We start from the raw sequence: 121,896 nt of genomic DNA on the forward strand, positions 1-121,896 counted from the left end.
TCGCTATGCCTTTTTATATATCTGAAATATTCCATAATTTTTCCCAGGCCTGCAATTGGCAAGAGGGAGTGGGAGAAAGAACTGATAAAGCCAGGCTGGCTATGGGATATGGGATAATAGAGGTGGAAGGAGATGAGAGGACAGATGGCCAGAGGGACATCAGTCTGCAGAGGTACGTGATGGAAGCCCTGCCCCTCAGCCACTCAGGGAGCCACCCATAGACTCATCTCCCAGATACCATAGATGGTCTCAAATGGGTAACCTCAGCAGTTCCACAGTAAGACCTTGTCATTACTGTGGCTTTGCCCTTGCATGCAATGGAAGAGTTACCACACAGCAGCCTTGCCGTAACCCTACACTCTGAGAAAACAACAATTAAAAAAAAAAAAAAACCACCAAAACCCCAAATGTTGGCAGTTAAAGTATTAGGGAGAATCAAAGTTGTCTTTCTTTCTTACTTTTTTTTTTTTTTTTTTTAACAAGAAATAAAAGCCTGGACAGCCTGGCTTTAGGAGGAACATTTGAGATGGGAGGCTGTGACTCAGTTTGCAAAGAAAAGTATTGTATTTTCCTATCAGTTTTTAGCAGTTAGTCATCTTCAGGGAAGGACAGTGGGGTCTTTCTTCTCTTTGATTTATAGCCATGAAATTTGGGGGATGTCATGATACCTTGATTGTATAAGAATGACCAAAAGAGGAATCTCCAGTAACATTTAATAGCTGGCTCTCCAGAGAGAAAAAGCACTTTCTTGATTTCCTGACTTCTACTCTCACAATGACTGATTTTTAAGCTACCCATGTAGAAAAAAAAAAAAAAAAAAAAAAAAAAGCTACCCATGTGACATCACTGAGTGTGGGGCTGGGAAGAGTTAGGGAGAGATGCAGATAATTGCCCCCCTGAAATCCATACATGTTGGCTTAAACATACAACTGAAACTTCCTTCCTACTAGAGTGATGGGCATCTCTGGCTGGAGGTCTCAACCATAGGGAAGGTGACTAGTATCATGGAGGAGACTCCTACATCTGTGGCCTCTTCCAGCCCCCTCTTAATCCAAAGATGTTGAGATTATATCATTCCACTTTAAATGTGAAAGCTGTTTCTTCATAGTCAAATATTTCTAGAGGATAAGAATATATGAAACACATTAGTACCAAAATTAAATTCCTTTTTTAAGAAAAGTAATACAGATGAGTTGTCCTCTCTGAAGAAGCCAGGGAGTTAGTGTTGGTGATGGAAGTCAATTTATGTACCATGCCTTTTCCATCATTATCAGCCTTGAGAGCAGGTCTTCTTAGAGATCTCAGGGAAGCTTCCTCCCAGGATAAGTTTGGAAAATCTCCTTGTAGGATTTCAAATCTTTGGGTTACTGTGCTCAGTCTTAGAGTCCCCTCAATGTTTCTCAGTCTGAAGGGCATTGTCAGGATGCCTGTATTGTTTAGGATAATATGAGTATAAGTAACAAAGCACTCTAACCCAATTGGCTTAAATAATGAAGAAATATGTTATCTCAGATAATGAGAAGTCCTAAGGTAGGAAGGCAACAAGGTTAGTTAATTCAGGGGTTCAAGAATCTCATTAAGGACCCAGAATCCTCCTGTATTTCTGCTCTATCATTATTTGTCCTATTTAGCTCCCGTCATGGTTATAATATGGCTGTCATATTCCAGGCAGGCATAGAAACAGCCATTGGATAGAGAAGGACCAACTCTTCTAAAATAAGAAAATTTTTCCAGGAGACACATTTGACAACAGTGTGTCAAATATTCTTTCCTAAATCAAACCACGTTGAAGAGACTGGAATTACTATGATTGGTTTAGAATAAATCAGGATTTAACTATAAGTCAAATAGGAGAGAGGTAAACACCCAGACAGAATTGTGGTCTTGGTTAGCAGACAACTGTCACTCCAGGATTCTTCTACAATTCTGACCACATACAGGTCAGTTTGGTCCTTTTGGCTGGTCAGCGAGATCTACTTGAATCAGACCAATCAATTTTATCAGAAATCATTTATGCAATGTTAAATTGATTGACCTTGAGATTAACTTATCAAAAAGTATTTGTTAAGGACCCAGTATTAGGAACTGACACTTAACAGTGATAACTATTAGACACTGGACCTATGGCAAATTGGACTTAAGCTCCTAATCAGCTGAGTAAAATTTCTTCCAGCTGAGCTGGAACTATCATAGGTATTTAAAGAATACCTATGATATTCAACAAGGGTGCCAGGACTACTCAATGAGGAAAAGAAGAGTCTTTCTAATAGATGGTGCTAGGACAACGGGATATCCACATGCAAAAGAATGGAGTTGAACCCTTACCTCACACCATTTACCAAGATAAACTCAAAATAAATCATTGATCTAAATGTAACTCCTAAAACTATTAAAAACTTAGAAAGAAACTTTTAAGTCTTGTGACCTTGGAGTAGTAAATAGTTTCTTATATAGGACACCTCAAGCACAAGCAGCAAAAGAAAAAAAATAAATTTGATTACATCGAAATTAAAAAATTTTATGGGACGCCTGGGTGGCTCAGTCGTTGAACGTCTGCCTTCAGTTCAGGGAATGATCCTGGAGTGCCAGGGTCGAGTCCCGCATCAGGCTTCCTGCATGGAGCCTGCTTCTCCCCCTGCCTGTTTCTCTGCCTCTCTCTGTGTGTCTCTCATGAATAAATAAATAAAATCTTTAAAAAAAAGAAATTAAAAATTTTTATGCTTCAAAGGATGCTTTCATGAACGTGAAAATAAAATCCAAAGAGTGAGAAAAATATTTGCAAATCATGTTAAAGAGTTTAATTTACAGAATGTGTAAAGAACACTTACAGCTCAACAATAAGAGTATAAATAACCCAATTATAAAGAACAAAGGATTTGAATAGACATTTCTCCAAAGAAGATATACCAATGGCCAATAAGCACATGAAAAGGAGCTCAACATCATTAATCATTAATGAAGTACAAATCAAAATCTCAAGATTACTACTTCACACCCACTAGGATGACTGTGATAAAAAAAGTCAGACAACAACTAGTGTTGGAGAAGACATGGAGAAATTGGATCACTTATACATTGCTGATGGGAATATAGCTAAACATAAAGTTACCACACAGCCCAGCAACCAATTCCACTCTTAGGTGAATACCAAGAGAAATGAAAATGTATATCCACGGAAAAACTTGTACACCAATGCTCATAGCAGCAACACTTATAATAGACAAAAGGTAGAAACAATCAAGTTTCCAACTATGGATGAATGGATAAGCAAAATGTGGTATATCCATTTGATAAAATATTATTTGGCCATGGAAAGGAATGAAGTACATGTTACAACACGGAGGAATCTTAAACTGTGTTATGTGAAAGAAACCAGTCACAAAAGGTCACATGTTGTATGATTCCATACAACAAATCCGATTATATGAAATGTCCAGAAAAAGCAAATTCATACAGACAGCAAGTAGATCAGTGGTTTTCACAGACTGGGGGAGGTGGAAATCAGAAGGTACTATTAATGGGTGTGGGGTTTGTCCTTAGATTGAAAAACATGCTCTCAAATTAAGTAATAGTGATGGCTATTCAAGCTTGTGAATACATGAAGAACCACTAAATTGTAGAGTCCCATTAAAAGGATGAATTCTATGTTATGTGAATTATGTTGCAATAAAAATATTTATATGACTATCTCATACAAATATCTCAAGGGGGAAACAGGACAAAAAATCAGTGGACTAATAAATGTTTAGTTTGCAAAATTTATAAAACTCTTTTATGATTCTGAAATGTACACATCCCATTTTATCACTTCCTATCTCCTTGGTCCAAATGACTTACAGCACAAATCAGTGGTTCTCAACCCTGGCTGCACATTTTAGAATCACCGTGGGAGCTTTTAGAAAATATGATGTCTTGGCCTGACCCCATGGCCAATTAAATCAGAGTCTCTGTGTCTCCTCCCCCTCAACCCTGGCATCTTATTTTATTAAACACGCCCAGGTGATTTCCATGTGCTGTCAAGCTTGAGAAATTAAATAGTGGATCAAGATCTGGGCAGCACTGGGTTGTATTATGAAGTGATTCTTTTTTTTTTTAATTTTTATTTATTTATGATAGTCACACACACATTGAGAGAGAGAGAGAGAGAGAGGCAGAGACACAGGCAGAGGGAGAAGCAGGCTCCATGCACCGGGAGCCCGACGTGGGATTCGATCCCGGGTCTCCAGGATCGCGCCCTGGGCCAAAGGCAGGCGCTAAACCGCTGCGCCACCCAGGGATCCCTATGAAGTGATTCTTTAGCTAAGTGTTTTCCCCCTTTGAGTCGGGTTTATTGAGATATAATTTGTATACATTAAAATTTACCCCCTTAAAGTACACAGTTCAATGAATTTTGACTAATGTATAAGGTTCTGTGACAAGCACCACAATCCAGAAAAAGAACATTTCCATTACTCTCGCAATGCCTTCGTGTCCCCTTGTAATGAATCTCTTCTCCCATGTATTAGATGCACATACTAGGATATTATACAACATTAAGGACCATGTCCTTGAAAGAATTTATAAGAAAATGGAGAAAACGATTTCTATGTAAAGTTAAAAGCAAAGAGCAGAAGAAAAATCCCTAGGTAATTTGATCCTAATTGTTTAATTTTTTAATACATATGCACAGATATACACATCTCTCTCTATATATATATGTGTGTGTGTGTGTGTGTGTGTATGTATGTATATGTATATATATATATATATACATTTATAGGAAAATCAGTGGTTATCTCTGGTTGTGGGAATTATAGGAAATGTTTATTTTCTTCTTTATATTTTTCTGCATGTTGCAGTTAGTCTATAATAATAAGTGGCTTTTAAAATGGAAATATTAATGATTACCTATAAAACAGTGATCTATGGGCAAGTGATGCATGAAGAGCCTCCTTAAAACTAAACTGCTGCCTTCTATAAGGTTCCAGGTCCCTGGCAGCAAATCCAGCCTTCTGATCCAACACACACTTCAGGTCACTGGCTCCTAGCAACTGTTATCGCCCAAAGAGATTAATAAGAAGATATTGAATTTTACTGAGATGGATATCAAAAAATATTGACCCAAGAGAAGAAAATATTGATAGAAGAAGAATCAAGGTCTTTAAATGCCTCGAAGGAAGTAATAATTTTTGCTTTGCTGAAAGCCTTTTGCTGAATGTCATATTCTGTGGTCTATTTTTGTAGGCACTTGCACATTTAAAGTCTAATATGGTACATCCTTGTAAACACTAACAGAGAACCTACCACAGAATCTACCATAGGGGGAAGATGACCCTATGGGTACAGAATATACAGAATTTATAACAGAGTGAGTGAGTAAACTGAAACAAGATGGTGGCAGTGGCAATCTGCTCAGGTTTGGTTTCAGTTCCTTCAGATTCAGCAGAACTGTAATTAAAAATACTAACGCATATCTTCCAACCAGCTCAAACAGACCCAAACCAGCCAAGGTCAGTTCCAGATCTCCTGACTAGACATAACTGATTGAGGCTCCCTCAGGGCTAATGCATTGGGTTTGGGGTGATTTCTTAGGACAAATAAAATTGGAGATGACGGGAGTTGGAATGCTTTTTCCTACATTTTTCTCAAATAAAAGAAGATGATATAATAACATGTTGGTTGAACCATCATTTGAAACAGCAACTTTGTTTTTTTCCAGGTTGTTCTGGAATGGGTTATAGTATTTGGACAAAATAATGAGTTAAACTTTGTTTCAAGTTAAATTATGCCCCTAGTTTGGGAATAGGTTCTGCATCATTTTTCCATTGTTGCATAGCAAACCTCTCCAAAATACGGTGACTTAAAACAATTAGTTATTTGCTCCTAATTTTGTGGGTTGGTAGTTTGGACTAGACTGTGCTCGGATGTCTCACATAGTATTGGCTTCACTCATTCATATGTCTGGGGCCTCAGCTAGGATGGCCAGTTTTCTTTCTCCTTCTGCTTTTTTATCCTCCAGAAGCCACTTATATTCCAAGAAGGTGATAACAGAAACTCTAAGGCCACTTGAGGCCCAATAATAATAGAATAATAATGTCACTTCGCCACATTGTATGGGGCGAAGGAAGTCACAAAGGAAGGCCAATTTCAAGTAGTGGGGAAGTAGACTCAGCCTCTCATGGGGAAGAGCTGCAAAGAATTTATGGCTATTTTAAGCTTACCATAGACTCCTAACCTAAGGACATCATGGTGGAGCTAATAGAACTGAAAACTTTGGAAACTGATTTCCCAGTCTCCAAGTCATGGCCTGTGCTAGCTGTGACTATTTCCCCATAGGTGTTCCCTACATATCTCATTCTATGATCTCAATAGAATGTCAATAAATTACTTTGCTATTAAAACATTAACTGAGCAATATTGAATTCCTTAGATGCTTTTAGCTCTAAGAAATAAAATGCAGACTCAAGAAAGTTCTGAAGTAGTAAAACTCTACTTGGCTAGTATCCCTTATGTTTGGGAGACATTTTCATATGTTTGCCAGGTGTCTGACACAGTCCTTATATAAAGATGTGACAATGTCTGTCTCTTCTTTGGGTCATTTATTTATCTTTTGAGTGAAAGAAACCTTCGAAGCCCTGCCAGCAGCCTCTTCCTACATCTTACTGACCTCAAACGTATTGCAAGATAATGTCTGGATTAGTCAGTGGCAGTGGAATTAGATCTGTCGGAACCCACCTCATTGGGCAGGGAATGGGTCCAGACTCCCCTGAAGCCCATGATCAGGAAGAAGTGGTTGGATATCTAAATAAAATTGGAGTTGTTATGGGAAAGAGGAAGGATAAGGCTTTTGGGAGGTAGACAGAACAGTACCTGCCAGAATGGTTTAGCCCTGCTATGTTTGGGGAATTTGCTTTGCTCCTGGGCATTTTGAGGAATAAATCTGTCATGATGGAATTTCAGGTAATGTATTATGTACTTTGCAATACCATAGGTGATGTGAGGGGAAAAAAGAAAAGAAATTCCTTGTTCTCCAGGAGTTCCTACTGAACTTAAGGAGGCTCTGTGTGGGGATGCCTGGATGGTGCAGTGGGTTGAGCGACTGACTTGGTTTTAGCTTGGGTCATGATCTCAGGGTTATGAGATCGAGCCTAGCTTTAGGCTTTGCACCCAGTGGGGAGTCTGCTTGAGATTCTCTCTCCTTTCCCTCTGCCCCTCTCGCTTGCACTCTGTCTCATAAACAAACAAACAAATCTTTTTTTTTAATTTTTTATTTATTTATGATAGTCACACAGAGAGAGAGAGAGAGAGAGAGAGAGGCGGAGACATAGGCAGAGGGAGAAGCAGGCTCCATGCCAGGAGCCCGATGCGGGACTCGATCCTGGGACTCCAGGATCACACCCTGGGCCAAACGCAGGCGCTAAACCGCCGCGCCACCCAGGGATCCCCAAACAAATCTTTTTAATAAAAAAAAAGGAGACTCTCTGCATGGACACATGGCAAAGCCAACCAGCACTATTGGTCTTGAAATGAGGGATACAGGGAAGATATTCTGTAACTGAGGTGCCAAGTGAGGTCACCTTTCTTAGAGAGTTAAATTTAGTCAGGTCTAACCTCCAACCTCCAACTTGTGGAAAATCCGAAGCACCCCCTGTTTCCATCACCAATTTCTGTGAATTCTATCCTGGACAAGGTATAGGGGTTTATGGCCTACAGACATGTCTGGCTCTGGATTTTTGCTTCCTGTGAACTCTGTTGCATGGTGTCTTAATCCTCTGGCTGTTTCCTTTTGTGCCACACTGACCCAGATGTGTGATCCAGTCCTTCCCTTTGGTTTTTCTTCTCCCTTTTAAAAAAAAAAAAAAAAAAAAAAAAGCCTCTGTGTGTGTGTGTAAGACTCAGCCTTAGGTTGAGATTCTCTGTGTGTGTGCGAGACTCAACCTTAGGTTGAGTTTTACGGGATCATGAAGGAGGGTTTATATAAGGCAAAGCAAATACTTTAATATTGAATAGACATTCTTGTTCTTAAAATTAATTTATCTGTTAAGGATTGTCTCACTGGCCTAGGAGTCCTCTGTCTTCATGCTTCATGCCTCACCACCTCCATAATCTTTTATGTTTCCCCTTGTGAGTTCCTGTTCATCCCATGCAGAGCAGTGGCCTTTATTGGTTTGTTTCTTAGTTTCATTGCAAGCCTGCCCTTAGTATCCCAAGTATTTTTCTCCATGAATAGTGTTACCTCCCTAAGAGAAACTTTGGAGCCAGCTGTTAGAAAAGCAAAGATTTCACTTTGGTTTAGGCCATAATAGTAGGGAAATCAGAGATGATCATGGAGTGGAGATGGGCTTGGCCTCAAGAAGAGGGGGCACAGGTAAGATGAGCATTGTGTGTACCAGGACCCTCGAAAGCTAGCTGAGTGGTTGAAGCCTGACCACTTGCATTTGCAAACAGTGGAAGATGAGTTTGGACATGAGGATGTGATGCGGCCATTACAGAGAGCTTCAGAAACTTGAGTCTGTAGATAATGAGAGCTTCTGAAAGATTTGGACAGATGAGTGACATGAGAGCTTACAGTTTAGAGAGAGCATTTTGCCAATGGTACTTGGGTGGGCTCTGTGGCAGAAGTCAAGCTGTCCATCAATGTTCATTCTCCTTTTTTGAACTAATACTGCTTCTGAGCTTTCATTGGACACAGGGCCACTTAGCTGATGATATGCCAGGGTCTCTGGCAGCTGTGTGTGATCATGTGACTAAATTATGCCCAAAGAGAAGCTACAGAAATGTGTGCCCCTTCTAGGCTGTGCCCTTATCCAAAAATGTCTATCATTCTCCAGTAGAAGCAAACAAGGCTCCTTGGAAAAACAACGGATTTTAGGATTAGGGCAGGAGAAGTCCAAGATGAGCCTGACTATTTTGCTTTTCAGAAAGGAACTGCTCAAAAAGTGGCAGGGGCATGTTACAAGGACACAGGAACCAGCTGAAAGGGCTCTCCCTGGTCAAATCTGGGATTATTTGAGCAATGAAATAAATAATGAGAATAAAGGAAATATGACATATAGAATAAAAAGTAAGGATACATGAGTCAGTTTTTGAATATAGATAAATAAAATAATAAAGTGGGGGGAGAGGAAGGAAAATCCCTACTGCATAATAGAATTTCATCTATGAACATGGAAGGAGTGATGGAATTAGAAAAATTAGAAAAATTACCATCAGCAGAGTAAATATTTCAGGTAAGATTTAACAATGGGTGCTCAACTAGCAGGTAGAAGTAGAAAACCAAGCCAGACATGTACATGGTCTCAAAACTTCTTCCCACAAGACACCTACCAATTACCAAGGGAACACCTATTTCAGTGGAGAAACCTAGCAGACCCCATCTTAATCAAGTGATCCACATCACCGACACTGGGACAATTTGATATTAAATGCCTCCTGGTAAGATGCACCAAGGATACACCACTTCTGTTGTATTCCTGCCTAAAATGTATAACCTAAATCTAGTTGTATAGAAGTATCAGACAAACCCAAACTGAGTCTGTTCTACAAAATGATTGACCTTCACTCTTCAAAAATGCCACAGTCATGAAAGACAAAGGCTGAAGAAGTGTCCTAGGTTTAAAGAAACTCAAAAGATAGGACAATTAGATACAATGAGTTATACTGGATTGCATCCTGGATCAAGAAAACAATTTTTATTTTGCTATAAATGACATTAGAGAGACAAATGATGAACTTTGAATACAATCCAATAATTAGACAATAGTATTATGTCAATGTTAATTCCCTTATTTTGATCATTGTATTGAGGTTATATAAGAATATGCCCCAGTTTGGGGGAAATATTATACATGGAAGTTAGGGGAGGCAAAGGAGTAAAGGAATAAAGAGATACATCATGTCTTTGACTCTCAAATGTTTTAGGAAAAAAATATATAGGAAGAATGAATGATAAAGCCAATTTGGAAAATGTGGGTGGAACTTTATTGCAAATGCTTTGTAATATTTTTGTAATTTTTCAGCAAGTCTGAAACAATTGTAGAATAAAAAGATTTTGTTTTTGTTTTTAAGGAATGCACATGTACTTTCTCTGCCCTCATTTCTTTAGTCTTACCTCTGGCTGGGAGATAGTCCTGGAGAGAGGTGGCTGTGCACTCTGGACAGTGGTGCTGCCCTACCAGCTCCAGGTGGCCTTTGTTATGTGAGAGGGAAATAATCTTCCATCTTGTTGGGCTATTTGCATTGGGTGGGAGAGCTCTTTGTTAGAGCTATATGTCCTGCATCTAACTCAAACAGGCTAAAGGAGGAAAGGCCTGGAGGAAAGTAGCCTCTTAGGAGCTTGTTGCATTGCTTTAGTTATTCCTATTTAAGGCATGGAAGATGAGGTAACGGAGAGAGTTGGTGAAGATCACTCATTGGAGGACAATTAACAAAAGTAAATTAAGACTAGGAGAGCAATGTGAGGAGACAGCAGGATCCTAGGAGCCTCCAGGAGACATTTTGCTATTTAAGAAGCAGAGAAAAAATATCCAGGAGAGAAAAGAAATGTTTTAACTCACACCACAATGAAAATACCACCACTGTGTATTGCTGGTCTGTATTCAAGGGCAGAGAGTAGGGCTACGTGGTTTTGAGTAAAGAGGGGCAGATAACTCTGAATCCTTCTAGGCTGAGGCAGGAATTATCGAAGACTACTTAGTGAGGTATGCAAGAAGAATCTTTATTTTTTTTTTAAAAGATTTTATTTATTTATTCATGAGAGACACAGAGAGAGGCAGAGACATAGGCAGAGGGAGAAGCAGGCTCCACGCAGGGAGCCCGATGTGGGACTTGGTTCCCAAACTGGGATCATGGCTTGAGCCAAAGGCAGACGCTCAACTGCTGAGCCGCCCAAGCATCCCAAGAAGAATTTTTAAAATAATAATAATGACAATAATGACAGCTAACATTTATTGAATCCTCGTGTGCCCCTGGGACTCAGTCAAAATTCTTTAGATGTATATGCTCCTTTAATCCTCACCATGACTGTATTATTCTTCTTTGAGAGATGAGTAAACCAAGATAGGAAGAAGTTAAGTCACAGGTCACTTGCAAGTAGCAGATGCAAACTTCAGATATAGGGAACTTGACTCTGGATGTACCCTCACACTTCTGGGGCAACTGCTCCACCCCCCGTCTCTCCTGTCCTTCTTTCCTTCCAACAACATTCAGTGCCTACACAGGTAGGCTGAAACATATTGGCTCCTTCCACTGTGTCACAGATCTGCATTCTAGAACCTACTTCAGGCAGGGTAGAGGTGGGGTGGAGGGTAGAAAGGACAGTGAGTGTCAGCCATGGCTCATTGGAATAGATCTGGTTCATAGAAAGAATTAAGGTCTGTCCATCTGATGGCAGAAGAGGAAGGGGCAACACTCTGTTTTCCTGGTGATGGAGCCCTTCTGTGGCTGGTGTGCGGGAGGCCTCCTGGAAGGGGTAGGCCAGGGTGGGCAGTGGAATCGAATGCCTAGGACCTACTGTTCTTGCTCCTAGAGTCCTCAGAGCCTCATTCACTCAGAGCTGTGAATTGATGGAAGGAGGAGATGGGAGGTTGCAGGAAGCTCTGTCCCTGAGGGTCTCTGCTCATTTCTTTCTGTGCCAAAAGTCATTTCATATTTAAAAAATCGTAGGCAATTAAGTCCCATGGTGCCTAAGACAGAAAAAAAAAAAGAAAGAGACTGTATAAAATCTCTTTCAAACTCAAAGACCCAGCTCCTGGCCAGGAGACATGCAAACTCTTTTAATAACCTTATTCTGGATCCACTTAAATGGAAACAGTCTCCAGTATTTTTAGCTGCTGCGTAATGGATGTAAAAAAGAAGGGGGAAATGTGTACGGTTTTTCTTCCCTAGTTAGAATACGAAGGAATTGCTCATTATCTCTTAACTGAGTCTCTTATGAGAAGAGGGAAACACCCCAGAGTCCTCATTGGCTCCTCCTCTGGCCCCAACGGGATTTAAACCCAAGGAGGGAAGCTCAGAGGGGAGAGAAGGCTGGAAGGAGCAGCACCGAGTTCTGCAGCACAAGGGGCCCAGGTCCTGAGTGACAGAAGTGTTGGAGGTGGTGCCCAGCAGCCTTTGAGGTAAGAGCACCAGTGTCTGAAGGCTTTACCTATGACAAGGAGGAAGGTGGCTAGGTGGGAATGAGCTCCTGAGCCTGAAAATCCAGACAGCGTAACCAGTGTCCTATTACTTCTGGTGGGAAGGAAAACCCAATTAGGAAATATTTTCCAGGACCCAAGCTACATGTCCTTAACCAGCAATATACTCGATACTCCAACAGGACTGAGTGCAGTCATCATCTTACCTGATAATGCTAGTCTGTGTGTTGTAGGAAATTTCTGCCTGGGGTAATAATAGATTTTTACATACAATGTTTTCTTTAAGTTTGGTGTGTCCTTCTCAGCACTATTTCTTTGTTGGCTTTTTAAAACTATTGCTACAATGTCAAAGTAATTTTTTGGTAATTTTTCTTACACCTCACTGTTTAAAAGAATTCTAAAATGAAACTTTGATTTTAGATGTGATCAGAAAACTATTCTAACTTTCCCCTTTTCTGGATTTTGCATATGCCAAGTAAGATGATATTTGCAAATGCACTTGAAGAGCTTTGAAGTTTTTTCAAACAGTTAATTTTTTTAGGTTTTCTTTCTTATTTGTAAGAGGACAATTTCCTCCTCCAAAATTCCCATGCCATGACCCTTGCAATGCCTCAAGAACACCCATTGGAAACATTTCAAGAAACTATGTGGTGAACCAGTTCTTGGGGGTCTCTTTACTCACTTATCTATTTATTTTTGTGGTTGGGAGAGAGTTGAGGGACTGGAGAGAGAGAGAATAAATGAGAATAGTCACCTAAAAGCACAAAACTGGAGTTGCTGATATAAGCATTAAAGAAAGAACAAATCCTAATGTGAAAATAACAAACTAGGTTAGCTGCAGTGCCTAATGTCCATGGGCTCTTTGAGGAGCCAGCCAGGAGCCAGGTGACCCCTGCTTAGCCTGGACTATAGACTGGTGGCCGGCTAAGCACAGAATCTGCATGAGAAGAATTTGGTGTTTGTTGGAGACTCAAAGTCCAGGTGATGAGGCTGGGAGACAGACTCTTAACATCAGTTATCATTTTTTCCAAGGGGAGGAGGGAATTCTCCCCACAGCCCCAAACCAGACATTCTTTCATTCAGCTTTGAGTCTTGCTATGTCCCCAAGTTTATGGCTATAGCTGAGTCCTGAAGAAGGCAAAATGGGGCAGGATGACTTCAGATCATCTTGTGGCTTCTGGTTTCTATTCCAGCATCGTTCTGTGGTTTGAAATGTAGGGTAGGCTGAGGTCTGCTCTGGAGAAGACGCCTTTAGGAATCATGTCAGTGGAAACTCTTATCCATCCACTGCTCATTCCAGAGCCTTGGCTCCTATAGGGTCTGGGTAGAGACGTGAGATCATGGTTTAGGTTCTGGAGCAGTATCTGGAGCCACCAGTCTGTGAACTGACGATGCTAAGATCTCAAGCCTGGTCCCTGAATGGCCAGGAGCTTTGCAGGGTCTCACCACAGTAGACTCACTGCTAATGTCAACCAGCCACTGTCTGAATATGTGCTGTTGGTCTCAAGGGAAGACCAGAGAGTATGGATGGAACCTAGCGTCTTTGGGAGAAGGCTGGCACTTTAAAAGTATTACAATAAGTGGAAAAGCATACGTTAAACTAAGGAAAGGAAATGCAACATTTTCGTAATATGCCTCGCTTCATTATCACTCAGCTGAAACAGTTTGTCATCAGAAGCTCCCTATACCTGTGTGTCTAGCAAAGTGATGCTTTAAAACCATTCTGGAGATTGGCTGTGTGGCTGGATGTAGGGGAGGCAGGTCTTGAATTTATGCTCCTGTGCCCATTTCATCTTCTCACTGTGCATGAGCCTGTGTATGCCAATGAAAGTGAATGGAAGGGCTTTCTGTGAGAAGGGGATTCATTCCCATGGTGTAAATGGACATTTTTGCTTGATGCTCAGGAAAAGCATTAAGAAAGCTTAGCACAGAGCCTGGCACATCAAAAGAACTGAGAAAATGGAAACTACTATTGTCACCCATTTGAGCCCCCATAAGGTAGATTAATATTTGGTTGATGGAACAAAACAACCACACCAGCTCGTGACCACCCCTGAAAAGGTGATTGAGTGCTGAGGCTGGAGCAGAGACACCATGTGTTAGCTTTTCTAGCTTACGGTATGTGAGCAGATTGGTGGAAAGAGCTCTTCAGGAAAAGGGGTCTTGCATGGCAGTGTGAGTCATCTACAAGGACTTTTTGGACACTCATGGGTGTGGTCTACTAGATCCAGAAGAGCGGGGGACCGGATAAGCCTTATCCCATGAAGCCAATTGTTCGTTCTCACCCATACTTGGTGTTTCATATCCTATATGGTATACCTGTGCAGAGAGTTCAGTGTCACAGGGACCAGAAATAAAAGTGATCGTAAATATTTGGTTTGTCTGGAGTGTGACCTAGCTGAAAGAGCACTGTCTTGTGCATCTCACATGCTTGCATTACCGCAAGAGAAAGAGATCAGAAGTGAAATCTCTTATCTCTGAGATCAGGCTGAGGTGTCAGGCTGAGGGTGAGCCAGGCACCCAAGAACTTGCTCTTCTGGACCAAGTACTTGGGCCAGAAGACGTGGGGGTCACCTAGGGCCCAGGCTGTAGATTAGGGGCAGAAAATGTCCGAGAGAGTTTGGGGAAGGAGTGACAAGTTTGCCAGGTGGCATTTGTGACATCAGTGCATCCCTACCACCATGTGCCCCACTTTCCTTCATGGTTCGATGATATCCACCCTGTGATTTGGGGGCAGAATATTAAAAAGTATCTTTTTAACTCTACTGGAAATGGATGATACAATTTTTCTAAAACCCAAAGCAGTGCTCTCATTTGCTTGTGGTTAATTGTAAAGGCAGGATGAGGTAATACGGGAACCAAAGAAAGCCCTGAATTTAAGTAGAAAGATTTGTAATGGTGGCTAGAAATTGGCTGCCACTCTTTTTGTTGTAAGTAATGTATTTTATTTCTGACCAGGATGTGTGTCCTTCTTGGGGAAAACGAGGTGATGTGTAGACCATCTGCCCTAGGATAGGAGAGGACCATCTAGGACACAGGCTCTATCCTCTTCTTCTGGCCAAGCCTCAGTTGACATCTGTCCCTATAGACAGAAGTCTTGGTCTGCTTTGTGTTTCTTGGGAAGGCACTTCTCCACATCTCATGAGAAGCAAGCAGGATTTAACCTCATTGGGGGAAAAACAGTTCTCTTTCTAGGAGATCATCCTCGGCACTGCTCAGAGAGGAAGTGCAGGCATAGGATTTAGCTACTGAGCAATTCATATTGACTTGAGCACCCAGTAAGCTGTGAGTTTCTCTTATTTTCAGAAGAATCTCTCTTAAATATGATAGACAAGAGGACAATGATTTCTTTCTCACATGTAGTAATCTTCTCATTGGCTTTTTTTTTTCTTTTTTTTAATTTGGGAGCAGTACAGATAGCAGAGAGATGAAGAACACAGATAAGGAGAGTGGACAGACCTGGTGTTTGATCTCAGCTCTGTTGCTTATTAGCTGTGTGCCCTTGGGCAAGCTACTAAACCTCTCTGAACACCTGTAACAAAGAATGAGATCAATGGATTCTCAGGATTCTGAGGACTAAGTGAGAATAACATTTATAAATTGCCCAGCCCAGTCCCCATCGTCTAATAAACACATATGCGATAAACCTAGGTGCTATTGTTACTTAGTACACAAACCATTACCTTGGCCAAGATTGTGCTATGAGACTAGAGATACAGAAGGGATCAACATATTCATAGCCACTGCCATGAGTGAGATTATAGGGATGTGTAGGTGAAGAACACACATAGATTTTGGAGCTATCAGTGTTTGGCTGGAGATTGAAGCCACGGGGGTAGGTGTGGCCATCAAGAGAGAATGAACAGAACACAAAGGTAAATCCCTGTGATATCAGTATGGTTCTCAGGGCAGAACCAGGGGAACCATCCATCCAGCTGATGATCAGCATCACACACCTCAAAGGGCCTTTCTCGAAAAAGCAATACCAGGCAGCATTTGTCTTGAGTCTTAATATGCCTCTGCCCACCCCCCATCCCCACCTCCCCAGATCCCCTACCATCCCTCCTGCAGTCAGAATTAAAGACAAGAGGAGAGTCAATGAGACTGATTCTCAGGGACACCTGGTTTCCTGTAGGCACATTCCATACACGTAAACCCCCTTTGTCTCATACATTCCTACAGCATTTGCGAAATGTTTTCTCAGCAGAAAAATCATCCCCATTCGGAAACTTATCCTGCATTTTCCTGGGTGACATTTGCTGCCCTGTCCGCCCCCTCCCCACCCTGCCGGAGCTCTCTGTCTGTGGTCTGCTGGCCGTGCATACTAAAGGCATTGGTGAGGTCATCCCTTCCCTGTGCTCTTACGCAAGGGCAAGGCCGTCTCTCCTGCCACGTGTTGGAAGGAAAGCCAGCAGCTTCTCCTCTCGCTCATTACACTTGACAGAAGTGCTAGATTGAGGATTCCCCCCTCCCATCTTCTTTCGAACGATCACCCTGCCCGGGGAAATCTGAGCTCAACTCGGGGAATCCAAGAGGCTGCAATTAGCGAGGACATCTTGTAACAAGCGACAGGCGGCAGAAGGACAGGCGACACCGAGGGCTCCTATGAGGGCTTCTGGGGTTTCTCATATTCCAGGCTTCCAAAAACAAACAGTGAGACTGGGCTTCGCGCAGCCTTGCTGCGGTTTATGGCAAGAGTCTGTGGCTGTTTTGCATTCGTGCAGAACTTCTTCAAAAACCCATCTGTACTCCATTTGCGTCTCAGAAAAGAGTGAGCCATGGGGTGGGAGCGGGGTTTGGATGGCAGCAGCTGGCAGGGAAGTCTGAGTCCGCTTCCCTGTCTCCACCGTTGCCTGGGAAGGGGATTCATGACACTGAAAACTCCATACAAAGAAGTTGCCTTAGAGATCAGTGTGTGTGGTTATTGGGGGGTGACAGAAATACGGGGGTGGGGGGTGGAGGGCTCAGTTAGTGGACCCTGTGTAGATGGCTTTAAGTTCGCAGCCCTGCACTTTTGCTGCATAGTCAAAGGCACATTGCCTCATGCCCCCAAGTCTCATTTTCCCACCTTGGGGAGGGAACAGATCGATGTGAGTGATGGTGTTTTCATGGGGTTGAACTTTTGAGGACAGCAATCGTGAAATATCATTATTTTTACCCAAAACCTGCCTTCCAACGTGCTCTACTGGCCCTCCTCACCCCCACCCCCCTCCTCTGACAAAAATCCCAAGCAGATTCCAGAGATTTGCTGGTCACTTTTGGGACTGGAAGAAAACTCTTTTGTGAAGGGGAGGTAGATCCCAGTAGGAGAGCCTCAGTCTCCCATCCAGGCCACATGTTTTCTTTCCACCCAGCTCAGGCCTGATGCTGGAATCTGCAGATGGGCAGGAGGGGAGGGGTCCCTCTGGGTCTGGTACCTTCCTTCCTCCACTGCCTCCCCCACCTGGCCTGGCTGCTTCTGGCTTCCCCAGCTTGCTGACTGAGGCAGGGAGGCAAGTCAGAAGGGAACAGGTATTTTTATCTAGTTAGAGCTGCTATGATGGTTTCCTTCTAGTTATCGATGCCTTTGTTGTGGCAGCTGCTCCCAGTGCTGGCTCCACCTGCCCCCACTTGTGGGAATCTGTTGTGAGTTTTCCAGACCCTCTGCATTCTACCCTCTGGGTACGTCCTCTCATGGTTTGCCCACTGGGGAGACACACTCCTGCTGAGCAATAGCCCCTCAGCTCTGGCCCCCAGCTGCCTTTTATATGTGGCATAGACTTGACCTATGGCAGGATTTCTATATTCTTGTCTCCCCAAACTCTTGGGGGCACAGTCTCTCCCACCATTGCCTCCTCTGATCTCTGCTGTGCAGGCTGTGCCAGGCAAACACTCACCTCTGAATTCCTCTGGGCAAGAGGCAGGTACTGGTCTCTCTGCCCTCCACCTTCTATGTAAACCAACCTACCCCCAGAAAATCGCCAGTAAAGCATTTCCCTTTAGAATGTGTGGGCGCTTATTACCCACTGTGCAAATCCCATGACAAGGAATGTCTCACTGACCATTCTATTACCTCAGCAAGGTGTTGAGTCCAGTTCCTGGGACATAGTAAGTGCTCAGAAAAGGTGCATTATTATAATTTTTAAAAAGGTTTATTTATTTATTTATTTCTTGTGTATGAGCGGGGGGAGGGGCAGAGGGAGAGGGAGGAGAGAATCTCAAGCAGACTCCACACTGAGCACGGGGGCTCTGAGACTGGGCTCAATCTCATGACCCTGAAATCATGACCTGAACTGAAATTAAGAGTCAAGTGGTTAACAGACTGAGCCACCCAGGGGCCCCAGTTATTATTATCCATACTGCATGCTTTGAATTATAGGAAGAGCTAAGAAGGAGTGAGTGGGGCAAAGGGATGATATGAAGAAGAACTCTCCTTTGATGCTGCTCTGTTTAGATCAGAGTGGTAGTACAGCCCTTGGGTAAAACCTTAGCACAGGGCATCTGCCCAAAGGAGGGAATCACATAGGGAGGGTATACGCTGAACTCTTGTGTTATTTGTGTCAGAATTTCATATTGATGCAGAGCAAACACAGGCTTACAATCTGATGGACCTAGTTTTGAATCCTGACTGTGCCATTTACTAGTTGGATCACTCCTGGTTTCACACCTCATTGCTCACCCAGGATAAGCAGAGTAGCACTAATCTTGTTTAGCAGCTCTGAAGATTAACTATGAGGATTAATGTACCTGGCCAACGCGTGGCACAAAGCAGCAGCTTGACAAATAACATGTAGTATTATTGTAATATTATTATTGTTATCTCTAATAATAATTCAGCCAGGGATCTTCACCCCCCACTTCTTCATACTAAATAAACGATGACTCTTAGAAATCAAAGATTTTATAAAGTATTAGAATTGGGTTCAATGATGCTTTCTTCCCTTTCTGACCAATGGAGTTATCTGCCCAGGTCAACTCTCTTGATGGTGTTCTGCTGACTGTGACTAATGAGTAGGAAAAGGGGCGGCATCTGATGATGGCCTGAGGAGGGCTTCTAGGATGTTGGCAACATTAGAGTTCTTAGCTGGGTGGTGGTTCCATGGCTGTTGCCTTTATAACAATTCATTAAAATGATGCCGTTTTTGTTGCATGCTCTTTTCAGGATAGATATCACCCTTCATAATAAAAAGGATGAGAAAGAGAAGGAAATCACATTCAGTCATTGATTAAAACCAAAACCTCAAATATTTATTGAGCACTTACTGTGTTCTTGGTATGGTACAAAGTGCTCTCCACATATAATGCGGTGAAGCAGGTGTTAACATTCCCACTCTATCAGATGAGGCTAATGCTGGGACAAGCAGTCTTCACAAGGCTAGACACCTAGCACCTGACTTGTCTTTCCAGAAAATTGTCACTGCTTCTCACAGTGGGGACAGAGAGCTTGGGCTTCAGTCTTGAAGACTTGGGACTTTGCCACAGGAAAGGACTAGGCTACCTGACTTCAGTCTCTGTACAAATGCTTGAGCATCTTGAGTTGGTCAAGAAGCAGCCCTACAGCTCTAGCTAAGGGGTGCCATGACAGCCCAGCAGAGAGGTGTTCTGGTGAACGCGTGCCCCTAAACAAATGTGAGGCACCACCTGGGTCTCCTGTGGTCTGCCCAGTCTCGGTCTGAGAGTGGTCAAGAACGTGCCATCCTGGGGGCACCTGGGTGGCCCAGTGGTTGATGTCTGCCTTTGGCTCAGGTCATGATCCTGGGGTTCTGGGATTGAGTCTCACATTGGGCTCCCCACAGGGAGCCTGCTTCTCCCTCTGTCTGTGTCTCTGCTTCTCTCTGTATGTCTCTCATGAACAAATAAATAAATCTTAAAAGAAAAAAAGTGCCATCTTGGGATAGGAGCTGGGGAGAAGCATCCTGTTGCACATTGATGGAGCTGGGGGCCAGGCTGGAGGTGAAACCTAACAGCCTGTTCCTGCTCCAGTGGCCTGACTGACAAATCAGGCCTGCTGAGCACTGACAGATTTGAGGGTGACTGACCCCTCAGATTGTGTGACTCTGTGCTCCTGCCTTGGGAGGGCTCCACAAGGAATCGGCCTTGGGTCCTGTGCTTAAGAGGCCGACAGCTTCATGGGGAGACAAACTGTGTATAAGAGTAACTATAACACAAGACAAACCATCAAGAGGCCCACAGAGGAACAAATCCATTTCTCTGAATTCTCAGCAGAAGGAGAGCCAGTAGTGTCCAGCTGGAGTGACACAGGGGACATGAGAGAGGGCTTCACGGAGAAGGTATTTGTGTTAGAAATTCTGGTCCTTTGTTGGCTTACAGGAGTCAACAGGCAGAGGTGGTAAGCAGAATCCTGGCCCGGGATCTGAGTACAGGCTCTGCCCTTCCTGCCCGTGGCACCCGGGACAATGTGTTCAATCCCGTGAGCCTTGGTTTCCTCATGTGTGCAAAGCAGCATAACATAGTGGACATGGATTAGCATGGACTCTGGAGCTGGACTGCCTGGATTCACATTCTGCAACTCTTGGCCACTTGCTGGTGGGCAAGTTATTTTAGGTGGCCAAGCCTCAGTTTCTGCATCTGTAAAATGGGGTAATAATAGGAGATTTCACTAAAGATTGTTGTGAGGATTGCATAAGATAAAACATGTAGAACACTTAGGACAGGGCCTGCCTGGTACATAGCCTGCTCTCTCTGTAGGTGGTGTTAATGGGGCAGGTAATATTAGGGGTGTGGTATAGATTAGGGATGGGGGGACTCGAAGCCCGGTCACAGTAGGACAGGAGGCAGGAATGGGTAGTGTGTGAGAAGAAACAAAAAATTTAGTTTAGATCCTCAGGAGCCACAGGGTGAAATATTTCTGCTGGTTTCTCAGCCTCCTGTGGGCTCCTAAAATCTACTCAAAAGGCCAATTTCCATCAGCAAATATCCATGGTTTGTCTTTTGCATCTTTTCTGGATACAGGTCTCCTAGAGGGTCTGCTCCTGAGGATGGGTCTCCAGGGGACATTCTGCTTCCCCCTGGGGCTCCTACTTGGCTCTGTGCTTTTAGTGGCATCAGCCCCAGCCACTCTGGAGCCTCAGGGCTGCAGTGACAAGGAGCAACAGGTCACTGTCAGTCACACCTACAAGATCGACGTGCCCAAGTCTGCTCTGGTCCAGGTGGAAACTGACCCTCAGCCCCTTAGTGATGATGGGGCCTCGCTCCTGGTCCCCGGGGAGGCTGAGGAACAGAACATCATCTTTAGGCACAACATCCGCCTGCAGACACCACAGAAGGACTGTGAGCTGGCAGGCAGCGTCCAAGACCTCCTGGCCCGGGTGAAGAAGCTGGAGGAAGAGATGGCGGAGGTGAAGGAGCAGTGTAATGCCCAGCGCTGCTGCCAAGGAGCTGCTGGTGAGCTTGCCACCTGGTATTCATTCAACAATTATTAATATTTTTTAAGATTTTACTTATTTAGTCATGAGAGACACAGAGAGACAGGCAGAGACATAGGCAGAGGGAGAAGAGGCCTCCTGTGGGGAGCCTGATGAAGGAGGGACTCAATCCCGGGCCCCCGGGATCACCACCTGAGCCAAAGGCAGAAGCTCAACCGCTGAGCCACCCAGGTGCCCTCAACAGACAATTGATGGGCCCCTTCTATGGGCCAGATGTTTCCCATGAGCCTGGGGTGCTCCCACCTCACTCTGGGTTTTCTCGGGGTGTGAGGGGGTCTTGTCCTTGGCAGTAGCTGCAGGAAGTACCCGCAGGCCTCAGGAGACAGGGGCCGGGGACTCCCAAAGTGAGTCTGGACTCCTGGGTTTCGGCTTGTGGGCGCTGAGAGACCAGGGGATCCAGTCTCTACTGGGAGGGGAAGCAGCAGCGGGGGTGGGGGTGGGGGGGGGGAGCTAGGTCAGAGTCTGGCTCAGGTGGGAAGGGGCAGCGCCCTGTCTTCGTCCTGGGCCCTGCCTCCTTCAGAGAACGCGTCCTGCCAGGACCCAGCGGGGGCTCCGGGGGGCGCCGGGGGGCGGGGAGGCCCGCACCCCAGCCCGCTCTCCCCTGGCGGCAGGTGCGAGCCCCCCCTGCAGCGGCCACGGGAGCCTCTCGCCGGACACCTGCGGCTGCATCTGCGACGAGGGCTGGGAGGGCGCGGCGTGCGAGCGGCCCGCCTGCCCCGGGGCGTGCAGCGGCCACGGCGTGTGCGTGCGCGGCGTGTGCAGGTGCCACGAGGACTTCACGTCCGAGGACTGCAGCGAGCGGCGCTGCCCCGGCGACTGCAGCGGCCACGGCTTCTGCGACACGGGCGAGTGCTACTGCGAGGAGGGCTTCAGCGGCCTGGACTGCGCGCACGGTGCGAGCCCCCCGCCCCCCCAGCTCCTTTCCCGGCCCCCGCGCCCGCACCTTTAGCCGTGGACACGCGGGCTCCTGCGCGAGGACCCGGCCTCCACCCCCCGCGCCCCCCCCCCCCGCCCGCGTCGTCGGAAGCCCTGCAGGGCTCGGGAAGCACAGATGGCTGGTCCCCCCCTCCGTGTGGGAGGCAGGGCGTCGGGGTGGGGCCCGAGGAGTTGCCGTAGCAACGAGTCCTAGATGATACTGACGCTGCAGGTTTGAGGACCAGTGGCCGTCTGCGATCTGATGCAGCCGTGCGTGCATCTGTGCGTGTGTCTGGGGATGTCTGAGTCGGTGCTAACACCCAGCCCTGTAACTGCCCGCGGAGGGTGGGGCGGGGGTAGCTGTCCAGAGCCGGGCCCTACACAGGCGCTGTGTGCCCTACACCTGCCACCGCAGGTGGGTGGATGAATGAAGGGGCAGGATTTGGCTGGCACAATACTATATAGTCGGTGACTCCACGTTGGTGATGCATCTTTGTCCCTGTTTCCCCACCCTCTTCACACCTCTTCCTGTTCCGCATCCAGTGGTGGCTCCCCAGGGCTTGCAGCTGCTCAAGAGCACCGAGAATTCCCTGCTGGTGAGCTGGGAGCCCTCCAGCGAGGTGGACCACTACCTCCTTAGCTACTACCCTCTGGGGCAGGAGCTCTCTGGGAAGCAGATCCAGGTGCCCAAGGAGCAGCACAGCTATGAGATCCTTGGTTTGCAGCCTGGAACCAAGTACATAGTTACCCTGCGCAACGTCAAGAAAGAAGTTTCCAGCAGCCCACAGCATCTGCTTGCCACCACAGGTGAGGGAGTGAGGAAGCGGCAGGATGCCTGGGGTTTCCCAGGAAAGGCCCCATTTTAAATATTTTCTTACGTTGTCCCCACAAATACCCTTCTGCTCCTCCGGAGCATTGTCCTAATTTGGAGTTGAAAAACATAGCCACTGCAATCCTAGTTTCTGGAGAAAAAACTCAGTCCTTGCTCCCTTCTCTCAGCTCCTCCAAGTCAGTGATAGAGCCTACTGGATTGGGGCTCAAGGGGTATTTTCTACCCCCGAGATCAGTAAGGCCTGATTGCCCTGTAGCCACACACACCCAGGCCCTCTGAGCCTTTGAGGCCACTCAGCAGGTTTGAGTTGGGGTGGGTGAAGATTTGCCACCTGTATCAGACACATCTCTGCAGGAAAGAGTGAACAGCGTAATTGAAGATGGTTTAGTGAAGAGGCATGAATGGGTAGGATTTGGCTGGTACAATGCTCTAGGACTAGCATCAGTGGGGACCCACCCCATTCTGAAGGGGCAGGGATGGAAATTGGGTCTCAGACCCAAAAACAGCTGTAGGAGAGGGCTGCCTGAGGAGGTACTTTTGGTACAGATGTAGGCATTCCACCATGACCTCACTGGGAGGGAGGGAAGGAGATCAGTTGCCTGACTTTCTATACTGCCCTCTGAGCTTCTGGTAACTCACTGGCTGAATGTAACAAGAAGCCAGAGGGCAAGGGGATCTGACTAACACAATTCATAGAGGTCATAATCTGGGACACACAGCAGGACAGGGGATGGATCTGGAGGGACAGAGTCTCTGGTGTACCACCAAATGTTACCAAAAGGTTTTGGAAAGACAAGCCTCACTGCTTACTGTTTAGAAATTCTTATTTTCTCATGAAAGTTCTTTTTTTTTTTTTAAGATTTTATTTATTTATTCATGAAAGACACAAAGAGAGAGGCAGAGACACAGGCAGAGGGAGAAGCAGGCTCCATGCAGGGACTCTGATATGAACTCGATTCAGGGACTCGAGGATCATGCCCTGAGCCAAGGGCAGGTGCCCAGCTGCTGAGCCACCCAGGCATCCCTCTCGTGAGAAAGTTCTTAAAGCAGCTTAGATCTTCAAGAGCTTGGAGAAACCTAGTTATTTGATTGCTTTGGATCCATGCATTCACTCATTTTACTGCACATCTACTGTGTACCAGGCACTGTTCTAGATGCTAATAAAAATCAGTTGCCTCAACTCTTCACTAAACTCTTGAGGAGAGATCCAGGGAGACCCAGATGGATGGGCTTTTGGGCACATAGCTGTCTCTGCAGAAACATCAGGCTGCCTATCCTGTTTGGTGGTGGGGATGGGGATGACTCCATGTTGGAAAGGACCATGAGGGCCCCCTCATCCTGGCAGTACAATTTGTGATTGCCTCTCTCAATCCCCTCCAGCCATAGACTGCCCAGGATACCCCTCGAGTTAGGTGGGTTAGGTTTATTGACTGTTGGAGTGTAGGACAACACATCATGGGTGTCCCAGTAAGAGCATTACAAAGGACTGGGGTAGAACTGGGGTTCGGGTTAGGTGATTTAGGGGAAGGTAGCCCGTAGGCTTTGCTTTGGCATGCATGTTATCAGGAAGGGGAGTCAACTCTATGACTGTAACTTAGTGAACCTTATCTAGAAAGAGCAGACTAGAGGGAGGCTAAAACCAGCATCAGTAAAGAAGGAGTAGTTACTCCTATTGGTCAAGAGAGAGAATATTTAGTTGTTTTTGTGGTTTGGACAGTGTTCATGTTTTTACCTGTATTCAGACACGATTACAGAATGGCCCTGTTTTGTCTTGAGCTATCGTGGCGACACAGGGGCTTGTCAGATGTTGATATTCTGTGAAATCGTTTATGTTCAATGGGAGCGCACCCAAGCTGACCCAGGCCGGCTCTCCACCATCGGGGTGCTTTTCTCTTTCTCCCCTCTTTGTCTGTGCCTGCCTCTCTCTTCAGACAGGCCAGTGCCCAATGCCTCCCAACGAAGAGGAGAGACATCTGTTCTGAAAGTCTTAGTAACCCCTCTGGGCTTCTGCTCTAGGGACTTGTAAAAGCTTGCAACTGAGCGCTTGTCTTTCTGTCTCATCTGATTCATGTTAAATCCATTCTACTTGTTCCTCAGGGGATCCTCCCTCCGAGAGATCCTTATCCCCATAATAATCTTGAATATTTTCATTAAGTCTCTGCTTTTTCATTTGTGAGCTGTCTAGGACAGGTCACCTCTTGACCTGTTCCCTCAAGGAATTCCCATCTTTGAAGGGAGGACCTGGAGGCTTGCAGATGGAAGCCAGTAGGTGTGGGGGCACGGCGGAGGGGCAGATTCTTCAGAGAAAAGGCTCTGTGAGGTTCTTTTTTCATAACAGAGTGAGTCAGAAACATTCTGAACTGAGGGGCCTTGGAGCACAGAATTCACCCCCTGCCTGAGGCATGGATTCTCTGTCCCATGCCCTTGACAAGTGGTCAGTCAGCCTAGGGAATAATTAGGGAACATCATCAAGGTGGTGAAGGTGGGCAGGTGACCAAGGAAGGGGCAAGGCTGGGAACCTAGGGGCTGATCTTCCCTGTTCCAAAATTCAGATCAGATGACATCCACCTGGTGATACGGCCATTGAACACACCGTGCTCTCAAAGACTCAGTGCCCCTTCCTCAGCCGCCACCGAAAACTGCTTCTTTTGGAGCCACATCATTTAGCCATTAATAATATTTGACTATGAATAAATGGGTACAGTAACTCTCCTCTGCAGGCTGAGATCACCAGGTCTAAACTGTGGTTGGAGGTGCAGGAAAGATACTCAGAAGGACCAAGTTAAAATTCACCTATTTAAAAAAAAAAAAAATTCACCTATTTTATAGTTTTGCCTATGGTTAGTCCTCACAGGAGAGTTTGAGCAGTGAGGAAGGAGCTGTAATTTGGGAGACAAAGGAAGAGACTGGTTGTATTATTGTATTATCTATTTGTTCATGAGAGACACACGGAGAGGCAGAGACCTAGGTAGAGGGAGAAGCAGGCTCCCTGCTAGGAACTCGATGCGGGACTCGATCCTGGAACCCTGGGATCACACCCTAAACCAAAGGCAGATGCTCAACCACTGAGCCAGCCAGGCGTCCCTGTTATCAGTATCATACTCCAGAAAATTTCAGATGCGTTTCCCATACTTTACGTGGGAGAAGCTGTGCTTCTCATACTGGGGTTGAGTCTTTGAGGGCAGCATTCTGCAGCTAAAGGGTGTATTTCATTCGGAGCAGCCTGACCCCTGAGCCTGGCAGTTTGGAGGATTGGCTGGAGAGGTATGGTCCAGGGCGTGGCCCATGGCAGCTTGGACAGGGAGGGCAGCATGGCATCCGATGGGATGGGATGGAATGGGAGAGAGGAGGCTTTCGCAGAAGATAGTCTGTCCTCTGTGGGTAATATGAGAGCCAACAGGTTTTTTTTGCTACTATGGAGTTTTAAGACACCTGTCAAGGATGGTGTCCTGGGCTGAAGCATGTTCTCAGTGTGTCATGTGTCATGAGAGGGCGCTGACCGGTAGCCAGTGGCCTGTTACAGACCTGCTGGACCTCTGCCCTTCACTGCTTTCTTTTGCTTTCTCTGGCCCCTGCCCTAGATCTTGCTGTGCTTGGCACCGCATGGGTGACAGATGAGACTGAGAACTCTCTGGATGTGGAATGGGAGAACCCCCCGACTGAGGTAGACTACTACAAGCTGCAGTATGGCCCCCTAACAGGACAGGAGGTGGCCGAGGTCACCGTGCCCAAGAGCAGTGACCCCAAGAGCCGATATGACATCACTGGTAAGAGCCAACACTGGGGATGTGAGATGTTTGCTGTGGATGCTGAGGTGGGGACAGTGTACACAGAAAGTCCTGGGACCCTAAGGAATCACTTGAACTCTGACCCTGAAAGTCCTGGATAAGAGCCCATTCTGTGGGCCTTCAGACTGTGCTCTAGCATCCCAGAGCTGACTCTGGAATCTCAGAGCGCCCGGGGAACCGATTATAAGCCCAGTGTGCTCTTGGAAAACCCTGTCTGTGTCTCAGGGTGGGTATGCTGGCACAGACATGCCTTTTGGAAGAAGTGTGTGTGTGTGTGTGTGTGTGTGTGTGTGTGTGTGGTTGGGATCACATTTTGTGACTCCTGAAGCTATAGAATTTAGCTTCCTTTAAGGGAAATAATACACAATCATGAATACCCAAGTGAATACCCTTGGAAGTGGCCCATGCAGGGGAGGGGACCCTGAGGCTTATTGGTTCCATGGTGATGTCCTCCTCTGGGGCCTCATTCTGCGGTCCACTCTGTGAGTTCCATCTTGAAAGGGCATCTTGGATTCCCAGTGTTTGCAGAGTGGGGAGCAGTGTATGTGCCTGCCACATGCTGCTCTTGGCTTGTCCTTTGCCGCAGGCTGGATATCTGCATCACAAAGGACAGTCCTTCAAACCGCTGCCACAGAGAAATAACAAACAAAAACAAAAAAGGCAAAGCAAAGAAGAAAATAATGGAATACAGTTAGGCTAATTATTACAATGAGACAGAAGGAAACTTGTGGTGGGGGGAAAGGAAGGATCATTGGCATAAAACCATTTGGGCTGTAAGTAAAATTGGGAAATCAGTGTTTGGTGGCCCAAGAAAGGAGCTCCATTAACTTGACCTCATCCACTCTGGCCCCCCACTCCCATCCCCATAAGCCCCTCCACGATGCCTGGTGTCCCACTGGTCCTGCCACTCTTTCTCTGCCTTAGATTAATCTTCAGGTGAGAAGCATAGCCCCTCACCTCCCCTCACAAGGGAAATCCTGGGGGAGAGCAGGGTTGGGGGAGAGGGTCTGGAGCCCGCGCTCACTGACCTTGGCTGTTTGTTTGCAGGTCTGCAGCCTGGGACAGAGTATAGGATCACCGTGGTGCCCATGAAAGGAGAACTGGAGGGCAAGCCGATTCTCCTGAATGGCAGGACAGGTAGGAGCTATTTTAGAGGCACCATGAACATTTCTTGAGTTTGCTTTCAGTTATTTTTCTTGGCTGACTCCTCTCTGGATAAGATCTCTGGGATTTGTGTGCAGCGAGATTCTCTCTGTGTGTCCTGACATCTATTTTGTGGAGCAGAGGAGGGGAAGTAAACTTTTCCTTTTGGAAGTGTTTCTCACCATTGAAAATCTCCTCCAGGATCTTAGAGTCAAGAGGAAAGGCCATTTCTGATACTTTTCTGCTTATCTTATTAGCCTTTATCACTGGTTTATTTTTTTAAATAATAATTTAATAATCACTGGATTATTTTGATTCATTATCTTGGACCTAGGCACATAACTCCGTATTACCTGCAATGGGTGATTTATAATTTTTTTCTCATCATTCTTGTGTTTTTTCCTGATGATTGCACTCAGGCACTCTGCTGGAAAATGTCAAAAGATTTTTAAAGGCTCTCACATGGGAGCAGTGGTATATTTAACATCTGTGGATTGAAAAAACACATAATGACAAATGTTGTAAATCAGTAACATTTGACGATAGATTTGCAAGTTATGAATCAGAAAAGAATCCAAAATCCCTGTAGTCATATATACAAGAGAGTCCATGTATAACTTTGAGTTTTGAGCCAGTGTTCAAATCTGTATGGAATGGTGTGTCTCCTGCAGTGGCTGGGCTCCTGCCAGCCCCAGTTGGGAACTGGTGAGCTAGATGATAATGCCACTGGGGGAAGGCTAATCCTTGATGCTAGCCAAGAAGGGATCTTTGGATTTGGAGACTTCCTTAAAAAGCATTTTAGTTCTTTTCAATTTGGTCCTGGCAGGAGCTGGCCAGGGTGGTGAGATGGGTGCAAGAATTGAATCTGCTATTTCGGTTGCCTGACAGATCGCATATCTGTAGTGTGAAAGTTAGAGTCAGACAGTTGGGAAGGATAAGATACAACTTCATTTAGGAACGAGACGATACAGACTGTGCAGCCTGCCCAAGTGGTGGACTGGTGAAAACTTTCAGTGGGGTGGAAGATGGTGAGGGCTTTCTTGTTAGCTGTGAATTAATTGAGAGCCTCCTAGGTGTCAGGCATTATACTGAGTACTTCACATAAATTATCTCATTTAGCTCTCACTGTAACTATGTGGTAGGTCCTACTATTATTTCTAAGTCACATTAAAAAAAAAAAAAAAAAACAACCAACAAACAAACCAGTGAGAGGTTAAACTCTGGATTGCCCAGGCAAGAAATGACAGAGTTGGGATTTGCACCTAGGATATCTCCTTCAGTGGACCTAAAACTAAAGTGTCTCCCACTTTGCCTTTTTACCCATTGTTTCTGGTTAATTCTCATACTGTTTACTTCCTACATAAAAATTTTCTGGGACTCCTCATTGCTTTAGGATAATGCAGAACTCCTGTTACCTTGGCCTCAGTGGAGCTGGCCTCCCGGGCTGTGGTTCACTTCACTACTACTTCCCAAAGGGAAGCCTTCCTGCTGCTGTCCTGTTCTTGGGGTTTCTTCTTTTTCCTTTCCTTTTTTTTTTTTTTTAAAGTAGGCTCCATCCCCAGCATGGAGCCAAACATGGTACTTGAACTCATGACCCTGAGATCAAGACCTGAGCTGGGATCAAGAGTCGGATGCTCAACTGACTGGGCCACCCAGGCGCCCCTGTTCTTCGGGTTTCTCAACACTGAAGGCTTATCTCCTTATCTCTCCATTATGGGTTTTTTCATGTTGTGACTCCAGCCTAGGAAAGCCTCCATGGTTATCTCTAGCTATCCATTAATTCAATCAGGAATTCAATTAATTCGAGCTATCAATTAATTCAACAAAAAGTAATTGCAGAGCACTGTCTGAGCACTAGAGACATGGTCCCTTTAGATTCTTCCAAAGATGAAAAGTCCTGGTCCTTGCCCTTTGGGGGCTCATAGCAATAAGATCACTCATCCTTCCAGGCTCAGCTCCAACCTTAGCCTCTCTGCCGAGGCCTTGTGGGACCACATTAAATAGCAACCATTTTTGTCTTGGGATTTTTAGAGCATTTAATCACACGTGGCCTTGAATTGCTAGTTAACCTTTCGAGTATGTTATCCCGACTAGAATGTGAGCACTCAAGAAGCGGTTTTATTGTCAATTATCATCTAAAAGCAGGATGGGATATTTTATTGGAAAGCAAATAAATTTGTGTCATGTGTCCTACAAACATAAAAAAAAGACACAATCACTTCTGAGGTCAGGAAACACTCTTAAACCTGGCTAGACTGTTCATTAATTTAAGGGGTGGGGGCGGGGGAAAGATTCTCTCTTTTCTCCAAATATTTTGCATTGCCTGAGATGGAAAAAGACACTGAAACGTATAAGAATAGCATAACCACGTGCAGGGAGGAAATGACACAGTTCAGGTATTTTCCATTTAACAAGTCACTCAGTGGAACTAATCCATGAAAGGGAAGGGGTCAATTGAAAATCCTCACCCTGTTAAGACACTCTAAGTGCATTGAAGCATCTTCCAGAAAGGCAAAGCTTTAGAAGCAGGTCAACTTCAGAGGAGCCAGCACCAGCCAGACCAGTGTCTTCAGGGGGAATGTCCCTGGACTTGGCCGCTGAGCCCTTACAGCCACCTCACCTCCAATGACAAGAAGGGCAGACCACTAAATAAGAGGTGATGCTACCACTTTGTCCTCAGTTTCTCCATCTGTCAAAGGAAAGGTTGGACTAAATGAGTTAAAAGTCCCCCCCCCCTTTTTTTACATTATTATAAGTCTTTTAATAACTCCTGTGATTCATGCTTTTCTGTGGTGAGTCCAGAACAAAGGACTGCTTGTTTTGTCGTAATTTCACAAGCTCCTCTGAACAGCAGAACACACAGCCTAGCATATTCACGTATTAACAATTTTCTTAGAATTTTTCCTTTTGACAATGCTGTGAAATAGCAATTCGGCCTCTCTTAGGATCTTTTTCACCTTTTACTGCTTTCCACACACACTGCTGCATTTGTAATGGCCCAGCCCCTAAAACTTTCCTTCTTACACTCCTTCATGTTTCAAGATGAACTCCTGCCAACATTCAGTGCTCCTGCCTCACACAAAACCACCCACATACAGCCAGTGGCTGAAAAATAATTATGATCTTCATCATTTGAGTATCCCCTATATTCTAGGTACTGTGGGACTTCATAAATATTATCTTTGGTCCTTATAACAGCATCATAAGCATTATTATTCCCATTTTACAGGTGAGAAAATGGAAGCCCACAGAGTTTAGGAGAGTCAGGGTGAACTAGTGGATGGCTTTTGAATGTGGGTTTGCTTGAGGTCAAATCACAACCTTTCCAGAAGCAAAGCTGGAGGAGAACAGGTAGAGAGAGGTTGATCTCTAAGTGCATTATCTATAAATAATGCCTTTGGAATAGTTTTATTACCACACTGAAAGCAGTAGGGGAGGCCTAAAGCAGTGAGATGATGGGACACATGGCTACCGGAGTCCAAAGAAGGCCTTATCTACCAGGAACTCACTTTCAAACTAGGGGCATAAGGCGCTATCCCCCATCTTTGCCCCCAAGTCCATATCCTGGTAGATTTTAGATCCTGGCTGTGCCATTTTCCACTAAACCAACTGGGTGGTTCAGAAGTAGCCACTATGAATGGAGAAAGCTATTCCCAATGCCTGTTGCCATGGACTGTAGCAGGGACATGTGAGGCTGGTGTTCTAGCTCAGGCTTCGGACCTCAGACAGCCATGCCCTACCCAGCCTAGTGGTGAATCTCATCATAAAGAATAAACTTTCCTGATGTGCCCAGAGCTCTTAATTAGCTTCTTCCGCACACTCATTTTGGCAAATCAGATCTTTGGAGGTAGGGATGCCCTTTGGTCTAACACATGCAACTCAAAAGTCTACCTCCCAAGTCTTGTCTTAAATCTCTCTTACCTTGAATGGCCCTAAGAAAGGTCCTACCAGGGCTTTTGGTGTCCAGCAGGTGGGAAAGAAGTTGGGGCCTCAGAAGGAGAGCCTGTCTCCTCTCTGCGGCTCCCATTGTGACTCATCTATGATTCAGTCAGCATCTGCAGCTCCTGGAAGGCTTTGTTCCATGGAAAAACTGTTTATGATCTCCACATCCCTTCTTGGCAGACAGGGAGGCTTTGGTCTTGCTAAGCTGGCTTCTTCCAGCCATGTGGCCCATCATTGGGGTCCCATCACTGAGGCTGTCCTCCTGCTTCTGTGACTTGGCATCTGGTTCCCATCCTTAGATTTATCACAGAAAGGAGCAGCTCCCTGAAGACCCTCCTTCTGGCTCAGGGTGTTGCTGTTAGGGATTGAGAGCAAGGGCAGAGTCCTGAGTATCAAGCTGGCCAGGCCTCTGACTGGCTTTATGACCTTGGAAAAGTCACATCTCCTCTCTGGGCTAGGTCTCCAGAACCCTGGCATGGGAGGATCCTATTTTTCCTTCCTACCTTCTTATTCTTCATAGCCGAGATGCCTTCCCCAGCTTTTCTCCATTCCTTGAGTGCTCTGAGGCTGTTGAGGGAACAAGATGTGTCAAGGCTGGTTACACTCACGTGGGCATGGTGGATCTTGAGAGGGCTCCACACACAGACATTCCTGACCCCACAAGGCATAGGCCTGTACTGTGAGTCCTGCAGCTATGGTGCCAAGCACTGATCTGGGCCAGGCAGGGGTGGTGGGGGGCACTGCTGGGACCATGGGTTGTATAGATATGGGTCACTTTGGAGATGATGAGGACCAAGGACTTTGAGAGGCAGGACTGTTCCTGACCTCTTTTCCCCCCATTGTCACTTCCCATTCTAAATGTCCCCATTCCCAAGACCACCCTGGTTTCCCAGATTGACATGTTACCTTTGGACCTTCAGAGGCTCTCTTCATTCCCTCCTGTCATATGCAGAACCATGCTTTGTGCAGAAAGGGGAATTGGGTGGGGAGCGAGTTCTCCCTCTTGTGTACACTGTCCCCTGAGCCTGCTGGAGCCTCCAGAGGCCTGGGACATGGTCACTGCCTGCTCTACTATGAGGTTTTCCTTGCCCCATCTCCCAAAAGCAATGATATAAGACTGTTTCCTTGTTCCAGTTGTCACTTTGAGCTCCAATCCCCTGCTGCTGCCAGACTCAGATTGCAGGTACCTTTCAGGTCACTCTTGATTTTTATTTATTTATTGTTCTTATTTCCATAAGAAAAGGTTGGTGATAGTGCTGCTCAGGACATACAAAGTGGAGATGCAGTCTTTGATGGATAGGAATGGTTCACATCTTGGCTCTAGCACTTAGTGTCCAGGTGCAAATTCTTGGCCCTACCTCACCCCCCTTCTACTGCAAACTCTGCCCTCCCTCAGATCTCTCCATCTCTGTAAATGGTCACCCCATTCTGCAGATTGCTCAGGACCTCAACCAACATGGACGGATGGAAGGATGGATTTGTATCCCACATCAATTCTATCAGCAGATTCTGATAAGTTTATTTATTTATTTTTAATTTTTTTTAAAGATTTTATTTATTTATTCATGATAGTCACAGAGAGAGAGAGAGAGAGAGAGGCAGAGACACAGGCAGAGGGAGAAGCAGGCTCCATGCAGGGAGCCCAACGTGGGATTCGATCCCGGGTCTCCAGGATCGCGCCCTGGGCCAAAGACAGGCGCCAAACCGCTGCGCCCCCCAGGGATCCCTCTGATAAGTTTACATTTGAAATTTCCCCAATTTCAGTCTTTCTCATGACTTCCATCTCTGCCACACTGGTCCACATCCCTGTCTTCTCATGCTGTTGAGGTGGCTTCCCAGGGGACTTCTTCTCTCCACTTACTACAGCCTGTATTCTCTCTGGCAGCCAGAGGGATTCTTTGATAAAGCAGATCAGATCATGCCATTCTTCTGTGCCAACCGCCCAGAAGCTTCTTACTTCATTCAGTGTAAAAGCCACAGTTGGAGGCTGTCCAGAGTCCACTGTTCTGTTACCTCCCTGGCCTCACCTCTAGCCGCTCAAGCCCCCTCGCTAACTGTCCAGACACTTTGGCCTTTTGCTGCTCCCTGAATATGTGGAGCAGAGCCTTTGCACTTGCTGTTCCTTCTGCCTAGAATGAGATTTCTGGACTGTATATGGCCCACTGCCTCATTTCATTTCAGTCTCTGTCTGAATGTTGCCTTCCCAGAAAGACAGCTCTTTCATCACCTCCCTGTTTAAGCTCATAGATATCTTTTGTTCAGCATTTTCTAATCCTCTGTCTTGCCTTTTTGGGCTTGCTATCATCTTCTCCTTCAGGAAAATATAAGTTCCATAGTAGTGTCTTTATTCTGTTCATTGCTTCTGCAGTTGACCCTTAAGCAACATGGATTAGAACTGCACTGGTCCACTCATATGCAGATTGTTTTCTTTCCTTTATTTTTTTAAAAAAAATTATTTATTTATTCATGAGAGACACAGAGATGGAGAGACATAACAGAGAAAGAAGCAGGCTCCCTGCAGGGAGCCTGATGTAGAACTCAATCCCAGGACTCTGGGATCATGACCTGAGCCAAATGTAGACATTCAGCCACTGAGCCATCCAGGTGCCCTGTAGATTGTTTCCAATAAATATATTGGAAAAAATTTTTTGAGATTCGTGATAATTGGGAAAAACTCACAAACCACATAGCCTAGAAATCCTGGAAAAAAAACTAAGAAAAAAGAGGCATTATTGTTAGAATACAGTATATGATGCATATAACATACATGATATCTGTCACTCAAATGTGTGAGGCTACTGGTGAGGCTTCTGGTCAACAGTAGTTTATGAGTCCAAGTTTTTAGCAAGTCAGAAGTTACACGTGGCTTTTCAGCTGAGCAGAAGAGTCAAGGAGCCTCATTTCTGCAGTGTTCAGGGGTCAACTATATTAGTATCCTAGGGCTGCTTAGCAAAGAACCAAAAACTGGGTGTTTTAAAAGAGTAAAATGTATTGTCTCCCAGTTGTGGAGGCTGGAGGTCTGAAATCAAGGTGTCTGCAGAGCTGTGCTCTCTTTGACAATTTTAGGGAGAAATCATTCTTCACCTCCTCTAGCTTCTATTGTTTGTTGGCCATCCTTGATGATCTTTGCTCTATCGATGTAGCATTCCAGCCACATGGCTCGCTACTCCCTATGTGTCTTCCTATCATCGTGTGTGTGTGTCTGGCTCTGTGTCCAGATTCCCCCTTCCATCAGGACACCAAGCATATTGAATTAGGCTCACTCTAATCACCTCATTTTAACCTGATCATCTCTAGAAAGACCCTATTTCCAAATAAGGTCACGATCTGAGATACTGAGGGTTAGCATTTTGACGTATCTTTTTTGGGGGGTGGGTGAGCACACTTTAATTGATAACTGAGTTAAACTGAGTTCCTATCTCCAACTAGGCACTCAGGGAATGTTTGTAGGATGTGTAAATGACTATCATTTACTAGCTGAGTGACTGGCTGAGTTATCTAACCTCTCTGAACCAGATATATAATTAGTGCTCTAAAAATGATAACTATTATTAATTTTCTAAAATTGTTCACAGGGAATCTGATAAATGCCTTGAATTATTACTATGAGGTTTGATAAAATAATGTGTAAAAAGCACCTTCCAGTTAGCATATGCTCAGCCAACGACAGTTGATTTATTAAATAAAATATGCACCATCTCTGGTGATGGAACATATTTCATTTCCTTGCATACAAGTAAGACACTGCCATTGTGCTCAAGAAAGGTAATTCTAGTTGATGCGAAAAAATGCAGCTATGTAAAGTTCTAACTTCTCTGCTGGAGAATTGATGGCCAGGAGAACTAGAGCAGGATGGGAAGGAAGCAAAACTCCTTGAATTTCTGAGAGTAAGAAGCTGTTTTGTATGTCTTTACACAAAAAGATAAAGATCTGCATGTAGGGAGGGTTCTCGGGGCATGCGTCAGCTTTGTTCTGTGAGGCACCTTTGTAAGTGTCCTTGATGGCTGCTGCATTCAGATGGCTTACTTATTAGGTTTGTAAATGATAAACTAGAAAGGAAAATCAGCATATTAAGTGAATGACTAAATTATGAATGAAGTCCATAAGATAAAATATAACAAGAATAAACACTGGATTCAGGAAATATATTTTATATGCAGAAGTGGGAAAGATGTGGTTTAGTGTGGGGTTTCTCAACCTTTTGATGTACAGGAGAATCATCTATGGAGTTTTGCGTATTTGTTTTTTCAGCAGAGATACCAGCACATATCTGAGACCTTCTGAATTGGACTCTCTGGGGGTGGTACTTAGTAGGTGCCCAGTGTTGACAAATGTTGAGAACCCCTGGGTTAGTAGGGACATGTGTGAAAAAGCATAGGGATTTTCTGAGGCTGTGGGCTGAGGATATGTTACTGAGGAGCATTGTGTCTAGGACATGGAGGGCATGCTGTTCTGGGTTGGTCCTTCTAGAGCATCAGCCTGGCATAGGCAGAGATTTCTGAATGTTTTGTTCATTGGTGATTCCTGAGTGCCATTATATTCCCTGGCATGCAATAGATGCTCAGTAAATTGTTGAATGAATGGACTGAGATTTTTCTCTGATCAGGCAAAAAAGGAGCAAGTTTAGATGTGCCAGGTCTAGAAACTATAATTTGGAAGTATAATATGATATGATGTGGTGTGGCATAGTATGGTATAACAATATAAAAGCTCCTAACTTAAAAAAAAAGCTCATAGCTTACAAGTGTACACATTGGGAGGTGAAGATGTTTTGATTGGAGGAGAATTGGGAAGGAGAGTGGTAACTATTCTTGAGCACCTGATGGAGGGTCTCCCAGAAGAGCATTAGGTGTATTCCATCTGCCTCTTGAAGGAGTTCCACTTCAAGTGGTTACATTTGAGGGGGTCTTGTCTATTGTGCTCAGTGGTCTCAAAGTGGAAGGGACTGTTTTATCCCTCAGAGAGCCCTTTCTCAGCCAAGGGTTCAAGCAGAGGCCAATTGTCTACCTGTCACAGAGGACAGAGAGACCCTATTGCATTGTGTGGACCTTGGAGCTAGGTCACTCAAGTGAATTAGATCTTGAAGCAGCTGTGATCTTGACCAAACAACTGTCTTTCTCTAATTTTTCTTTCTCACGTTTTTATGAAGAAATTGATAGTCCAACCAATGTGGTCACTGATCGTGTGACAGAAGACACAGCGGTGGTCTCCTGGGCCCCAGTCCAGGCCACCATAGATAAGTACGTGGTGCGCTATACCTCCGCTGATGGGGATACCAGGGACATGGCGGTACCCAAGGAGCAGAGCAGCACCGTCCTGACGGGCCTGAAGCCGGGAGAGGCATACAGGGTCTACGTGTGGGCTGAGAGGGGCAACCAGGAGAGCAAGAAGGCCAACACTGACACCCTCACAGGTAAGAGAGGAATGGGAACCTCATTGGGTTTTCTCATGGCAGGGAGACAGCTGGTTTGTGAGTCAGAGCCTGATGCCCACCTAGCATCAGCTCCTTTGCTTGCAGGCATGGGGAAGGGGGTTGCAAAAGCAATTTAAAATTTCACAGTTACGATTTTTCCCTTTTTAACTTCAAACAAAAGAAACCAGCCTTTTTATTTTACACAGAAGGTCATACTTATTTGGGTTAGAATTCCATTCCATTCCATTCTCCTCTTCTCTCAGAGAAGAGTAACACTTCCTAATTTTCATTTTTTGGACGTTAAAACTCAAAGCATTTGGCTGACAGTGAATTTAAATGCTTATCTCCCTTTGCAGAGGCTGTACAGGCTCTTTGCTTACAATCTGGAGTTCTCTTTCAGACCATGGAAATGGTTTGCATCCTGAGTCAACAGTCACCAAATGTCCCGATTCTGCCTTGAAGCTTTCAGAAACCATAAGGGTCCGTCCCCATACTTCACCAGCTGTTCCACTCAGCATGTGTTTGCCACCGTCCTGAGATGGCAGGGGGCATGTCCCAAGCATCCTTTCTGCTTACACTCTCCTCTGCTCCTGTCCCTGAATTCAGAGCCGTCTAATCTCAGAGCCCACTTGAGGTTCCAGATACTCGACAGGAAATCATAGAAAAGGATTCACTTATTGACTGGGGTCTGTTCTGGACAGTCAGTTAGCATGGAGACACTCACAGAAGCCAATAATTAGTTAGGAATGTGGTTTCAGAAGCTTGAACATTCATGTTTTAAGCCCAGTTCTACCGTTTACTAGCTGAGTGGCTTTGGGCATGTCACTTTGCCTCTGTTCCTCAGATTTTTTTTTTTTAAGATTTTATCTATTTATTCATGAGAGACAGAGAGAGAGAGAGAGAGAGAGAGAGAGAAAGAAAGAGGCAGAGACACAGGCAGAGGGAGAAGCAGGCTCCATGCAGGGAGCCTGATGTGGGACTCCATCCCAGGTCTCCAGGATCATGCTCTGGGCTGAAGGCAGGCACTAAACCGCTGAGCCACCCGGGCTGCCCATGCTCCTCAGATTTTTATCTGTAACTTAGGGCATATGAGTATTTACCTCATAGGGTTATTGTAAGGGTTGCCTGAGTTAATTCATGGAAGTGCCCAACATGTAGCAAAGTGCTATGTGAGTGATAGTAGTGATTATTTCTTATGGTGTGTCTCAGTCTGCTCAGGCTGCTATAATAGAATACCATAGACTGAGGGACTTAAACAAAAGAAACTTATTTCTCACAATTCTAGAGGCTGGAAAGCCCTATGACCTGGGTGCTGGCTGTTTGGGTTCCTGGTGAGAGCCTGCTTCTGGCTTATAGGTGGCCACCTTCTTCCTACACCCTTACATGGTAGAGAGAGGACACTTGGGTCTCTTCTTACTAGGCACTGATGCCATCATGGTGGACCTACCCTCATGCCCTCTTCTCAGTCAACTTATCTCCCAAAGGTATCACCTCCACAGACCATCAAATTGGGAGTTAGGGCTTCAACATAGGAGTTTGAGGAAAATACAAACACTCAGTCCATAGTGAATGTTAATCAGCATTCAGCCCTTGACATATTTCACGGCATGGAACCTCCTGGGTCCAAGTGGGGCTTATCTCCTGCAGAGGAAGGAGAAGCTGCCATTAAGGATGGTGAGATCTAGATTTGTTTAAAGGCAGGGTCAGCACTTTCTGTGAGGGGCCAGATGGTGCATATTTCAGCTTTAGGGACCCTACAGTCTCTGTTCCAGCTATTTAGCTCTGCCATTGAAATGTGAAAACAGCCACAGAAAGTGTGTAGATTAACTGGTATGACTGTATTCACTAAAACTTTATATAAGAAGGCAGTGGGTCAGATTTGGCCCAGGGAATGTAGATTGCCACCTCCTGGTTTATATTAAACAAGGCTTTCCCTTTACTAGGATTTTGAGTATTGTGAAAAGAAAGCATGTGAGTCAGTCTTTTTAAGATGGTAGAAATTGGAACAGAGAAGAATCTTCCCCACTCTCGGATGGGGGTGGTATGAATTAGCACCCCAGATTATTGGGAGCCACTGGGATGTGTACCTGATACCACGTTGCTGACAGTATCAGGTACAGAGCTAGGCTCTTTGGGGTTGCAAAGATGAAAGACATAGTTCATGCTCATGGCATTCACAACCACCTGGGTAGAGAAGACAAGTAAAAAAGATAAAGTACAGTGAATTATGTTGTTTCTAGAGCTAACAAATGTCTGTGGAACTATAGGAATCAGAAAAAAAAGGGTACATACCAGAGACTGGAATGAGAGAGTGGGATCATGGCAGGCAGTAGGAAGAGGTGACACCTGAGCAGGGTCTAGACAGATGGGTGGGTGCTCATTAGCAGTGGGAGAAGCATGTGCAAAGTGTTAAGGTATAAGAATAGGACAGGTTGGTTTTCTGTCTTATCTCAATATGCAATTATCTTATAACCTTGTGTGGTGTTGATGGTGGACAGGTTTATGAGAATGGAGTAGTGAAGGATGAGAATGCTAGAGTGCAAGTCCTCCATATATGTCCTCTGTCTCTAGTGTTTTCTGAACTCTGTGCTCTCCAAGGCAAGTTGTCTCCCTTGGCTGTGCGCTCCACCCACCTGGCGTGGTTGTGCATGTCCAGCTATGGAGCACAGGTTGGAAATGCAGTTGCTGTCACAGAAAGCTCAGCCATTTGAGGAGGTGGTTTTCGAAACAGGAATATGAAGGCATGCTAATTGTGCACCACCACTACTTGGATTTCCAACTCGAGGGGTTCACATTTTAAGGAAAAAAGGGTATTTCATGCCTCAAATGACACTCATAATAACAAAGAGCTTATATTTAAGCATTTACCAAGTGAAAATCTCATTTGCGATTTGCCATAACCTGTGAGATGGGTACTGCTCTTTCCTTCTTCGTGGAGGTGAAGGGACAGAGACTTAAGTTATATAGTCTGCCCAAGTTAGCAACTAGGAAATGGTGGAGCCCAGATTCCAACCCAATTTCAACTGCATAGAAACCCAGACAGATTCTGCAAGCAGGATTATTTTTATCCGCCCAGACCTCACATACCATCAATTTAAGTCTTCCGGTTCTCTGGCCACAGACATAATGTTTTATATGGAAAGAACTGACAGCTCCTACTTCCAGGATATTTTTCTTCCCAAAGAAAATATTAGAGCCTATGCAGAGATTTGTTGATGTATAATTGCTTTCAGGTATGAGGAGTCAGGAACTGAAAGAGTGTATTATATAAATCCAGGGCAAAGGAGAAATTTGTATATGAAGACCATTTTTTAAAAAAATCCAAAGCCTACTTGTGGGTAAAGTTTATAGAGCTGAGACTATTTTGGCTTTGTCTAAAAACTCTACATATCATTAAGTGATATAAGCTCATTCTTGGAATTTCAGACCACTTGCTTAATTAAACCCTTATGTTCTCCCAATCACTGGCATAAAAGACTCTGAAATTTGTTGAGATCATCATTTTGTCTGTGTATATGCTGGCCTTTTAGGAACTAGAGAGTTGGTAAATGCTACATTCTTTCATCTCTCTTTAAGAAATTGACAGCCCAACAAACCTGGCCACTGACCGGGTGACAGAGGACACAGCCACCATCTCCTGGGACCCGGTGCAAGCGGTCATCGACAAGTACATGGTGCACTATACGTCTGCTGATGGGGACACAAGGGAGGTTCCAGTGGGGAAGGAGCAGAGAAGCACTGTCCTGACGGGCCTGAGGCCAGGTGTAGAGTACACGGTCCAGGTGTGGGCCCAGAAGGGGGCCCGGGAGAGCAAGAAGGCTGACACCAAGGCCCCAACAGGTAACAAGAAAAAGATGGTCAATCAGAGTTGAATTTTGAGTGTGTGGATTCTGAGTGTGCCTAGAGCCAAAGATGTGGCCTGACATGAGAGACCTTGCAAAGAAAGTCCTAAAGAGCAAAAAAGACAGTGAGTTCCAGTAGTGATCTCCGTGAGCTGGTAGCTGGTAGCTGTCACTGCCTGATGCTGGTGAGCGGCTCACCATACCACTCAGTCCACTGGAAGGGAGAAGTAAAGTTGTGCAGTGGCCGTGTGTTCAGTGGACTCAGCAAAGATGTTTATAGGCTCTGACCATTCAAGTGCTTGTGATAATCCTCTTAGAATGATTGCTCATGAAGTAGCCCTTGATAAAAGGATAAATTGGGTACCCTGAACGTTGTGGCAGATGTTCAGTGATTGATTTGATGTGCCTAATGTTGCTAAACAAAGATGTCATTCCTCCCACATTTTAGGGAGCTGAAAGCCAAGAAAGTATGTTAAGTTTACAATGAGTGGTCTTTTGAAATTGGGGACCGGGGGTTACCCTGTCCCTTGGCCACTAGCAGATTCTGGATGGGAATACCATTGCCTTGTGCTAAGAGAGTTCTAGAAGATAAAAGTGACAGTGATGGGGTGGTGGGCATCCCTCCCATGGCTTCAAAGCTTAGGCTTTTCCAAATATTTTTTAAAAGAAATTGACAGCCCCAAAAACCTGGTGACTGACCGGGTGACAGAGGACACAGCCACCATCTCCTGGGACCCGGTGCAAGCGGTCATCGACAAGTACATGGTGCGCTACACGTCTGCTGATGGGGACACCAGGGAGGTTCCAGTGGGGAAGGAGCAGAGAAGCACCGTCCTGACGGGCCTGAGGCCAGGTGTGGAGTACACGGTCCAGGTGTGGGCTCAGAAGGGGGCCCGGGAGAGTAAGAAGGCTGACACCAAGGCCCCAACAGGTAAGAGGGCATGCGTCACCACTGTGTTGCTGCTGAACTCATGGTCCATTTCAGTTGGTTTTCCTTCTGTGACCTTGGCAGAATGAGAGGTTTCAGGGAAATGCAGGTTGGTGTCCTTGCAGAGTCCACTGTGTCCCCCTTACTTCTATTTCATGGCTTCTCTTAGAATGCATAGCTCGTCTTGTCTCCAGCGTAGGTCTTTAAAAACTGATCTTATTCCTCACATTCCTTTGTTCTCTGCATGTGCATCTTCTGTGTTGTTAACATGCTGATTGCTTTACCTGGTGAGGAGTAAATGTGATTGAAAGCAAGAGGGCTTGCCCTGGGGGAGGGAGCCTAACTGTAAATCCAAACCTACTTTGCTTTCCCTCCTCCCCTGTTTAAACCCTTTCTGTGGAGCTTGTTTTTTGTTTCTGCCCTTTTGGATGAATGGTTTAGGCAGAAATAATGAGAGTGTTTTGTTAGCTAAAAATAAGCAATATCTGATCACTTTAATCCCCAATATGTATCATTTTAGTAATTAAAATATCTCTATCAATACTTCATTTAAAGTTCAAGCTTCTCCACTCCACTAGCTCAGGCCCTTGGCAGGCTAAGTGCCCGCCATTTGAAAGGGGTGTGTTCGGCTCCTCTTTGCTTTCCCTTCTGGTGCTTAGACCCCTTCCTTCCAGCATACTAACTGAGATTTTTTGACCCATTTATGTTTGGCACAACTTGGAGAGAGGAGAGGAGGAGAGCTAAGGGGTCTTACTTGACCATAACTGTCACAGCTGCCCTGGGCCTGCTGTTGGGCCTGCTGTGTGTTAAAGCTAACGTGTCCCCTCATGGAGCACTTCTGCATGTTCTTCAGAGACCTTCTTACACTCCAGTCCTTCATTGTAATGATCCTGTTGCAGATGCATCTCTCCTGCTAGTCACTTGCTCCCTTTCGTCCTGTCTGCACATGTGGGGTGCACTCCAGTGCCTTTCTGGTTGGGCCCACCTCATCCCTCTGGGTGAGCCTCTTGGACAGCTTCTAAAACAATCCGAAGTGGGCTCTTCTTTCCCTGGCCCACATCTGGCCCACAGGGAGCATGCATGCACCCTTTGTTCTTTCAACCAGATGTTCAGTTCTTTTGCAGTGCTGCAGCGTCTCACCGATCTGCATCAGAGCAAATGGCCATTTTCTCACCTCTTAGATATTTTAGGCACATGTCAGACACCAGCCCACAGTGGTTCCCAAGCTGTGGGCAGTGTTTCTCAATCTTGGGACTATTGGAATTTTTGGCTGGATAATTCTCTGTTGCCAGAGTCCGTCTTGTGCACTGTAGGCTGTTTAACAGCATTCCTGGCCTCTACCCATTAAGCACCAGGAGCCTCCCTATCCCACACTGAATTGTGACAACAAAGTTGGTCTTGAGACATTGCCAATCATTCCTGGTCAAGAACATTTGCTCCAGGGTATGCATAACCAGGTCTGTGAGGGATGCCATTGCAATTGCTTACTCGAGGTTCGGGTTTCCACCCATGAAGTTCACAGTATAACTCTGCCTAAAGAAATCCACTCTTGAAGTCCCATCTCTTTGGCCTCCCCAACCTATGAAAGGGATGGTTGGTCAGCTAAGGGCCACAAGACTGTTGACCCTGCCTTGGCTGTGGGCTCTCAGGTTGGAATGTAGATACCAGTTTTCTTGGGGGTCATAACTCAAACCAAGATAAGAGAATCCTGCTTGAACATACTGTTGCACATCTGTGACAGGACTTAGAAGCAAGGATTTTAGGGAAATGACTTTTGCAATGAACTATTTGGAACAAAGACATGCTATTATTTTCTTGGTGACTATATTTTTGAACACCTTCTCTGTGCATAGTATGGAGGAGCATAATCATCATTCATAAAATATCAACAAAGTTATATCATTAATAATAACTTATGGTCATTGGGCACCTACTCTGTGCCAAAAATTGTCATAAAGGGCATATTATTATTATTTTTTTAAAGGGCATATTATTAACTCATTTGATGTATAACAAGTCTCCGGGGTATACACTAACATCTTCCTCTGCCTCTTCTTTCTACAGACACTAATATTCAATATTTTCAATGTCTCTTTTTATACTTTTTTGTCTGGGTTTTCAGATGACAGTGAGATATGTACAATAACTATTGGTCCTGTTTTATAAATGTAGAGAAGTGAGGTGACTTACCCAAGGTCATGAGACCAATTAGTAATTTATGAAATTAGATGTATATATGGAACATTAGCACTCAAAGGAACTTTAAAGGCTGTCCAACCTAAACCCCAGATTCATACATGATGAGACTGAGGCCCAACCAGAAGCAGCTGAGATGTGCAGAGCCATAGATTTTCTGACTCTGGACTTAGTTCTCTACCTTCCTGTGCTGGCTCCTTGAGGATCTAAGAGTTCAATCATGGAGGGAGGGTGTATGTCCATGAAACAACTGAAAACTGACATAGGAGATGGGAAAAACAGAAGAACAGGAAATTGCCTCCTTCCAAGCAACATAGTCTAATCTTTGGTGCTTGTTTGGTGCCCTTTAACTTTGCTTTCAGACATTGACAGCCCAACAAACCTGGTGACTGACCGGGTGACAGAGAACACAGCCACCATCTCCTGGGACCCAGTGCAAGCAATCATTGACAAGTACATGGTGCGCTATACATCTGCTGATGGGGACACGAAGGAGGTTCCAGTGGGGAAGGAGGAGAGCAGTACTGTCCTGACGGGCCTAAGGCCAGGTGTGGAGTACACAGTCCAGGTGTGGGCCAAGAAGGGGGCCCAGGAGAGCAAAAAGGCCGACACCAAGGCCCCAACAGGTAATGGAGCATTGTTTTTTGAGAATGTAAAACCAAAACCTATGGCTGGTCAAGTTTTATTTTCTTCATTTGATACTGGCAGATTAGATGATTTATGGAAGGACAAGATGGTGTCCCTTCTTAAGAGACTGCACAGACCACCCTTCACCTCCCTTTTACATGTTATCTGAAACTAAGGAGCCCACCTTCAACTCATGAGAGAGAGTGAGGGGAAGGGCAGAGGGAGAGGAAGAGAATTTCAAGTAGACCAAACGTTCAGCATGGAGCCTGATGTGGGGCTCCATCTCACCACCCTGAGTTCAGGACCTGAGCTGAAATCAAGAGTCAGACACTTAACCAACTGAGCCACCTAGGGGCCCCTTCTCATTTTTTAAAGAACAGATTTATTGAAATAAAATTTACTCTCTATAAAATGTATTCTCTTAAAGCATATACTTCAATGGTTTTTAGTATATTTAAAGTTATGGAACTATTACTAGTATCTAGTATCTATTACTAATTCAGAAGATTTTCATTACTGAAGATTTCTGAAAGGAAATCCCTGGCCCATAGCAGTCCCTCCCCATCCCTACTTCCCCCAGCCCTAGGAAACTACTACTTTTTATCTCTATAAGAGTTCCTGGTTCTGACATTTCATATAAAAGGATCTATACAACATGCGGCCTTTTGAGACTGGCTTTATTAACTACATGGAATATTTTCAAGGTTTATCCATGTTGTAGCATGTGTCAGCACTTTATTTTCTTGCCAAATAATATCCCATTGTATGGATGTAATACATTGTGTTTATCTATTTGTAACTTGAGCATTTGGGTTGTTTCTGTTTTTTGACTATAGTGAATAGGGATACTATGAGCATTTGTGCTCAGATTTTTGTGTGGACATTTTTTAGGATTTATGCCTATGAGTGGAATTGCTAGGTCATATGGTAACTCTGTGTTTAGCTTTTTGAGGAATGACCAAATTGTTTCCAGAGTTGTGGCACCATTTATCATACCCACCAACAATGAATAAGGGTTGTATTCCTCATTTACTTGGTCCTCAGAGGCATTTGGTGACATGGGTTGAGCAGGGATAAATATCCCCATTTTATAGTTGAGAAAACTCAAATGCAGAGAGGTGAATAAATTTTTATAAGATATGAAATTAGTTGATGATTCATGAAGTCAGATTTGTAGAATATTCGTGGAATATTATGGTACCTTAGTATCTATATAGTAAGGCCCACATTTTATAAAGAAGGAACCCAGGCTCAGCTAGAGGCAGTAGAGCCACCTGTCCAGGGCCACAGCTGGCTGAAGACAGAGCTGGGCCTAGACCCCTGGACTGTTGGCTCTGCTCAGGGCTTTTCCTGCACCTCTGTTCTACATATCTGGGCTGGAACTTGAACTTTGCTCTTCTGACTCTGGATACTAGTGCTCATTCTACTGTCTTGTGCTGCTTCCTTGAGGATCCAAGAGTCTAGCCATGGAGAGAGGGTCTACATCCATGAAATTACTGAAAACTGACATAGGAGATAGGAAAAACAGAAGAACAGGAAACTGCCTCCCTCCAAGCAACATGATCTAATTCTAGGTGCTTGTTAATGGTGCACTTTAACCTTGCTTTCAGACATTGACAGCCCAACAAACCTGGCCACTGACCGGGTAACAGAGGACACGGCCACCATCTCCTGGACTCCCGTGCAGGCCGTCATCGACAAGTACATGGTGCGCTATACGTCTGCTGATGGGGACACAAGGGAGGTTCCAGTGGGGAAGGAGCAGAGCAGCACTGTCCTGACAGGCCTGAGGCCAGGTGTGGAGTACACAGTCCAGGTGTGGGCCCAGAAGGGGGCCCGGGAGAGCAAGAAGGCTGACACCAAGGCCCCAACAGGTAACAAGAAAAAGATGGTCAATCAGAGTTGAATTTTGAGTGTGTGGATTCTGAGTGTGCCTAGAGCCAAAGATGTGGCCTGACATGAGAGACCTTGCAAAGAAAGTCCTAAAGAGCAAAAAAGACAGTGAGTTCCAGTAGTGATCTCCGTGAGCTGGTAGCTGGTAGCTGTCACTGCCTGATGCTGGTGAGCGGCTCACCATACCACTCAGTCCACTGGAAGGGAGAAGTAAAGTTGTGCAGTGGCCGTGTGTTCAGTGGACTCAGCAAAGATGTTTATAGGCTCTGACCATTCAAGTGCTTGTGATAATCCTCTTAGAATGATTGCTCATGAAGTAGCCCTTGATAAAAGGATAAATTGGGTACCCTGAACGTTGTGGCAGATGTTCAGTGATTGATTTGATGTGCCTAATGTTGCTAAACAAAGATGTCATTCCTCCCACATTTTAGGGAGCTGAAAGCCAAGAAAGTATGTTAAGTTTACAATGAGTGGTCTTTTGAAATTGGGGACCGGGGGTTACCCTGTCCCTTGGCCACCAGCAGATTCTGGATGGGAATACCATTGCCTTGTGCTAAGAGAGTTCTAGAAGATAAAAGTGACAGTGATGGGGTGGTGGGCATCCCTCCCATGGCTTCAAAGCTTAGGCTTTTCCAAATATTTTTTAAAAGAAATTGACAGCCCCAAAAACCTGGTGACTGACCGGGTGACAGAGGACACAGCCACCGTCTCCTGGGACCCAGTGCAGGCCATCATCGACAAGTACATGGTGCGCTACACGTCTGCTGATGGGGACACCAGGGAGGTTCCAGTGGGGAAGGAGCAGAGAAGCACTGTCCTGACGGGCCTGAGGCCAGGTGTAGAGTACACGGTCCAGGTGTGGGCCCAGAAGGGGGCCCGGGAGAGCAAGAAGGCTGACACCAAGGCCCCAACAGGTAACAAGAAAAAGATGGTCAATCAGAGTTGAATTTTGAGTGTGTGGATTCTGAGTGTGCCTAGAGCCAAAGATGTGGCCTGACATGAGAGACCTTGCAAAGAAAGTCCTAAAGAGCAAAAAAGACAGTGAGTTCCAGTAGTGATCTCCGTGAGCTGGTAGCTGGTAGCTGTCACTGCCTGATGCTGGTGAGCGGCTCACCATACCACTCAGTCCACTGGAAGGGAGAAGTAAAGTTGTGCAGTGGCCGTGTGTTCAGTGGACTCAGCAAAGATGTTTATAGGCTCTGACCATTCAAGTGCTTGTGATAATCCTCTTAGAATGATTGCTCATGAAGTAGCCCTTGATAAAAGGATAAATTGGGTACCCTGAACGTTGTGGCAGATGTTCAGTGATTGATTTGATGTGCCTAATGTTGCTAAACAAAGATGTCATTCCTCCCACATTTTAGGGAGCTGAAAGCCAAGAAAGTATGTTAAGTTTACAATGAGTGGTCTTTTGAAATTGGGGACCGGGGGTTACCCTGTCCCTTGGCCACCAGCAGATTCTGGATGGGAATACCATTGCCTTGTGCTAAGAGAGTTCTAGAAGATAAAAGTGACAGTGATGGGGTGGTGGGCATCCCTCCCATGGCTTCAAAGCTTAGGCTTTTCCAAATATTTTTTAAAAGAAATTGACAGCCCCAAAAACCTGGTGACTGACCGGGTGACAGAGGACACAGCCACCATCTCCTGGGACCCGGTGCAAGCGGTCATCGACAAGTACATGGTGCGCTACACGTCTGCTGATGGGGACACCAGGGAGGTTCCAGTGGGGAAGGAGCAGAGAAGCACCGTCCTGATGGGCCTGAGGCCAGGTGTGGAGTACACGGTCCAGGTGTGGGCTCAGAAGGGGGCCCGGGAGAGTAAGAAGGCTGACACCAAGGCCCCAACAGGTAATGGAGCATTGTTCTTTGAGAATGTAAAACCTAAACCTATGGCTGATCAAATTTGATTTCTTGCTTTGACACTAGCAGACTAGATGATTTATGGAGGAGCAAGATAGTGTCCCCTCATAAGTGACTGCACACACTGTCCCTTACCTCCCTTTAACTGGTTTCCTCACAAGTCAGGTCTTGTGGCAGTTTCAAGCTACAATTTTGCCATAATTGGATGGTCATGCCCGGGGACTCCTTATCTGAGTGCATGAATATTTCATTGTGGGCAGTGTTAAGGGTCTCTCACCATGTTTTCAGTAGGAACAGAAAATGAAAGTTAAATGTTAGTATTAATAATAATATGTTGAAAATTCAACTTTGAAAAATAGACTTTATGTCTACCAGAGCAAGTAGACATATGTGTGTGCTTTAGCATGAATGAATCATGATGATTCTGGTTTTAAGGGTAAGGATAACTTCTATGTTTTATTCTAATTTTATTGTGAAAGAGCTGTATGGCTATATTTCTGTAGTGATTTAACCAGCAAAGCAGCACTACAAGCAAATCTACAATATGTAAAGCATATTAAAACTGATTTTTAATTTGGCTGATTCATTTAACAAGGTGTACTGAGCATTTACCATGTGCTCTGTTCTCTATGAGGCTGTGGGAACTCCAGAGGAATGGGAGATGGCCCTCTTCCTCTGTGAGCTGACATTTGCATCTGGCTATTAGAATCATCTTCTATGAAATCAGAAGTCTTCATTGACATGATGTTAGAAACAAAATTATTGCTGCTTGTGAGCATGGATTGTGTCTTCTTTAACCCTACACACTACCTAACACCATGCCTTGTACGTGGAAGGAGTTTGACATATGCTTACTAAATAAATAATGGAATTTGTTTTATTTATTTATTTATTTATTTATTTATTTATTTATTTATTTATTTATTTTTAAAGATTTTATTTATTTATTTATTCATGAAAGACTGAGAGACAGAGAGAGCCAGAAACAAAGGCAGAGGGAGAAGCAGGCTCCATGCACCGGGAGCCCGATGTGGGATTCGATCCCGGGTCTCCAGGATCGCGCCCTGGGCCAAAGGCAGGCGCCAAACCGCTGCGCCACCCAGGGATCCCTGGAATTTGTTTTATTAAACCCTTGGTGGAGGTAATAGTTAGATTTGCAGATTTTGGTTTACTGTGCTTTCTTCCTGAGGAGCCAAAGTCTGTCTGGGGAGAGAAGATGTACCTCATGAAGTAGTTAGAGGATAGGTGATAGAGAAACCATAAAACATGAAAGGGTCCCACCCCAAGCAAAATGACCATGAGGTCCTGTACTCTGGGGCCTATTAATAGTGCATGTTGATCAGTACTTTTCTTTTTAGACATTGATGGCCCCAAAAACCTGGTGACCAACCAGGTGACAGAGAACACGGCCACCATCTCCTGGGACCCGGTGCAGGCCATCATCGACAAGTACATGGTGCGCTACACATCTGCTGATGGGGACACCAGGGAGGTTCCAGTGGGGAAGGAGCAGAGAAGCACCGTCCTGACGGGCCTGAGGCCAGGTGTGGAGTACATGGTCCAGGTGTGGGCTCAGAAGGGGGCCCGGGAGAGTAAGAAGGCCGACACCAAGGCACCAACAGGTAACAGGACGGAGGAGAAAAGAAACTAAGGTCATCACTTTGGGCTGACCTGCCTCTGCTAGTTATGCCCCTGCTGCTTTTGGGGTTGGTGACTCAGGGACTACTTTAGGAAAGTTGCTGTAAAAAAACTTTATTCCTAAAGAAAAATCCAAGTGCAGTTACGGACTCCATACTGAGCCGTCCTGTGAAGGTCTTAAAATTCTTTTCCCAAGCCTGTTTTAATTGCTGTGCCTCTCAGTGATAACAGATTATAGGGAATAGGGTAAAGCCAATATAAAATTCCTAAAAACACTGGATTAGGAGCCGTTTTGTGACAAGCTGTTTTATGTAGGTTGGTCTTAATAGATGCTATGTAGTTTTGAGGAGCAAGTGTTGCCTTGACAGGTTGGAGCTCTGTGTCTATTTCAGTAGACATCTAAGTTTTGATGAGCATCTTCCAAAAGCCAGACCCGGGAAGCAGTGACAAACAAGACAAATATGATTCCTATTCTCTTAAAGTCCAGTGGGAAAGCTAGACAGTCAACAAGCAAACAAACTTATAACTGTAAACTGTAGTAAGTTTTGTGACAGACATGAACATGGTGCAGGTAGAAAGAATAACAGGGTAGGGATGTTTCTTGGAAGCAAAGCAATATACATTGCTAAGAACGTCCAAATAACATTTGCTTAAATAAGAAAGAAATTTATTCTCGTCTGTGGACTGGCCAGAGGGTAAGTAGGCCAAGGCTGACTGAGGAGCTCCATGGCACAGGAAAGCCAGGCTCCTTCCTTCTTGCTGTTCAGTTATCCCTAGGGAGTGGCCTCCATCTACATGGTCATCCTCCACCCACATTCTGGTAGAGGAAAGGGAAGGGTGTGACTGGAACATTTCACACGTTCTTCACTTCTTCTCACATTCCACTGGCCAGATCCAAGATGCAATGCCAGACTTTACTACAAGAAAGGCTGGTGAATGAGGTCTTCAGCTGGGTGATCATGTGCCTAGCCTACACTTCTGTTATACTGCCCTGTTCAACACAGTAGCCATTAGCCTCATGTGGCTATTTAGACATTAATTAACTAAAAGTAATTAAATGACTTTCAGAGTTGTACTAGACACATTTCAAGCGGTCAGTAGCCACATTGGTTAATGGCCATTGTGTTGGACAGTGCAGGGTATTTCCATCATTACAGAGAGATCCATTGGATAGTATGCTTATGGAATAAGGGGAGAATGAGTATTAGGGAAGACTCACCATTTCTGGCAGAGGGAAGGGGGTGCTTGATAGCTCTAAGCAGAAACAGCTGAGATGCCTGGAGAGCTGTGAGGGGGCTGGTGTTGCTGGGGCAGAGAGGGTGCGAGAGGAAGTGGCTTGGAGTGAGGTGGGAAGGAAGCCAGTCACTCACACAGGACTGCATGGTGTCTGCAATGGAGAGTGTGTTGTATTTATTAGAAGAAGAGCAACATGATGTGGTATGTTTAAAAAAGATTATTCAGGCCACAGTGAGGAGAATTAGTGGAGGACATAACAGGAGTAGCACTAGGAAGGTTAGTGAAGGAAGAGTCCAGTGTAAAATTCCAGCAAGAGGTGGTGACGGCCGTTGGGAAAGAGGACGGGGGGATACCTGGGTACAGGTTTTGGATATATGAATGCCAGTATTTGCTGATGGATGAGATGTGAGGCAGGAAGAAAGGGAATCAGGTATGACCTGTGTTTCTGGCTCTAGCAACATGGAAAGTTGGGGCAACATTTTCTGAGAGGGGAGACTAAGAGATAAATAGGCTCAGGGAGGAATGTTAAAGCTTTTAGACATTTGAACTGGAGAAACTTGTGAAATTCCTTGGTCATTTGAGTGATTTATTTATTGATTCTATAAATATTGGTCAAGTGTCCAGTACCTATGAGGTGCTGTGGTGGATATTCAGTTGCAGATGCAAGCCAGGGGCTCAGGTCTTGGGGAGAAGAGAGCATCGGTTGGTATTCAAAGCCATGGACATGGATGAGGTCACTTAGGGAGAAGTGTAGAGAGAGGAAGAGGGGGCACCGGAGACTCATTTCCAGGTTGCTGACCAAGGGGACAGAGGAAGAGTCAGGCAGTTGGGAGAAAACCAGGGGAGGGTGTAGTCATGGAAGCCAAGAGTGTTTTAAAACAAAGGGAGTGGATCAACTCTACCAAATGCTGCTAAAAGTCCAGTGAGGTGAGGATGACGAGCGTGCATTGGATTTGGCGATTTGAAGTTGGGGGTGACATATATGGGAGGCTTTAATGGTGTGCTTTTAGTGAAAAGTGCCAAACTTCATTGAATGGAAGAGTTGAATGGGAGGGGAAGAGTGAAGGGAAGGTATGAGAAGTCTGTCAGTTAAGGGGTGCAGAGGGGCAGGAGGTCCTACAGCTTGCAGTCTGGGAACGACAGTAGAAGAGGAGCCCAGTGGTGCCAGAGAGCACACAGATGAAAAGGAGCAAAGTCCCTCAGAAGATGCAATTCAGAGCAAAGTAGGGCCTGTCTGGGTTTTAACACAAGGGAACAGCAGGATCTCGGGTAAGTCTTTTTCGCTTCTCTGGGCCTCCCTTCTCTTCCCCTTTTATAAAAGGCAAGAGAGTCAGAAGATCTGACTTCTCACCTCTGAGATTCTTTTTTTTTTTTTTCTTTTCACCTCTGAGATTCTGTGAAGCAAAATAACCAGATACCACAGAGATAATAAGAGGAGATTCTTCAACAGCAATTTGGGCAGCTTATCTTGTTGCTCAGGAGACTTTTATTGTTACTTCTGTGGAAACTAGAGAGTCAGAAAATTTCCATCTTGATGAACTTGACAAAGACCTAATTCCTCCCAGTTGTGATACCCAGTGGTTTATTTCCCTGGAAAATGGAAACCAGGAGCCTTCCACTCTTGTTTTCAATGGAATTATACTGTTATTAAAGATAATTTGGATGGAGAGCTCCTGGTGATGCGGTGGTGGGATGGCCTCTCTCAGTTCTAAAATTTGGCCTTTCCTTTTTAAAAAGAAATTGACAGCCCCCAAAACCTGGTGACCAACCGGGTGACAGAGGACACGGCCACCATCTCCTGGGATCCGGTACGAGCAGTCATCGACAAGTACATGGTGCGCTACACGTCTGCTGATGGGGACACCATGGAGGTTCCAGTGGGGAAGGAGCAGAGCAGCACTGTCCTGACGGGCCTGAGGCCAGGTGTGGAGTACACGGTCCAGGTGTGGGCTCAGAAGGGGGCCCGGGAGAGCAAGAAGGCTGACACCAAGGCCCTGACAGGTACTGGGACTAGAAACCCTGTGCATCCATCAGAACAGTCTTCCTCCATCCCTGGGATGCCGAGGGGACCAGGGAGGGCAGCTGTTTCACCCAAGGCCATTCCCCGGAGTGGTTTCCTCTTTACCTTTCTGAGGTAATAGGCGGGTGTGACAGTTTTGATGAAGAAGAGTGTAGAGGAGACCAAAGCCGTGTGGCTCTTCCAGGTGGTTATGCACAAGTAGCCTCTCTCACCATCCCCTCCACCCTGCCTAGCTCGCAGGCTCTCCACCTAGATGTCAGAACCTGGTTGGCCCCAGCTCCAGTTTGGAGAAGAGAGAGGCAAGGAAGCTCTTCTGCCTCCATCTCCCTCACTGGGGCCCAGGAAGCTCACGGTGCCCACCCTGACATCCTCATCCTGTCTCTTGGAACAGTCTGAGCAAGGCCTGGCTGTCTTCTTTGTGGCCGGCTACACCACGTGTGGCCACCAGAGTTAGATGGCCCTTGGATTTCTTTATCAGTTACAATCAGCAGGGGTTTTTTAATTTAAAAAAGTAAAGTATACCTGTAGTAAAAATTTTCAAACTAAACAAAGGTATGTAGAAAGAAAAACTCTTCTATGCCCCAGACTCCCTAATAGCCAGTGCAGTTCTCTAGAGGCAACCAGTACCTCCCTCCCTCCCTCCCTCCTCCCTCCCTCCCTCTCTCCCTCTCTCCTATTCCCCTGTTCTTTCCTTGTCTGCTCTCTCATTATCTTCTCTTTGCTTCATTCTTGCCATTTTTAAAGACAACAGTGTTAGCATCTTTCTGCTGCACAGAAATTGGAAGTAACCAAGACAGAGCTCTCAAGCCCATAACCAGGGACTTGGTGGGCAGAGCTAGTGGAGACCAGCTTAAGATATTTAAATAGTTAAGGGTTTGCTTAATTTTTGAAATCAGGAAATTCAGTTTTGTGGTGTGATGGAAAGAAGATCCATACCAGATGTTATGCTTTAGAAAGTCAGACCAAGCTGATATTACCGAAACTCAGAATTTGTCAAAACATCTTAATTCAAAACAACAGCTGCCTGATTTCTATTAAAATATTGCAATTCTGTTCTCAGCTGAAATGCTACTGGGTAGAAAATAGCTTGGAGACATCTTTTTTGGGAACTTCTAAATTAAAATCATCTTCTGTGATGATTTTTCAAAATGGAAATTTTCATTCAATATCTTATTTGGTTAAAAAAAAATGAGACATCTGACCAATTAATATGGTGTTGACTAGAATTTTTGCTGAGCTTTAGTTTCCTTGGTCTACAGTATGCACGCACACACCCGTGTATTCAGGGTCAGAGGAAAAAGATCTGCTTTTCCTCTTCTCCTCTCTTCTTCTCTCTTCTCCTCTCTTCTCCTCTCTTCTCCTCTCCTCTCCTCTCTTCTCTCTTCTCTCCTCTTCTCTCCTCTCCTCTCCTCTCCTCCCCTCCCCTCCCCTTCCCTTCCCTCCCCTCTTTTTTCTTTCTTTTCTTTTCTTTTCTTTTCTTTTCTTTTCTTTTCTTTTCTTTTCTTTTCTTTTCTTTTCTTTTCTTTTCTTTTCTTTTCTCTTTTCTTTCCTTCCTTCCTTCCTTCCTTCCTTCCTTCCTTCCTTCCTTCCTCCCTTCCTCCCTTCCTCCCTTTCTCCCTTTCTCTCTCTTTCTCTCCTTTTCACAAGCATCCCACTGCTTCCCTAGGCTTTCTGTACAGCATAAACATCTAAGGCCATATATTTGGTTATGTAACAGATAGAACTTTATATTCCTATGCCAACTTAATGTTTATCACATTCTTCATGTTGGTCAGAATCTCAGCAAATTGAGGGTCATGCTCCCTCACCAGGGCTGTGTGTACAGTCCTGGGAAGTTTCCCAGTGCTAAGCATGGAGAGGCAGGCTGAATGCCTGGAGTTGGATCATCTTTCCAGATAGGTGTTTGCTGAGATCCCTGGTTTCTGGGCTCAGGGCCTTTTCAGACCTGCATTCTCTCAGTATCCCATGCCCCTTTGGGAACCCTGCCATCTCTGAGAACCCCTCTGCTACTCTAGATTGCTCATACCCATCATTCTTGGAGAATCTGCACCCACTCAACCCCTTCCTCTTTAATCCCCTTGTTCTCAGTCGATGTGTGCTTTTGGAAACAAGGGTCATAAGGGGCTGGTGGCAAGGAAGAGCAGACAGGAGGAAACTGTTACTTGCTGGACAGGAGGAAAAGAAATGGGAGGAGAAGTAGGGAGAAAATATGTTGGGGCATCTGGGTGGCTCAGTGGTTGAGCATTTTCCTTTGGCTCAGGTCATGATTCTGGGGTCCTGGACTTGATCAGTCCTGCATCAGGCTCCCCAAAGGGAGCCTGGTTTTACCTCTGCCTACGTCTCTGCCTCTGCCCCTCTCTGTGTCTGTCATGAATAGATAAATAAAATCCTAAAAAAAAAAAATGTTAACACATCAAAAATGATCGTGCCCTCGTTGGAATAATACTTAGTAATCATAATTATCTGGCCTTTTATATACAGACATCGACCCTCCCAAAAACCTTCGTCCATCTGCTATAACACAGTCTGGAGGGGTGTTGACTTGGACATCCCCCTCTGCTCAGATTGATGGCTACATTCTCACCTACCAATTCCCAGATGGCACCATTAAGGTACTGGAAACTTCTTGGTTTTTCCTCTTGGTACCCATGTTCCACCTCTGTATGAAGCAGGTGACTTGGGCCCCCCAGCTTGAATGCCAGTATGATGGTGACCTGCTGAGAAATGAGCTGATCCTTAGTGATCATCTGCTGTGGTAAGGGAGGGTGCTACGCAGTTACTTGTTGACATCATACATGTGGCCTCATTTCATAAGACTAACCTTTGTGCCCGCTCCTAGCTGACCATTGCATATTTGCTGGCCACACATCTGTCCCGTGTTATTTTTTTTTATTGTTTGTCTTTCCCAATTAATATTAGCTCCATGAGGACAAGGACTTTTTGTCTTTTTTATCTATCACTGTATATTGAAAGTGCTTAGAACCTGGCACACAAGAGGTGCTCAGTAAATATTTATTGAATGAATTGATTAACCCTCATTTCAAGAGTTATACCTCCCACCTGGAATCCAAGGGCCAGCACATTTTTGTAAATTGTTCTGATAGAAAATTCTTCTTTCTTCTCAGCAAGAAAGAAGGGAGGAAAGGGAAAAGGAAGGGCGCTTTGATTTATTCATGATCTCAGTGATTGCTTCTGCCAGCTCACCAAGGAAAGTTAGCCCTGTGTTTGTAGAGGAAATAAGATAGGTTCTGAAGGAAGTATTGAGAGGCCACTTCTGGCCTGCTTTGCATATCAGTGGTCACTTTTATTTCCCTTGTTGGCTTGTCAGCCCAGCATTGCCAGCCTTGATGGCTGTAGCTGGTGTCCCAGCATGCATCTGGAGGCTGAGGTTCCCAGGAGACCTGGTGGGGGCTCCCCCAGGGGCAGGACCTGTTGCTGGCTCTCTGCTGGTGCTTCCAGCAGGTTGAATCTCCGTGGCACCAGCCTCCAGGGAAGCTCCTGGGACCCCCTTGGGTGCTACCAAGCCCTCAAAGAAACAAAACATCATCATCTCAGAGAACGTCTGTCCTTAGTACCAGGGAATGCTGTTGACTCACCCCTAGGGCACTGGGGGTGACACACTGACTGTCTACTATCTCCTTTGTTTGGTAGGAGATACAGCTTGGAAGAGGGGATGAGAGGCTCGAGCTGCAAGGCCTTGAGCAGGGCATCACCTACCCTGTCTCCTTGATCGCCTTTAAGGGTGATCGCCGGAGCAGGAGTGTCTCCACCACCCTTTCCACAGGTAAGATGTCTATTAGAACATGGTAGAGGACAAGCATTAGAGGGCCCAGCAAAGTGTCCACGGAGGAGTAGGTGGACAGAGTGATGGATTCCTTTAGAAATGGGGCCCTAGGGATAGAGTTAGGGGTTCAAATGAAGTCCATCTCATGGTAGAAAAAGGGGAGCAGAACAGGATGTTCTTCTGTGGGAGTTGCAGCAGGAAGTGATATGAGCTTGAGCTTATTTCTAGTATATCAGAAGGGTTTGGTGACAGCAGGGTGAATGAGAAACATAAGATCTCACTGAGGAGTTGGAGGAAGCAATGTAGTAGGAGGTTATGAAATAATTTCTAAACAAAATAAAGGATCTCAAAAATAGAAGACAAGCCCCGCTCCTTCTTCCTTGCCCTTCTCCTAACGACACCACCTCTCTGCTGGATTCCTAGTTGGTGCCCGCTTTCCACATCCTTCAGACTGCAGTCAAGTTCAACAGAACAGCAATGTTGTCAGCGGTCTATACACCATCTACCTGCATGGCGACGCCAGCCGGCCCCTGCAGGTGTACTGCGACATGGACACGGATGGAGGCGGCTGGATTGTGAGTCTTTATCCAGGGGAGATAGGAGCTGTGGTGGCTCACCCTTGCTTTCAGAGAGATCCCAGCCTGCCCCCAGCCCACCCTGCTGTAAGAACAGAGCCTGAAGGTGCTTCACACCTGCAAAGGTTAATGGTTGTGGAGCCCATAGGCTTATCAGCATCTAATAATGCCCACTGTGTATGCATCACCTATATTTTCTGCTCTTCCACACTCTGTCATAAACACGACTCTCACACAGAACTTTTCGAGTAAGTGACAGAGGTCATTATTTCTATTTTATAAATAGGTAAGTTGAGGCTCACAGGGAGAAGTGCCTTGGCAGTTTGAAAGAATTAATGACAAAAGCTGGGAGCAGGTTTCAGGACTCCAGCCTTCCAGGTCATTGGTTTTCTCTGAGGGTCCTCTCGACCCATCCAAGATGGAAACACATGACCTCTTTGGGCCTCAGGCCTCCAAACTGAAGCCCTTTGTCTCAGTTCTGCATCCTGTTCCTCAGCTCAGAAGCAAAACTTTAGTTTGAAAGACTAAAGCCTGAAAGAGGGAACCTTGGCAGTGTGCTGGTGGTCTCTCTGCTGTGTGGACACCGCTTTATTCCCTTGGGCCATTGTCTGCTTATACCACATGGCACCTACTTTGATTGCATCACCCTGATCCAATTATATGATGAGCTGCCTTTGAGGGTTGCAATCTGATCCCCTCTCCCCCCACTGCCTTCTCCTGTGCCTGAATGGATAGAGGCTTTCACCATCTCCGAACCAGCATGAGGCCTTACCTGCTGTGCATCCACAGCTCATTGTGGGGAGGAGAAAGCATGAGCTCCCTGTACTCAAACTACATTCATTTACACGTTTGCTCAGGGGCCTGAGAAACCAAAGACACTGGAGCAGCCGCGGATAAAATGGTCCCATCTGAGAAGTAGCAGTGAAGAAAACTTATTGGCACAGCTGCATCTGAAAGGCAGGAACTGGATTGGGTGGGGGAAATTCCTGATTGATTTATAAAAATAACTGAACAGAATATAACATGGGAGGGACTCCCACCTGAGCAGACCCATACGGCTATACCCACTGCTTTTCATCAGAACTCTCCTAAGCATTCAATCTCTTCCAGGCTTGAAGCCACTTTCCTGCCTTGTGCCCATACTTGACCATTGGCAGAAGGTTCATCTCGTCCGGTGTGGCCTTTTTTGAAAGCCAGCCTCCCCTAGGGAAGGAGACGCTTGACTAGGGCAACCTCTAGAAAGATACCTGCCAGTCTGCCTGCCTGGGAATATCCCAGCTTTTTTCACAAATATTTATTGAGTGCCTACTATATGTCAAGCAGTGTTTTATATATTCAAGAGCCAGCAGTGAACCAAACAGACCCAAATCCCTGCCCTCAAGGAGCTTGCCTTCTCCAACCTGCTCACAGACACCGAGGTCAGTTCCAAAAATATTCAAATCACTCTGAGTTCTAACCAACACCAGTCCCTCACCCCCATCCCAAGTCTTGTTTTCTGACCTAGACTCCTTAAGGTGGTACATGAACTGAGATTCTGTAGGGTTCTCTTCAATGCTGTCACAGTCCAGAAAACAAGCAGAATCCTGAAAACTTCTACACCAAATCTTTTACTAATGGTTTCAATGTTTTTGGGCTCCAGAGTCTTTTGCCACTGAGAAATGACCTTAGTACATTGCTCTTTTATTTTTTTTAAAGATTTTATTTATTTATTTATTTATTTATTTATTTATTTATTTATTTATTATTTATTTATTTATTTATTTATTTATTTATTTATTTAAAGAGAGAGCATGAGTGGAAGGAGGGGCAAAGGTAGAGAGAGAATCTTAAGCAGATTCCCTGCTGAGCATAGGGCCCCATGCAGAGCTCGATCTCATGACTCTGAGATCATGACCTGAGCTGAAACCAAGAGTCAGACACTTAACCGGCTGAGCCACCCAGACACCCCAGTACATTGCTCTTTTAAATGGAGCTTCTAAAATCCTGTTAAGGAAATTTTTCTCTATGGAGTGGCACGAACCCAATGTGATGAAGAGGCCAGAAGAACCCAACTCTGAGGTAATTGATGCCGCAGGGGGCAGACCAGACTGAGGACCATATGGGAATATTTAAGGGCCTCAAGCCTTTCCATCTTTGTTTTCCATCTTGCAAATCTTAAGGACTACATTAGAAGTTCTTTCCACAGGCATTTAAATGACATTTTCATTTTTTCCTCCCCATGGAATCAGGACATTGAGTAAGTTCTAGAGTGCAGTGACAGCTCTAGAGTGTAGAACTCTGCTGCCTTGAGGCATACCTGCTAAGGGGCTTCTGTTACTCCACACAATTCATATAAGGTGTTTGCACTGCATTGAATGGGAATGGGCTAGATTCTGAGGGAGTCAAATCAGTCTGCTTGATCAAGATGTACAAATGATCATGGTGGGTCACTTCATTTGGAATCTGAAATAATAACATACAAACTAACGTTTATTGAGATATAATAATAACTTATTATATCTGCATGTGCCAGTCTCTGGCCTTCCCACTTTTATGATTTATCAGGATTAGTGATCTTGCTAAAGCCTTGATTTAAGAGCCTGACAAATGGGCTATTAACATCTTGATCTAGTCCAGAAAAACAGGGCTTGTCAAGGTTAACTAACTTGCCCAAGGACATTCCTAATAAGTGCAGAGCTGGGTCTCAATAGTGATGCAGAGAGCAACAAACCATTGTTCACAGTTTTCCTAGCTGAGTTGAAGATTATAAAAAAAAAAAAAAAATCAGGGAGGGATGCCTGGTTGGCTCAGTCAGTTAATCGCCCAACTCTGTTTCGGCTCAGGTCATGATCTTGGGATCCTGGGACCGAACCCTGCATCATGTGCTGTGCTCAGCTTCTCTGCCCCTCTCTCTTTCTCTCTCCCTCTGCCCCTCCCACTGCCCGTGCTCCCTCTCTAAAATAAACCCATCTTTAAAAAAAATCAGGGGGACAAACCCCTATCATTGATTGGAGATTGCCTTTGTAAAGTGCTTGTCCCAGGAGGGCAGGATCAGATCTGAGGCTGACCTTGCACCATAACTAATTATGTTAGTGGGAATGTGATAGGACTCGATGTACAAGGAACCAAACATCCGTACGGCGGCGTGTACCCTGGGATTCCACCGTCGATGGCAAAGGAAGAGTCCTGGGGAAGGGACTGGAGTGGGCAGCATGCTAGGAAATGAACAGTTAGCCCCAGAATCTTAAATGACTTTTGGAATATAGACTCAGTAAAGCTGGCATTTTCAAACTTTCTGATGAAAAGATGAGGAGATCCGTGTTTTAGCCTTGCATCGGCCACTAAAGAATCAGCTGATTATTATTTAATCTGGCTAATCGCTTTTCTGCACTTTCACATCTGTAAAATGGCATCATAGGGACTTGGCCTGGAGCCAGCACACCGTTCAGTACACGGTGGTTACATGAGCAGATAAGCAGATGAAGAACTGAAGGAAGCCAAAGAGGCGTGTGAGTCTCTGACGTAAGGACAAAAGGGGAAAGAAACCATGATGTTCAGGCAGTAGGTAATTACTTGGCCAGTCATCCCCTCAATTCTGCTCAGCACCTCGGTAGCCTTGTAGAACATTTTTACACTTACCCTCTCCCTGATTCTCCAGCACCTCTGAGATGGACTTTTCCTTCCCGCTTCTAACCCTGTTTGTCACGCAGCTGGCCGAGGCTTGGTGATAGAGGGGACTGGCTCATTGCCGCTGGCCAGCCGGTGGCCGTGGTCACCCTCTAAGCCCCGGGTTTGCCCTGGATGCCCCCAGTTCCATGCTTCCTGGGCCAGCGAAGGTGGCTTGTGCCTCAGAAGGGGGTCAAATGTGAGCTCCCCTGTGGAGCTGGCAGCATTGTTGCACGCAGCCTGTCCTCTCCGCCCTCCCCGTCTCTTCCAAGAAAAAACAGAAATGCACAAATATTGGGAGGTTTACCTTATCAAATTTGAGATACTGTGTTTTACTTCAAGGCACCTGCTGTGAAGCAGGATGGAAAGCAGGGAGGTGGAGTTGTGTGTCGGGGCTCCTGCATTTGAAGGAGTACAGGGAAAGTGGATGGAGACAGATGCCGGTCCAGCCTTCCAGAGTTCCAGAGTCATTTCTGCCTGGAGCTAGGATGGTGTCGTGTGTGGCTTTCAAGGTCACAAGGAATGACATCGGTTACTATCAGTTCCAGTCGTATACACAGGAGTGTTTAGCTTGTAGGTACTTTTCAGGTCTACCTCATGTGAAAGCATCCGATTTGCTCTGACTGGCACTGCCTCCCCCCCACCCCCCAGCAGAGGAGCTTCGGGAAAGGAGGCAGCGTGCGGTTTCATGAAATAGCGGGACCCCAGGCTGCGTCTGCTCCCCCTTCTCACTCACGCTGCAGGCTGTTCCCGCTGGCTGCTGCCCTCATCTCTCTCCAACACAGCCTCTGCGGGAGTCCCTCGTGATTCCTGTGTCACTACATCCCATGGACACGTGTTCCTAGGCCTCGTGTTACCTGCCTTTGACACCAGCGGCCACACCTTTCTCTGTGTTATCTGTGCGGTCCCATGTTATCCTGGGTGTCCTTCTACACACCTGGGTCCTCCTCCTCCTCCTCCTCCATGAGTGCATCCTCTGCACCTGGCTGTGGTGTAGTGGAGGTCCGGAGACTTGATGTTAGCCCGTGTTCTTTTTTTAGTTCTCACTTTCTTCTCGGGGTCTCAGCCTCTCCAGCGGGTTTGCTTTACTATGTCCCCGTGGGTTTCTGGATTCATTAAGATAGAGCGGGGCTATGCTGTGGCAGTGTGCTGACGCCAGAGTCCGATGATCTAAGACACAAAGAGTTTCTTCTCATGCGTGCAAAGTCTTGGTGGTGTGGCAGTCACTTCTAAGTGGTGACTCCGGGATTTAGGCTGATTCCAAGTCATGGCTCTGCCCTGTTGACACTCGGCCTACTCAGCAGTGGTGGGGGGGGGGGGGGGGCAAGGCATAGGGCAGTGGAAGAGAAAGCATGGAGGGCCCCCCTGCCTCCCTGCCCTTTGGCTAGGATGAATCACATGGCTCCGGCTTCATTGCAAGGGAGCCTAAAAAAGAAGAGTTCCTCCTATCAGTGTTCCTGGGGACAGGAAAGTGAAATGGGACTTGGGGTGAATGCTTAGCATCATCTCTGACACACGCTTACCTGTGCAAGTCTGGCCCAGCTCTCTTTTCAGAGCCCTGGCCCTCACGCCCAGCTACTACTATGGCATCTTCATTCACCAGGTTATGTCAGGAGTGGCTCGTCCTTACCTAGTCCCAGGTGAGCTCACACCCACAGCACCTGTCTCCACTTGGAGCCCCCATCTCAGTGAGAGCTGAATGGACAGCCGTCCAGTGCCACAAGCCCAAACCCCAAGGATCACTCCGGCTTTGCCCTCTCTTTCAATTCTGCTTTAAATCTGTAACCACATCAGTTTGACCTTCTCTCTGCCCCTGTCCTGCCTCAGGGCAGCTCCCCACCCAAGCTCCTGTCTACTTAGGCTCAGCCATGTCTGTTCAGGTGTGCCAGAATGAAAGGTCTGTCTCCCTCTGCAGGTCTTCCAGAGGCGCAACACTGGGCAGCTGGATTTCTTCAAGCGCTGGCGCACCTACGTGGAAGGTTTCGGGGACCCCATGAAGGAGTTCTGGCTTGGTATGATCTCTGAGATTTTAGGAGGGCTGTATTGTGGAGGGGGTATTGCAACCCCCAGAGCTGCTTGGGCCACTTGAGAAGGCTCACCACGTTCAGGAGGATGTCCCCACTGCCAGGGACCGGACCCCTGGAGGCACCTGCCCATCAAGGTGTCAGGGGCCAGGTCTCTGGGAAGGTTCTCATGTGCTGGGCTTGTGACAGGGTGGGGCCATTACAGGTGGTCTTTATGCTGCATGTAAGCCCCACAGGATCGGCCTGGAGCCTGCATGTCTTAGAAAAATAGTTGACCAATGGGGATTCTGGGCTATTATTAGGAGGGCATGCCTGTAATCCCTGCAGTTCCACTAGTAATTCCAGTCATTATGGGGACCGTTTTTCCTTTTCCTTCTGCTCCACTCTGGAGCAGATATTCACAGAGAGTGAAATAACCAAGAACTTCAGTAGGGAAATAAAGTATTAAAAAATCATAACCTGGAGACCCAGTGTCTGATAGAGTATATGATTTTTTTAAAAGATTTTATTTATTTATTCATGAAAGACACACAGAGAGAGGCAGAGAGATAGGTAGAGGGAGAAGCAGACTCCCTGCCGGGAGCCTGATGCAGAACTCGATTCTGGGACTCTGGGATCACGACCTGAGCCCAAGGCAGTCACTCAATCACTGAGCCACCAAGGAACCCCTAGAGTACATGTTGTTTGTGGTTTGCTTGGCACAGAATTCCTTCAGTGACCCCACAGTAGTAGTCGATGTCCTCTTCCACTTGGCAGGATGCAGGGATGATCTGGGAAGTGCTTCTGCTTTAGAGAGGACTCAAGGGGCAGGTTCACCACATGATTGCCCTCCACTGCTCCTCCCCAGAGGACGTGGTCTCCACATTCATTAACATGGCTGTGCCAAAGAAATAATAGGATGGGAATACAGGCATCCCAAAAGAGCTAGTGTGAGAACAGCCCACATTAGCAGAGGAGGCAGAGGCTAAGGTGACTTGGGTGCTGAAAATCTCAGATGCTAGTAGGTGAGTGCTTGCACGTGTAGGTCGATTGGTTATCGGAATTCCCTTCCTTATTTTTAGGACTTGACAAGCTACACAATCTCACCACTGGCACCCCGACCCGGTATGAAGTAAGAGTGGACCTACAGACTGCCAACGAATCTGCCTATGCCGTATATGATTTATTCCAAGTGGCTTCCAGCAAGGAGAGGTACAGGCTCACAGTCGGGAAATACAGAGGCACAGCAGGTAGGAAAACACATTTCCCCCCTGCTAAGGTCTCTTGCTTTCTGGGTATATCAGGATTGGACCACCGCATGTCATGGATCTGGGGCATGAAATATTGCTCTGTGGAGGTGAATTGTCCTCATTGATGGTTGAGGCCCTGCTCCCTGCAGGGAGTTGGGGGGAAACAGACGTGAAAGCAATCCTTGACCATCTTAAAGTTGGAACTTTTGTACATTATACATTGATCCCCTCACCAGCGAAAGCCCTCCTCTTACACTTCCCATGATCAGCCAATGAGCCCATATCCTGAGTGGTTTTTGGTGCCTTTCACTGGGCTCCAGCAATGTGGCTGCTGTCCTTCCACAGAAGTGTGTGTGTGTGTGTGTGTGTGTGTGTGTGTGATTATTTAAATATTTTGCAGCATTTTGCTGTAAGTAAAGGGAAAAATGAAAGTGCTGATTCAAACAAGAAGTGTAGGTCTCATTAATTTCGTACTACTGTAGCAACACAAGTTAGCAGTTCAGCTGAAAGCAGGGAACATCTAACCTTGATGAGTGTCTCATTGGACATAAGCCGGTTGACAGTGTGTTCAGTTGTGAAAGAAGAAAACAAAGTCAAGCCACACGACTGAAATACTGAGATTATATCACAGAATATCCTGTTTAAGAGGGACGGGATAGTTACCGTTTTAATGTCATATTTTAAGCCTGTATATATAGTTTTGAACCTCCAACAAGTGAGTCTGTTGTTTGATTCTTTTTTTTTTTTATTTTTATTTATTTATGATAGTCACACAGAGAGAGAGAGAGAGAGGCAGAGACACAGGCAGAGGGAGAAGCAGGCTCCATGCACCGGGAGCCCGACATGGGATTCGATCCCGGGTCTCCAGGATTGCGCCCTGGGCCAAAGGCAGGCGCTAAACCGCTGCGCCACCCAGGGATCCCTGTTGTTTGATTCTATGTGCTTTTGACTTTGGGGTGACCAGCTATGTAGGAATGTGTAACGCCCTATGTGGGCCATGATCTGTCCCCTCAGACTGCCATGTAAACACATAAGTAATCACCAAAAGTAACTTTTGCAAAGAGCCACGAAAGTGGTGAAGCAGATGAAGAGCTCTAGCATGTGAGAAAGTGGGTACATTGAGGCCCCAGGCAGTTGAAGGAAGCTTCCTGGAGGGCAGTAGGCTGAAGCTGGGTAGCAAGGGTAGGACTCAGATGGGAAAAAAGGAAGGGGCCCCCAGGCCTGGGAGAGTCCATGGTGAGCAGAGATTGAGCAGAGAGTGTGCTCGTGAAGCCTGAGGCCACTCTAGAACCCCCTAATGGCAGAGGACCATGAACAGACACCTCTTAGTGTCTGGGGCCATGATCCGAAGTGGCCAACAACTAAGGCAAAGTTTCTTGTAGATCTTATAATTTAATTGTTTTAAAAAAAATCACATGAACTTTGATTTGCTCTTATTTCCCAGTGCTTAGCCTGGAGCCTGGTGCAGAGTAGGTGAGTTTCAAACATGATTTTAATAGCAAGAACTTTCTGTGCAATCTTATAGATGTTTTATGCTGTAAAGGGGACTCCCTGAGACCCAGATAGCTTGCCCCAGGGTCAGTGAAGGTGTGAGCTGGGTGACAAGGGAACCGGGGAGGTGACAAAGTGGGCAGGGTGGGCACCTGCTGGAGAATTGTTCAGGGGCTCAGAGGGGCAGGGGAGTGTGCAAAGGGAAGGGTAAAGTATGTCAGGGAACAATCCTTGGGAGGAAAAATGCACTGCTGTAGAAGAACTGTCACTTCTCTCCTCAGGGGTCCTGGGTCTCCATGCCCTGGAAGCGGGCCGGGCAGCCCTTTTCTACTTTATATACAGTTTCTAAAAGTTCGCTATGTAGCACTACATCCACTCACAGTACAACGTAACACATGAAAGTTGGGCACAAGAATAAGGCAGTTAAAATACAGTTGGGAAAACAGGCGGACATTCATGGGATTACAAGGATAAAACTGAATGAGGGGGGACTGGGAAATGCTATTTTGTACCACTGTGCACTCTGCCTACCTTTCCCCCAGCTCTGGGTAAAATCAGACGATGCTGCTGAAGGCTGATTCCGGGAGCTCTAACCATTAGGAGTAGGGGGTGCACACATCGCAGTCTCCCTGAGACCCCATGGGCCCCCTCCTGCTCTGCTCAGTCCAAGTGGAGGAGATCTGGTCATCCCTTTCATTCCCCTTTACTACTGACCCCAGTGATCAGTTGGTCTGCCTTTCTCAGGCTAAAGAGTCCCGGCCTTGGGAGGCTCCTTGTGGGACCTTCCTCAGTGAGATACAGCGTCCTCTGTCTCTCCCTGAAGCACAGTGACGTCCCTCCCACCTGCTGGCTGGGGACCCACCCCCTCGGGCCTGCCTACGCGCTGCCCATTCTCTCTCTGCCAAGCACACGTAGCTTTTCCAAGGCCTGTCTTAAAATAACCAGGAAATGAACATTGATGCTAATGGGAAAGTGAGTGAGAAGGAGTCAATAGAGTCACGAATTAATGTGATTCTCCTCCCAGGTCTCTATTTGCATTTTAACTGTGATTAGGGGGTAATTCCCATTCTGAGGTTGTGGAGGATGTGTTTTTTTTTACTAGGAAGCCTTGGGAGACCTTTTAGATCACAGCTCATTCAGCCCACGATCTGGTCTCCCCATAGGAGCAGTCATTCCTGCTTGGAAACGCTGAAGTTGCATGGTGGGCTCAGTGGGGTTTTAGCCTTCCTTGTGTATGCTGATTGGTCCCCAGGAGGGTTTTGAAATTTAGGAAGCTTCTGGCTTCTCATGTCCTAAATGATGAGGTACTGTTTAGAGGATGTGGCATTCAAAGAGAAGGTGAACAGTCTGATACCTCTGGTGCCAGCTACCCCCACTAGGGCTCTGATTAGAATCGGAGATGTGTGGCCTGGGGGGAAATGTGCCAGTAAGGATCTCTGCTACTCGCCCTGTCCAGGGGGGGTCCTCACCTTCTGCCTCCACTGAATGCCTAGCAGAGAGCCCATCATTCCTCCGTGAAGGAAACCCCAGCAGGGCAATGCTGGATAAATTTAGTTTCTGATTCTGAATCTGGGAGTGGGGCAGGGAGGACGGCTAATGGGCTCTACTTTCAAGGTGCTGTTCGTCTCTTGGAGAAGTTATCATGATAGACATCATAAATAGACATTTAGGGTGGAGCAGAGTGATTTCTATGAGCTTGCCAATCGTTTCCAGCTGGTTTTAAGTCCCACCTACGGGAGACTCAGTGATGCCCAACCAGGGATGGGTCCACCCCCTGGGCTCACTTGGAAGCGTGACTGAGGAACTCCACCAGAGCTGGGTGACAGGAGAATCAGGGAGGTGACAAAGTGGGCAGGGTGGGCACCTGCTGGGTGGGGGGGCCCGGGGATGCCAAATTTCCACAGTAAGGAACTGCTCTATGCAAAATTGCCTTCCTCGCTTTGAAATGGATTTTTCAATACTGGTACTTAAGGAGGAAAAATGTTGCGTCCAGGAACAAGAGGGAAAGCCAAAAATGGCACACATCACTCTTTCTTTGGCCCGTTCCTAGTCCCATGGTCCAAGGTCCAGACACATGGTCCTGTGTGACTTATGAGGGATATGTATGACGTGGATAGCTTCCTCAGGTCTGTGGGGGCTCAGTTGTCTGGGCCTTCCTGCCTGCCTCAGGAGGTGATGTTGGAGTCATGTTAGATGAGATGGGAGATGACCAGCTCAGTGGCCGCACCCTGGGCTTTTCTGGGCCTGCCACTGACCCCTCCAACTCACTCCCTGAGGAGAGCCAGCTGCCTACCTAAAGCCATTATACTAGATGTAAGGGTGCTTATTTCTCATCCAATGTTTTCTCCTAAAACCGTAATAGAAGAGAGAGGGTCTGACCACCACTGGCTTCTCTACTTTATCTGACTTAGGGAGATAAGCTTAATAAATCAGAATACTGTGTTGGCTGGGGGCCTGACAACCGGAGAAAAGTGATTTTTTGATTCATGGGTATACTCACTGTCTGTGCTCTGAACGTCAGCATGGCTTCAGTTTCTGGAAGCGAGAAAATCCATCTGTGCAATAGACTGCCACACTTAGCCCGAAACCTGCTTCACTTTTCTTGATCCCAGCTCCTAAAGTTAGAGAACCACAAACAAATCCTTAAGAAATAGCCTTTGCACAGACTCTTGGAAAACAGCTCTGGGAACTTTAGATGCAAGGTAGGTAAGCTGTGCTCATTAAATGTGTCACCAAGGGAGCCATCATGTGTTATTTTAAGCTGTACTTAACTATCTGCCAGAAAGCCGAAGGGGAGAGGAAATGCGGACGATACAGCGACACAGCGACGACGACTTGCCTTTCCTCAATTGGAGGAAACAAATGGGGACAGAGTCCTTCAGCTGTCTTAGCCGGAGTGGCTGGGGCTGCCCTGCTAGGTGTGGTGCGGCAGGACCCATTGTTTAAGCTGCCAAGTCAGAGACAATCTGGGACCTTCTCATTTTGCAACCTGTTGTTAACTCTTTCCATAGATCTGCCCCCTAGTACCCCCTAGCACCCCTAATACCTACCCCTTAGCACCCCAGCACCCCCAGAGCAGGGACGCCCTCTGCCTGTATTTGCAGGGACTCCCTCTGTCTGTATTCTCAGAGCCTAGAGTGATGCGGGGGCCCAGCTAGGGTTCTGAGGTTTCCCGAATAAATGAAGTTGCAGACTAAAGTTCTCTGACTTTCGCTTGCACCCCAAGGGCTTGTCATCGGAAGGGCTTGTTAAAACTCGGATTGCTTTGCAGGTGGGTACTACCTCGGGAGTTTCTGCTTCTGCAGACTGGGAGACTGGGCCTGAGAAGGTGCATTTCTAACAAGTTCTCAGGTGGTGCTGATGCTGCTGGTCCCTGGACTGGACCACACTTGCAGAACCAGAGCAGTGGGCTTGCTCTTTGTTAGCATAACTAAAGGCAGAAATGAGGAAGCCTCAGGCAAGTTGGTGTTTGGGGAAGAACTCTGGACTTGGAATCTGAGGACCCAGGTTTGAGTCCCAGCCTTGCTGTCTGTGGACAGTGGGGCCTTGACAAGTCCACGGAGTCTAACCTCTGTAAGTCCATTTCCTCCTGGGACCACCTCATAGGCTAGAGTGGGGGTCAGAGGTGGGTATGTATGGGAAAGGGTCTGTAACTCTGTTACAGGGCTCTGTAACTCAGAGCTCCGACGAAAACATAAGTGTTCTTACTGTAGGAACATGATTTGCTTTAGCTTAGGATTGATACAGGCCCTTATCACCTCTTAGGAGCTGAATTAAGAAATAAAACTGATAAAAAGATGACAGATATGATGGGGAAATAGTAGAGATACAAGCAAAATGATGCAAGCGGATTTCCAGACAGGATGTCACAAAGCCCTAAACTATACATATGTGTCAGGAGGGCTTGGGAAACAGGCATGCGTGCTAGGAGAGTGTGTGGATGGATTATTAAAGAGACTGGCCCCTCCTCAGGAGTGGGGGCTGCCTGGGCTTTGAGGAATGCTCAGGATTTGGACTGAGGAGGGCAGAGAGAAATGGAGGACAGACCCCTCCACTGGTCATAACTGCCATGTGCCTGTGGGGACAGTGGGCTCAGAGATTGTGCGAAGGCTATGGCCAAGGGACAGGCCTGCAAAGCCAAGCAAGGAGGAGCAGCTTCTCTTCCTGTGGCAGGAAGGAAGACATTAAGTCTGAGATCATGCATGTGGATGCGTGTGCTTCAACCCCAGGAGGGCCATTGTGTAGAGATAGACCTGAAGAGAGGAGGACAGGCCGGGGTGGCAGCTGTGGGAGCGAGAGCATCCGTGAGTGATCTGCAGGAGAAAGGGCTCGATAAAGGATACAAGTTTGTCAGTGTGGTTTGGAGTTTGAAGTTGGGTGGCTGGGAGGATGGTTGAGCAGACAGGGAGGACGGGAGTGGGGTTACTGCGGGTGGGGGGTGGTCAGGTACTGTGGGGAGAGCTGATGGATTTGGTTTGGGATATTTGATTACATCACATGATGGCAGGGCATCAGAGTGAGAATGCTGTTAAGGCTTTCAAAGCTATTGGAGTGACAGGCCGAAGTTTGGGTGACAGGCCAGGAAGGGGAATCTGATCGTCTGTATCATGTCCTCATCTTGGCTCTTTTGAGAGACGAGTGATTACCTGTGACATCACTGGCTGGATCCTCGGTGTTTTCATGCCCTAAGATTGTCCTGCTGAGTCCAGAGCACGCTCACCAGCTCAGTGGCAAAACTTAGACGTTCACTTCTCTCATCTCTCCTCTCCTGCAGGGGATGCTCTTACTTACCACAACGGATGGAAGTTTACAACTTTTGACAGAGACAATGATATTGCCCTCAGCAACTGTGCCCTGACACATCATGGTGGCTGGTGGTACAAGAACTGCCACTTGGCCAACCCCAATGGCAGATATGGAGAGACCAAACACAGTGAGGTAAGTGACAGGTGGATTTTTTTTTTTTTTTTTTTTTTTTTGTCCCAAGCTCTGCTCAAAATTTTCAGTTCCCAAAGCGACCATCTCCAGGCTGATTTGGCTCCGCATCTCCTTCTGACACTTCCAGTTAGGGCAGTAGGGCTCTTCTCTAGGCTCCACGGCCTTGAGGGCAAGGCCTCCCCTGCCTGTCTGCTGCAGCCCTTCCCCCTCTGCATTCCCACAGTGCTATACACTTACTTAGCATAGGTGGGTGGGAGCCCAGGCTGTCCACTGCTGGATAGACAAATAATATGGATTATGCACCATTTGTTTACTGGTTCACACATGGACACTGTCTTAGTAACAAACACCATAGGTTGGGTGACTTGAACAACACACATTGATTTCTCATAGTTCTGGAGGCTAGGAAGTCCAAGATCAAGTTACCAGCAGATTCAGTTCCTGGCAAAAACTCTCTTTCCATCTTGTAAATGGTGGCCTTTCCACTGTGTCCTCATATAGGAGAGAAAGAGAGAGAGAGAGAGAGAGCACTCTGGTCTCTCCTTTTCTTATAAGGGCACTAATCCTGGGGTGCGGGTGCCTGGGTGACTCAGTGGGTTATGTGTCTGACTCTTGGTTTCAGCTCAGGTCATGATCTCAGGGTTGTGAGATCAAACCCTGTGTAGGGCTCTGTGCTCTCAGTGTAGAGTCTGTTTGAGATTCTCTCTCTCTCCCTCTCCCTCTGCCCCTTCCTCCTGCTTGTTCTCTCTCTCTCTCTCTCTCTCAATAAGTAAAATCTTTGAAAAAAATAAGGGCACTAATCCCACTCTCATGATCTCCCCTAACTCTAATTACCTCCCCAAGGTCTTCCCCTACTCCCCCTATACTATCACACTAAGGGTTAGGGCTTTAACATATGCATTGGGGGGCTGGGCACAAACATTCCATTCATAATTCTTTCTAGATTTTCTCCCAGTGAAACCAGGGCTATTTTTCTCAAATCCTCTGATCACCAGGAAAACAAAGTCTTTTCTGCCTTTGATCAGACCTACCTTTGGATCCACTTCATCCAAAGCCACTCAGGGTCTACCCAGAGTAGACCATTAGTCTCTCCACTTCAGGAGGTGCACACAGGACTGAGAGTTCTTGATGGCTACTCTACCCTTCCTTGCTCTGAAACTTGGCTACTGATGATTTCTCAAACCTCTATGACCTGTGCACATCACCTTGACTCCTTGGCCAGATGTGGAGCCTCTCCTGGCTGCTCCCATACAGCCACTTGAAAATGGCATCTTTGTTCCTGCTCATCATTAATCCATCCCCTCCAAAAGCTCCTCCCCATCTTGGGTTTCTATTTCCGGGGTCTATTCTAGCCTTCAGGAAGCCACCTCTCCCCAGAACTCACCTAGTTACCAATATTACTGTAAATATTAGCACATCTCAAGTCCAGGTACAGTTTGATTACTATCAGGCAGCAGGGACTCCCAATCCTTCAGTGATTTTTCAGAGGGAAGAAGAAACATTCCCCCCCGGGGAGGCCAAGGAGGGTGGGTCCATGAATCATGGTGGCAGCTAGTGGGCTGACTCAGGGAAGCTTGCGATCAGAGATCAAATATTTGAAATGAACAGCCAGCATGCCCTAAAGCATCCCCACATTTGCTAATAAAAGACATTCATCTGGTTAATGTGCTTTTCACAGTCTGCAAGGCATTTAGCTTCTTGTTTATTATTTACCTCACAAATTAAAATACATAAAATTGGTCACTTGGGCTCTTTATTGGCCAGGTTGCAAGGTTATTAAGTGAATTAAATATTATTGCGCTCACCAGTCAAAAGACATAAAATGAAATTTAGTTTTCAGCAGGCTATTCGTTACCCCAGAGCTGGTATCTAAACAGCCTAAATTGAAAATGATTTTACACGATTGACCAATTAATATGTTTATTTTTTGCCTTTAATTTTTTGGAAAGGAAAAGAGCGAGGCAAAGATAATGTGCGCATTGCTGGCCAGGTTGACACCCTGTTAGCTTTGCGGCTGCTGTGGTCTCCTCGTCCCCTGGGCTCACATCACATCCTCCCAACCACTGGGGTGGGGGTGGGGGTGGGGGTGGGGGTGGGGGTGGGGTCTTCCAAGTCATCAGCCTGCCAAACCTCGGCTGCCCAGCAGAGGCTGTATGTATCTAGCTTGGGCTCTCTACTTCCCTTATGACAGATAACTACCCCAGTCAAGGCTCCTCTAATTTTTCTCTCCCCTAAGCAGAGAGGGAGTGGTTTCCTTGACAAAGAAGCATTCCTTTGTATCGCAAGCCACCCCTCCTTCCTCCCAAGTGCCTCTTCTTTATGCTGGCTTTCTTATGTAGGGGGTGAACTGGGAGCCATGGAAAGGACATGAATTCTCCATTCCTTACGTGGAGCTGAAAATCCGCCCTCATGGCTACAGCGGGGAGCATGTCCTGGACAGAAAGAAGCGGACACTGGGAGAAAATTCGAGAACGTTCTGATGGCCTATTGGAGCAGTTGTCACATGAGACAAGACCAGCCCAGGGTGGGGCTGTGAGGGCTTGGGGCAGGGTGGGTAGTGGTGACTGGTTAATGGAAGTTTGAGGGATGCTCCTGGCCCCTGGTTTCTGAGATGGCTGGATAACCTGCAGGACAAAGCATGTTATCAAGCTTCAGACAAATCAGGTTACTTCCCTATCACCTGCGTTTTTGCCCATCTGTATTGGGGGTCTGAAAATCAGCCAGTAGTAGCATGTGAGGAAGACAGCACTGGACTACAAGGTTTTTCAGTCTATCTTTAGTAACAAATATGTGAGATTGGAGGGGGGAAGAGGAAAAAAAGAATCATCTAGCACTTCACCAATTGGAAATCTCTGGAAATTGGTATATATATTATATATATAAATATATATAAAGCTCCTCTACTAGAAATCTTTTCCTTAGAAAAAAAGCACCAAGGAGGGGTTCTCTTTGATGGCCAAGGGGCTAAAGTAGTCTGATGCTGGTCACCTGCCATTACCACTGGGCTTTGAGGGAAAAGCTGTAAACCTCCCCCTGTTTAAAAAATGCTAGTGTTAGGGGGAAGAGTACAGGGAACCACGGGGACCAGGATGGATTCCCATCTTGCTAAGCTCTGACCAGCATGCTGGAGACCAAGCTTCTGTGTTACTATTCTTCTCAAGAGCCACCTTCCCACCTATTTGCATAATCACTTTCATAGATCTACATATGTTGTGAATAAATTCTCACTCATTTCAACTTTAAATAACTTGACTCTTGATGATTGATTCCTCCTGAAGAGTCTTCTATGACTCCCTTTCACTCCCTCAATCCTCAGCCCTGCTCCTGTCCCTGGCCCCCGACACCTTAGGTTTTCTGAAGGTGCTCCACAACAAAGGCATATTGTTTGAATGGGCACTTGGTCAGTCAGATCCTTTGGGCTTATTTTCCTGTCACTTTGGAAGGTTTTTCTATAGCGAAGTCAGTGATCATTATTGAAGTAACTTAAATTCCCACTAAAAAAAATAAAATAATAAACCACCTGATTAAAAAAAAAATGCCTTGTGTTATTTAACTCACATGAGTGCACTTGAATTCTAAATTTAACCTAAGTGCATGAGAAGGTACAATTTGTGCATTATAATGGGATTTGGTTGGCCTGTGGTCTCACAGTTGCAAGCTGACGAACAATGGTATTTGGAATCAGGAGAGGTGAGGGAGTGGGAAGGCATGTACCCTACAAGCTGCAGTGCTGCTCCAGGACCAGGGAGTCCTTTAGTGCCTGTGGTTCTCCAGGCTCTAACCTCTGGCTGAAGGCGAAGCCATACCCTCAAAAGGATTCATGTCACCTGTGTAAGTTTTCAGCACCGCCCCCCAGCCCCACAAACACTCACAATGCCACAGTGACTGCTAGATCTGGTGAGGGTGGTCCAAACAAGAATTCAGTGAGGACTTGACATCTGCCTGCTTCTTCCCAGCAGTGTGCTCTATGCCCTGGGTGGGGACAGAGGTGCGATCGCAGAGGTGAGGAGCCAGACATTCATTCCTCCACTCATTCATTCCAACAAATGCAGATGATGCCCTGTTATGTCAGGTCCCGCCCTGAGTACTGGTGCTAAAGAAGTGAAGAAAGCACAACAATCCTGTCCTCATGCTTAAATTCTCTTGGTGGAGAGACAGACAATAAACAATAAATGTACCAAACCAGAAGTGTTAAGCCCTGGAAGAAAAATAAAGTCAGATTAGGAGGCAGAGGTAGAGGCAGGAGACAGCGCAGGTTTTCTCTGAGGAGGAGACGCTTGCAGAGACCTTTCCCTGTTTCTGTGGTCCTGATCCAGCTTAGTCAGGGCTGCAGCCTGAGCTGATTTCCTTGTTCTCTCGAACGTCCCTCTGCACAGCTTCCCAGTCCTGAGTCTTCTTGTCTTCTGCTGACACCAGGGGATGGGGGGTGGGGGTGGGTGGAATTCTCTCCTTGGTGATTCAGGAGGCTGGTGCTAAATCCAGCAAATGCAGGCTTTTTAGAAAAGAAGCACCTCCCTTGCACAGTGGATCAAGCCCCAGAATGATTCAGGGCCAGGGGTGGTGCATGGTGGGCAATGCTTTTCCAGTTTTGCCATGCTTGATAAACATGCTGGGTAAAGCACAGATTGCTGGGCCCCATCCTTAGGCCCTGTGACTCAGTAGGTCTGGGCCGGGGCTGCTGCCCTGCTGGTGATCACTCCTGGGGAGCTGGTCTCTCTGCTCTGGAGCTGTCTGTGATGCCAGCAGCACACCCCTGTCTTCACCCACTGCAGCGTTTCTCCACCACCCGCCAAGATCAGGAGTTGCAGGAAACTGGAGTAGTTTCTAGCATTCTTTTCCCCTGTAGGGGTCATGCTGCATGAAGGGATAGGCAGAGAAAACCTCAGCTGATCATTTAGGTTCTCCGTGGGGCAGAGAAGGAAGTGGGGAGAAACTCATCTTTAAAGGATATTTATCTGACCAAGGAGAACATCCCAGCCCCAATGTCTGTGCCTAACCTCATTGTAATGGGACCAACTCTGGCAGCCCCCACTCCGGTAGCTGAGTGTAGGCCCCGGGGATGGGTTTCTGGACAAATCTGCTTTTCAGAGGGCCACTTCTCTCAGAGTCAGGTTATGAGCCATCAGGGCTTTGAAGCTTATGGGGCAGTCCCTCCCCTTTGGGACAGACCAAAGGAGACAAAAGCTGTCAGGGAAGGGATGGGCCACAAGCCAGGCAGGAGGGCAGAAGTGTCACAAGCAACTGCTAAAGTTTCTGAGCCATTTTCTGTTCCATGCAAGATGCTGGCAGAGTCATCGCGGACAGAGCACTGGCTCTGCCCTCGAGCAGCCTGCGGTGTGGTTTGGGTGGACAGCTGTGTGGACAAACCGTGACAGCGGGAGCATGTCGGGGAGCGTGAATCGACAGGGGTATGGACTGACACCGCAGCCAAGCGTCACAGACGTGATGGTCAGCATTAGGTCTGGAAGGGTCTGACTTTGTCAGGGAGGCAGGGTACCTCAAGAAGAAGGAACCGGATGGCAAAGATGGGAAAGGGTTAGGTGGCGTGAAGCATGGGCGAGGGAGGAATGTGGTTTCTTGGTGGCATGCGGGGTGCTTGGTGGGGAGCCACGCTAGGGAGATGGGCAGGGACTTGGCCATGTGCGTGCTGTGGTTCTCAGCTTGCACCATGCATCCGAATCAGCTCAGCTGTGGGTATATGGAACCTGCTTCCCCTCCAGGGACTCTGCCTCAATGGGTCTCAGCTGAGTCCTGTGCCTTGGAGCTTTTCAAAGCTAAGATGCAACCAGCCCTGAGGATCTCTGCTGGGATGAATGAGTTGGGCAGTGGAGGACACTCACAGGTGCTTGAATCTTGCAGTTGCACTGGCAGGCAGGCTTGCATTGTGGAAACCTCCATCTGGTGGCAGGGTAGAGAATGGTGGGGAGCTGTTGGGAGTTTTGGGGAGGTGGTGGAGATTCACAGGTTAAGGGCTATTGTAGTAGACAGCAGCACCTAGGTCTGTGACAGAGATGGTGGGAAAGGGGAGAGGACACAGATTAAAGAGATATTTAGGAAGAAGGATCAGCAGGAACCGAGGGGGCTGGGTGGTAAAGAGAAGGATCCTTTCATGGCACAGCTTAGAGCTGGTTGTTCCTGACAGCAGCTTCCTCTGGGAATAGGGCCCCAGAGTTTATGTTTGTCACATGACATCACGAGCTCTGCTTTTTAACTTCGAATTCTCAGGGATTCAAGGATCATTAAAGCCAGAAAATGCTGAATGAGCCAGGGAGAAAGACTAAGAATGACTCGAGGGATTGTGAGCAAGGGGATGTCGGGAAAGACAAGGACCAGGTGTGATGTGGGCAAAGAGAATACTTGGTCGGTGGGGGAGAGAAATGCAAACAGACTTGCAGCAGGGCAGGAGGAAAAATGAGTATAAATAATGGCAAGCTGTGGGCAAAACGTATTCGTTTGCTGGAGGAAGTCCTCTGCTAACAAAATTTCCAAATCCTTCCCTTAAGCCATCCACCAGGGCGGTGAAGAGGATCAGGAAGGAGTTTCTGTCAATAAAGTGCACGGATCAATATGGCCAGGGCGCCGGACCCGCGCCTCAGAAATGCTGTACCCAGACCGGCCAGGAGATGGCAGTGCTGTCCCACTGGGAGCACCTCCCTTCAAGGCCACTTCCCAATCCTCTATAAAGGGGGTCCTCACTTTTCTACCTTCCTAACAGGACCTGGAGAATAGGTTTGGGGGTACCGCTCAGCACCCAGCCTATGCTTGGTGGTGGTGTGGGTAGTGCACACAGCAGGAAACTGGGAAATGCCCTGAAGAGATTGTCCAGTGAAACCTGGACTCTGATCCCCCCAACCTGGTCTACTTACTAGGTTGGTGCTGATACAGGAGATGGGTCCCCTAGCGTGATGAAAGGTGAAGAGGGTACCCCCTCTTAGGTCGTTCCTAATGTGTGAGTGAATCCACTTCCTGAAGTCCTTCTGTTCATTTGTTGTTTCTATGGGGGAAATGGGGAATGGATTGAATTTCACCTCCTGTGTTACAAAGAAGTTAGGTTCCCAAGGTTAGCCCATAAAACTTGTTTATTCTCTAAGGCCGATAAATTGCAGTGCACATATAATGACAGAAATAGAAAACAATGGTATCGTAGTGTTGTCATTTAACTAAAGGAAGGAAATAAAATGGAGTGGAAATGGTTCTTTATTTTGGTGAGTGGAGAAAATTATGTTTAATTGGGCAGGGATAAGGAGGCGGGTGAGGCTTGCTATGGAACCTGAAGGAGACATCTGAGTACTCTGAAGCCTTTTGGGCAGAGCTCTTCATATATTCAAAAGGTTTCTGACTCAAAGGAAGTCCTGCAAGCCAACAGTTTCTGAGGAGGCCAAATCACTAGCTTGGGTCATGATGGCTGGTGTGTGGAAGGGGCACTAGGATAGGATCCTGAAGACTTAGGTTTCCATTCCAGGTCTGGGGGAGTTGCTTACCTTCTCTGGACCTCATATTCCTTATTTATAAAATGGGAATGACCTCAGTCCCTGATGTACTCTCTGCAAGAAGCCAATGAGATCCTAAAAGCACTCTTAGGTAATATGTAGCACTCTGGAATGGTAAGAGGGCTTGGATCTTTAGACTTTGTAACTTCAATCAAAACGTTTGGATTTTCTTTCTTCTTTTTCTTCTTTTTTTCCTTGATAGAGGTGTATCTCTAGCCAACCTTAAGGTTATGTGCTATGGATAGCCACCAATGGGATTATTACAACTCATAAATGGAAGAGAAAAAGCAGAGTGAGAAAGAATCAGAAAGTGTTTCCTTGGGGATGAGATGAATTGAGCTATACGTGAACCCTCTATGGCAGCATTTCCCAAATGGTGTTCCTCAGGACCCTTGCCCCTCCAGAGCTGCTAAAGAAAAAAAAAAAAAAAAAAGAGGTTTCATGGCCAAATAACCTTGGGAAAACTGAGTAAAAGGGAATTATATGAGTTTCTTTACTATAGTACCCATTAGAACCTTTAATATGATTCACAATTGCAGATCTCAAGGGGGTAGAGAGGGGAAGTCATGGTATTTGGCAAACTTATTTGACCATAGAATTTTTTTTGTTTTGTTTTCTGAGTAGATAATATTTGTCAAGGTGTGGTTCAGGGACTGCTGGTAATTACCTAGAGTGATTGTTAGAAGAGCAGGTTGTTCAGACACACCCTATGCTTAGGAAATCTATGAGAAGGGCAGGGAAGGACTGGGAATCCGCACTTGTAAGAAACACCCCAGTGGTCCCTTTTCCTTTCTTTGTTTCCCTAATCAATGCATTATTTAGCATATAGTATGCACTAGGCTCCATGCTAGTTATTGGAGATAGGGTGTGAGTGAGATAGTTATTCTCCAGGCCTCACAAAGGCTAATTCTAAAGAGGATGGGAGGGGAGGGGAGTGCGGGAAGACAGGAACACACACAAGTGCAGCATAGTCTGATCTTGCGGTGATGGGGAAGACTTGTGTGGTCAGGGTAGCTTTCTTGGAGGCAGTGATGTAAAATGTGAAATATTTCACCAACAATTTGTAATGACGATTAAGACTTTGGGTTATGAAAATCCCTCATTTGTCAGATGAGCATGGCAATATTGACCCTGACACATTCGTGAACATCACATAAAACCCAATGAGTCTTTAGCACTTTTAGTTTAAAGCCCAGCTATCTAGCTGGATTAATGCTCTAAGGGAAACACCATAGTTAAGTGGAAAGATGTTGACTCAAAGTCTTTCTTGATTTGGCCACCAGGGGGCACTGTCACACAGGGTGGCTTGGTTGGGTGCCCACTGGGCTGAGGCAAGGGTGAGTTCTTACCCTAGTACCCTACCCATTACATATTGCAAATTGGGAGTATGGGTAGTATTGTGTGGTGAAATTATGCAACACATCACACCAAGAGGAATAGAAAATGCACATTCTTTTCAATCCCTATCTCATCTGATCTGTCTGCATGATTTGACTCCATGAACTCTTGCTTTCTTCCTGAAAGTTTCTTCTCTTGGCTGCAAGGACACAACTCTCTCATTATCTTCCTTCTACCCTTAGTTACAATAACTAATGTTTACTGAGCATGTACTATAAGCCAGTCTCTATACTGAATGCTTTATCTTATTTACTGCTCTGTCCCTAGGAGATAGGGACTATCATTAACTCTCTTATTCAGGTAAGTCTTCACAGAGATTAAGTCTTGGCCTAAGTTCCATAACCAGTGGTACTGGAGTTAGCATCAGAATCGGGGCACCCTTAGGACTCAGGACACTCATGGTGGCTCTTGTCTGGCTGTCCCCTGCATCGCTACTGCATTTTCAGGTGTAGACAATCCAAATGGTGCCCTCTTTTCTCAATTTCCTCCTTTGCAATTCTAGACAGCTCCTGGGTGGTCCCCAAGGGCTGTTCTGATGCCAGCTTTGCAGCTTCCTTCTATAGAAGCAGTGACCACAGTGGACTATAATAATCTATGAGCTGTCCGTCCTACCAGCCAGGCTGTGAGCCCCTCCAGGACCACTCTGTGTCACTGGCACCTAGTGTGCTTGGCACATAGTAAAGAGTAAAAAATGTTAATTAAATAAGTAATTTCAATCAGGGAGTTAGATACATTCATGCTTGGCCATTCCCGCATGAAAGATCACAGGTATTTGAAAACATCCCTTTGAACGCATGACAGGGACAGACAGCTCTGTTGAAGGGACTCTTTTTTTTCTTTCTAGTCCTATAATCCTGTGATTTTGAATTTGGGAAAATACTAAATTCAAAGGGCAAGGGGCCAGCGCAGACTGTTCTGGTGAGTTGAGAATGCTCAAAGCATTGTCCAGATCTCCATGAACACTGCCATGGGCAGGGCTGAGCCTGGGCAGGTGGAGCTGGTGACATTTAGCTCTGGCATCCCCTCAGGTGTGCAGCAGCTGCTCCCTGCCTCTGGTTTCTGGACAACAGTCCCTGCTCTCTACTGGAAAGTTTTGGAAGTCCTGGAGGAATGAACGGAGAGCCGAACAAAGACTCTCTCCTTGTGCTGTCATGGAGTGAGTGGCAGTGGGGAAGGGAGCCCAGGAATCAACTAGAACTAAAGAAATGTCAGCCTGCATTGGGGGAAAAAAGGCAAAGGAGGAGCTGGTGCTGTAGGCCTGTTTTCCTAAGCCCTAGTCAATATGTAGTAAGCACAGTATTTTACCAGCCTGTTCAACCACTCCCCACACAAGTCGCTAGTTCCATGCTCTCCAGGAGAGTAGCTGCTAGCCACATGCAGCTGTGGAGCACTTGAACTATGGCTGGTGTAACTCAGCTACTGAACCTTTAATTTTATTTAATTTTAATTAATTTAAATAGCTACTGTGGACAATGTAGAGACAGAGAACAATTCCATCTTATCTCCTTCTATTGGATGGCACTGTCTACAGGGCTTCTGCTTAATGGCCAGCTTAGCGTCATCAAGGGAGGGCTCTGGAGCATCTAAATCATTCCATTTCACAACCACTGCGAAGCTGTGGTCCACCTGAAAAAAATATGCATTTATGCATACATACCTGTGTCTTCCTGTCTGGCTACCTATCTATCTAAGTATGTGTGCATCTAAGTACCTATGTATCTAACTGTGAATGTATATAGCTATCTATCTATCATCTATCTATCTATCATCTATCTATCAATCATCTATCATCTATCTATCATCTATCATCTATCTATCATCTATCTATCAATCATCTATCATCTATCTATCATCTATCATCTATCTATCATCTATCAATCATCTATCATCTATCATCTATCTATCATCTATCTATCTATCATCTATCTATCATCTATCAATCATCTATCATCTATCTATCATCTATCAATCATCTATCATCTATCTATCAATCATCTATCAATCTATCATCTATCTATCTATCTATCTATCTATCTATCTATCTATCTATCTATGTATCTAACTATGTATGTATCTATCTCCCCAGCAGTCTCTATAGAGACTTGATTTCTCCCCTTCCCAACATTGGATTTAACTTAGAGGTCTATTTTTCGCTTATTTTTTTGCTATTTTCCCCTTTCTCCTTTAAGAAGACATTGATTGACCTCATTAAAGGGAATGCTGAGAGTTGCCAGAGAGCATCAGTGTTTCTCCTGCAGCTGGCACCTCTGAGCAGGTCTGGTCTCTAAGGTGTCTGCTCTGCAGGCAGTGAGAGCCTGGTCCTGGTTCTTCTGGTCCTTTGGTCTAGAGCTGTGTCAGGGGGAAGGCAGTGCCCAGGGACAGTTGGGTCTTTTGTGACCTAACGGGAGTTGCTGCCTCCGTCATTTCTGACTGATGTCTGAGAGAGGGCAATATTTGATGTCAAGAAAGTAACTGATGACAGCAGTTAAAGATGCCAGGCATGGCTTTTTATTTTCAAAGTATTTTATTTAAATAGATTTTTCTTTTGCATGTGTTTGAATCTTCCAGAAAAAAAAATACTGACAAATACTATACAGCATGGACCATTTATACTCTTCTAGAAAAGATGACTGCCTCTTTTCTACATACCCCACCCCACCCCCACCTCCTTTCCCCAAGAACTAAAAAAGCAAATACAATGAGCAGTGGGGAGAAGTCCTCCTCTAATGGTGGCTGAGCTTGACTGGATCTGTTCAGATCTTGGCCTGGGGGTTCCTCCCCAAGCCTAGGCTGGTTTAGGAAGCCTCTTCTTTATCGTTCTTTTTGTCCTCCATTAGCTTAAACTCTGCAAGATGGGCCAAGCAGGCTCCGGTCCTGAGGCACCCCTGGCTGCCAGTGGCAGTTCTGGGGCAGAGGCTGGGGAGAAGGAGTAATAGTGAAGAGGAATAAAGAAAGGGCTGGCCCTGGGATGGGGCTGTGGGGACAAGCAGGAATAAAAAGAAAACATGGGGGAGAAAGACAAGGATGAGTGGGAAGAACAGGGAATAGATCCAAATGATGGCCTTGGGGTCCTTTCATGGACTCATTTATTCAACATAAGTTTGGGGGCCAACGGCACACTGGGCAGTGTTGGGGAAACCCTGGTGGAGGAGGTTGGGGCAGAGAAAACATAAGCTTCACTCAGCATCTGGGTCTCCTGAGTCCTAGACCGTGGAAGCAATGGAGAAGTGAGTTTCTGGGTGTTTCATGCCTGGAGGTAGTTCAAATCCATTTGATTAGGAGACAGCAGGGCAAGGCACTTGGAGACGGAGGTCTTGTCATGGCAATGACAACTGACTGCCGTCTTAATTCAAACTAGCAGCCGGTTGCCATGGCAACCATGTTACTTGTGTGGTCCCCAATCGGAGTGATCCTCTCTCCTAGATCACATCTGACACCCAGTCTCAGCCATCAGCTCTGCGTCTCCCTCAACTCATCCATTTGAGGGGGCTTGAGAGTTGGAGACTGGAGGGGCAGCTCATCTCAGCAGGCAGAGGCAGGTGTGGGGAGGCACGTGCATGTGGTGTGGGTGATGAGCAGTCATCCTGTGATGGGAAGGGGATGGCTAGATGCTCCATGACAGGCTGTCCACGTACAAGGGGACAGAGAATCAGAAAGTGCTTCTTTCTCTGGTTAAAGGGGTTTACAAGTAGGGAGTCTGAGTGCCCAGGGCACTTGGGGCCACTTGATGTGAGAAGGTAGATGTGACTCGTTCTAAAATATGTGAAGGCCTGAATTATGACTCACAGGGTCACCTGTTAGAAAACCTTGGTGCTGCAGTCATTACCAGACAGCTGCCCTCCTCAGGCTTAGAGCATACCTGGAGGGCAGGTGAGCACCAGGCAGCCCAGTGAGCAGAGAACATTTTTCCATGGACACAATCTTGCAGAATTTCATTTTTTGCTACTATAGCTATCAAAGTTTAGCTACACTGTTAATTAAATTGCAATTTTACTGCCACCTAGAACAGCTTTCGTGGGGAAATATTTCCAGAGAGTTACCCAGCAGATTTGCAAATGACCTTTCAGGGCACAATCTGCTCCCAATTTAGGAATTCTCCATCTTTGTAATATGGTCACAATACAATCAAAATACCAACCAATTCATCATATAAGTGGATTAACTTGGCCTCCCCACCTCAGCCTACTGGGGAGACACTCTCCTCAACTCCCTGCAGACCTAGTGTACCTGTCATCATGGATCTCAGGGCCCCCGCGCCAACCTGACTGTTGCTTCTGCACGCAGCCTCTGGGTAGCATTCAATACCCACCTTCCATCCACTGCAGCAATTAGTGGGCTCAGAAAAGAAGGGCACTTGGGGGGATTGGCGAGGTATTACACGTTTACCGTTGACATCATTGCCTATCCAACAGCATCCACAGACAGTTCTGAGTACCTACTGTGTGCAAGGCACTTGCCTGAGCTTCAAGATAAATATGAATTAACTTCTATATAGCTTCACTCTACTTTCATTTAAACTCCATAGCTTCTGCAACCCATCTGCAACATACCATGCATCCATTGCAACCTTACAAAAGTGTTTCCAGTGTACCTTCTGTGAGACTATTCGAGAAATTGCCTTAATTCCTTCCACAGTGAAAAGCTTTTTTGGTTACATAGGAGATCCCTAGCTCAGGTGTAGCATCCTTTTCCCATCTGTAAAACATACATTGCACAGGTCCAACTGTTTTGCCAAAGTGAATAGAGTATGCCTGGTTTCCAGAACATTCTAGAAGTCACAACCAACAGCTGTTTGTGCTTGGAGAAGGGCACCTTGTTGAGTGGTTCTGGGGTGGGGGTAGCATCTCAAAGAGAGGTCTTAGACAACATTAGATACTTATCAGTGGAAATGGGGATCTTGTCATGAGCTGCAAGATAATAGCTTTTGATGAATTTTGATGGTTCTCACTTAAAACTTTTCCTCCCAGATGAGAAACACAGGAATTCCCAGATGAGAAATACAGATGTGGCTGTATCAATATACCAGGATGGGAACTGTACCAGGTTGCTGGAATGTCCAAATATGAGGATTTCCAGTAAAAGGTTATGTAGGAATAGGAACAGGAAAGCACGTATCTCTAACCTGAGTGGTATATGGTAGACAGTGCATAGGTACCTTGCCTGATTATATAATTGTGCATATGCGCCTGAATGTGGCCAGGCCTTCCTGGAGACATGGAGACGTTTTTGGGGAGTGCATATAATGTACTGGCACAAAGTAGATATTCAATGACCATTTAATGAACAAAATATATTTGCTTAGGTACCTGTTGCCTGATTTTGCATGCGTGTGTGTATGTGGGTGCTTATGCGTGCATGGTGTGCATGTGTGTGTATTTGGAAGACATGTCAAGATATATGGACAACTGTTCCTTGTGCTTTTGCATAGGGAGCTTGCTAGAGATAGGTAGAAAACATGCCTGAGTCTGTGGCAAAGAGCATTGCTATTGGACACATAGCTGCCATGACAGTACCCAAGAATTGTCCATGTTCTTCCTGGGCTGTCCTCCGTGGGGGCATTTAGCCTGAGATTTGTTCCTTGGTTAGTTCCTCTGTGTATAGTTGGAAGGTGGCTTAGCCCCTGAGGGAGGACGCCTCTGCTTCCTGCCTAACTAGACAGGTAGTGATGGCCTCTTTTCCATCTGGAGAAGCTTGGGCTGTGCAGAGATCCAGAGATCTTCTTCAGCCTTCTTCTTCTTCTTCCTCCTCTTCTTCCCCTTATTTTGCTGCGGCTGTTGGCCACTCTTGCCTGGCCGGCTCCAGCAGCAATGGCAACAGATGAAGAGGAACGTGATGACCACTAGTAGTGGCAGCCCCAAGAGGATGCCCAGGCAGATGGTGTTGAAGAGGCCCTCTTGGTGTTTGGTCAAGATGGTGTCCCAAATGATATTGAAGAAGGAGCTAATTTTCTCCATGGTGCTTGGCTAGACTGGGGAAACTCTCAGCTCACTAGCGAGTCCTGGGTTCAAGAGGATGCAGGCTTGTCCACTTGTAACTTATTCCTCTTCCAGCTTTGGGTGTGGACATGCCACTATTAGCAGCTGAAGAGAGAAAAACAGACAATTCAGGAGAAATGCAGCGGGGATGTTCTATGATTATTAACGACATCACATTTTTTAGGCTTAGGAAAAGGAAGGGAATGGAAGATTTCTGGAGTTCACGGAAATGGTATTGAAACCCAATAAACAAAATAGATGCATGCGTTTAAGTAAGTACTAAATCTTGTACTACTACATAGGGCTTAGGGTATAAGAATTAATAGTGTATCAGACCTGGCATGTAGTCGGTGCTCAGAAATTGTTGGATAAATGAATGAAATGTGGATTCAGGGTTCTGGGTAGGTGTTGGTGATGCTACCAGAGCAATTCTCAATATTTTCTCCCTGCAGCTCACCTGATAAGTGTTGAACACATACTCCTCAAAGGACAGCTGATCTGACTTTCTATGAACACAACTTGACATTTTCAATACTTACTAAAGCTCAAGCACAAGATGAAATGTCTAAGCCTTGCTGCCTCTCATAGGGCGCTTGGACCTCCCCTAGGGTAAGAGGTCAGCAGTCCTCCTCCCCTCTCACCCCTGTCTTCACATTCTCTTCCCTGCTCCATCTCCTCCCTCTTCACATCCTGTGCCCACTCCTGTGCCCAATGAAGACTCACCGAGCTTTGCAGTGGGGCACCATTTGCTGGTTCCCTCTGTTTCTACCTTCCTTTCCCTCATCAGCCTCATCTCTGCTTTTTGTCCCTCAATCAAATATTCCCAAGTCTCCTTTCTTGCATGTTCCTGTTCTTTGCAGTGGAAAAGGAGTCTTGCATGCTCCTCGGCAATGGTGTTTGGAAAATTGGATGGGGTCCCTACTGCCATCTTGAGCTCAATTTACAGCCAGGGCTGTTGGTTGCTTATACAGAGTGGCCCTTCTTCCACTGGTATCCCCTCTACCTCTCTGCATGTATCTTGGGCCTCAGCTATCGAGTGTGAGGTCTTATAGGCTCCTTTGGTTCTGGAATCCCCAGGTTCCTCAGACTAAACAAGACTAGGAGGGCAGCATGTCAAGGAAATTCAAGAGACCTTCTGATACAGACATTGCCTGGGACCCAGAGATCAAAGACTCATTGATTTTCAGGCTGGAGACCTTACACTTAAAGATTAAGAATCTGAGGCCCAGAGTGGGGAGGTGACATGTCTAAGGCTACACAGAGAGGTGATGAAATTGTCCCGGAGTTTGGGACAATGGATCAATTGCTCTTCCAAGGCTGCTGGGCAATCAGAAGAACAAGGATGGCAACATTACTTTATTTTTGTATTTTACTTGATACTTTTCTAATCACTTTCACATGAATTATATTTTTAAAGCAAGCAACACGTTGCATTGTCTATGGAGAAGAATGGCTGGGAGGCCTGGGTTCACAATCATTGTGACGTCCAGGCTTCATTCTGTTGTCCTGCACTGGAACATTAAATGTGTGGCCCCTCCTGGGTCATGTGTTAAACTCAGGAGTTATCCTCAGAAGTCTAGTTCCTTGAGTAGCATGTACTTGTGTGTTCATCCAAGGTCCATCTGAACTCAGCCCTAGTCTGCTGGCATGTGGACTCACACACTTACAACATTATCTATACAATTTATGCAACTGTATAAATGGGTAGATACTACTGTGCCATCGGGTCCGTGAAAATGAAGTAATGCTATACTATGGCACTGATATGCCAGTCACCATTCTAGGCTCTTCACACCAATTGACTCATCTCATTTCATTACAACCTAATGAAGCAGGTACGGTTATTTCCTTCATCTTACAGGTGAACACAGAGGTGGAGGTCACACAGCAAATGAGTGAAAGAGCTGGCCTTACTGATTCTGGGAAGTGCGGCTTCAGATCCCCAAGGGGTGAGCCCCTCATCGGTGTTGCTCTGGGCCTCCTATTCCTTTGTGTAGAATTAACCATTTTGGCAAGTAGCCCAGGATTTATAGACTCTTACAATATGTGGCTATCCCCCAGATTGACTTAAATGTTTATCCTAATCTGTTGTGGAAAGAGACTGCAAAGTGATTTATTTTCCATTGTTAGATACTTCACAAATGCATGAAGATACACATACAATAAAAATTTAGTCCTGCTCAAGTGGAGGTTTATAGAAAGCATATGACTGCCTGAACTTAACACGCATCAAAGAAAATGTTCTGAGAAGTCACATCCCCCTGCCAGAGGCTTTGCCTGAGCCCTTCTGAGGCCCTGGGAACATCACATGCCATGGATCTGCTCATACACCATCAAGCCCACAACTTCTTTGTTGAGAAAAAAATACCCTTGGGTATTCTGTGACACCCCCCCCCCCCGGCCCCCACTCCATCAAGGCCACTGCACTGTCTTGCTCTTTTTCACACACTTGTCTCTATGGATTTTCCTCCTTACTTTGCCATCGCCTTTGCTTTTACTTCAGCCCTTGTTTGGCCCCATATTTTTTTTTTTTGGCCCATCTGAAGGGATTTTCCCACTCTGTTGAGGGAAGATTTGGGTGGTTTTCACTAATTTGATCATCCACACATATACTCTCCTGAGACCAAATGCTCATTGTACTGCATTTCTATGACTCAAATTAGATACCACCACCACATTTGTTGACAAATTATTCTTGCCAGATGTCACACTGGTCCCTGCAGGCAGCATAAATGCATCAGGGCCCACTTTTGGGTTCTGCCACGGAGAGAGAGAAAGGGCTTTGAGACCTTGGAGAATATTAAGGCAGTTTTCATGAAGGTAGAGCCATCTACAGAGGACCTTGAAAGATGAGCAGGATCTTGACAGAGAAACATGGGTAAAAGGATGTGCAAAGGTTCTAAACAGAGAAACTTCAAGAACATGGCAGGAAAACAGGGTGCCTTCTGGTGAGCCTGGGGCTCAGGGTGGGAGAGTGGACTGTAGGTTGTAGTCAGGGTAGAGAGGGCCTCCATAGGGTTTGTGTTTATTTTGGGACTTTGTAATAGGAGGATGCCCTTCAAGAAAAGATAAAAGGGTGAGAACAGCTCTGGAAATGTTTTATGAGAGCTCTTTATCCATTTAACAAACATTTATTGAGCACCTAACATGTGTGGCACATGCTGTGTTAGGTGTTCGGATTCAGTGATGAAGGACAAAGATATGGAGCATTGTATATTTCAGAAGTTATTATTATTGAGGGATCATGTTGTAAAAGACAAAAATAATAAGCAAATTTCAACGTAGTTTGCTTAGTAGCTGAAATAGAAGCATGCATTTGAATTATGTGTTTATCTCAGTGTCCCAGGCCTTTTTACCCTTCCCAACCTTTGTCTCAAACTCTTCTATCTCATGACACCTAAAATAGCCTTTGAATAAATAGATTTCTTTTTAAGCTAAAGCTAAGTCAATAATTCACTTTTGGATTCCTGAAGGTACTTATTTGAATCTACTCTTCATATAGCCAAGGAGAGTATTCATTAACGTTTGGGAACCCAGTCGGGGGAAAATTCAATTAAGAAGGTATTCTTTATATTTTTTAATCTAAGAATTCTCTTCTAGGCCCCCCAGGTTACTTGCTGAGCTCTGCTAATCTATACTGTTTCATTAGTATTTATGAGCCTCGCATTGTTAGCATTTCCAGGAAACAATCAAATACCTCCTTGGTGGTATGAATTAAAAGTTAGAGCTTCCACAGAATGTTTTGTAAAAGGAGCCACACTTTGGGCCTTAGGGGATACTCTCTGGGAGACCCCATCATTTTTCTGGATCTCAAGTATTGCTGACACCATTTGAAAGATAATTAGTCTATTCCTATAAAACCAATAATAGGTGCCAACCAAGCTTGATTGTTTGATCGTTGTTATGGGGGTGGATGTGAGGAAAGAGAGGAGGGGAAAAGTTATTTTCAGTCACCTTAAAACCAGAAGTTACTCATCTTTATATCTTCCTGTGGTATCTGACTGGGGAGAGAATCATTCATTCATTCTTTCTTCCAGGAGGCTTCAATCTGTCCCTGTAGAAAGTGTTGATCGATAACAATGACCCCAGAGCCAGAAGACCTGGGTTTGAGCCCTGGACCAACCTTTGTAACCTTGGTGAGTTACCAAACCTCAGCTACAAAATGAAGCTAATGAGCTTCCCTTGTAATGACGTTGTGAGGATTAAAAGAGCTCAATACATTTAATGTATTTTATAAGGTGTAAAATACTATAAAACAATCTATGAAATAGTGGGTTACCTCCAGATAGTAATGGACTAATTCAAGCCTTGAGCTTTCCTTCCCCCTCCCTTACCTCTAAACCTAATCTCACCACCAAAGAACCCTGGGCCCCCACTCCATTCAAATGAAGAGAACTTCACAGGTAACCTTGCTGCTTATGGCTGGTCCGCGGGTCTGTGGCTGTAATTCTAGACTCTGGCATCCAGCAACAGGGCTGGATTAGAGTCACTTGGGGGACATCTGTTGGTGTCTGGAGGATTGTTGAACTCATAAAGTAAGGCCTAGGGAGAACACCTAGACCTCTGTGGGCCCACCTAGCCTTCCTCCCAGCCTTTGGGATCCCTGAAAGTGTACAGGGATGGGTCCTTCCACAGAGAGGTCTATCCATCCCTGAAAGCTAAGAGCTGCTCCAGAGTTGGTAGGAGTTGGCCAGGCTGGCCCTTGGACTGATTTTCCTCCTGGAGCTCCTCAGCAGGGGGTGGGACACGCTACTTGTCTCTCTTTGTTCGTATTAGATGAAATAATACATGTAAAGCTGTAGAATACCATCTGTGGGATAGTAAATGCTTTCTAGAAATGTTCATGATAAAGATCATGATGGTTCCCAGTTAAAAATCCCTAAGAGCAACTCCACAGTGACCTCCAAATGGTCCAAATCTTTTGCCTTATAGGGGTGGGCTGAGGTGGGAGGTTCAGCTCTCTCAGAACCTTCAAAGACTCCTCTGCTCTAGCTGCAGACTTCAGGCAATGCATGGGGGGGGGGCATCTTACAATTGAAAGTTGGCAGTAAAGACCTCCCCTTGGCCTTTCCTCCAATGATTTCATTGAATTTTTTTACTTTATGCTGTGGTTATCACTGTGCTGCTGTCTCCCTTCACCCAAGGATAGACTTCTGGCCAGGCTGGCTGCTTAAGAGTCACCCGGAGAGTTAGTTACATTCAGATTCCTGAGCCCAGCTCCTGAAGACCCTGATTCAGTAGGTCTAGGGTGGGCTCTGGAATTCATGTTTGTAACAAACAGCCCAAGTGTTTCTGAATAATTATCAGGTTTAAAAACTGTTGTATAAGTACGTTGTGGAATAAGCACAGAAGCCTTGTGTTGAATAAAGGAATGGATTGTGGGTGAAAGGAGGTGGGGAAGAGGTCTGTCTTTGTGTACAGAGGATAGTGCCCTCCTTCAGCATTACTTCTTGCTCTTGTGTAGTCAGGGCATCTGGGCCTAGACTATGGTCCTGGAGGTCACAGTTCAATGCAGCAAACATTCATTGAACATCTACTATGTAACTAGCCCTAAGCACTTTTCAGTTGAGTGAAGAGGAGAGAAAATAAAAAAAGGAGAAGTATAGTGTGATGAGTCCTGTGGTCAAGTTCTATGTAAAGGGACATTAGAACAGCATAGGGGAAAGAATAAGCAGTTTGGCCAGGACAGGGTCACAGGAAAAAAATGAAAGGGAAATTATAATCAGGACAGGTGTCTGTTCGATCATTTCTTCAATGGCTATTTATGGAGCATCTCTTTTTTTTTGTTTTAAGATTTTATTTATTTATTCATGACAGACAGACACACACACACACACACACACACACACACACAGAGAGAGAGAGAGAGAGAGAGGCAGAGACACAGGCAGAGGGAGAAGCAGGCTCCGTGCAGGGAGCCCGACATGGAACTCGATCCCAGGTCTCCAGGATCACACCCCAAGCTGAAGGTGGCACTAAACTACTGGGCCACCGGGGCTGCCCTGGAGCATCTCTTATATTCTGGGAATAGCGTTGGGTCCTGGGTAGCCAGGAACCAGCAGCCCGGGTTCCTGTCCTTTTGGTGCTCAAAGTCTAGGGTGGGAAGCAGACTCATCAGAGAATCTCACAGACAAGTGTTAAAGTATAATATGGAAAATGTGACAGAAAAGAAGCCCATGAGGCTACCGAGTGAGTAATGCCCACCAAGGAGGTGGGGCAGGCTCAGAGTGGGATGTGAATTATAAAAACATGGTCAATTACAAAAACAAAGACACAGTCAGGGTGTCTGAAAAGCCTTGAAATGTAGAATAAACTTATTTAAAGCATTTTCAACTAATATGCATGTTAGGTTTTTCTTCAATGCTCTGATACCTTTTCAGATAAAGTGCCTCTAAATTGGAAGCAATGAGTTCAGTTGTTAATACATTATAGTGTCCCCCAAAAGTCTAGAAACACAGGGAAAGGTGTGTTCTGTGCCTATTCTCAGACGAACAATTGGACCCACTGCTTCTTCTAAAGAGGATGTGAAGCTGACAGTGTGGCTAAATGCAGTGGCAGTGAGTGGGGGAGGCAGCGGGGTGACGTGAGGCCCACGAGGCAGGCAGCCCCACACCCACAGGGCTTGGAAGCCGTGTTAGTGGCTGGTGTGTGCTACAGAAGCCATGGGCGTGAAGCAATGAGGACACATAACCAATCTGTGTTCTGTAAAGGACAGGGTCACTGAGGTGAGAGGACAGGTTGGTGGGGGGCAGGAGTGGAAAACATGATTACAGTGTTTCAAGGAGAATACAAGAGGGCTGAAGGTGAGGGTGGTTGGCACAGGGTGGGACAAGTGGCCTGACTTGGGTGTTCTCCAGGGAATGTGGTGGGAGAGCTCTCAGGCAGGGGGCATGAGGAGGTGTCCCTGGGCTGTGCTCTGCTCTTTCTCTTCCAGCCCTGGTCCCCAGTCAGGTCTCCAAGTCTGGCTTATTTTATTTTATTTTATATTTTATTTTTAGTAATAGGAATCTCATCAGTCTTTACCAGACTCCCTGCCATTTCTCCTGGCGGTTCAGAACATCTTATTCAGCCCCAGGCCTCTCCAACCCTGCCTGCCCAAACCTTGCCCCTGCAGTCCTTGCAAAATCCCTATGGTTACAATAATGTCACACACTTCAGAAACCAAGATGCTCCGGCAGTGGGGGCACGGAGTGAAATCTCAGTCGGTAGTTATTAACTCTGCCGTTCTGGATATATATTTTCTTGATGCTTCTCACCTTGCAAACCTGGCATGCTCAGATGCCCTCTAATAGATGTAAGTACTGTTTGGTACAAAAATGGTCGGATCACAGCAATAATCTGCTTGTGGAATACTGTGTTTATAACTTTAAATGCGGTTCCAAGCACAATGAAATAGGTATTTGCATTTTCCCCGGTGTAATTAATTGCTTCAAGTAACTAGTTCTGATGCAAAGTTGGAGGCCTTTGTCCTCCCCCAGTGTATACATTTATCGTGTGTAACTAAATATTGAGTATTAGAAGAAAATAGATAGTATTTTCCCTCAGAATCAATGCTATAATTATGGCTGCAACTTTGAACAAAGGCACACAGAAGTCATCAATATAAAAATGATTAAGGCACTGTGATTATTAAAAATAAGAAAACGATGCTTTATCATATAGACATTCTGAATTGGAAGAATCCAGATATGGGTCATTTGGTTGGGTATGCTCACCTTATTGGTAAGGAAAATCTGGAACCCAAGAGGTGGTAATTTGCTAGAGGTCAGAGAGCTGACAACTGGTAGAGTCAGGGGCAGAATCAATATCTTCTAACTCCCAGCACCCCCTCCTGCCAAGGTTCCCCTTACAAAAGTCTTTTAAATTAAAGCACTGAGGCAGCTCTTGGTAAGATGCCCACCATAGCCTCATCCTGGACACAGAGTAGGCTATCCTCCTCAGTCCCCTTAAATCTCTGTGGGGCCATGTGACTGGGTTCTGGCCATGGGAACATGGGCCTGGCTCTTGAAATCTGTTCCAAGACCTGCCGGTTCACTCTGCTTTCTCACTGGCTGGCTGGACCCAGTGGAGGACTCCAAGGCTCCCTAAATGGCACGGAAGAAAGCGTTCCTGAATGACTACTAGCAGGGCACCCCTATTGACCATGGTGAACAGTGGAGTAGGTGAGAAATAAGCCTTTGGTGGGTAAAATCACTGATTTTGAGGATTCTCTGCTAAAGCAGTTAGCCTATTCTGATTAACACAGGTGACAAAAAGGTAGTGTTGGTAATGATTATAAAACATATGCAATGAGGTCAACAACTCTCCAAAAGAGTTTGCAGCTCTGACCAGAAAGAGGTTTAGCCAAGTGCTTAAGGGTGCTGGTACTATGATCAAACACCCTGTGTTGGAATCCTGGCTCTGCCACTCACTGACTACATCACTTCACCTCTCCCCCTGGAACTCAGTTTTCTTATCTGTTAAATGGACTTGATAACAGTAGGCTGTTGTGAAAACTAAGTGAGTCAGTAGATGCAGAGCCTCTCAGACCCGAGCCTGGCCATACAAGTGAGCCTTTATTATCTGACCCCAAAACAAAAAGGCTAGCCTGAAGAAACATCCCTCAGCTCCTGAACTGATAATGATTTTGTATGCCTTTTTAGAATTGGGATGGTTCTGAAGTCATGACTTTGAGTATATAGGTCTCCTTTATTTATTTTTTTTTGTAAGGTTTTATTAATTTATCTGACAGAGCACAAGCAGGAGCGTGGCGTGCAGAAGGAGAGGGAGGAGCAGGCTCTCTGCTAGGCAGGGAGCCTGACACGGGACTGATCCCAGGACTCTATGATCACGACCTGAGCTGAAGGCAGATACTTAACTGACTGAGCCATCCATGTACCCCTATAGGTCTCCTTTAAAAGGCATTTCCCCCCTCCTTTCTCTGGTTTTCCTGTAGTAAGGAGAAATTATTCCACTCATCATTATTTTCCAAAGCAACCATTTCAGAATTAAAATATGTACAGGTGTTAGTTGAAGCAGCATTATGAGGATTTGGATACAAGTCTATTCACCCTCTACCCACGGATTCCTACCTCACTGGGCAGAGTGGGACATGAGTCTCCTTCCTCACCCCCAACACCAAACCATCCTTCCTCTCCTCACTCCCTTGTTCTTTCCTTCTGGCAGCTTGTTAATGAGCTCTTAGCCCATGTAGGTTCTGTCCCATGCACTGCAGGTACAGTCACGCATAACACAGATGTGGTTGAGCTATGTACTTTCCAGAAGGAGAAGGTAGGTAACAAGTAAGGGTACAAACAAATAAACCAAGGTATGTTGTTAGTGCTAGAAGGAAATAACTGGCCTGGCCTGAGTGGAGGTGACTTTGAATGGAGGTCCAAGAAATGGCAAGGATGCAGTCATGTGCAGAACTTAGGCCTTCCAGGGGGCAAGATGGTGGGGTGAAGGCTCTGAAGGGGGAAAGGGCTCTGCTAACCCTAGGAGAGGAGGCAGCCAGGGTCCAGGAGCCTGTGAGCACCCAGTGTGAAGTGTAGTTTAAGCTGGGCAGCTCTGGCCATGAGTACAGATGGCAGAGGGTGGAGAGGCAAAAAAGGGGCCCTTCTCTTTGTTGCCATTGTGATCCCATTTGTCCAAGCCCTCAAACTGGTTTCTAGTTCCTCCTTCCTCCATATCTTTCTAAAGTATAGAAGTAGTCACGTCCCCTGATCAGCCCCCCTTCAGCTCCTTATCACTTACATGATAATCATCAGTTCCTTCGTAAGGAGGACAAATCACTCATGAGCTGGTCTCTTCTATTATCCCAGCCTCATCTCCCACCACCACCCTTATGACCAAATTTTCCAGAATTCTCTGGAACGTTCCTGCTCTGTCCCATTGCCATGCTGTGGCACATGGTGTTCCAGTTACCTGGGATGTCTTCTCACCTTCCTCCCTCAGCCTAATCATGAGAGAATTCCTTGTCCCCCATCCTCCTCTGGGAGGACTTCTGGGACTCTCGGCCCCCCACACCCAAGCTCCCCCACATCGATTTCTCTCTCTTCTGAGTTCTCACAGAGCCAATAACCTCCCATAGTCTTTATCTTACTCTATTACAATGGTTTGTTTTCTCTGAAAAATGGTAATACAGAAAAGTATTAAAAGTCATATACATTAATACTTTATATACATATATTACTATATATCATACTTGTTGACTTGTTTCTCTCACACTCACTGCAGGATTCTGCATGGCAGTGATTCTTACTCAACTGTATAACCTGACACCCTCGTTCAACACCTATCACACGATAGGTGCTAATAAATAGTTGATGAATGGATGATTTCTTTCAATGCTCAGACTAAGCAGAAGACTGAGTGTATCCTTGGTTCCCCCAGTTAAGGGTGGAATTGGGTCACCTCCCCCCACATTTTCATGTGGCAGTCCTAACCCCCAGTACCTCCACATGCAACCTTATTTGGACACAACATTGATGCAGATATCATTGGTTAAGATGAAGTCATGCTGGAGCCAAGTGGGCCCAGAATCTAATATGACTGATGTCCTTCATAAAGAGGGGAAGTTTGGACATTGAAATAGACATGCCCATAGGGAAGAGAAGGGGAAGAGACAGAAGGAGAAGATGGCCATTTATGAGCCAAGGAGAGAGGCCTGGGATCCTTCCTTCATGGCCTTCAGAAGGAACTGACCTTGCCAACCTCTTGATTTCAAATTTCTAGCCTCCAGAACAATATGAGACAGATCCATTTCTGCTGTTTAGGCCACCCAGCCTGTGCTTAGCTATGGCAGTGCCAGGAAATTAAGAAGTCCCTTTTACTTCACCCCTACCCTCACCTCATCAGCTGGTCCTATTAGCTCCGTCTCCAAAATAGATTCCCAATCCATTCATGTCTCTCCATTCCAAGGCTAGGTCACCTGGCTTACAACAACAGCTTCCCAGCCAGTATCTGCTCCCCTGCTTCCTTTTCCACAGGCTGTTCTCCCCACATGAGGCGGGCAATGTCAGCCCTGCCCCCACACCTCCACTCACCACCATGCTTTCCATGACTTCCCAAGGCCTGTAGAGTGAAGTCCAAACCCTTAACAGATCCCACAAGCAGCTCCTTTGTCTGGCCTTGAGTTCTCTAACCTCATCTTGTGCCCTCTTCTCACTCACTGTGTCCACGTCATTCCTGACTTCAGGACTATCCACCCCCTCAGGACCTTGCTGGTCCCTTTGATACATCTGTTCTCAGATCTTGTTGTGATGGACTACTTCATAACAGTCAGGACTCAGCTCAAATGCTTTTCCACTCAAACATAACCTCACCAAGAGGCATTTTTAACTAAGAAGCCCAGCCCCCAGTCAACCTCTCCCAGAGCATCCTGTCTCACTGCCTTTGCAGTGTTTTCCACCCTTATATTTTCCATTTGAATATAATGCTTTGGTCACTTTAGTTTACACGTGTATTGACCACCTTCCTGCACTGGAGATGAGATCAAGGAGAACACAGCCCTTGCCTTTCTCATTCTGTTTGGATGTCCAGGATCTGGCAGGTGGCTGGCTGGATGACTGAAGTCATGCCAACTCACCCAAGAGTCCCGAAGGAAAAGATATCTCCAAAAAATGTTAATCAGTCAGCCCAGGTCTTCAGGGAGAGAGAGCTTGGGCAACGAAGAGCGCACAGAAACGTGACTATCAGTCACATCCGTGGCCAGACTGTGACGACAATTACCCACCATTTAGCCCATAGTCCGGCCACATCTCCCAGCCAACTAAGTCATTTCAGGAGGAAATAATGATCAAGAAAATTCCATATCACTGAAAACAGTAGGGAGCGGGGGTTGTGCTTTATCAGCTCCTATATTATCACCTACCTTCCTTTTGCTCAGTTACAAAGAGCTCATTGTAGCTGGGACTTTCTGATAACAACAAGGGATCTTTTCCTAATTACTATATGCTTCATTTCAGGTTCAGCAGAAAAGAAAATTAAAAAGCTCCATTTCACTCCAGGTTCAAGTGAGTCAATCTTTCAATCAATCAAGTATTAATTAAGCTATGCCAGGAAATACAGGGGAGGTAGAAGACAACCTCGCTCTACTCAAAGATGATCCCAGGAAAATAATTAGAAAATAATTTAAGAACAATGACAAGAGTTTAAAAAGGTTTTCGTTTGGGCCTCCTCTGGCTTTCTGTGATGGAATTGTTAATCCCTTTATTCCCCTTTGCTCTGTCTCATCCCTCTTGTCCAAAGGGTCAATGCTGTACACTCATAATTAGTCTTTTTCAGTCACTCCTTAGAATTAGACATTCTGTCTCTCTGATTCTCTGAAAATTCCAACTATTTGGGGGTGAATATCCTAGCTGCAGCCTGTTAGCAGGTGAACAAATTCCTCATATTGACATTTTTTGAGATCATTAGGAAATTTCCTGATTTTTCCTCCCCCTAACAATGAAGGACCTTGTCCTCTGCTCATACTGGTGTGGAGTCTGGACAACATTCACTTAAGCAATTTGAATTTGGATTTTTCTTCTGTAAACAGAAATATTAGCACATTTCTCAGAGGGGTAGGAGTTTTAATACACTGTGCTACATAATTTTCTACTCAATACCTAGCATAGTGCCTGGTCGAAAGTGGGCCAGCAATGAGTACGTGTGGGGTGGATGAATGAGTGAATGAGTGAATGAATGCATTGCTGGGAGCAATAATAAGCAATAATGGGTGTCAAGCATACAACCTAAGTGCATTTCACACAGTTGGTACCTTAAAGATTTTATTTATTTGAGAAAGAGCAGGAGAGAAAGCATAAGTGAGGGGCAGAGGGAGAGAAAGAGGCAGACTCCCAGCTGAGCAGGGAGTCCGATGTGACTCGGGGCTCTATCCCAGGACCCTGAGATCATGACCTGATCAGCAGAAGGCAGACACTTAACCCACTGAGCCACTCAGGCGCCCCTGTTATAATCAGAGTTTGATCAATTTGTCCCTGAACTGGTTTACGAGGAGAGTTAGCCAACTCCTAAGGAATCAGGGCAGACACGTCTGCCTTCGTCCTGCTGACTTACTTTCTGTTCCCTTCCAGCCGCGCCTCCCTCTTTCAGCCCTCCTGACCTCTGGGATCTAGTTTCTCAGGGGCGCCTTGTTTTGTCCACTACGATCAACTTTCCCCTCTTCATTTAGCTAGAATGCTCACTTGTGTTCTTTGGCTTCTTTTGACATAGATACGTCAGGAGGCCAAAGCCTCAAAACAGAGGGCTGGCAAAATGTCTTACCACCTTTCACAGAAACAGGGAGTAATCTGTTGCATCAAAAAGTCACCCTTTGTAGCATTCTAAGCGCTGCAACTCTGTGTGTGTAGCCAAAGCTTTAATGGGTATGGCCTCATTCAACAGTTTGAGAGGTGGGTCTCTTTTGTCCCTGTTGCACAGATGAGGAAACTGAGTCTCTTGGAGATTAAGTAATTTGCCTGAGGCTGGAGAGCTACCATAGTCAGAAGAGCTTTGACTCTGGTCGGATCTGAGCCCAAGGATCCTGCTGTGACCACTGCACTCGCCATACAGCTGCCATTCTCAGGAAGCTGACCACTTCCATCTCTGGACCCTCTCTTCTCAGGTGACTAGATGAGGTGTTCACCACATCAGTCACCCATCAAACATCTGAAAGCCTGCCACGTGTGCCATACCCTACGGATACACTCTTGACTGATTAAGGTGTCTTCTGTGACCTCAAGGAGCTCACATTTTAATAGGACCAAAAATGTAAGAAGAGAAATACAGTATCACATATGATGGCAGGTATCAGGGACCCAAAGGCAAAAAATCCCTTTGAACACCGGCACTTTTATTTTATTTTATTATTTTACTACTTTATTTTTTTCCCTCCTCTAACTTCATGTAAAATTATCAATTTTTAGCTAGCCCTCAAATTTGGCCACCAACACAACCTCCTACCTAGCCACATGATTTATTGGGGCTTTAGAAGGGCCTGTGATCCCTCCTTAACCCTCATCCCACACCTTGTACTCACCCTGCCAGCCTCATCCAGTCCTGCCCCCTACCTTGTACCTGGAGGCATTTAAAGCCTGCAGCCCCTGGATTGCAAACGCCCTCTGGGGTAGGGGCCACATTCCCTGTTTTTTGCGCTCTAATGTGCATGGGGGAGAGTAAGACAGGGGGCTTGAAAAGGAGAAATGAGGACAAAAGGCAAAGGCAAGCCACTCTCTCCAGCTGTAACCTCCAGTTTGATTGACTGATCTTGGTCTTGGGCTAATCAGACATAATACAGACAAGGGATGTCTGCAAGAGGAATGAATGCCTATCAAAATGTCCCGAGCACAACACAAAAGGCTGGCAGAGGGGTGCAGTGGAGACAATATGAAGCTAGGAGTCACAGGATCCAGTTCCAGGCCTGATTCAGTTGTTCTCCAGCCCTGTGGCCTTGAGCAAACCAGGCAAGCTTTCTGAGCCTTCTCCTCATCTGAGAAACGAGGCCATTAGCTGCCCCAGATATCTCTCAAGATTGTTGTGAAGAACAGCAAGATGGGAAAGAATACTGAAAGGGGGAAATTGCGCTCAAAATGCAAGGTAGTGGTACGTTAGAGGATTACACTGGAAAGCTGAATTAAAGCTAAAATTAGAACCCTGAGCTTCCTTTACCAATGCAGCCCTCTGCGCTCCTTGCCTCCGCCCCCGCCCCATCCTTTATGAATCACATCAATTAGGAGCTCTGTTTCCAGTTTGGAGAATTTCTGGGCACACACAGTGACACCACTCACATTCGTGTTTGCTGCCAGCATATATCTGATCCGACCACATCCTGGTATTGGTGCTAATAAAACCTGTAGCCATGGTTACCGTGAAATACCTGGCTTACAACAGCTCTCATTTTCACTTTTCAAAACTCTTTGGTAAAAGATTCTGGAGCCAATTTTTGTGGGTGTGGTGAAGCGCCTAGGTAGAGTTTTATTTTGGGAAAGTGTGAGCTTGGGTCTGAGGTCATCTTTAAGTTAGGAGCCGTCAGGGAGGGGCGGTGGCTTCTCTGTTCCCCAAATAAAGGGAGCACTCTGTGGCTGACCCACCCACACAAGGGATCCTTAAGTCCTCAAACGTCATATCCCCTCAGAAGGAGAGAATGTTTTTTGAAAAAGCAAGAAGACAATCAAGCACTTGTGTGAATTGGGGTCTCCCACACAGGTGGTAATTAAAAAATAGCCCTTAAACCGAAAGTTGTGTAATTCTCTTTAATATTAGAGAACTTAGCATTCTCCCACTTTGCAGCCAGGCCTGGATGACTGACTGATTTATTTTTCTCAGTGGTAGTGGAAGAGAAGTTTATAGGCTGGAAGAGTTGAAAACTAATGGGGTGGCAAAAATATACAGTTTTGCAACTCAAAAGCAATTCAGATATGATTTTCTTTTCTTTTCAATTTCCTCCTTTCATTTGATGGTCACAAAAGTTCAGGACAATTAAAAGCCAAAAGCTACCTTAACATAATATTAAGGCTGAAAACATAAAGGCCGAATCATAGAGGGAACAAGCAGAAATACTCTCATTCCAATCATAACTCACTGCTGTGGAATGCACAGTGTGGAATATCTCAGGCTTGCCAGGCATTGGCCCACAGGCTCTGGCCTGGAGGGCGGGGTGTGCAGAGCAGCTCATGCTCCTGGATGATGGACCTTCACTTCCTGTCTGCGTGGATTTTAATCTGCATCCCTAATGTCATATGGAAAGCTTTAAAAAAATTTTTATTTATCTATTTAAGAGAGAGAAAGAGAGAGAGAGAGAGAGAGAGCACCGAGCATGAGTGGGGTGGGAGGAGGGGAGAGGGAGAGGGAGAAGCAGACTCCCCGCTGAGCAGAGAGCCTGATATGGGGCTTGATCCCAGGACCCTGAGACCATGACCTGAGCCAAAGGCAGATGCTTAACCTACTGAGCCACACAGGCACCCTGAGAGTCAGTCTTTCTTTCTTTCTTTCTTTCTTTCTTTCTTTCTTTCTTTCTTTCTTTCTTTTTCTTTCTTTCTTTTTTCTTTCTTTCTTTCCTTTTCCTTTCTTCCTTCCTTCCTTCCTTCCTTCCTTCCTTCCTTCCTTCCTTCCTTCCTTCCTTTCTTTTCTTCTTAAATAGTTTTGATAAATAATTTTTGGTGAATGTGGAGGATATATGAGTCTTTAAATAGCACCCTCTTCCTTTGATACAGATGACATTTTCTCAGTGTCATCAAATGCAGCTTGAGTGCCTTCATGCAAATAGATTGCTATTCCTAAGCCCCTGTTAGAAAAAAATGTAAGAAAATACTGAAGCTGGGGATTGATACTACTGTGCACACATACACACACACACGCACACACACACACACACACACCCTTCACTGAGCCCTCCTCCTTACTCCCCCCCTCCTCCCCCCACCACCACCTCTGCTCCATCCTTGACTGGAGACCTCAGAGCTTTATGGAAGACCCTCTGGAAAGCACATGGGACATGTGGGAGTGGAGGGATGGTGGGCAAGGCCGTGGAGCTCAGTCCTTGTCTCTGAGCTCTCCACGGGTGGCCCTGGGGCTGGGCTTCTGGCAGGCTCTGCACCAGCTTTTAGGCTTTATCTTGCATAAGCAGCCCAGAACACATTTTTTTTTTTTTTTTTAAACTCAGACCAACCCTCAGATGGTTGAAAAAGCAAGAAGGGTCTTGAAGAAGTAGGACATCATGTGGAAACACTTTGATAGAGCCAAGAGTCTGAAAGGGTGGCCCTGCCTCTGCTGTTAAGAAGGGAGGAGGGCGTCCGAGGGATGGGAGTTGGCTTAGAGCCGCCAGAGAGAAGGGAGACGTCCTCATGGGGTCCTCATAGGGGAGGCAGTTCTGCTCCTCAGTGGAGAGCCGGCAGGGCTCCAGTTCTTGACTTCTGTCTGGTTTTATTTGTTTATGCTCCTGTAGCTTTCATAGGAGCTGAATTCTCGGCTGAAAGTCAGACGGAGAGCCGTGAGTGTTAGGGGAAGCTCATGGGCTGTGGTATGGGAAGTCAGCTCAAATTCTCACTGGTGACTTAGTCTGCATCTTTGGGATGGTCATTCAATTGCTTTGGGCCTTAGTTTCTTCATCTCTAAAATGGTGGAAAAAACTGGACAAATATTCAAGAAAGTGATGGTACGTGTTGCCTCCATGAAAGGACATTGAGGTCAGAGCTGGGGGAATGCCTTTTCTCTTGTTCCCATGGAACTATTCTGAAGGTTTGATCACATGAACATACCTTCTGAGGGAAACGAATAACTTGTAGTGAATACCTGTCTCCTAGGGTCCTTAGGTCAAAACAGACAATGTGGGCAGCCTGGGTGGCTCGGCGGTTTAAGCGCCTGCCTTCAGCCCAGGGCATGGACCTGGGGTCCCGGGATCGAGTCCCATGTCAGGCTCCTGCATGGAGCCTGCTTCTCCCTCTGCCTGTGTCTCTGCCTCCCTCTCTCTCTCTCTCTGTGTGTGTATGTCTATCATGAATAAATAAATAAAATCTTAAAACAAAACAAAAACAGACAGTGTATGTGAACGTGCTCCTAAGGTGTTAGGAACTGTAAAAACATTTAGAGTCACGACCGATATCATTCCAGGCAGATGTAGGGACATAGCAAGAAATGCCACGCTTCAATTTTGGCAGGTAGTGAAAGTGGCCTGAAATTCCTGGTAAATTTGCTCCCACGCTGGGGGGGGGGGGGGGAAGGTCTTCCTGCCTCCACCCCACAAGGGATGGGTGGACCCCACCCCACTCCCACCAGGGTGGCTCTCTCACCTGGCTGTGCATGGGCACTGAGCAGCCTGGATCCCCCTTTTGCCCAAATGACCCCCAGTTTTCAAGGGCTAGCCAAGCATGTCCACCCTGCTGAGCAAGTTCTCACAAGCACATTCCATCCTTTGCCGGGAGGCCTTGGGGCCCCAGCGGCTTGGTGGGAGCAGAGGGAGTGTACCTGCACTTGGGACTGTCCTGGGAATGACCGCAGGTGGGGGTGGGGGAGGTTTATCTGGAATGTGTGTGTCTCCCTTCCGTTGTTTACTGGGTCACCATAATAAAAGCAATACCACCGGCTTTGTTGTTCTTTGTATCTGAAGAAGCCGATGGAAGGGCAAATATCTCCATCAATATAATATGCCATTCGAGTGACTTTTCCTGAAGTTATGCACGGATTTCATTCAAAGAAATGTTAGTTAAGTAACTACTACGTGATCGACTTGCTGCTGGGGGGGGAGGCAGAGAAGTGTACGGAGGTTCCTACCCTGGCAGAGGTCATGGAACACAGACCACTGGTATGTCCAGGTGACATTTACCAGGTGACAGGTAAGTCCCTGCCCCCCCAACCGCTGGCCCCTCCCTTGCCAGTTGGGAAGGTAATAATCACACCGACTATATCACCCTGCAGCCTCGCTGTGAAAGTCAAACCATAATATGCATAGGAGTTCCTTATAAACGGAACATGCTCTTCCAAGTATCATTTTCAAAAATAATAAAGGCAGTTAGAGGCTCAAGTAAATATCAGAGAATGCCAAAGTGCACACACTATTAGGAGGGAGAGAGATCAATGCTGGCTTGGGTCTGAAGGGAGGTGGGAGGCTGTGCTGACTCCTGCACATGGACTTCGTCATGTGGCGGGGCGGGGTGGTGGACAGTTGGGTGGTAAAGGGAAGTTGAGGTGAGCTGGCGAGGTGGGGGAAGCAAGAGTGCAGGTGAGAGAACAGCACATACAGAGTTTGGGGCTGGGGTGCAGTGAAGAAGGCCCCCCTCACCCCGAAGGAAGAGCAGGGAACGAGGTGGCACAGGCAGGGTCGGTGAGCCTGCACCCATTACACTGAACACAGATAGGTTTGGTGTAATGGGTGCCAGGGAGGCCCTGAAAATTGGCAAATGGAGGAGACATAGCAGTGTCAGGGGTTTCAGAGGCCACACGCTCTTAACCTGATCCCTCATTCAAAGTATGACTTTGGGGGGTGAGTCAGCCCGCCACCCCTGGGCCCACGGGCAGTCTGCCCTAAACAGCCAGGCTCAGTAATCACAAACGCTACAATTAAAAAAAAAAAAAGTTTTACTAAGAGCATACTTTCCTTCTTCTACAAAATCTGATTATGAACTGAAATGAAATATCACCAAACCCATCAGAAAGAAACTACTATTTATCTTGTGATGCCTTGGGGATGTGGGCGGGCGGGGGGGAGGGGTGGATAAAATCCTAATGTGATCACTTTTCGAGTCTCAGAACTGATGCCCAAATGGGCTTGCTTGTATTTATGATAAGGGGAAGTCCAATCAAAGACCCTGCACTTATAACTCATTGTCATTTGTTAAGGGCTCCTGCAAACATTTCTTTACTCAATCTACAGTAATGTGAGGAGAGGAGGGATTTCTTGCCCTATTTCACAGATGAATGAACTAAAGAGCAGAAATGTGTTCAAAATTTGTTGAAAATTGCCAAAATGGTTAGCAGTCAAGGGTACACAGGGTTTTAGTCTTCTGGTTTCCTAGTGTGGTATTGTCTTCACTACACAAACTCCTACAAAGTCACAGATGACAGCAACTTGTCGCTTCTGACATTTATTCCCTCAGACTCCCTGAGAGCTATGGTCCCTCTCCTGCCTTGGTGCCTCAAAAGCTTCTCTTCCTGGAACCCTCAGCTCTCCCCCATCCCACTCCAGCCACTACCACTGAATCTCCTGGCTTTTATTCCTTTAAGTCTTGGTGAAATATGGTTCTCCCTGGGAAACCTTCCATGACTTCATTTAGGTGACAGCCCCTGCCCTGCACCTCACTGTCCTCCTACTGCTACCATAGCCCATACTTGCTTTAGGCTAATTGTTTACTTTATCATTCTTCCTTTCTAGACAGAATCTATTTCCATTGCGGCATCTGGGACATGTTTGCTCTTGGAAAATATTTGCTGAATTAATGAATGGACATTTTTATAGACGAGAAAACAGTCTCGCTGAAGTTAAACACCCAAGGTCCCAAAGGTGATCAGGGATGATGTGGTAATTCTTCTTCCCCCAAATACCAGTATGTGCACCTCTCTGCCATGCTGGTTTCTGGGTCCTCACATGGCATTGTGGTCAGATGGAAGAAGATACTCTGAAGAAAATCCACCAATTGGATTTTCAATATTCTAGGTCTAGAGAACTCTTTCAGCCTGATCTCTGAATGTGCTTCCATGACAGATGCTCCTGGGCATTCTGGAGTGTCAGCAGACTCTGCAGGCCTCTTTTGGTGACTGGCTATTTCTCAATCTCCAGTTAGGCCATTAGTGCCAAGAAACAGAGATGACAGCAGGGAGAGCTTTCTTCCAAAGATCGTTGGGCCCAAATGGGGATTGCACTTGACCTCTCAGGGTGCCATATTGGATGTTACGACCCACCACCATGTTCTTGAGAAGCCCTGGTCAGATGTCTTCCTGGCACATTTTTGGTGTTTATGAATTGGTATCATTTCATTTGGCAATTTCTGGTTGCCGAGCCGAGTGGGTAGAGTATGTGTGCGTAACACTCACTCTGTACATCACTGTTATTACTGCAAAGAATTCTTCCTGTTTCTTCCTTGAGGGAGCCACTCCCTTTGCTAGCTTCTTTCTCCCTTCCCCGAGCCTGTAGTGTTGACAGGATTGAGGCTGCAGGGGCCAAGAACTGCTGTCTCCACTCTTCAGTACAGCAGCACACAATTCAATTCAATGCACTATGCACATATGTTGAAGAGCTCTGTGCATGAGGACCTTCTCTGTTTTCTAAGGCTTTCCCAGATCATGCTGCCTCCTAAGAAGCAGAAACCTGCTAACTACCTGGCTAAGGAATCCCAAGCTGCACTAAAGATGTAGACCATGAATTCAAGGAATCTATTGTTGGGGAAATGGAGAAGCATAAGAGAAGAACCACGAAGCAGGACTAGTTAAGTGTCCAAAGCAGAAAAGCAAACGAGTGGTGTTGAAAGCAGCAAGGAGGAAGCTGTTCATTCCATGAGAGATGAAGGCAAGGCTTAAGGGACAGTGTGATTGGGGTTGGCATCTGCAGGGAGAGCAGGGTGATTCAAAACAGTGAGGATGGGAATAAAGGGATTCCAGGTGCTCAGAGAAAGGACAGCTGGCTCAGAGAAAGAATCCAATCAAGGTGGCCCAGATCTGGAGCCTTCCAGCCTCCCACTGTTACCACAGTGACACTCAAATAGGCCACCCTCCCCAGCAATTCTCCCTGCCTGGGGCTCTAACCCTGCCATTCCAGTGAGCTGTTGGACCCAAGGCAAGGGTTCCTCAGGGCTGGGGCCTTTCTCTCCAGTCCCACACCTCCTGGCCTATTATGACTTAAACGCGCAAGGGCAGGGCTGGGGGTGGTTGATGATGTGCTGGGCCCAGGGACGTTCACAGGATGTTTTCCATGGTTGACCCTGAGGGCAGGTTATCGTGTAAGAAAACTTGAGGAGGCTGGTGAATTTCTGCCTCCTCTTCCTACTCTAGACACACTTTATTCCTTTCTATATTCTTAAATTTGGCACTAATCCCGGTTTCAAATCTGGGGTCACAAGGGTAACAAAAGCTAGTTCCAGTTGGCACAAATTCAAAGGGATCTCTCTCTCTTTGTCCCTCTTTCTCTCTCTCTCCAGACACACACACACACACACACACACACACACACACACACACTCAGTAGTTAGTCTACCCATGTAGCACTACTTCTAAATGTTTAGCACAAGGTCTGTGGAAACCAAATGAGATTTTTGCCCAACAGGGGCAAACCTATGTCAGAGCCTGCAAACTAGAAGCCCTTGAGGTCGATGTGACCAGTGACCAGTGACCAGAGACCAGATTTTGTTTGATCTGTGGCTTCCTAGTTTCACAGCACATCTTCCCTATACCCCCACGCCACCTGTTGTGTTACTTTCTTAGGGAGGCCCGCCAGGATTGAAGGCTGCCCTTCCTCCATTCACTCACTAGCTGCCTGACCTCAGAAAGTTCTGTTTCCTCAACAGTAAAATGAGGGAAAGAATAGACCTGGTGTCATAGGACCGCTGTGGACATCAGAGGAGTTAAATAACCTGGATAATGTGACAAAATGGTGCATGGCACAAAGTAGATGTTCAATAAATGTTAGCTTTGTCCACCAGGCCCCAGGGCTTTTGAGCTTATGATCCCTGCAATAATTCAATGGTGAGGAGCTCAAGGGTGCTGAGGAACACAGAGGTGACACGCTTAGTGTGAAAAGGCACCTCTTGTAATTTCTGGCAGAGCCAATGAGGAATGTTCTGGCCTCATAGCAAAGGCTGACCTGTGTGCAGCCCCTAGTGGATAGGAGTGAGAGAAAGGGGGATTTGGTGGTGTGGGGGCTTTCTTGGGAATCATGGCTTATATAGATATCATCATAGTTGAAAATTTCTCCCCCCCCCTCCTGCCTCACCTCCCTGACAAGTGAAAGATTATCGAGTACTTCAGGCACACATGCTGTGCCATGTCTACTTTCTCACTTGACTGCAAGCTATGTGAGAGTTTTCCCTCTAGGAATCCCCCCTGCTTAGTGTTGGCACATAGTAGATGCTCAGTGTTTGTTGAATCATTAGCTAACTGACTGGTTATGATTTTGGAGGATGGAAGAGAACAGGAATTAAGAGGGTCTATGCAAAGGCTGTGCATTATCTCCTCTGCGCCAGGGCACCCATGTTCATCACTGGTACCCCAACCTCTCCTGTCTATATGAGTTTTGCATAAGCCTCTGCAGGGCCAGGTCACAGGGTGGTATAACAGTGAGTAAGGGACAGGCAGGGCTAGGTAGGGAGAGGTAGCTAGGGGGCCACCGGATCAGGCTCAGACATTCCAAACTTGCAGAGGTGATAGGAAGCCAGAGATAAGGAAACAGATCAGCCAGTCCCAGGTGTCAAGGTGGGGTCTTGTTATAACATCTACTTGTGACCAACAAAAAAATTCCTGGACCCTAGGAATTCCCTAGAAAAGGAATGAGCCATTAAAGGTGTTACCACTAATCCTTACTCAATGGTGTTATCAGGAGAGATATTAAAAGGGTTTATTGTTTCCTGGTTAGCTTTCAATAAAAGACCAACTCTAAAATCCCCCAGTGGCAATCGAGTCTGGACCCCCCTCACTCCTGAGAGCTTTCTCTGTATCCTCACTTAATAAAACTCAATCACTTTATTCGCCCTCCTATGTCTGCAAGATCCTTTCTTGGACTCCATGAGACAAGAACCTTGCTCTCTCACTTCAACAGGTTGGGCTGCAGGGGGTTGAGGGGTCCAGGGCTGGGGCCAGTGCAAACAAGAACATTTTGCAATGGGTGTGCTTTCACAGTTGGGGCAGCACCCAAAGCGGCAGTTTAGGGCTTAGGCAAGTGAGTCAGAGCCTGGAGAGCCAGCCGACCAGGGATGAAGTGGGTATCGGGGATGCTGAGAGTGGCACAGTCCCTGAGCCTGGGTGATGGGTGAAGAGATGGTGACCCCTGCAAGCAGAGATCCCAAGACAGAGCCTAATCTCAAGGAAGAGGCTGTTTCTCATAGCGCTGTGTGAGAGGGGCAAGATCTGCTCCCAGATCCTCACAGGCTCCCAGGTGGAAGGTGGGATATGTACCTGCTATTTGTGTTTGTTTTTTAAATTCACCATGGCTTCTAGTATAGTGTTAAACACACAGGAAATTTTTAAGAAATATGTATGGAAATGCAGCCGAAGTCACATTGGGGCAGTTTCTGCCTTCTAAAGGCCTCTGGGCCTCCTAAGAATTTTTACAATTCACCTTTTGCAAAGAGGAGCTGAAGGCCACTGACTGAAGCTAAGTGATGGCAGCCAGATCTTACTGGTTACCCCTGGTACCAAGGAGCAAGAATTACCAATTGGAGAGTATAGACCTTCTCATGAAGCTACTGCTTCTTGTACCTGCTGGCTGGGGTGAAATGCCTCAGACACAGCACAGCTAGTAGCTAGGAGTCGTTGAAGCAACAATACAATCTCGAGATGAATGGAGAAATCTGGTTTCAGAAAGTGGATTATCAGTTCATTTCATTTCTTCTTTAGCATCTCATGCAACCCTAGAGCCTCTTCACCTGGCATGCCAAGATCTCCCCATAATGCCCTCTACATGACTTGCTGCCTCTCTCCCCAGGCTTCTCCCTCCTTTTCTCCTGTTTTCTCATGTACATGGAGCCTGTATGAATACAGAGAGAACCACATAAACCCTTCTAGGCCTTTCCTCATCTTTTTCCCCTGATGCCTGGGCAATAGTTGAATTGAGAAAGCCTATGAGTTGAAGTGTAGGCTTGAGGTCTTGGGGCCATGTCACAGAGGGACAGGGGCTTGGAAGATCCCCCTGCAGAAGCACACATGTCTATTGCCCTGTGTTTAATGAGCAGCTACCATGTACCAGGCACTGCACATTGGGGATCCAATCACAGAGTGGTGGGGGCGAGTCAAATCTTACCAAGGGTCACAAAAGTTTATACATAAAATAATAGTTTGATTTTATCTCCCCAGGGAAGTCTTTTGCCTGAAACTGAGCTAAGTAGTCTTCCTCTAGTCCTGGGATCCCTTTTGTGACACCTCTCATAGCATCTATTCTGCTATATTATAACAGCCTCTTTATCCATCTGCCAAAATAGACTGTGAGCTCCTGACTCATTATTGGCAGTGGCTGCAGACTTTCTTTGCAGGAGAGGCTAATGGATAATACTCTGGAGCGAGGGGAAGAGAACTTAGCTCTTGGGAGAGACCTCAGTTTTTTCATCTGTAAAACAGGCATAACAGTTACGCTGGCCTGACCACTAAATGAGAAGAAGTAGGTGAAGTGCTTGATGCAATGCCCGGCACCATACAGACCACGCTCCAGAAATGGTGCTGTTATCTGTTGCTTCCTCCTCAGTTACACCAGGAAGAGTTTATGGTTTATCCAAATATTTTCTTTCTCAAGCATCCAAATAACTTCATCTCTAGGATAATGGGGAGCGGGATTTGATATTCCTCGTTGAAGCAAAAGATCAAAGGCAACAAATAAGAGACTAGGGATGGGAAAGAATGCTTACTTAATATGCATATTAGCATCAAGAAAGGATGTTGATAAAAATGTGGGAGAAAGGAAAAGCAGTTTGAGGTTCCTCAAAATGTTGAACATAAAATAACCATATAATTCAGCAATTTGCTCCTAGGTAGTACCCCAAATAACTGAAAACAGGTATTCAAACAAGTCCTTGTACATGCTTATTCACGATAGCCAAAAGACAGAAACAACCCGAATGTTTCTCAACAGATGAACAGATAAACAAACTATGATGTATACACACAATGGAATATTATTCAGCCATGAAAAGCACCAACACACACTACAATGTGGATGAACCTGGAAAACATTATGTTAAGTGAAAGAAGCTGGATACAAAAGGCCACATACTGTAGGATTTCATTTCTAAGATACCTAGAATGGATAAACATATAGAGACAGGGTGCAGATTTGTGGTTGCGAGGGGCTGGGAAGAGGGAGAAATAGGGAGTAACTGTTTAATGGGCATGAGGGTTTATTTCAGAATGATGAAAATGTTTTGAAACTAAATAGAGGTAATGGTTGCACAATATTACAAGTGTACTAAGTGCCACTGGATTATTCACTTTAACATGGCTAAATCTGGGGTGTCTAGGTGGCTCAGTAGATTAGGTGTCTGGCTCTTCATTTCAGCTCAGGTAATGATCTTAGGGTCTTGAGATCAGTGCTCAGCGTAGAGCCTGCTTAAGACTCTCCCTCTCCCTCTGCCCATCCATCCTTTGCATGCTCTCTCTCTCTCTCTCTCTCAAAAAAAAAAAAAATTAAGTTTATGTAATCTGAATTTCACCTTCAAAAAAATGTGGGAAGAGATAATGCAAAATTTCTTGAAAACTAATAGTGTAAATGAGAAAAATGGTATGGTTCCTATTAGTGATTATTTAAAAAGTATAAAATGGAATTGATTATTCTTTTACCATGTATTTATTAATTCATTATAACACCAAATGTTGAATGACCACACATTTCAATGGTTTTAAGTGTTTGTTATTGAAGGAATAATATTTTTAAAACCACCGAAAACTTATACCTGGAAAATGACAGTCAGGAACATCAGATCTCCTTCCCCATGTGGCACATGCTCTGTGACTGTGTCCCTTTCCCTTATCCCAGACGGGGGGGGGGGGGGGGGGGGGGGAGATGCGGTGTCTCTGTCTGGAAGTGAGATATTCTTTCCACAGCCTGCTGTGAAAGTCTGTACCATCCATCCATTGAAAACACAGTAAAAAATCAGCTTTTCGGGGCATCTGGGTGGCTCAGTCGTTGAGTGTCTGCCTTTGGCTCAGGTTGTGATCCCAGGGTCATGGGATTGAGTCCCATATCAGGTTCCCCGAGGGGAGCCTGCTTCTCCCTCTGCCTATGTCTCTGCCTCTCTCTGTGTCTCTCATGAATAAATAAAGAAAATCTTTTTAAAAAATCAGCTTTTCCTCAGAGGGGCCGATAATATCCTCGTGCAAATCTGCCAAGAGCATGGTAGTTGGACATCACCAAGTATCCGAAGGCACTCGGCACATCATTGTCTTTTTTCTGAACCGGAGAAGGTGTGGTGCCCAATATCCAGCAGGGCAGGAACTGAGTTTCTAATTTGGAAAGCAGGAGAGCTCTGAGCAGGTCATGTCTGGATGGTATGGTGTGCAAATGTGCTCCCCTCTCCCAGAGGAAGTTTCATTATGTCATCGTGTGGGTCACCCATGTAATGAGCCTGGAGGTTTTAATCTAGACCACTGCTCTGCTGTGCTAGCAATTGCTTCTCAGCAGATTGTGAGCCTGGTGTGGGAGGGAAAGTTTCAGGTCAGGAGTGGAAGGCAGAGAAAAAGGGGAGAGTGCACACCTCAGTCATTTACAAGAAACGGGCTTGACAGATGGGATAAGTGTGCAGGGCTGGCCATGAAAGTGGTACATTCCCTTCCAGCATTGCTACTTTTCAGTCACATGACATTGAACAAACAACTGTGATGTGCTCAGAAAGCAACCTGGAGGGTGGTGGTGGTGGTGGTGGGGTGGCAATGGGCAGCATGGCCGTCAAACTGCATGCCTCAAATTCTTAGCACCGCTCTTCAATAAATGGCTATTGAGGGCCTAGCACGCACACTAAAGATTTGAGGGAACCAACAAAGGTTGGATAAACATTTGTTCTCTCCCAGTCCCAAATCATCAGGAAGGTCACTTTGCCCTATGCTAGTTCCTGGGTGATTGTAGGCCACTGTGCACGGGTGGCCTGATGGAGCCCTGGGGCTAGGGCCAGGGCTTTTACAGCAGAGGGGCTTCTGAAAGCCCATAATCTGTCCCACCCATAGAGCTGCAGAAGATTCTGGGATTAGAAACCATGACCAGAAGGACAGAGACTCAGGATCTCACTTGGGTTGGGGAGAGAAAAGCAAGCTCCTGACTTGCATTGAAGCATTCCCTCCCTCTGCTTATGGGGCCATGGTCCCATGTCATGTGGGTTAAGACACAGTAGGTCCACTGGGTGCCATTCTGTGCCCATAACACTATAGCTAATGGAACTTCACAATTTCCACTGCTTCTTTCACTGAACTTCACCCTCAGCCTCTGCACCCATCTCTAAATGTCTGTACCTTCTCAGGACAATTTTTTCCCTCTCTTCTGCCAATTTTATTTTATGACTTCCTTGGAAAACTAAAGAAGTTGCTGATGGGCTTTCCTTAAGCCTATCCAGCTTGAAAGCTGGAGTGTATTTGAGGAGAATAAAAGCCAACTGAAAAACATCCTAAGGGGAAGAAATTGTTGACAGTTAAAGAGCAAAGGCAAGTCTGCAATGGCTTACAAACACAATCTTCAATTTTGACCAAAAAATACAGCAAATGATTAGGTTTTCTTTCATTTCTTAGCAGTAAACTTCATAGAGCCGCTCACTTACGACCGTGGGAGCAAGTCTCTTGCCAGGGGCTGGGATTTGGTTTGGACACAGCCATGGCCTCTTGGGAGTTGCCCTGAGAAAGAAATCTGGTGTTTGTGTGAGGTTCGTTTTGGAACCCAGCTCCTTGGAGGCCTGCTCACGTCCCCAGGTGGTGCTCTGCTCAGATGGCTCGGGCCAATGTGGGCAGAGAAGTCAGAAACCTGAGCCAGTCTGTGGCCCTGGGGATTGCCCTTCAAAGAATTGGCTGTTGATTTTCCTCTTGCTGCATGGAGAGGGGAAAAGTCTACCTGTCACTGTTTTCTCTCTCTGATAATGCCTGTGATGAGTCTCATGAGCGCCCCCTATTCACCTGCAGCCTTTCTCATGGAATGGCAAAGTGTGAATCAGGATTTGATGTTTAATGCTGACTTGTCCCCTGGTCTTGAAACCACCTTCATGACAAGTTTCATAAAACACTAAAGGGTTTTGGTTAATTACAGCATACAGTGCTGTCATCTCCCATTTTGAGGAGTTATTTAGGAATTTTTATTTTTTGAAGAGTTTATTTGAGAGAGAGAGACAGAGAGAGACAGAGAGAGACAGAGAAGAGCCAGTGGAAGAGGGAAGAAGAGGAAGGGAGACGGAGGAGGAGGGAGGGAGAGGGAGAGGGAAAGGGAGAGAATCTCAAGCAGACTCTGTACTGAGCACAGAACTTGACCTGGGGCCCAATCTCACAACCCTGAGATCATGACCTGAGCTGAAACCAAGAGTCAGATGCTAAACCGAATGAATCACCCAGATGTCCCGGTATTTGGGAACTTTTGGGAAGTTTAAGGACAGAAGGAGGAAACAGAAGGGATGAGTATGGTATGGAGGTTGCCTTGAAGAGGACACCTGTCTTCTCCTTCTCTGGGATATGTGCTCCTGGTTTTCTCTGGAGGCCACTCAGGGATGCACTCATTTTGCACCTTTGCCAGCATCTGAGTGCCTGTGTGTGTCCTCCTATAAGCAGCACAGAAGGTCCGGGTGATAGAAACTCTAAAGAATGTCCACTATTCCTGAATGGAGAGAGACAGAGCTTGGGTTCTGGTCCGTCCCTTACTCAGCTGTTGAGCCAGGGACACACTTTACCTCCCTGAACATTAGTTTGCTCATCTGTGAAGTGAGGGGTGGAGCTGGCTCATTTCTAAGTGTTTTTCCATTTGAAATCTTTGAGCCTGTGGTTATTTCCTTTCGCACATCAACAGCCAGCCCTTATCAGATGTCTGTTTAATCAAAAGTTTGGGTATCGGCATAAAATTTGAGCTCCACAGGGGTTACACTATGTCAGGCTTCCTTGGTTGGGACAGAAGAAGACTACAGATATACTCAAGCCATCAACTGATGCTCAGATTCAGGGCCAGTGCTGTTTTAACCAGCACCTTGGTGATGACTAGGTAAAAAAGCATCCTCTCTGAGTGGACTCCGGGCAACTGGAGTGGATCCATGGCCTGACAAGTGGAATACTGGCTGCTTTCAGCCACAAACTCCCAGAAGTCCTTGTGTTGTGCAAGACCTGCATACATATTAGGAGAGCATTCACTTCTTTGGGCTCTGACTACTGTAGGTAAAGAGTAAAAGGGGAAGTGGCCAGAATAGGTGCATACCATTGATATGACGGAAGGAGACTTTTATAATTGCTGCCTTAAAATATTTCATACAGTTAAAAAGCTACAAATCCATACCTAAGATACTTCCCAGATCCTACATGTACACAGTCTGAGTTGGTAGCTTCAAGAGGGAAGATTAATAGTAAGAATAAAACAGCTTATGTTTTTATAGAAACTTACAATTTATATAGCACATCAAATGTATTTTTTTTTCAATTTGGTTCTAACTATTGCCCTGGTGAGTAATGATTATCTCCATTTGACATGTAAGGGAGATGAAGCTAAGAGATTCAAAGACTTGTCCAAGGGCAGCTAATAAGTGGTCAAGGCAAGAATTAAACCCATGTGTGTCTAGTTCCAGGTTCAAAGTTCTTTCCTTTCCACACTGGGCCACATAATTTCCTGATCTGGTCCATGGCAGCTAGACCTAAGGTACTCTTTTCTAAGGGTTTAGGATTAGTCTGAGAAACGCATCCTTCTTGTTTAACAGGTACAACCACTAGACTTGGGGTATGAGTTCTCAAAAGGTTTTGTCAGATCTAACAGTTGAACTAAAGTATTCATTTCTCATATGGTGAAATAATTCCTGGGGATTCACTTGTTTGGTTAAAGGCATCTGTACTACCTGTGTGCCATTAGCACAGGATTCTGTCCAATATTTTAAGTATCACCCTCAAGGCATCCTAGGAAGGCCTTGGAAGTCTAGAGAGAGTCACCAGGGAGTCCCCATATGGTATGAAAATAATATCTCTAGGCCAATCAGTATTGGCCGAATCCAAGATTCTTCGGTGTTATCACAGTCTCACTAATAGTCTTATTAACAGGTTCCCTTAGCCACCTTCAACGCTGCCTTCATGTATACCATTTGGGATAGTTAAATTGGAGCTGCCTCCATCTCTCTTTGAACTCCAGACCTGAACACACACTACCTACCATGTCTGTCCACCTGGGCATCTCCTGGCACATCTAATCTAAATATGTGTAAAGTGTTAATTGATGTCTTTACCCACAATTCACTTCAAAGCCCACTGCTCCTTTAGTTCATATGATTTCCATTCTGGACATCGCAGTGTATGCCCCCATCCCCAGCTCCACACCTTATAATCATCCGCTGTTCCACTCGCTCACTCCTCCCTTACTGCATTCACTTGGTCAGGAGATATCCTTTGTCTCTACTTCCTAAACACCACTAACATCCATTCCCTTTCCTTTATTCCCACTGTCATGATCTTGGTTGAGGCCCTTCTTATCTCTGCTTTCCACCTCTCCAAGCCAGCTTCCAATTGGCCATTAGTTCTCTCTCCAAACACAAATCTGACTACACTCTTTCTCTGCTTAAACACCAAGGATGACCTCCTTAGTCTAGGACTGCTCCCCCCCATTACTTGCAGTTCTCCCGCTGTGTCCTTGATTTTGCATATACTCTTTCCTCTGCCTGAAATACCCTTTCCCTGATCGTTTCCTAATCATTTCCAACACCTTGCTCATCCATCACTTCTGCAGTGTTGACTTCCAAATAATTCCTGGGAGAGTTGTTTATCACTTTCTCCTTTGGATCATTTCAGTGTCCCATAGCTACTGCAACTATAATGTGTATTATTTTTTAAAAAGATTTATTTCTTTATTTTAAAGGGAGGCAGGCAGAGAGGGTCCTAGAGCAGACTCTCCACTGAGCATGGAGCCCAGAGTGGGATTCTATCCCAGGACCCTGAGATCATGACCTGAGCCGAAATCAGGAGCCTGCCCCTAAACCGACTGAAGTACCCAGGTGCCCCAACTATAATGTGTATTATTCTGAACTATAGTTTGTTTCTGCATCTTGTGTTGTTCACCAGATTGTGGGTACACAAAAGCAGAAACTATCTCATTATCTTTGGATTCCAAGGACCTGGCATGCTGCCTGGCACACAGTAGGTACAGTAACTACTGTATAAATTGATGAAGTCAGTAACTTAGCGGGTTGAGTGTTTATTATTCACTTGAGTTTAGTATTCAGAGAAAAGGGCAGCAGTCATTCTCTCTTTATTCTACAGACTAAATATTGACAAAGTATGGAGATTGGAGAAACATTTGTTTTGTCCTGCATTTCTTTCCTAGATTGTATCTCGGGTGGGAATGGGGAGCCAGAATTTCAGAGGAAATGAAGGACTCAATCAGATTTCCCTGCACAGCTGCCTTGCTAGCCCAGCACTGGACAAAGCAAAGGGACATCAGAGGAGGAGGTTGATGGAAGACCCTTACTAAATTCTTTGGGTAGAACTTGATGGACGACACATCAATGGCACTTTTCAGACCTGTTCCTTATAACTCAAGGCTCTCCCATTATTCATCCGGACTTCAAAATGAGAGAGTTCCTTAAAGTTAGCTTCAGATTCTTACAAGCTTTAGCTGAGTGAATGAAATGCAACAGCTTTGAAGGAAGGCACTTCTCAAGTGTACTATCCTTCCCTTTCCTCATTCAACAGAATCCGTGGAGCAGTCCTGCAAGGTATCGAGCATGCTGGCTGCCAGCATTCTCTGTGAAATTAGGGCAGTGCTCCTCTGGGTTGGTTTCCCTTTCGGTTAGGCGGGACAAGTGTTCCTACTAGCTAACGTATATGGTTTAACTCGATTATTACACAATGTATTCTGGGAAGCTCTTAAAAATACTAGGGCCACAGGTCTTTTTGTGTCCTCAACCTTCATGGTTGAGCTGGGGGGCTGGGGGTGGGGCCATTTAGAGGCTCAAAGAAATTAGGAAGCAATCTGTGTCACAGCGAATCCCTCGGAGGCTCAGAGACTAGCAGACAGGTTCCCATTCCACCTCTGGCTCCCGGCCATATTTTCGTTTTGGCTGGCTTCTTAGCCCCGTTGAAAATTTGGCTTCACTTAGAGTAATTAAGAAACATCTAGGACTGAGATGCCTTTTTTCACAGCGGGTCTCAGGCCTTGACTCTTCCAGCAGAACGTCCCACTGTCCCAAAGCTCCTACCGGCAGCTTTGTCGACTGGGCTCCGAGAGCACCCCACCCCAGCTCCCCCACCCCCAACGCATGTGGGCTCAGCCCAGAAGCAGATGTCAGCCTGCTGAGAATCCTTGCAAAGCAGGGAAACCCACCAGAACCAAAGTTGGGAAGGGCCAAGAGGCTATTTAGAAACGGTCCTTAAATCTCACTTCTCTCTGGGGCTGGTCAATCCTTCTAAAGAACGAAGTGAGCTGGAAGTTCCCTTCTGAACTAGAGGGCAACTTACACACACACACACACACACACACACACAGGCGCGCGCGCGGCTTAAGCGTGTAGGAGAACACGCACACAGCTTAACATGTATTAACACGCACCTTAAGATCTTGCTCACACGCGCACACGTCGCCTTGAGACTCACCTTTCCAGGCCAGCGGGAGGCTTCCTGCGGGCGCGGTGGCGCAGGGGGCTCCCGCGCGAGGCCAGGCGGACGGAGGCGGGTCCCGGGGGCGGGGGTGAGGTCAAGGTCTCCGCGCCGAGGCCCGCCCCCACCCCGCGCGCGGAGCCAGGTGCCGGCTGGAGGGCTCGGCGGGGGCTCACCCGGGGCTCGGCGGGGGCTCAGCGGGGGCTCAGCGGGGGCTCACCGGGGGCTCGGCGGGGGCTCGGCTGGGGCTCAGCGGGCGCCGCGTACCTGCCGCTCGCCTGCAGGAGGGCACCCTCTGCGCTCTCGGCCCTCCCGCCGGCCGACGCCTCGCATTTTTGAGGTTTCACTCCAACTCCGTCCTGCCCCTGATGTCAGAGACACAACTTCCTGAATCAGACTCGCCCTCTCCGCCGCCGCCCGGCTCGGCCCCAGCTCCCCTCCCGGGCGCGCAGACCGCGGGCGCCCTTGGACTCCGCCACCCGGCCTGACCCGCCCCCGCGGATGCCCCGTCGGGGACAGAACACGCCCCCCGCGGTACCCGGCGCTCCCCCCCCACCGCGTCGGGCTGCCCCCCCCCCCCCCGCAATTCCACAGCCGCCCGAAGTTCCGGGGACCTGGCACAACTCGGAGGGAAGCTGGCTTAGGTGAAGACCGCCCAGGGTTGCCTAAGAGAGCAGCTTCTTGGAAGGCGGGTGGGAGGCAGCCGGGAGCGAGGCCTGGGGCACACGGGGGAAGGCTCCAGAGCCTTATCTGGACAACAAAACAGCCAGCCGCCCTGGCTCCCCGCTGGGTGCCTAGGGGGGTGCACGCAGCCTTTGTGCGGTTCCCTGAGGCTTGGAGGAAAACCCCTCCACCGCGGGGAGCTGTCAGAGCAGAGGTGGAGGGGGAAACTGCCTGCAGAAAGTTCTCCGAGGTTCTTCTCTGTCATCCCCACTTGCCCTCCACTCACTTTTTATTCTGATTTCTGTGGGTCCGGTTTCGGGCACCTGGAACTCTAGAAAAATGAAAGGGCCCTGTGCCAGTGTTGGGTGCAGGACTCCAGACAGGAAGCTTCTGATGACCCACGGCAGGGAGCTTGTTCAGTGTCTCCAAGGTGACTGGGGGCAGAGGAGGGGAGGGGAGTGTGATGCCAGGACTTAGCCCTGGAGGGGCCTCCTCAGAGTCATCTGGGCAATCCTTTCCAGCCTGGGATGCTGCCTTTTTGACCTCAATAGCCAGGTGCCCAGGGACCAGGTGCCAGGTGTCAGGTGCCGAGCCGGGGCTCACCCTCCTCTGCGTGTGGGGATTAAAATGACTGTTGCAGTCAACTATTTCCACTGAGAAACAAGAGATCCCTTTCTGTTAGTGCGGGAGAAACCAAATGGCCCGGAGTTGAAAGGCCAAAGAGAAAAACCCAGCTCTTCAGTCAGAAATGCCAAGAATGTAAGGAAAGAAAAAAAATTTTTTTTTCTTCCAATGGAGGGAGATTGGATGAGACTCTTTTCCTAGAAGTCCAGGTGGGATAAACTCAGTTTGGATCTGAACAACAAGGGAGAAAGCAGGTTCTAGAAGCAAGTAGGCTAACGAGTAGTCCCAGCAGAAATGGGAAGATTGGGCTTGCAAGGTTGCTTGGACGTGTCCAAACTGAAGGGCTTCCCTCAGTGGATACATTTACCACGCTGGTCGAAAGCTCCATCTGTAATCATACTTTGAGCCTGCAACTGTCAGCCAGAATAGACTCAGAGGGCATTGAGGAAGCCAGGCAGGGATGGCAGGGTGGCTGGCAGCGAGGCCTTGAATGCCAGCCAAAGGATTGGGAATGGATATTTCCTTCTATCTTAAGGAAGGACCCAAGATACCACACCATGTGCTTTATACAGATCATTGAATCACAACACATTTATGAGATGTAGTATTCTCCCCGTTTTATGAGGAAACTGGTTCAGAGAAGTGAACAACTTCCTCAGAGTCATAGAACTAATAATCCAGATTTGAGTTCCAGTGTTTCCGAATCCCCGGTTCCTCCTTTTACTACTATACCATTAAGTGGAGGAGGAAATCACCTTCTGGAAAGGAATTCCATGCTTGAACAAGGGTAATGTTCAGGTCTGCCATGAGTCCTAGTGAGGGGAGCCTGCAGAAAATACTTTTCTCGAAATCTAGAGCAACACTGTGGAATGGCTATGGCCTAAGAGACATTTATTTAGGGTTGCCTTTAAGAGGAAACAGGAAGAAACCAAACCAGAGGAATGGAGACCACTGACTTGAGCTGAGGGCTTCATGGACATGGTTTTACATGGTAGAAAGAAAATCAGAGTCCTGTCCATGAGGTGGTATCACTGTGATGTCTCAGTTAAGCAAGGAAAACCAATAGCTTAAAAAAAAAAAGAAAGAAAGAAAAGAAGAAAGAAAGAAAGAAAGAAAGAAAGAAAGAAAGAAAGAAAGAAAGAAAACCAACGGCTTTTGTGGCACAGAAATCAGTGACTCATGGGTGAGCAAGATGGTGGATTGGTTCATCCTTGGTAGCCAAGGTTGCAAGGTCTGTTGAGGGGTTAACACTACTAGGAAGATGCAATTACAGCACAAGAAAATGAGTGGGCATCTGGCCAGATGTTCTCATCTTGGCTGGATGATGCATCCCTTACTAAAAAGCAGGTTAGAACACCCACCTACTA

At 46.2% G+C, this 121,896-nt stretch overlaps 2 protein-coding genes and 1 long non-coding RNA gene across 7 annotated transcripts; 1 reads left to right on the plus strand and 2 right to left on the minus strand.

Moving 5' to 3' along the window:
- The first annotated feature begins 11,998 nt into the window (after positions 1-11,998).
- Positions 11,999-74,743, plus strand: TNN (tenascin N). The gene is made up of 22 exons (XM_072830715.1): positions 11,999-12,095; positions 21,066-21,497; positions 22,150-22,431; positions 22,997-23,260; positions 26,867-27,052; positions 28,121-28,210; positions 37,308-37,571; positions 41,148-41,411; positions 42,081-42,344; positions 44,900-45,163; positions 46,775-47,038; positions 47,708-47,971; positions 48,641-48,904; positions 50,275-50,538; positions 53,528-53,791; positions 56,292-56,422; positions 57,462-57,594; positions 58,018-58,169; positions 63,730-63,826; positions 64,900-65,067; positions 71,333-71,496; positions 73,836-74,743. Exons 2-22 carry the CDS (start codon positions 21,092-21,094, stop codon positions 73,974-73,976), a joined length of 4,590 nt encoding a protein of 1,529 aa, XP_072686816.1. The 5' UTR covers positions 11,999-12,095; positions 21,066-21,091; the 3' UTR covers positions 73,977-74,743.
- On the minus strand, positions 26,018-32,258 carry LOC140635698 (uncharacterized). Of its 2 annotated transcripts, XR_012033047.1 has the most exons (6): positions 32,138-32,258; positions 30,685-30,905; positions 28,570-28,703; positions 28,102-28,194; positions 27,463-27,698; positions 26,026-26,660 (listed from the first exon to the last, which is right to left on the minus strand). It is a non-coding gene; the product is annotated as an uncharacterized lncRNA (long non-coding RNA). The 2 variants fall into 2 exon arrangements; XR_012033046.1 differs by having other exon boundaries at positions 26,018-27,698.
- Positions 74,744-82,869: 8,126 nt separating the features above from the next.
- On the minus strand, positions 82,870-120,215 carry KIAA0040 (KIAA0040 ortholog). Of its 4 annotated transcripts, none has more exons than XM_072830720.1 (2): positions 120,192-120,215; positions 82,870-86,464 (listed from the first exon to the last, which is right to left on the minus strand). In XM_072830720.1, the coding sequence occupies exon 2, from the start codon at positions 86,336-86,338 to the stop codon at positions 86,036-86,038; it is 303 nt and encodes a 100-aa protein (XP_072686821.1). In that variant the 5' UTR covers positions 86,339-86,464; positions 120,192-120,215; the 3' UTR covers positions 82,870-86,035. The 4 variants fall into 4 exon arrangements, with proteins under 4 accessions (XP_072686821.1, XP_072686820.1, XP_072686818.1 ...); XM_072830719.1 differs by lacking the exon at positions 120,192-120,215 and adding an exon at positions 119,510-119,707; XM_072830717.1 differs by lacking the exon at positions 120,192-120,215 and adding an exon at positions 119,240-119,416.
- Positions 120,216-121,896: the final 1,681 nt, after the last annotated feature.

Source organism: Canis lupus, chromosome 6, assembly GCF_048164855.1.
Source record: "Canis lupus baileyi chromosome 6, mCanLup2.hap1, whole genome shotgun sequence".
Lineage (NCBI taxonomy): Eukaryota > Metazoa > Chordata > Mammalia > Carnivora > Canidae > Canis > Canis lupus.

What these genes read in the sequence shown, in the direction of transcription:
- TNN (XM_072830715.1), top strand. Translation starts at nt 21,092, where the DNA reads ATGGGTCTCCAGGGGACATTCTGCTTCCCCCTGGGGCTCCTACTTGGC. An exon ending in GCATCTGCTTGCCACCACAG is followed by an intron (nt 23,261 to 26,866) that starts GTGAGGGAGTGA and finishes CCCCTGCCCTAG; the next exon opens with ATCTTGCTGTGCTTGGCACC. An exon ending in TGACACCAAGGCCCCAACAG is followed by an intron (nt 47,972 to 48,640) that starts GTAACAAGAAAA and finishes ATTTTTTAAAAG; the next exon opens with AAATTGACAGCCCCAAAAAC.
- KIAA0040 (XM_072830720.1), bottom strand. Translation starts at nt 86,338, where the DNA reads ATGGAGAAAATTAGCTCCTTCTTCAATATCATTTGGGACACCATCTTG.